Below are 144179 nucleotides of genomic sequence, written 5' to 3'. Positions count from 1 at the left end.
AAAATTCTCTCATTAGTAGTTCCTAAAGTGAGTGGGACCACTGTCCACCCTAACCTACAATTATACCCAAATTACCCCACATTCATAAGTCTTAATTTGCTAACATACTACTGGTGACTTTTCACTAATTTTATGAAAATTATGTCTAAAACACGTGTAATGTATATATTTCTTAGTTATATTACTATATTACAGTTGGTTTCTCAAGAGCACCTCCAACTACAATTGCGTACCTTCATTGCATTACTGAGAGAAACATCTATTTCAAAATGGCACTACCACTATGGCCGGCAAACTTAAATCACATTATAGACATCCGTGAAATGTAGAATATATATTTAATTCGATTATGTAGGAAGATTAGAGGAAGAATTATGAAAATACTCATTTACACCCACATACCCCGATCAACCCTATAGGCCTAGGTGAATTTTGAATGCAGACAGTGCGCAAACCTTGACAGAAGACAGCAGACTGTTCATTTCTGCCTGTGAGAAACAAGATGCACTAACTTAACCTCTACCACAGCCTTACTTTACACCATAATACATGGGCACTGTATGTAACAAATGTCCTGGGAGTGCTGTATATTCCTCATGGCAAAATGGGAAGATGCACATGAATAGAATAAAAGTAACCATGAAGGGAATTGTGTCAATTCAACTTTTATAAACAAACACCACTTCTATAGCACACCACTGGTACTGGTATTTACCTATGTAACAATACAAAATTAAAAAGTTACAAACACCTTAAAGGATCAACATCTCTAGACTATAGCAAAATGCTTCCACATAGCAATGTGAATCAGCAACATATATGAAAGAGAAAGCTAAATATGCTCAACCAAGCTTCCAACATTGGTTGTTTCCAGTGTGCAACTTACGTGTGAGGTACAGTTCGAAATACATGTCCTCCAGGAATGCAAAAGGCTCATCCTTTAGGGCATGCAAAAGAAGAAATAAAACAAAACTTAATGCAATGCAAAGTTAACTTAATTCATACACAATTTAATTTCTGCTGTGAACTTACCTTTGCTGATGCAATCAGTGCTTGTGCAATATTCACTAAACTAAGAGTTTTCCTGTGTCTCTTTAGCAAATACAAAACTTGTCTCCAAGTGACTTTGCGAAAAATAGGCAGCACACATTCTTCCACTTCATGAAACCTAAATCTTCTGCACAGTGTGGCAATATTTGCCTCAAGTGAAGCGCCTGCAAATCAAGCACTCAAGTTAACAATGACTCTGCTGGCACACTTTTAATAATCTCTAATAATTATCCATTTGACTAACAGTACTAGCCTTCACCTTTACAGACAACTACATTTTTAGGGAGGTATGTGACATAGCATAAACGAGTCATGGTAATTGGTTGGTCGATTCTGGGGAGGGGACCAAACAGTTAGGTCATTGGTCTCCAGATTCAGGAAGGGTGGGGGAGAAAGTCGGCCATGCCCTTTCAAAGGGACCATCCTGGCATTTGCCTGCAGCAATTTAGGGGAACCATGGAAAACCTAAGTCAGAATGGATGGGTGCAGGTTTGAACCGTTGTCCTCCTGAATGTGACTTCAGAGTCAGGTTGAATCAGGTCTTTCACACAGATTAACGGTAATAGTCGAACATTACAGTTTTCTCAGGGAACTGAGGAGGAAGGGGATTGGCATTAATTTCTACCAACATAACAGGAAATGTTAACGTTACAGGTACCAAATACACACAAAAAAAAATCAACATTATTCAGAGATATGATTTTTTCTACACTGTATACTCAAATTCAAACTCAACGTATGGGACACATACACCATGGTACATTTCCACACAAGATGGGTGAACTGTTCGTTAGGATTCAACTATTACCAGTACTGCAAATCACATCTGATAAGACTTATACGTCATTCAGTGTATTCAAATGAATTTCTATCAACTATTAAACAATTGCGTCAACAAAATTTCTAGATACCTACCTTGGCTAAAAGGGCCCATACTGTTCGTTGTTTGCAATCTTGGAAATTCAGTTACTGAAAAGTGCTAAGAATCGAGTCGCCGATTACAATTTTGTAAATAGTAACTAAAGAGTGGGACTAGGAAGAACTTGTAAAAAGTCTCCGTTTAAATTCACAGTACACAGTGCATGAGACGTTTAAAAACTAATTCTTGGATAACATTGCATACATCATCTGTAAGTAAAGCACTACACACATTACCAGCCAATATCCCACTTGACCAGTCCCTCAAACCATATACGTAAAATAACCAGTACATTCAAAACGGAACATAAACACTGCAATAAAATACTTTAAATTTAGCGAATACTCAAATTTACAATACTGTATCCTGACATGTTTAATATACTTACGTTTCTCTTTATGTGAAATTCGTCGTTCCATGATACAATTCTAGCCACTTGTTGAATAATACAATTCTCCAATATGTAAACATTCGTTCCCTGCTCTCAAATTCATGTCTACGCGCCAGACATGTGAACAACTAGCGTATTCGACCCGAACGATCTATCGATAGTGTGAATCTTCGATGATGATCGGCTTATTTATGTTTTATGTATTTATTCATTCAGAGGTCATCCTACGATGATGTGGGATTTGCAATTATAATATAATATAAATCAATAGCTCATATATATATATATATATATATATATATATATATGTGTGTGTGTGTGTGTGTGTGTGTGTGTGTGTGTGTGTGTGTGCGCGCGCACACATAGAATTAAGTATGTTTTTGCGAGTATAGGTCTGGTGGTCGGTCATTGTCTTGGAAGAATTCGCCAGAAACGACTGAGCAAAATCAAGATTGCCAGAGAAGACACTAAACTTCATTCTCCCAAAGATAAGGACAGTATCTTTAACAAATGTACTACTTAATACGGTTGGACCATACTGTGCAATGTACTATTGAGTATACACCATTTATATAATATAACACTAAAGAACAAACAGGCTAATATGCCCACAGAATCTCCTTCAGTCAGTTCGAGAAACTGCCTCCAGACCCGTAAATACACTACTACCACAACCAACTTTTGCTACTGTGCCCCATGCAAGTCACCATGTCTTCCCTGCATCTCGTCTCTAGAACTTACAAGGGAACATTCCCATGTGTCAATGAACGATCTTGAAGAAACTTGGCGGTGTGTAGAGGGAGAAGATAATCCTCTACGTTCTTTTCTTCAAAACTGTGTAATCAACTTAAAAAAATGGAAAATTTGCAAATCATCACACGTCCTTTAACGAATCTTACTAAATGGAAACTTTTGTTACAGCATAAATTAAAGAAGCTTTCACACCACATACATTCATGTGTAATAAAACATTTTTCCAAAAACACCATTTTAGAAAAATTAAATTGTACAAAACGTGCTGTCAGAATATGAGCCAATGTACCTCATTAAAATATTTAATCGTACATGATTACTCTAATTATTCGTTGTACAGATTTTTGTTTCATTATGTAAATTGTTATTTTACGTTTTCAATTCACATTTTTTGTTTTTTAGTCTACTGTTTCACATACTTGTATTCTGTTAATTGAAATAACCCATTACTAAGATACAAAGTCGTTACAATAATGACAATCCGTAAAGAAATGCTTACAACATAACGCTTTTGTGTACCATGCACACAAAATGAACGACATTTCTTCACACGATACACACAATAAAAAGCTCCACACGATACACACAATAAAAAGGACAAGAAAAAAGAAAATGCAGCAGGCGTCGCAAATTGTGGTGGGCGATCTTCTATATCCTGGTTTGTTCCAGGAAAACCTTGGTGAAGAGAATTGACTGTGTACTAATGACCGCAGCTTGATTATATTGTTCCTCAAATGGAGACTGATATCATAATCATGCAGCAGAATTAGATCTGAAAAATCTTCTCACAGAGTTCTTCTAACATCGAAAGTCATATAGTCCAATTGCTGTACCTGTCCCATCAAGCTTTTTGGGCTCACGAGATGAACAATTTCCTTGTCCTCAGATATGACACTCAAAAACGATTATTCACACTGTCGACGCCAGGATTCTAACAATAATACAGGTTTTGCTCCCGCACTGGGAAAGAAAACTTCTGTCAAATATCTTTTGACACAGTCAGACGTTAGTTTACCAAATTTTAGTGCAGTCACAAGGACACTAGGGCCTTCAAAAACAGATTGTCTGATTCTCAGTCCAGAGTCTCCTAAGTTTCTTTCAAAAATACGAAAAGGGTTATAAGCACCTTGTCAGCTACAGACACAGCTGGTTGAATCGTGTAACTGTAACTGATGACAATGACTGCACCATGGATTCAACTTTCTTTGTATACTTTTGGACAAAGTACATCCAGAGTGCAACTCGAGGCTGAATCCGCTCTGATCAGAGCTGTGCACCCCTTTAGCCCCCAAAACGTTGATGTGATCGTTAACTTGCACTACAGGTCGTAACATGACCTCGTCTAGATCATTTTCATCGTTTATGTAGTGTCTAGTTATAAATTTTGTTATTTTCCCAAATAAAATTTCATGCACCTTTTGAAAATTCAGTAGTCATTTCGGGCTTGCCATGAAATTATGTAACTTTCCTTCCCTGATCGTTCGGAAGGCTCTCTTTTGAAAGTCAGTATCATGGATATGCGGTGGATGATCCACAGCCTCTAGTACCTTTTGTAAAATCCAGCAGTGTATTGCCTTCATCTTATCACGTTTACAGCCATCATGAAGAACGTACTTTTCCCAGCGATACAGCTGTTTTACTGACGTAACTTGACGATACTTATGCTGCATGCATGAAGGTGACCCCGTTCCCTTAAGTGGCGAATCCAGGATTTTGTTTTGGGAGGGGCTTGACCCACTGAGCGTAGGCTTTTTCAAGGTAAACATTAATATACTGAAAAGCGCACATAATTTTATTTTGCTCATTTAACGTATAGCGAGTACCCTCGGATAATACTTTGCAAATTCTTCAGTGACTTCGACAGGTTATAGGCTGCCAGATATATGTCAGTGAATAAACATGACAGCCAAACCATTCAACCTGTGATCCGCCATTGTCGTACGAAGGTACAACTTTACCAGTCTAAGAGAAGAGAAGCTACGCTCCACACTACAAGTTGATAGCGAGAATTTGTAAAAGAATGCCGGTCGGTGTGGCCGTGCAGTTCTAGGCGCTTCAGGCTGGAACCGCGTGATCGCCATGGTCGCAGGTTCCAATCCTGCCTTGGGCATGGATGTGTGTGATGTCCTTAGGTTAGTTAGGTTTAAGTAGTTCTAAGTTCTAGGGGACTGATGAGCATAGATGTTAAGTCCCATAGTGCTCAGAGCCATTTGAACCATTTTTTTGTAAAAGAATCTTTATTAGGGAAAAATTCATTTGTCTCTTGATGTGTCCCTGCTGCTGTTTGGGAGGGGGGGGGGAATGTTCCCTGTCTCTCCAGAGCTCCTTCCGAAGAGTTATTTCTCCCGATAACGAGAGAGAATGAGGCAAGTCGCTGCTGTAAACACGTGCAGCTGCCACTACAGAGTTCAGATTTTCTGCTTTTACGATGACACTTGGTATAAGGGCGAACAGGTTGAGAACTTAAGAGTGTTCTGCTCTCGAAAAGCGCCTCCTCAACTGTCCCACTTCAAAATCGATGAAAGGTAGGAATACATTCAATCTGAAACAAAACGCGACCTGACATTATTCTCGAACTCGAAAGAATAGAAAAGAAAGAAATGCTGCATCAAGCAAAAAGTGGGTGTATGTATTAAAGGTTTATTTTACCCGTAATATTCCTTGGTATCGGGTACTTCTATATCTGAGCGTTGAGCAGAGCGTTTGGCGATTCTGTGTGCCTGCACTGGGATGTCCAGAGGTGCTACAATATGGTACGCCTTTCCGAAAATTTCTTCGTATTTCGTTTCTCTGTATCGTTCCAGTGTTATTATTACACTGTCTACCATATCATAGCAAAGGATGAGATCTAATGTAACAGCCTGCAGCTGCCGTGAAAGCAGAAAAGTAATTTCAAATACAACGGCGGTTATCGTCAAAGTTAAGACAAAGTCGTATTGTTGAATAGAAGCCAGAAGACTTGCAATTTACAATGACGGCGAAGTTCTGTGCATTTCTTCAAGAAACTGTACGATATAGTCAAAGAGCACTTTGAACTGAAGGAGTGCATCATGCCTTTCAAGCCAGCACGTAGCACTAAGACTTTGTAACTTAACTCTTTTCGCCTCTGGGTATTTTCAAGGATAGCTCGCTTGATAAGTTCCACCCTTGTTGGTGGCTCGCGCACAAAACTGCTAACACGACTTACAACTCCCAGCTTATTGCGAATACTAGGCAAGCTGCAGGCCCTCACGATAGCTAGGTTTAGTTTACGTGCTACACAATACATGTAAGTCGCTAGTGGTTGGATTTATACGGGATTGTACGCCACTGAACTTCCCAGACATGTTGGCACCTCCATCATAACCTTGACCTCTCAAATTCGTAACTTGTAAGCCGACTTGATTTAATTCTTGAACGGTTTGATCGCTTAATGTAGCACCAGTCATGTTAGTTGCAAACAGAAAGCAGATGAAGCTTTTGTGTATTGTGCTTTTTTGTAGATTCAGATACTTGATACATTCACTGCCTTGTTCTGTACCACTGGCATCCGTTGTTTCGTCGCCAAGGACAGCATAATATTTTGCTTCTTTGACTTTGTCAGGTACCTTTTTCATAATGACAGAATGACAACAATCAGTTAGCTGATTCTGAGTTGTTTTGCTCAGATATGTAGCATTTTTTGGCGCTGTTTCTAAATGTTTTTGGAGAGATGAATCATCTGAGTCAATGCGAAATTTTAAAAGTGCCCCAAATTTTCCTTCGCTCGTTTCATCACTCAGTGTACCATCATCTTGGTGATCTCTTAACAATATGTTTTCTTGACCACATAATATGATCGTCTTTACTATAGGAATCAGCCGCTCTCTGTTTGATTTAATCATTTTCCGTTTTTCAATTTCGATTAAACTATTTACAGCTTTTTCAGGGTTTTCATATGAACGTTTGAAATGTGTGCTATTTGACACTGCCATTTTGTGATAATTTGTAGCAGAATGGTTTCTAAAGATTTCTGGCGCTTTTTTCTATTTGAAAGTGGACGAGTGACTGAAGATCTTAGAGCTACAGAATGCTTGGCCCCACTATCTGGACCAGAAGACAGTACGCAAGGCAAACAATATGCATCGTTCTGTTGTTGGCTGTAGACTAGCCAAGAGTATACCTTTAGCCAATCAGAACGGACCTTTCTTTTTTGTCCACCTTCTGTCTGCTCCAGATATTCATAATTACGGGATTGTTCTGAAGATTCCGTCAGATGTTTATACTTTTCCTCATCACTGAGTACTTTTCCTACCACATAATAAATAACAAAAGGATTTTCAACGCAAGTAGTCGATGTACTAGCCACACCCACTGACACTGGTTCCGCTTCTGTAACAACAGCAAACAAAAACTACAACTTGTAAGTGAATGAGAGAATCATACATAAGCAAATCAGCAGCTTAGCAACAATTAAAATAACTCTTCAGAACTATATTACAGGGTTATTTAAAGAGACCAATAATCATTTAAGGGTTTAAAATAAAACTCATTAATATGAAGCTTTCTTTTATTATGGTACAAACTTGAAATCAGCTAACCCCTGTAAAAGTTACATACAAACTAATCTAGTCTACCAAAATGTATGAAACGGCTGATATTTCGAGATTTTGAAGTTGGTTCCACAGTAAAAGTTGTTCTTATTGACGAGTACTTTAACCCATTAAAATTATATGCCGATTTTAGGTAAATGACGTGGTATAAGTGTATGAAATTCTCGACAACACCGGCACGCTCGAAGAAAGCTAGTTTAGAAAGAATTCAAAACCAAACAAACCCGATGACTGATATTACATTACATCATTTACACTAACTATTACTTCAAGCTGTGCCTTGTAGGGCAGGCAGAGAGGATCGAGTGCTCAGAGCATTTTTGTTGCCAACAGTGAAATGAGATTTCCCACTAAGAGAATTTATTCAAAACCACTATAAGCCACTACCTTTTTTATCGTGCCTTTAACAAAACCATCAGATTGTTATTTTTTAAGCACTGAGCATGTCGAGTAACATAAAGTATGAGACAATTCAATTCATCACATTGTTTAAGGCTAGAACAATATTATGAAATGTGACACAGAGAACTTACTTAAGAGAAAATGAAGAGTTTGGGGTTATCAACGTCTTCCTCAGCAGAAGGTTCAATGCAGGGGCAGAGGTAGTCGCGGATAAAGTATGTTCAGACGCTTTACACGTCATTAACAGTTTCTATCAGGTCACATGAAATTGAATGAAACCATAAACAGCTGTTAACTAATGGTCTGTTAACACTATCGGTTTCGCTGTATTAAAGCAACATGTTCAGGTGTAAGTGGTGTCACATAAATTAGCACATGGAGACGCCCCATGGAGAGGGGAAGTGCTCAACGAATAGAAATCGGCGAACCATTGGGGCGAATATTGCAGGGGATGCGGCAACTGTCGTCAGAAGTCGTAAGGGTGAAGCACTAGTGGATTCTCTGACTACGAACATTGGGAGCATCTCCATGTGCAAATTTATGTGACACTGCTTGCACCCGAATATGCTGCTTTAGCGCAACGAAACCGGTCAGATCAATATACCATCAGATAACAGCTGTCTGCGGTTTCATTCAGTTTCAAGTCACTATGAATTTCAACGGCTGTGGCTGCCCATGTTACAAAGTTGCAAGTTCCTTCCTGCGTCAGCACCTCTGTTGGCAGTTTATTACTGTGACAACAGTTTCTTCCTTCTGATTCCTGCCCGAATCGACAAATGCGAATTCATCATTTCGGATTTCATTTTATTTCTCGCTTTAGTTTTAATAGTGTTCATCTGGCTAAAAAGTCTTTCCACTTACGCATTCGACCATGGTAACATTAGTCGTGACAGCACAAAAGTTTTCAATTCGTGAAATTGGTTGACGTCATTTGCATCTCTGCGTTGAAGCACTGGACACCAGAAATTAACAGCGTCTGTTTAGGACCATTTGACAAGAGTTGAATTTTGTCATTCAAAATCAGTTTTTTTATTATGCCAGGATCATTATTACTCGATTTAAGGAGAGGAATCAATGACTATTTAACGACACAAAGAGCTTTGAACTCAGAAAGAAGTGAAATTCTCCTCAAGATTTCATTGTTGTCTGGAAGCCATTGCAACAATTAAATTATTAATTGGTCCACAACTTGGATGCATCTCAGACGTAAGACATGTTCTTGTTCTGGGTATAATTAAGATTTTCTAAATTCATTAATCTTATTTTCGAACTAATATCCTAGATATGTTGGGGGATCTAAATGGTTTTCAAAGCCTAAATTTAATTTTTTTTTGCATATGATATATACGGACAAAACATTTTTTATTAATGATTCTGTTAGCACAACGTGGTTATTTAACAGCTTACATGAACCCTCTGTGCTGGGTTCAAAATGTTATTAACCAGACGCAAATTTGAAAGAATCGTCTTGGAAAATATCTAAATATGCCTAACTGGATTCATCAGAAAACACTGAATAAAGCATTTCTGCAGTGTAACAATTGTCTTTGATTCGCGTTATTTCAATACGCGCTCTAAGCTCTAACCGCTGGTCTGTAGTTCTTGTTACCGCAGACTCTATGGACAACCATCGTGTATCACATGCGCGTGGAATTTTAAGGGATTCGGCTCCTTTGACTGTCTGATAAATATCACTATTCAACTGTTGGCTAGTTGAAGAATCCAAAAACCAATTATATGTTTCCCTAACTAAGAAGTCCAGTTTTCCTGGAGCATCTCACTGAATGGCTTACACATTTTATAACAATAAAATCTAGAATTACATTTTTCAAACTTTGATTGACACCATTGTGAACACCTACAATTATATTCATATTGTCTGTGCCTATACGCTGCAGCTTGTTTATATCTAATTTCAATTCTTGAGGAGTGTCTTTAATTGCTGTTATAGTAGACTGTGCATTATAATGTTCGAGATCGGCTAGTTTTAAATTAAAACGATGAAATGAACGCATTGGTTGCAGCACTGTAATATATCATTGTTATTTCTAAAAATTTGGTCATGTTAATGTCTGTTGATTTATTAATTGTAATGATATACATGTTGTCACTGATATCTTGCCGCAAATTTTCCACAAAATACCGCCTTATTGCATGTTTTATAGCTGTACTACATTTTGTTCTACATATTTTAAGTTTTCTGGCAATATTACTGTCTGTGAATTTACTCTTGCACAAATCAGTTAAGTAATGACATGACATGATCGGACAATGAGTGGAAACAAATGATGCAAGGGATCCCTCAGCTTGATTCACTTATTAATACTCTTTCACGGTTTTGAAAGATATTTTTGTTTGTTGACAATGGCGCTGCTGCTATCTTTTTTTCTTTTACATCACTGTGACTAATTATTGCGGCAGAACACGCTAACAAACAATATACTCTTGCGTCATCACCTTCAATTCTTTCTAGCCAGTTTGCAAATTTACTATAGCGTAGCGATTCTGCGCGAAATTTCTGGGTACACTGTCCCTTTACTTTATATATGTTTAGCACTAAAACAACAACAACAAGTGATTTAAGAACCACCACATAACCTCCAGCACAACAGATATGAGCTGTGCATGTAATTGCAGATTTATTAATACTAGAGTGCATAACAAAATGGGTGCATAACAATACGACCACTAAACAACACAGAAACAGAGACAAAATACTGTGTATTATAAATGTTTAGGTGATATAAATTTAAGAGCTACTAGACGTTAGCAAATGAAACAGTGGTGTTTGCTGTATGTAGAATGGATCAAGTGACTACCATAAACCACCCAAATCTTTTTAAAATCCACCATAATTCTTACCAGCCAGTAGATACAAAATCTTCACGGTAGACAGGTACTCAAAACCACCAAATTTTGTGGGAAAAATCACTAACTTCGTGATACTGATCTAGAGTCCAGTCCACAGCCACCCACACCACACCGACCGAAAGAACAACGAACTCAACCTAAAAAAGTCACAAACTCGACTAATCGTGTTTGTATGAATTTCATTAACTACATACAAAATAATCAGAAAGATGTACCTGCTGAACATTGAGCAGACAATGATAAGTCGCCGACATTGTTCCCAGATAATACTGGTTCATTTTCGCTCGATTCTACCTCTTCTTTCTTCCTTTTCAGAAAAAAAAGAACGAAGATCTCCTTGTCTACGTTTCGATGTCATTTTTTTGAAAATTTGACAAATACAAAAAAAAGCACGCCTTGATTACAATTAAAAACCACTTGAACAGCGCATTTTATTGTGTCTGATTTGACAAACCATATAACAATGCTTTATGTGTACAGCAGCGCGGCGCACGCACTCTCAAACTGCACACTCATATCGGGCAGGCGGGTGGCGGTGGCATGGTGTGTGTATTTAGCTGCGTTCCGAATGGGTGGCGCGCGATTTAAAAACTAGTCACATAAGCACCTTCTTAGAGAATGTAAAATCTCAAAACATACTACACCTACTTAAAATGAATTATGTAACAAATGATGAAAATTGTACTGTAGGTAGTATAGTACTAAGACAGTAGGATGATATCAAGTTTAATTTGAGGTTTGTCATGGGTGGACCCAGATGCTTTTGGAGAGGGATTGATCCTCTTAGCCCCCACCCCCCTCCCCAATCCGCTACTGGTTTTCTTCTTTCTGTTTATCCAAAATTCAACCATAGATTTATTATATTCAGATTTACCGCTTTCTGAAGAAAGAACATTACCTCGGATGAAGGATTCCTCATGTGTTTCACAATCAAATACACAATCATTTTCACTCATTGCTACATCAAGGAGCTCAGATCCATCAAACCATAGCCCATCATATCGTTCCATAATAGTCACATGTTCACCCATGCTGTCACAAATAAATGATACAATGATGTTTTACGGTTGCAGTTTCTGTGAACTAATAACTCTCAGGGAATTACATACTGCTAAAATGATCATTTAGCATTCAGCAAATATTAACAGTTGGCATCTCCCCTGTTTGTTAACACATCTACTTCATAAACAGCACAAAGTCTCACGTAAGTTTGGCAACAAGTTTGTTCAACACCACAGATTCGGCGAGTGCTGAAAAGTACAGGCAGTTCAAAGAAGAATCCGAAGAAACGTCCATGCTGATGGTCACATCCAGAAATCCGTGCCATGTGTAGCAATCCAAACAGTGTTGAGTCTGAAGAGTGTAGCAAGGTCCAGAAATCGTGCAGTGATTTGCAGTTCTGTAGTAATGGTAGCAAGCAGTGGACAAGACTGCTGCAGAGTTGTCAGTGCCGGCTTACAAAACAGGAAGCACCAATGAGAAGACACCAGCACGTACAGCTCCTCTTGCAATGTGGTCTGTAATGTCGCCAACTAGCGGTACAGCCTTGTACCCCATGGGCTGCTAGTTGGCGAACCTCACGGACTGCACCCCAGATCTACGATATTTTCACATCAGGGTAAATACCTGATAGTGCCGCACCCCCCCCCTCCCTCTAGCGCTTGAGAGAGGACGATAAAAATATTAAAAAACCAATTTTTCAAAAAATATTTTCATTTTGTAGCGCACATCTTTCTGAAGAGTTTGATATGTATAAACATACCGGTATATGTTCGAGGAAATGTAAGACATCTCATTTGATCTTAAGCCTGCCAAAGTGCAGTGCCTTGCCTCTTCACGCAGCAATCTTCTATCATACGTCACTGTATTTCGCTCTGTGGAATTCAAACGTGTATATTTTGTTACGGAAGCCATTAAACCTATATTCAGGACAGTGGAAATTAAAACGTCCTGTGGTGTGTCTCCTCCTTCCAGTTGGCCGATCTGACATCCTATACCCCTTAAAAAAACTCACAATTAATACTGGGTGGGATTAATTGTTACTGGGAGAATAAAGAACTCTTCAGGAAATTTGCAATCTTTATTGCCTATTTACTAATAACTTTCTCTTCTGTGTGACATAAAATGAAATATAGGAAACATAAAACCAGCAAGACAGTACACATTTCTTTAATCCTTATGTCTTAGCATTTTTTTCTCTCTAATCTTACATGGCGTGCTTTCCTTTCGGTGTGAAAGAATCTACTACCTCATCAAAGTTCGTCAAATCTTTTGCTACACGAAAAATCTAAATGTCTTTGTCTAATACTGAAAAAGCTGTTAATACGAATAGTACCCAAGACTGGTGTAGTTTCTCTATACGATTACATCTATTTTGTCATTATCTGCTAGATAAAAAAAGTAGGTCTTTCTAATACTGTAGCAATTGTAGCACACACCAAATAAACACGACCAGTTGGCACAAAGGTTTATTTTTATATACCTTATTTATATAAATAACACCACAGGACATAATTCACAAAGCACCAGTATCAAATGCCTATTAGGATTACTTTAAGCAAAAAGTTTTGTTAGGAAAAAGTTTCACATTTCATTCATATGCTCCAGTTTCTGAAGTATGAGATCGAAAAGTCCAGAAGCATGTGTATCATGTCTGAGATCAGTAACTCTGATAGTAAAATTAAAGCAATTTGGAATATTATTGAAAGGGAAACGGGGCAACCAAGAGCACAGGAAGACATTAGTGCCATAAAACTGAATGACAAGTGTACTAACAATCAGAAATTGAAAATATTTTCAATAATCATTTTTTAAATGTTGTGGAGACAATAGGATCTAAATCTTCACTAGAAGAGGCAAGGCTACTAATAGAAGAGGCCATACCTGTGCAGTTTGAAACAACTGTAATTACACCAACCTCTCCCTCTGAAATCAGTAAAATAATAAACTCACTGAAAAGTAAAAGCTCTTACGGAATTGATGACATTTCCAGCAAGGTACTTAAAGCTTGTTCCCCACAGATAAGTAGGATTCTCAGCCACATATGTAATAGCTCTTTGGAGCAGGGTGTTTTCCCCGAAATACTGAAATATGCCATTGTAAAACCATTGCATAAAAAGGGGGACACGTCGGATGTGAACAACTACTCTCTTCTGACAGCTCTATCAAAAATTTTTGAGAAAGTAATGTATTCAAGAGTAGCCTCCCATATTTGTAAAAATAAAGTACTAACAAAATGTCAGTTCGGTTTTCAGAAAGGCTTTTCAACAGAAAATGCTATATACGCTTTAACTGATCAAATATTAAATGCTCTGAATAACCGGACATCACCCATTGGTATTTTTTGTGATCTCTCAAAGGCCTTTGATTGTGTAAATCATGGAATTCTTTTAGATAAGCTAAATCATTATGGTTTGAGGGGGGCAGTGCACAAATGGTTTAATTCATACTTAACTGGAAGAATGCAGAAAGTTGAAATAAGTGGTTCATGTAATGTTAAAGCAACAGCTGATTCCTCAAACTGGGGGGCTATCAAGTACGGGGTCCCACAGGGTTCGGTCTTAGGTCCTTTACTGTTCTTGATATACATTAATGACTTACCATTCCACATTGAGAATATGCAAAATTAGTTCTTTTTGCTGATGATACAAGTATAGTAATAACATCCAAAAACCAAGAACTAAGTGATGTAATTGTAAATGATGTTTTTCACAAAATTATTCAGTGGTTCTCAGCAAACGGACTCTCTTTAAATTTTGATAAAACACAGTATATACAGTTCCGTACAGTAAATGGCACAACTCCAGTAATAAATATAGACTTTGAACAGAAGTCTGTACCTATGGTAGAATTTTCAAAATTTTTAGGTGTGTCCATTGATGAGAGGTTAAACTGGAAGCAACATATTGATGGTCTGCTGAAACGTCTGAGTTCAGCTACGTATGCTATTAGGGTTATTGCAAATTTTGGTGATAAGAATCTCAGTAAATTAGCTTACTATGCCTACTTTCATTCGCTGCTTTCGTATGGCATCATATTCTGGGGTAATTCATCGTTGAGTAGAAAAGTATTCATTGCTCAAAAACGTGTAATCAGAATAATTGCTGGAGCCCACCCACGGCCATCCTGCAGACATCTATTTAAGGATCTAGGGATCATCACAGTATATATATTCACTTATGAAATTTGTTGTTAATAATCCAGCCCAGTTCAAAAGTAATAGCAGTGTGCATATCTATAACACCAGGAGAAAGGATGATCTTCACTATGCAGGGTTAAATCTGACTTTGGCACAGAAAGGGGTAAATTATGCTGCCACAAAAGTCTTTGGTCACCTACCAAACAGCATCAAAAGCCTGGCAGATAGCCAACTAACATTTAAAAATAAGTTAAAAGAATTTCTAGATGACAACTCCTTCTACTCATTGGCTGAATTTTTAGATATAAATTAAAGGGGGCAAAAAAACTTAAACATTAGTGTCATGAAATATTTGGTGTAATGTAATATTTTGTACAGACATCTTTTATTAACCGACATGTTCAACATCATTACGAAGTGTTGCATTCATGATCTATGGAAAAAGTATTAATCTAATCTAATCTAATCTAATCTAAAAGTAATAGTAGGAAATTTCTGTATACATTTGGAATCGTTACATTCTTCCACATAATTTGTGTGATGTCCGTGATTCTTCTCCTTTCTCGTTCTAACAAACAATCTGGGCATCGCTAATTCTGTAGCTATTGCTACCATTGTCAAAACTTATTCTCTGGCTAACTTCACTATCCCTGCCAGAATCACCGGATTACATACCCCACGTTTATTCTCCAATTACGCGTCATTACACATTCGTACAACGCGTTTTTCGCGCTATTCCGAGAACAGAACGCAAGTGGCTGCTAACAGTGGGCTGTGCAAGTGGTCTTTAGTAGTGCAGCGTTCTGGCAAAAATTTCCTGTCAAAATTTCATTTTCTTTGATTCACCAAGAAAATAGTAAGTAATCTTTCTTACCTGTTATTCCTGTTAGTCGTTTATTTCGACTCTTGTATTCTCAATCGATGGCTTTCGCTTATAATTATAGCAACGCCGATCATTCACAGACCCAATCAATGATATAAACAAACAGCAATTGGCCTTCACCCATTTGGGTGTATTTATCTCAGCTTGTATAGCCCCATCTCCATTTGTCTGCTGAAGAGGTTTTTATCTCTAGATGCAACAGGGATTTGCCTGCCAGAGACATCATGTACACTGTGCACGCATTCAAATATCAACTTATGATCAGTTCAGAAATCAACTTAGAATGTGTTAAAAAAATGTTCAAAAACCAACTGGGATACGCTTCAAAATCACACGAATAATGGACAGACCAACATGCACTGGATACACTGGATGCTAGGCGCTTTGTGAAAAAAGGTACTTTTCTTCCAGAATATGAATTTGGTGGCCCCTGAAATTGCCGCCTGGCGCAGATACCTCAGTTTGCCCCCACTAGATCTGGGGTTGGTAGACTGCAGGCCACAAGCTGCAGCATCTCTGGGCTGTGGTTAGCGAGAAGTGGTGCCAGATAGGGACGACCCTTGGAGGTGGTAACAGGGCATGTTACCGTATGTTGAAATCCTTTTATAATCTTCAAATAATACCCTTCAGAAACAGCTATTAATGTACAAAACAAGTCCTGCAATCACCACCATCGTGTCATGACGAACTTGCCTTAATGACTGTTCTCGGCGAATAGCGAGCTGAGCAGTAAATGCTTGAAATCATCACCCCAAAGACTGGCATTTGCTGACAGTACATATGCTGTTTGACTGTGAGCTTTTCTGGCTCAAATGTCTCTGAGCACTATGGGACTCAACATCTTAGGTCATAAGTCCCCTAGAACTTAGAACTACTTAAACCTAACTAACCTAAGGACATCACACACACCCATGCCCGAGGCAGGATTCGAACCTGCGACCGTAGCAGTCCCGCGGTTCCGGACTGCAGCGCCAGAACCGCTAGACCACCGCGGCCGGCGAGCTTTTCTCTTTGAGAGCTTACGGACATGCACAATTCAGTCATGAGTCTCAGCAGTTGGTAGACTGCTTACCCCCCTTTTCCTAACTATAAAAGAAACTAATGGAGAGTTTGGGCCATGAATTCGAGAATCACTTTATGAAGCTCCAAATGTTCTTGCACCAAAATCTGGTAAGTTAACGTCTGAAAAAGTCGAATGATATTTGACAGACGTTGTCTTTCCCAGTGTGGTAGAAAACTCATTCATTTTGTGTGCATGGTGTAAAAAAACTCTATATTGTAAGCATTTCTTTACTGGTTATTATTATTATTGTAATAATTCTGTACCTTAATAATGTGTTACTTATTATTTTCAATTAGCAGAATATACATATGTGATACAGCAAACTAAAAAACGAAAAACATAAACTAGAAACGTTAAATAAGAGTAAAATAGCAGTTTATGTAATACAAGAAAAATATGGACAACTTATTTTCCAAAAATGATATTACAGAAACTAGCTTTAGTCCACATGGATGTATGTAGTGAGAAAGCTTCTTTAATTTGTGTCATAACAAAAGTTCCCATTTTGCAAAATTAACTAATAGTGTTGGGGAAATTTTCAAATATACAAACTTTTTCAAAGGTTCATTATAGTTTTCAAGAACGTTAGTTATATTTCAACTTTTAAATGAAATACATTGTTTTTATATTTCGTGATTTCGAAGCTATTCCTTTTAAGCCTAATACGACAAATTACCTTTTGGGGTGTGTTTTACCCCTTGAAAATTAAACAGAGCACAAACAAGAAAGATATATTGCATTATTTTGCTCCCTCTACACACCCACAAAGTTGCATCAAGATCATTATTCACTGATGCTTGGGTATGTGCCCTTGTTAGTCAACATCCCCCATGGTGAGTGAAATGAGCTCAGGTGAATGAGAGGACGTTACTACCATCCACTATACTAAAAGTCGTCAGGCGCATGTTCTCTGATGTTTCAGCAAGATTTGCAATTTCGTCTTTGGGCCGTGTGGTAGGGGTCAGCCCAAACAAGTATCGACAGGAAGTTTGGTTTGTTTCCCATTGCAAATAAAATGATTTTTAAAGTGAAGTTTTAGATGCCCATTCGACAGAGAGGTCGCAAATTAGTCCAGTGTGATATTCGTTTAATCGATATGTATTAACAGGGATACTAAAACTCGAAGAATAACTTGTACTCCAGCAGTCACAACACTGGCCTGGACCACACTGTCTGCTGCCGCCAAGCGTGCAGTGCTGCTAAAGCCATCGGAACACAGGACGCAGCAGATAACTTTGACATGCATACCCCCAACGTCATGTCACAGGTCGCCGCTGGACTGCACTTCATTCATGTTTTATTGCCCCTGTTAATACATGTCGGTAAAACTAATATCAGACTGGACTGATTTGGGAATGCTCTGTCGAATGGGAAAGTGAAATCCCGATTTAAAATAATTTTGTTTGTAATGGGAAACAAACCGACACTTTCTGCTGATTATGGGCGTCGCAGAAAGACATGGCGAGCAGGAATTGTTTGGGCTGACTCCAGCTGCACAATTAAAAATCGAAATTGGAAATATCTGCTGAAACACCAGAGAAAATGTGCCTGACGACTTTTAGGAGACACATCCAGTACATTTTTACACACGATTTTCTTGTAAAGAATTTCATTATGGTCATGTATAGGCGGACTCACACTTGACGGAACGAAAAGTTGCATCAGGGCATTCCACAGTGTATTTCAAATGGAGTCATTTACACAGGCCGTCAATGGAATGGAATGGAACGTCACCATCATAGTTGCTATGGAAAAAACTTTTGATGTTGATGTTGGTGGCGGGACGAGTGATTAAAAACAGAAGTGCATTCGGCATTCGGCTGAAAGTGGACAGTGATCACTTGATGTCTGTCACTCATGTGGCGCAATCTATGTCTTAACTGACAAATTTACGAAATCGTTTTTAAGGATCCGATCGCAGCTGAATATTTGTGATAAGCAGAACTATAAATATGATTGTTGTTCGTTTCATTCGCAGCAATTAACATTGTGCCCTTAGGTTCCTACCTAACCAAACCATCGAAAATCGCGACATATTCTAAAACAAACAGCCAATATTTGTGGCAGGAAACAATATATGTAGCATTGCGGGAATCGCAACATATCTGGTCATTGCTGGTTGTTTCACTGGTAGCTATTTCTTCTTTCGTTTTTTAATAAGACTGAAGTAACAAAACAGAAGGAGCTCATTAGGGAGAGAGCACGCTCTTACATATAAATAACTTTGAATATTGAAGAACATATTTCCGTTACATGAATAAGAAACTCCCAGAATATGTTATAAACTCGAGTAATGTGGAAATAACCCAAATATGATGAATCCAATATGCTGTCTGAGGAGTAGCGAGCGAGGGACGTCACGTGACCACTTTCTGATTTCAGCCGAACACCAGACGCACTTCTGAATTTTAGTAACTCGTGGCGGTGGAAACTGTGTCGTTAACCTGTTTTCGGATACTCACTCTTTTTATAATAATGGATTTCGTGTTTTTGCGTCGTTTTAGACGATTTTTTATTATTTTGCTTTGTTTTTGAGAAACATTGTAAATGTTCCATAACGGCTTGAATATTTTTTCCACTGAGTGTATTTCCATATGAGAGGCCAGATATCTGAAAACGAAAAACGATTTAGGTTTTACAGTGACTGAACACAACAGATGCCTACAATGTGTATATAAATAAGAACGTACATTGATGAAGCATTTTTCATTAAATACTTTTCTATTAGGACAAAGGTCAACTCTATTGAAGGAGCAACATACAGTTTTTTGTAATGTTATTAGCTGTGTAAAAAAAATGGATAAGATAAAAAGACTGCATGTATTCCCTTATAAATAGTGTTTGATAAAAAATGTCGCTGTTTCTAAATGTCGTTTCACTTCTCATCCATTTACCATAAACACTGATTAAGAATGTCTGTTAAGTAGTTTGCTTTAGCCATTAAAGGTCAATTCACATTGGCTGTCACGTCGTGTCATATCAAGTCAAAACATTCCACAATGCAGTTTAAACAGTGGCATACACAAGGGCTGTCAACGAACCATCGCGTCACGTCACGGCATGGTTTCTTGAGACGAAAGTTTTAATGTTGTTGTCGTATGCTAACGTCGGATGTTATTTTCGCTGCGCTCACTAACGTAAGATTAGTTGATTTCGTGCTTTGGGGTCTTCTTAATCTTTACTGTATTATTCTACATCTACATCTACATCTATACTCCGCGAGCCACCTTACGGTGTGTGGCGGAGGGTACTTATTGTACCACTATCTGATCCCCCCTTCCCTGTTCCATTCACGAATTGTGCGTGGGAAGAACGACTGCTTGTAAGTCTCCGTATTTGCTCTAATTTCTCGGATCTTTTCGTTGTGATCATTACGCGAGATATATGTGGGCGGTAGTAATATGTTGCCCATCTCTTCCCGGAATGTGCTCTCTCGTAATTTCGATAATAAACCTCTCCGTATTGCGTAACGCCTTTCTTGAAGTGTCTGCCACTGGAGCTTGTTCAGCATCTCCGTAACGCTCTCGCGCTGACTAAATGTCCCCATGACGAATCGCGCTGCTTTTCGCTGGATCATGTCTATCTCTTCTATTAATCCAACCTGGTAAGGGTCCCATACTGATGAGCAATACTCAAGAATCGGACGAACAAGCGTTTTGTAAGCTACTTCTTTCGTCGATGAGTCACATTTTCTTAGAATTCTTCCTATGAATCTCAACCTGGCGCCTGCTTTTCCCACTATTTGTTTTATGTGATCATTCCACTTCAGATCGCTCCGGATAGTAACTCCTAAGTATTTTACGGTCGTTACCGCTTCCAATGATTTACCACCTATGGCATAATCGTACTGGAATGGATTTCTGCCCCTATGTATGCGCATTATATTACATTTATCTACATTTAGGGAAAGCTGCCAGCTGTCGCACCATTCATTAATCCTCTGCAGGTCTTCCTGGAGTACGTACGAGTCTTCTGATGTTGCTACTTTCTTGTAGACAACCGTGTCATCGTAGCAAAACGCAAATGTTCCAAAATAACTTGGATATTTTTCCCATTGACCGTTCTTTCACAAGTGAGGTCAGATATCTGCAAGCGAAAACTTGTTTACATTTTACAGTAACAGAATAAAGTTGATGCCCCATTGTATTGTAAAATCCAGTGGTGAATATCGTGACTTGAGATTGCGTGTTCTCTGCAAGGAGATGGGAGGGCGTGGGGACGCTTGGTATGGCGGTGTGTTGCTTATTTGGCGGCAGTGGAATGCGCCATTGCTGCGTGGAGTGGGCATCGTCCTCCTGTGGATACTGGCTGTATCAGAGTGCAGCTAATATGCTAGGCACGATCCGGCGATGTGTGATGTCAACGACTGCGAGCGGGTCTCGGGTCTGCGTTTCACCCCATAGACCATCTCCACTACGCCAGCTGAATGATGAGCGAGCAGGCAAGAATTTGGGACTCGAGGCTCGATCACAGTGTCCCCAGAGGCAGTGGCACCAGGTGGCATCACTCGACTGCCCAGCTGCTTCTAACTAGGATTGGCTGGCCTTGGTCGTTAAGTATGCTTTTCCCTCGCTGATGCCTATTGTTTTCCTCTGTTTTGTAGGACGATGGAACACTCCACCATAGGCCAATGCCCTTGGCTGATGTAATCAGGGCACATTTACTGCACCCAGTGTCATCACTATGGTGTGGAATGCGCCATCGATCGTCACATAATCCACATCTTTTCCTCGTTTCACCATCCTGTTGTCTGACTTGGCTGGTCAGCGGTCCACTTACGACACACCCTCATTCTTCTGAGCTGCTGACAAAAGTCAGAGTATTTCTTCAAACCTTTTTAATGCTTTTAACCATTTTAATCATTTGCTATCTTCATTCCTCCCCTTCACAGAAAAATTCGTCTCCCGAATTCTACTATTGCCTGATGCTCTTTATCCACTGCCTTTATCAAAAATTGCTAGGCTATTCACTTTTATAGTCATTGTGTCATGTTACTATGTTCTTCACTACTTCTCTTCACGAATCTTCAGTGTATTTACACTTTGCACAAACTGATACGTTGAAGGTCGACAGGGATGGGATCTGGGCAACTTTTCTCTTGAATAGATAGTACACAATTCCTATTACATGACAAATATTCAGGCAGCCATGGTCGAAGACCCAGTGACTATCAGTTGCTGTTGATGTTCACGCCAGTAACTCCTTCCATGGTGATTCGTCCACACTGTCAGGCAATCATCTAGTCCAGAGATGCGTGTAAGGTTGAGACCATGATATTATTTAGAAAAGTGAGGTGTTCTGTCGGTAGGATTTCGAAAGGTTGGTCGGGTGTGTAGATTAATGTATGAACCACGCTGAGAGTGATGGTTCCAGTTCTGGTGGCTGGCAGTCGAAATGTGGGTCCGGATATATCACACTGGTTGCCTCTGATTACCAGTCCTTGTCCTTGTAATTCTATCCTTTGAATACTACCTTGCCAGCCATGCTCATATCAAGCCGAATTTATAACCGTTTGCTTTGCTATGGAATACAACCAATGTTCGCCTACTCGTTGGAGAAACTCCACCCCAACTGTGATTACTCTTTGGGACATCCTATGACTGAATTCTGGGAGTGGAATAATGAGAACTCGCATGGTCTGGGGAAGGTACATACAGATGGTAATCAGTCCAGTACAGGAGTGAAGCAATTCCTGCATGGACAAGAGAGCATGGATCTGTCTGCCAGAAGCCACTAACAATATTTCCAGCACTTTCAGCGGCAAGAACTTTCTTAGGGCCTCCCATACTACTGGGTATGTATGTAAGGAGTAGCATTCGAATTTACAATCCTTACACATTAGATGTATTTGGATCTCCAGATAAGCGCCCATTTGTTTGCTTCTGATGGTAGCCATATGATACCATAGTAGAATAGCTCTATGGGTGCGGACGCTTCAGCTTGGATACTCCTCAGTCCCTTTTGGGGCTGCTCTTGGTGTAGCAGTATTGGTGTTACGTGCCCATGTGTGGTGTGTAGCAGGGCTTCCCATAGTTCTGAGATCTCAGTATGGGCATCAGTGATAATATCTACCAGGTTGTGTAGTCATTGTGCTACCATCAGCTGCGTATCTATGTTATCCAGATGGTTCCTGATTATACTGACATCTCGGTTACTTGTCTCGGTTGATGGAATGTGAGATATTAGTGTTGTGGCCAGAGTGCACACCTGCGAGGTGTTGTTCACTATGTCGCTTTTCAGACTGGCGAGCTGGGGCGTATGCAAGTCCACTTCCTCCTGGTTGTTTTTTACCTCCCTCTGTACTTGTTGCAACCACTTATTGATATTTTCCAGATCCTCAGCATTGGCTGTTCGAGAGACTGTCTTCAAAAATAGACTGCTTACGTTCATCCATCCCCTTTCCTGTTTCACTCGCAGGATTAACTCTGTGGACTGATACAGCTAAGCCTGCAACCATGCAATTGTTGATCATAGTGCCTGGGATTCACCCTGTGATTTGTTGAACCCTGTCTGATTAGCTATATGAAATTCAGTTTGCTGAATAGGTCCTCTGATCTTTATGTCTCGTTTTCCAGTGTCCAAATGTTACAATTTACCCTCAGGCTCCTCTGATGGTCTGACAAAATTACGTCCATTTGTCTTGAGGACATGACACTACCTGATAGGGGACATATCATTATGACCTCTGCCATCCTGCAGTAACACAACCAGCCTAGCACAACGAAACTTCCTGTTTTCTTTTTCCTTCCTTTTCAGGTCTTACTGCAGGGTGCTATGACTGCTTTCTCTTGCTCTGGAGTAGGACTGAGAGCTCTGCAGCAAAGGAAATCTTGCTGTTAGTTTTTAGCCTTGTTCGATATCTAAGTGCATAATGATGAGTTGCGCTAGTTACAGAGTTATCTTGTTTCCCCTGCCTCACGATTTCCTTTTTGGTTTCTTTCTTCGACTGTTCCTCCCCCCTTTTGAAGATCCTGCCAACATAGGAGGCAGCTCTCCAATATTACCCTTAAATGGCTGAACTCGACTCACATGAATTACCGTGGGGCTAGTTGGGAGCCGTAACTTGACATTATCAGGTGACATCATTAAATAACCAGGAAGGGGCCCTGATATCACGATGCAAAATTTACGTTTTTCCCTTCAGCACGTAAGAATTGGCCACCATCGCCCACTGATCCACATGATAATTATACAATACTGCTTTACTATCAGGACTCCTACATTGCCACCCCACAGCTTTAGTATTCATGTTCACCACTCGCCTCCAAATAGTTTTCAATCTTCTGGCAAAGTCCTTCACTGACGAAATGTTACCATCTGATGGGGGTTTACAAAATTCAAAAGGTGACGGCATTTTACGACGGAAAATCACCTCATATGGGGAAAACCCTGTGCTTTGATGGATTTTTGAGTTATAAACAGCGGTGATGTAAGCCAGGAGCGTATCCCAATTGTTGTGCTGGGAATTAATATAGTAACTTCATATTTCTGCAGTCGTTCTGTGGACCCATTCAGTTTGACCATTGGCCTGTGGATGCACAGCGCTTGTTCACAGTCTCTTAATATGCAACAAACTGCACAATTGGTGCATCAGAAAATTGGTTCAAATGGCTCTGAGCACTATGGGACTTAACGTCTGAGGTCATCAGTCCCCTAGAACTTAGAACTACTTAAACCTAACTAATCTAAGGACATCACACACATCCATGCCCGAGGCAGGATTCAAACCTGCGACTGTAGCGGTCGCGCAGTTCCAGACTATAGCACCTAGAACTGCTCTGGCGCAACACCTCAGATACAAATTTCTATCCTTTGTATGTTATTATGGTCTACAGTGTCCCAAACCTGAGTACCCACCGAGTCACTATCACCTGAACCATTGTTGTGGCCTGTTGGTCCAGTAAGGTTGTTATAGAAATGCAACATGAGAAAGATCTATTATTGTCAAAACATAATCGTTCCCTGCCAGTGTTTGTGCTAGAGGTCCCAAAATACCCAACCGGATCATTTGAAATGGTTTATCCTTTGCAGCTCGATTTTTTCGTGACTGAGTTTCGTCCTTCGCACACATGGTCAACATCCTATCTGTGCATCATCCACCAATAATTTTACGCTACCCTCCGCTCAGTCGCCATGCGACCAGATTGTCCTGACAAAATTTAGATGTGGGCCTGCATGAACACCTGATTTCCTAATCTCTCCAGTACTACCAAGTGTTGCCCAATTCTTGTTCTTCCACACAACATTCCATCCTTTGTGGAGAACTGTGACTGCTTGGAATACCTCTGACAATCCAAGTCAGCGTTTTGCACTGCCATCCATTCATTCTCATCTATGCTAACGCATTCCACAGTGCATACCTTGTGGCTGAGGCCATCAGCGTCTGTGTGTGGCCTTCCTGGCTAATGTATTAATTCAAAGTCGTACTTACTCAGACACAAAGTCCACATAGTTGACCTTCTTGTTAAGTCTTTGCGCTCTAATAGCTATTTCCCTCACAGTTAAACATTTTTAAATATTATAAAAGCCTACAATCTTTGTCTTACTGTTAGCTCTCCAACACATGTAACTAAAACTAGTGACACTCTCCTTGATCAGGTATGTGTAAACATGGACAAGTGTACATCAGAAAACTTTGATACCAGCTATAGTGACCACCTTTCGCAATTACTGACCATATCTGTAAATCACATTTCGACCAGTATAGAAAATGTTATCCATAAAAGGATTTATAGTGGGAAAAATACTGAATGCTTTCAGTACCTAATCAGTGACAATCTTGGAGAGAAGTATATGATACCTCTAATACTAACGAAAATATGGAACATTTTTTGAACATTTTCAAGCATAATTTTGACATAGCTTTTCCACAAAGTAAAGTTATTTCCAAAAGCACAGATAGATTCAGAAACTGGATTACACCAGGCATCAGAGTATCTTGTAAAAGGAAGTGGGAACTTTTTCTGCAGTCAAAAACTAACAGCAGTCAAGAATTTATTAATTGTTTCAAAAAATACAAGCTAGTTTTGAAACGCATCATAAAGGAGGCAAAAATTAAGGAAAATGACAAATATATTATGAAGTCATCCAATAAAACTAAGTCCATGTGGAAAGCTGTGCAGGATCTTACTGGGAAGAAGACAACTCACAAAAATATTGTGATATCACATGATCGCAAGAATGTCACTGACCCATGGAAGTTGCAAATAGTTTCAGTTCTTACTATGTAACTGTTGCTGGGAAATAAGTGAAGGAAAAATTTGGAAATCCACCTAATACAACATGGAAACAACTTTCATCTATTGAAAGAAATAATATATCCATGTTCCTCAGTCCAGTAAGCCCAACAGAGCTCCTAAATACCATTAATTCACTAAAGAGTAAGTATTCAACTGGTATCGATGATATTCCAGATTATATTATAAAAATAACAGCAAGTCAAATACTTTCACCTTTATTGGACATATGCAATTCATCCTTATCATGTGGTGTCTTCCCTCAGCAACTGAAAATGGCAAAAGTAATACCCCTATATAAAAAAGGTGATCATCAATGTATGGGTAACTATAGGCCTGTGTCTCTATTGTCAGGGTTTTCAATAATTATTGAAAAAGTGTTCCCTTCAAAACTAATTACATTCTTCGACAAGAATAATATTATTTCTGGATGTCAACATGGCTTCAGACCACAGAGATCAATTGAAACTGCCACTTTCAATCTGATAAACCATGTCTTAAATGCAGTGGACAACCACAGAAATATCTCAGGTTTATTCTTGGACCTAACAAAAGCTTTTGATGTGATTGATCATTCTATACTCCTGAGGAAGCTCGAATGGTTTGATGTAAGACGTGTGCCAAATCAGTGGATCAAATCATATTTGGAATATCGCTCTCAGGTAACTGAAATTAAGTACACAGAAGGAAATGAACTCCAGGTACACATTTCAGAACCATGTGGACTAACTCATGGTGTTCCACAGTGCTCCGTTTTAGGTCCCTTTCTTTTTTTGGTCTACATTAATGATTTCCCATCACACGTTAGGGATTCTGAACCAGTACTGTTTGCAGATGACACCAGTCTATTGATTGAAGGGAATAATGAAAAAAAATCTTACTGCATCTGCAAAAGATATTACAAAAGGAGTGTCTGAATGGTTTACCAGAAACAGGCTAATAGTTAATTCCCAAAAAACGGTACTCATGAATTTCCACATTGATCAAAATAAAAATCCGGCACAACTTGTAATATGTATAGATAACCAAAACATTAGTTCTGTCAATGAAACTAAATTTCTTGGGATTCATATCCAGGAAAATCTTAAATGGAACACTCATATCACAGCCCTAAATTCAAAACTAGCAAAAATGAGCTATGTGGTAAGAATTATCTGCAATAGTACTAGTGCAGAAACAGTTAGGGCTGTATACTTTGCTCATGTACATTCAATACTGAAGTACGGTATGATTTTCTGGGGAAACGTACATCAGGCCATAACAGTTTTCAGGAAACAAAAGGCAACTATAAGAATAATGAAACAAGTGAGCAGCAGAAAATCATGTAAACCTTTCTTTAAAGATCTGAAGATCCTACCCCTTCCCTGCATTTATATACTGGAAGTAGTCACACATGTAAAAAAAAGCATACTGAGAAAAGAAAACCTTTTTCCTCAAAACAAAAGTGTCCGTGATTACAGTACCAGGTCAGACAGTGACATACATGTCAATCATTGTAACACCACATTATGCCAAAAAGGTGTATATCATGCAGGAACAAAACTTTACAACAGATTACCAAGACATATAAAATCTCTTACTGAACTACAAAGCTTTAAAAAGTCTGTGTCATCCTACCTTCTGAAAAACTGCTACTATTCAGTCTCACAGTATCTTATGCAAGAAAAAATGTAATTTGTATCTTTAATTGTAGAAATAAGTTATAAATATACAGTATTTCAAAAATTTGTAATTATTAACTGTATAGATCCAATTTGTCATAAAAATTTATAAAATTTATGTTTGACATTTAAAAATCCAATAGCTAAAAATGTTTTCTGTCCAATATCCTGTGTACAATATATGTACTTAAAAAGAGATTTATATGGACAAATGAATAAATGAATAAAATGAATAAATTCATTGTAGGTTATCACCTTAAAACATCGACTGTACAGATAAAACTGGAAATAAGTGATTCCGAAAATTAATGTGTGCGTTTCCTTCTCTGTTGTTGAGTAATATGGTTCTGCCTCATTCAGCTGTCTTGAAGCATATGCTATGTGGTGCTCCTGATGGCCTACTTCTTGACTCAGTGTGATATCTAATGCAAAACTGCTTGAGTCAGACGAAAGTATTAACTGTTTTTGGAAGTATGGGAAAGCTGGAACTGGACTTGATGTTATCAAATCTTTTAGTTTTTCAAATGCTGTTTCACATTCCAGCGTCCAATGGAAGTTCACTCCCTTGCTCAACAACTGCGTAAGGGCCCTTGCAACCTCTGTGAACTTAGGCACAAAGAGTAGAGATTAGATTAGATTAGTACTTGTTCCATAGATCATGAATACGACACTTCGTAATGATGTGGAACGTGTCAGGTTAATAAAAGGTGTCTATACAAGATATTACATTACACAAAATATTACATGACACTTAATATTTTTAATTTTTTTGGGTGGGGGGTGGGAAAATTATCCACTTACTATATCCAAAAATTCATCTAATTAGTAGAAGGAGTTGCCATTCCTTGTTTTAATTTCCTTTCAAATGCTATATGGCTATCTGTCAGACTTTTGATGCTATTAGCTAAGTGACCAAAGACTTTTGTGGCAGCATAATTTACCGATAATACAAATTTGTAAGGCCCAAAAATGTAGGTTAACGCAGATGAGTAGGATAAACAAACCTGTAATGTTCAGATACACTATTGGTAGTGTCCTGCTTGACACATTCATGTTGTTTAATATCTGGGAGTAACATTGCAAAGTAATATGTAATGGAACGAGCATGCGAGGATTGTGGTAGGAAAGGCAATGGTCGACTTTGTATTATTGAAAGAATTATAGGAAAGTGTGGTTCATTTGGATAGGAAGCTGCATTTAGTACGCTAGCAGGACCTATTCTTGAGTACTGCTTGAGTGCTTGGGATTCATATCAGGTTGGATTAAAGCAAGGCATCGAAGAAGTTCAGGGACAGGCTGCTAGATTTGTTACTGATAGATTTGAATGACACGGAAGTGTTATGGTGATTCTTTGGAAACTCATATGGGAATTCGTGGAGGAAAGGCAATGTTCTTTTCGACTAACACTATTGAGAAAATTGAGAGTACTGACATTTGAAGCTGAGTGCAAAACGATTCTGTTGCCTGCAACATACATTGTGCATGAGGACCACAAAGATAAGACACGAGAAATTAGTACTCATGCAGAAGCATATAGGCAGTCGTTTTTCCCTCATTCCATTTGCGAGTGGAACAAGAAAGGAAACTACTATTAGTGGTATGGGATGCCCTCCACCACGCGACATAATGTGGATTGCGGAGTATTGATATAGATGTAGATGCAACTCCTTCACCATAATGGGCGTCGGAAAATTTCTTACAGCCTCAACCGGCCGTGGGTCTGCGCGAACACCATCTTGGCGTATAATGAGACCCAAATACCGGACTTCTTATAACATAAAATGGCACTTCTCCAAGCTCAGTGTTAATCAGGCCATGCGTATACGATCGAAAACCTCACGTAGCCATACAATATGCTGTGGGATATCCCTGGAATATACCATCCAGACATACCACGCATTGCTTCGGTTTCAACTCTCGGGAAACACCATCCAAAAAACGTTGGAAGGTTTCAGGGGTGTTCTCAAGTCCAAAGGGCATACAGTGATATTGGAAGTGCCCAGCTGGTTTAGAAAACGCGGTTTTCAGATGGTCTTCAGGTGTCAGTAACTGGTGGTAACCACTTCGCAAATATAAAGTCGTAAAATACCTGCGCTGGCCCAGATTGTCTAACGTCCCCATAAAGTTTGACATTGGGTTTGCGCCTAACTCCATCTTCTGGCTCAGGAAGCGGTAGTCGCAAACCACCATCCCACAACGACTATCCGTGCAGACCGTGGACAACTACTTGTTCCTATTTTTACATCCCAAAGTTGGTGAGCAAAAAATGGTTCAAATGGCTCTGAGCACTATGAGACTTAACATCGGAGGTCATCAGTCCCCTAGAACTTATAACTACTTAAACCTAACTAACCTAAGGACATCACACACATCCATGCCCAAGGCAGGATTCGAACCTGCGACCGTAGTGGCCACGCGGTTCCAGACTGAAGCACCTAGAACCGCACGGCCACACCGGCCGGCAGTTGGTGATCGATAAAATCCTCCATAACCACCTGTAAATGTTATGGGACTCAATACGACCACAACTAAAGCATTTCACATCCATACTGGTCACTGTCTTCCTTTCCCATATTTTGGTAACAGAATCTATTGCTACTAATGACAATATGATTTCTATCGCTTGGTTTGAGAACTCTACATACTCTCCCTGTCTGACCCTACTTTCATTAATGTTTTATATGTTTTACATGCTTAAATACAAAATATAATATAGCTGATTAAAATTGAGGAATTATATAGACAATACCATTCTTTGATTAATTGAATAGCAGACTTAACTGATTCTTGTGAGGTCTTGCATAATGTGTTTCTTTTGCCACAAAATGTAGTTCACTAGTAGTGTCTGCGATTTTGGGTATTTTGTTTTTACTGTTCCTCTTAGACGATGTCTAGGTTATTCCTACATCCCATGAATGCTCTTTTTCCTTACCTAAGTGCATCTTGATGCCATCTCACAAGTTGTATAAGGGAAGAGACCAATACGACTTAAGGATAGTGTGATACTTATTGTATTTTCCGCTTTGTTAAGGGTGGTAACTTCAGTCTTTCTCCACGACGTCAGAAACGTCTCTTGCAGCAAGTAATCGTTGTTTAGACTTTCAAAAATATGTTTATATTATTTTCTAACACTTGCAGTACACTGCCAATATACTTTCAGGTTCCAGAGATTTTAGGTTTTTCAATTGTCTTATGGCTATATCTTCCTCAGTGAAGGGCATATTAAAAACTGTAATAAACTGAATACTTTCAATCTGAAATTCACGCCAGGCGATGTTATTCTCTCATTGGTCCAATCCTTTATTTATTTTTTTCTCTGCTGTGACTGTTAATGTTAGGTATGTTAAATGAAGCCCAGAAATACTCGTCTTCTTCCAGTGCAGCCCAGGTAAGCTAAAAGGTTGACCATCCCTGATCTACACCGATAGGAGCACATTAAAATGGTGGGAAACACCTTCCCACTTTTCTCTCTAGACCAATTACTTGAGCCGCATCATTTGTGCTCTGTTCACCTAAGTGTATGGATTAGGTTTGTTTGTACTCAGGATATGGACTTTTGTTGTATATAATAAGAGGGGTATAACAAATTTATTTCCATTTTATTAACAATATTTTTCTAATTTTTACAATATTTATTTTATTTCCTCAGTGTATGTTTTATTAACAATATAGTTTTTCAAAGATTTTTGACAATAATTTTTTTAAATATCGGGTTTATTAACATTTTTCAAATTTCTTTTCGAAATATTATTTCTTTGTACTTTAATAGGGAACTTATATACATTACACAGTTTTTACATTAATACCAGTAGATACATAAAGATACTGTATTAAATTAATACTAGTACAGAAGGATCTAAATACTATACTTCTCACAACAAAAAATTTTAATCATTATTTACTAATTGCTTTTAAATTTTTTTATGCAATTCAAGTTTTTGTAACCCTAACTCCTTTTTCTGTACAGCTGTCATTATTTTATACAAAATATTTGAGGCTTTTACTTGGGAAATGAGCAACAGGTGAAGAAAAAACCCATACAAACACACAGATACACATTCTAAAACTGACGCATGTAAATGGCACACACACACACACACACACACACACACACACACACAAACACATACACACACAGACTGTGTGCACTCTATTAACTTGTATGACAAGCAGTCCACATTACAATTCTTCATGCACTTGCAACTTGCACACACAAATACTATTTACAAATAAATACCAATCCACTCTCAATCACTCAAGTTAATAGTGTGAGAATGAGGGAGTTGCTATCTCACCCTTGCAGATGAACAATTTGTCATTGTGCCACAACAGACCGACTGTCTGTTGCAATACAATTTGTACCACATGGTCTCTTGATAGTAGGGTTACCTGGCACACCATATGCAGAGCATGAGATGGAGCATTGCCAATACCATCAGCCAGGCGCTCCTTTTAATCATCGATCGCTACAGCCACTGAGGCTGCATGATGCCCATCTTAGATTGACACTTGTATATGTATGGTATGTATACATTTTCGATATAAGCCCCACAAACTCCACAATCTGTAACCCATTTGCCTTGTTTTCCATCAGGCCAATAATCTTCTTGTTTTGAGGTGTATCAGCTGCATACCCAAACCTGTCGAATGCATTTAGGTGTCACCTTAGTAATTCATATGGATCACAGTATGTGAAACTGTCTGTATCCACACAAAGCAACTTACAGTCATAGAAATGAGGTTATACAAACTCACAGTGAAGTTGGTATATGTGGTATTTGGAAAGGTCTAGTATAAACATATCGACATTAACAGGTTTTGTGAACTCGACTGAAATCTTAGCCATCTCCAGAGCAACTAATTGTTGACTGAATATAGTGCCCTGCTTAAAATTTGGCCTGTCAATATAATCCCCTACTCCATAACGCCCATCTGTGCGGTAAAATAAGATAATTTCGCGGCGGTTCTTTATATTTTCTATGGTTTTGTCGAATACTGAACTATAATCACACTTAGAGCTCTCATTTCGGTGTCGACATCTGTACTCTCTTTCAACCAGCATGACTGGCTGAAAGAGATGGCATGGGTGACTCTAATAAGCTGGCCGGAGTGGCCGTGCGGTTCTAGGCGCTACAGTCTGGAACCGAGCGACCGCTACGGTCGCAGGTTCGACTCCTGCCTCGGGCATGGATTTGTGTGATGTCCTTAGGTTAGTTAGGTTTAATTAGTTCTAATTTCTAGGCGACTGATGACCTCAGAAGTTAAGTCGCATAGTGCTCAGAGCCATTTTTGACTCTAATAAGTTCCACCCCGATACTGAGGTACTGCCCCAACATCGACATCACATTGGGGGATGGAAACATTGCTCTGAGATAGTCTCTTTGGACATAGTGGCAAGTTGCTGTGCACATCACACACAGTTTTGGATATGTCAGCTCAGCCTCCATTACATAGCCTACACCAGAATCCACAACTATATCTCAAGACTTACCCAGTCTGATGATTTCCTCATCAAACAGCCATCAAAATCCTTTAACCAGAAGAGGTTGTTACATGGCATGCCAATATAAGTTTCTGACATCCAAATATAGGACGTAACTCAAACCGTCAGATGCCTTATACACCTCCTCCTTTGCAGGTTATTTGCCTTGTCATATCTACTTATACACTGGTAAAGGTCATCCATGAATCTTGTATTCGAAAAAGACCGGTATGTCAACATCAGTCAGTATTTTAATGCTGATATACTTCTGTTTAAGATGGCGTCTGACGAACGCCCTCGTGTAGTATAATAGAAGCCAGGATCACGATCCAGCTTGTATCTGTTCATGTATGCTCTCTGGAATTTCTCAGGAATATCTGCAAGAAGGCATACATCTATGTTCATGGGTAGTTTAGCATACTATCCTAAATCATGGAGCTGAACTCCAGCCAAACATTAACCGAATGCCCATGCTACACATACATTATGGCAGTGTCTATAAGCTTACAGGTGAATTCAGTTATGTCGGACAATGTGGTCTCAATGAGTCTCTCCATCAAATTCAGGTATTCATATGGGAAGATCTCCTTCTTTGTCAGAAGCTGGACCTTTTCATCATCAGGATGTGCAGCTCTAGTGATATGTGTATGTTCCTGATGCACTGTTTCAACAAGTTTCTGAAGCGGTGTGTACAAAACATGTAATTAATCCAGCAGGTAGAACGTTATTCTTGGTGTTATCCTTTGGAGAAAGAAATGTATTTTTCAACGCTATTAAGCACGAGACTGACCTGATCATTTCTTAATCGAAAATCACCAAAGTGTTCCTTGATGAACTTGTGGCGAAACAAGCGCTGTATCATTTGAGAGATACAGACAGAGACGAGGGAGTGTGCCGGGACTTACCCCAGTTCACTGCTAGTAGCGCCACGTCGCCATAACGCGACTGTGTGTAGCACACAAGTATTGCACCGTACTTAAGAATGAAATTAAAAGTTAAAGTTGCTTTTTGAAACTTTGTCGACATAGGCTTAAGTGTAATAATGTTTAAACTGTCAAGTCTCAGATTGATTAGGTTAATATTTTTACTTAAATACATCGTTTTAAGAAAACAATAACTGGCGCTAAATAATAAAGCTCAAATAATAAAGCTAGGAAGCTAGAAATTGGTCCTAATGTGCAGATGTATGTCAAAATTAATTGGTGCAAGTCTCAATGTGATTAGAGCAAAATTTTGGTCAGAATCCACGGTTTTAAGAAAAATTGAAGGCGCTAAATATTAGACTTAGAAATGTGAAAATTTGTATGAAACTTCAGTTCAACATAAAAATAATAACTATGTGACCCCATTAAGCAACCTCTAATAGTTTCCGAGTAATTTACTGAAAACTAAATTTGGAACAAAAACATCCTTATTTGTAGTAGCTTAAGTGTCTGTTATATTAATGCTAGAAAGTTTTGGTTACAGTACGTGTTGAAACCTATTAAATAATACAACTATAACAAGATTTAAGGCCTGGCTTAAATAACAACAAATACAAGGTCTCTTAAAGTTGTAGTTCAGAGGTCACGTTCTACTGTCAGTTCTGTTCTAAAAATTCTAGAAGGCAAGGTTTTAATGCGGGCGAGCTAAAACTGTTTCTATGATTTTAACCAACTTAACTACATGCATGTAAAAATTAAGAAGATTGTAAATTGATTCATACCATCGTTATTAAACATTATGTGTCCGAGAAAGCGGCCGTTTAGAGACTACTACTGTGTGCATAGGGCGGATGGCAGCAGGTGTTCCCTTGGCCATCCGCTGCGCCACATATATAAATACAGCCCGAGGGGCAAGGCGAGGCTTCACTTCGCACATAGCCTATGTAGATCCGCATCAGTCATACACCAGAATGCGCGCTGCCTCGGAAGACGTCAGAGACAGGCTGTTACAAACGCTTATTTTCATTGATAATAGAAAATGAACTCACGAGGGCTGTATACCGTCCTGGATCGCTTAGATTTCGCAAAAGTAACTGTTAGTGTGCAGCCCCTAACGTTAACAAATCCGCGTGGCAAGTGGTGACAATTATTTTCCACTTTTCTAGCGAGCATCAATTATCTTTAGTCAGGGCGAAAGACAATTTAGTAGAAACTTACCATAAAGGTCGCCTCTGAACTACTCATAGCGCTGCTTAGGATAGAAAGATTTCCTGTCAGTATGAACATAATGAATATTCCAATGTTGTGCATGTGAAAATTTACCAAATAAATGTATCAATTAGAACTCAAAATCTTCATTTATAATCATAGTCCTGATCCCGCTGAGCAAATAGAGAATAGAAACATTTCTTTCAGTGGGCTGTACACAAATGTTGACTTGCAGACTGGGAACTATGGTCAGTATGTTTTCCATCGCTTTCTGGCTGACCACAGAAATAGTTGCCTGGCTCTCGTAGAAGACGGGTAACAAAATTTTTCAACAATTCCAATTTCCTCCTATGACTTATGATTATTATCAGTATTCTCACCAACCCGCCGCCCCACATTTGGTGCATTGGCCAGGAAATTGAACAGTGAAAGTGATCCGGAGAAACAAAGAACTCGTTAGACAGTAACAGGATACCGAAGTGAAATAGGCAGAAACCAGTGCGAGAACAGTGCTAAGATTTACTCGAGAGTGTGGTAAATAAACTGTGAATGTTAGCCATAGTAACCTTGATCGTGACGGAAGGAGGGAAGAAGACGACACCGGTGCTACTGCAGTAGGCGATACCCGCCGCCATCCTCACCGTCACAGCTGCTGCTGCTGATGGCTGCAGTACGTCGCGACGCATGGCGCCACGTTTGCTGGTATACCACGTCGGCATCATTTGTCGAGGTCAAGCAATTAAGTTAAGTCAAGAATATTTAAAGTATTTGTTAGTTGCTGCTAAAAGGTTTCTAAAAATGAAGAACTACGTGAAAGTTAAAACAGAAATAGTCTCTGACAATGAATCCTCAGAATCAGAAACTGAATTTAAGGAGGATGGTTCCGTTGAACCAATAAATCGAAAATAGGAGTGTGATTTGTCAAAAGTAAAACCTGATTTGAATTTCAGTGATACTGTAAAGTTAGAACTATTTTCTGATGACGAAGTGATTGAAATAGAGGTCAAAAAGGGGAAGATAGAATTAATAACATTATCAGGTCATGAAACTGAGCTCAATTGTCTGAAATTCAGCCAGCTCAGGAAATGCGAAACACTCCTTTCAGTGGAAATACCAAGTGGCAATGTATAGGCTCCAAATTCGGTGCAATTACTGTTTGTTAAACTTGAATCACATCATAAAGAATTAAACAATAAGATTAAATCCAGTAGTAAAGAGTTAAAGGTTAATAATGAAGAACTAAACAGTAGGACTGAGTCTGTTAATGATGCATTAAGGGAGAAATGACCTGAAAATAGTTTAAAGCATAAAATTGAGGCTAATCATCATGATCTACAAATCAAAGTAGGGCAACAGTTAAATAAACTGAATAGTACTTTCAAAAGCGGAATTGACAAAGTTCGCAAAGATTTCAGGGACGCAGATGAACTTCTGGAAGGATGGCTGTTTGAAAGAATAGGCAACGAATCCAAACTTTGCTCTAACCTATTTGAAGAAGTAACTAGTAGAGTAAATACTTGTCAAAAAGATATTAAGAAAGTAAATTGTAATTGTGAGAAATTATGTGAGGATGTGAACAAAAGATGTTCTGACAGAGTGGAAGCAGTAGAAATACAAATAGAATAACTAAGTGCTAGTATTACAAATATAGAAAATAGAGTAACCTCTGGTAGTGATAGTAATACTATTGTACAGCATGTGACTTCAGTTGACGTCTCTTTCATTGGATGTCGTCTGTTTTTACGTTTTCATCCAGACAAACAAGTTCACCCATTAGAGTTCTGGAATGATTTTGAGGATGTTTTGCCTGATGCATGGTCTAGAGCGAGAGAAAATGTCTTTTATAAGAAGTCATTTGTCAGGAGATGCTTTGCGGTGGTCAGCTGACGTAATGATAAGATGCAAAAATCTTTCTGAGTCTACATTTCTTAACGAGTACTGGTCACACATCAAACAGAACGATGTCTTGAGAGAGTTAGGAGTAGTTTACTCCAGGATGGGAGTCAGTAAAAGAGTTCTCTAGAAAGCGGGTTTCACGACTGTCACATCTGACAGAAAAGATGAAACCAGAAATGATTATTATGGGTCTAGAAGGTAAGCTGCCTTGGTACTGGCCGAAAAGAATCATTTCCGCACCTAGAAGTAATGTGGATGGGTTCATTGAATATTTAGAGCGAGTAGAAAGACAAATCTTTAACATAATGCAGCGCGTCAGCAACCGTATATGTATAGAAAATAAACAATTTTTTCAGCCTTCAGTTGAAAGGTAATTTTTACTAGTTTACCTAGGTTTCGATTCCAGTAATGGAATCTTCTTCAGAACCTATAAATTAAACCACATACGGACATATATTACTCACTGAAATGCATCATAAGTCTAATGATTGAATAATAAAGAAATCGTGATACTTACAAAAAATAAATTGTTTTGAGAGCCAAACACTGGCCATGTCACAGATTAAAAATTAAAACAATAAAGATGCATAATCATAAGATTATGTCTGTCAAAATTAAAACCATTAAGGCGAACGTAGACGAAGCTACGCCGGCCAGAAATAAGGACCACATGTGAGCGGCACGGAAACTAGGCGTCGCGAGCAGTTCCGCGGCGAGGCTCGGCCGCGGCCAAGCGCATGCGCGAGCGCGAGCGCAAGCGCAGGCGCGAGAGATAAACTGTCTCAAAATTATTTAGAGCAAATATACATATAAACAAAATGTGACTGAAAGCCGTCTTACAAATGGACATACCTATCTATTGGTGTGGCAACATTAAACAATTTACCTGAGAACAAGCTACAAAGCCAAGGTATAAAAATTATTTTTTTTTTACATTTAAATATTATAGTAAGAGGGCGAAGCCCCGCTACAATAACTAAAAAATTAGTGTCGAAACCATGCGTGCTAAGCATAAAATGTCTTTAACATAAAAACGCCTTAGCAACTATGTGTCATTACCAAGCATATTACGAAATACAAAGACACACATGTACAATCGCGCTATAATAAAGGGACAAAGCAGATAGGGAAACAGCATCGGCCATTCGAAGCGGACTGTGGGTCAACTCCACTGGAGTAAAGGTTGAAATCCTTCGAAATAACTTCTATTTTTTAGTTGCAACTGATCATTAAGTAAGTTGTCTCTATCAATAATAAGATGTTTAAAAATTTGCAATTCTTCGAGGGTGTCTAGCCTGCATCCCTTGCCGGCCGCGGTGGTCTCGCGGTTCTAGAAGCTCAGTCCGGAACCGCGCGACTGCTACGCTCGCTGGTTCGAATCCTGCCTCGGGCATGGATGTGTGTGATGTCCTTAGGTTAGTTAGGTTTAAGTAGTTCTAAGTTCTAGGGGACTTATGACCACAGATGTTAAGTCCCATAGTGCTCAGAACCATTTAAACCAACCTGCATCCCTTGACTTAATTATGCAAAAGCTCCAGAGAATGTACTGAATTCTTTTTGAGGTTGTTTAGTACATTCTCTGGATAAAGGTACTGATAAATCATCGCTGTCAGGTGTGTATAAGTTCACGTGTGCTGAATGTCCTTCTTATTACATTGGCCAGACAGGAAGGGCCCTGTCTGTTAGGTTTAAAGAGCATCTGCCGACAAAAAGCGGTGATGGAACACGAGGATCTACATTTGCTGAAAATCTGGTCCAAAAGGCGCATGCTCCCAAGCCTCTAAAAGACGCAGAGCTTTTGCATAATGAAGTCAAGGGATGCAGGCTAGACACCCTCGAAGAATTGCAAATTTTTAAACATCTTATTATTGATAGAGACAACTTACTTAATGATCAGTTGCAACTAAAAAATAGAAATTATTTCGAAGGATTTCAACCTTTACTCCAGTGGAGTTGACCCACAGTCCGCTTCGAATGGCCGATGCTGTTTCCCTATCTGCTTTGTCCCTTTATTATAGCGCGATTGTACATGTGTGTCTTTGTATTTCGTAATATGCTTGGTAATGACACATAGTTGCTAAGGCGTTTTTATGTTAAAGACATTTTATGCTTAGCACGCATGGTTTCGACACTAATTTTTTAGTTATTGTAGCGGGGCTTCGCCCTCTTACTATAATATTTAAATGTAAAAAAAAATAATTTTTATACCTTGGCTTTGTAGCTTGTTCTCAGGTAAATTGTTTAATGTTGCCACACCAATAGATAGGTATGTCCATTTGTAAGACGGCTTTCAGTCACATTTTGTTTATATGTATATTTGCTCTAAATAATTTTGAGACAGTTTGTCTCTCGCGCCTGCGCTTGCGCTCGCGCTCGCGCATGCGCTTGGCCGCGGCCGAGCCTCGCCGCGGAACTGCTCGCGACGCCTAGTTTCCGTGCCGCTCACATGTGGTCCTTAGTTCTGGCCGGCGTAGCTTCGTCTACGTTCGCCTTAATGGTTTTAATTTTGACAGACATAATCTTATGATTATGCATCTTTATTGTTTTAATTTTTAATCTGTGACATGGCCAGTGTTTGGCTCTCAAAACAATTTATTTTTTGTAAGTATCACGATTTCTTTATTATTCAATCATTAGACTGATGATGCATTTTAGTGAGTAATATATGTCCGTATGTGGTTTAATTCATAGGTTCTGAAGAAGATTCCATTACTGGACTCGAAAGCTAGGTAAACGAGTAAAAATTACCTTGCAACTGACGGCTGAAAAAATTGTTTATTTTCGAGTAGAAAGAGTAGCTGCTGCTGAGGAGCAGATGCAAAATAATAACAGATCTTCTAACAATCATGTAAACAACAGAAATAACGATAGTGCGAACGTGAATATAAGAAGTGTGGAGGTTCGGAATACAAGGTCTAATTATCATAATCAAGGCCGTGGTTGAGGAAGAGGGGGTAGACAGTCATCACGCTTTCGCAACAGTTATTATGACGAAAGCAGAAATTTAAATACTGTACAGTTGAGACAAGACGGAGAGCAAAATGCTACCCTATCTGATGCTGTATCAAATGAACATAACAGGCCACGTGTGGGAAACTAAATCCCGTCTATGAGGAAGCTAGCGCTCACAAGGCGGTAACGGTAACACAGCCAGTAACAAAAACACAGACCACAGTCAGCCAACACACGCAAACAGAAAACAGGAATGATGAAATAGGAACATATAGTACGAGTGATGTGTTAAACCACTCTCATAATATAGTTGACAGCATTTTGGATACTTTGGAAAAATGGGCCAAAGAACAGCAAGAAAACGCTGTAGACAATAGGGAGGACGAAATTAACGGGTTTGAGTCTGATTTGGATGAGGATGAGGTAAAAGCTTACCTCTCCGACAATGATGGTAATCTGAAGGCTAAAGTTGCGGTACAGGAAGTAGTCAGTTCTGCAAAGTTTTAAAGCGGAGGAATTGATGAATAAAGGGGATAGCAATAATAATGAGGTCAAGGAACCTGATAGCTGCATTGACTTGCCACAAACTGTAAAAGCTGACGACAGTATTATAGGTAGCAATGTTGTGCGGGAATGCAGTTGCTCAGAGGTAGAGAATAGTTTAGCTGATGTGCAGCAAACGGATGTAGAGGGAGTCGCCAAGTGCTTTGATTTAAAACTGGTGGACAGGTTGGAAAAGGCAGTTAAAAATGTAGAGATTGATGAACCCCAGAATCTAAGTGTGAATGTACTTGCAACTGAACGAAACAAATTTAGCTGGAAACAAATTGAGAAGGATTTATTTGAAGATGTTTACGTGAAACCTGTTCACAGTAAAATAACTCACCGTATTATAAAAACTAACATCTCAGGAGTAACATTACGTTGTCTTCTTGACAGTGGCACTGAAGCAAGTGCTTTGTCCCAAGCATTCTTTGATTCTATTCCTAATAAAAGCGAATTAACTGTAATGAAAGTAAGTGGTTTGAAAATAATAGGTGCTACTGGAAAAGCTTCTAGACCAGTACAGCACGAAGCTTTGATACCCACTGGTGTTGGTGACATTATAATAGATCATCCTTGTTTAATCGTGCTCGGTTTAAGTGTTGAGATATTAACAGGTACAGAAATCTTAACAAAGTATCAGGGGAGGTTGATTTTGACCAGACCAACTTAGCTTTAACCTTACCAGACTCTCAGGTAGTAAAAGAGCCTTTCGTAGGCGTTAATAATGAAACCTGGGAACAGCCTATTAAGGTGATGAAGAATAAGGAATACATACAGGAAGATACTGAATTCAGTAATAACGTGCAAGATGCTAATGCAGAAGGGAGCTATATCCTAGAAGAAACAGAGGCAAAGGTACAGTCAACAAATCAAATTTCTGATAAACAGAGAGCAGAATTAAGGAAAGTATTAACAACGCATCGCAATGTATTCTCGAATACACCTGGTGAAGTTAAAGGGTATGAATGCCGTTTGAATGTAAAGCCTGGGCAGATATTTATAAAGAAACCCTAACAGATATATGTTTCAAGAAAACAAACTATTAAGAAAGAAATTCAACGTTTGTTGGCATGGCGTGTCATTGAGTAAGCAGTTAGTGAATATAACAATCCTCTTGTTGTTGTGGCTAAGCGTGATGGAAGTGTTGGATTAGTACTGGATGCGCGCTGGTTAAATGAAATTGTAATAAGAGAGACTGATTGTCCTCAGAATATGGACGAGCTAATTGAAAAATTCCGAGGAGTTGGGTACCTTACTTTTCTGTGACATAAATTGTGGGTACTGGAATTTGCCCCTGGCGAAGGAATCACGTAAATATACAGCCTTTTTGTATGAAGGAGTGTGCTACCAGTAAAAAGCAGTCCCATTTTGTTTAAATATTTCTGTGTGTGTCTTTGTAAGAGTAATGGCTCATGTGTTGGGGCAGGAATTGTTAGGTCAGATAACTATTTATGTAGATGATATACTGTTGGCAACTCCCACATGGGAAGAACTTACCAGTCTACCGAACAGGGTGCTAGGTCCTATAGAAAAAGGAGGATGTACCCATGTTTTTGTGGTGATTGACGCTTTTAGCAAATGTGTCAAACTATATACAATAAAGAGGTGACAATTATTTTCCACTTTTGCGGCGAGTGTTTATTTTGATTAGCAGTAGTCAGGGCGAAAGACAATTTAGTAGGAACTTACCATAGAGGTCGCCTCTGAACTGCTCATAGTGCTGTTTAGGATAGAAAGTTTTCCTGTCAGTATAAACATAATGAATATTACAATGTTGTGCGCGTGAAACTTTACCAAATATACGTATCAATTAGAACTCAAAATCTTCATTTATAATCATAGTCCTGATCCCGCTGAGCAAATAGAGAATAGAAACATTTCTTTCAGTGGGCTGGACAAGAATGTGGATGGTTCAAAAGGCTCTGCGCACTATGGGACTTAACATCGGAGGTCATCAGTCCCCTGGACTTAGAACTACTTAAACCTAACTAACCTAAGGACAGCACACACATCCATGCCCGAAGCAGGATTCGAACCTGCGACCGTAGCAGTCGCACGGTTCCGGACTGAAGCGCCTAGAACCGCTCGGCAACATCGGCCGGCAATAATGTGGACTTGCAGACTGTGAACTATGGTCAATATGTTCTCCATTGCTTTCTGGCTGATCACAGAAATAGTTGCCAGGCTCTCGTAAAAGACAGTGAACAATATTTACGACAATTCCAATTTCCTCCTATGACTTATGATTCTTATCGTTATTCTCACCAACCCGTCGCCCCACAAACTCATCATCATTTCTGCTAATTTGTCTCTGCGTTTAGTTCTTGTTTTTCTATCTAATAGCAGCCCACAAATATAACAGTCAATTAACTGCCTTCTTGTATAAGGCGTCAATCTTCTGCGATTTTGGAAACTGGATGGCTGCTAGTCAGACACACACGTGGTACTTGTAATATCAGTGAGTGTGCTGTCCATGTGTAGAATGGGAAGGTGTACAATCTATCTGAGTTTTACTGAGGGCAGATTGTGATGGCCTGGAGGCTCAGCACAACTTGTCAGATATTTGAGGAGGCTGTGGGGAAAGTCTTCAACACGTGGCGAAACCAAGGTGAAACCATGTCCAGACGGAATGGGGTGGGGTGGTCACCCCTCATCACAGACATCAGACATTATATGCTGCGCAGACTGATAAAACAGGAGACGTTGGAAATGTGGCAGAACTAACATCAGACTTTAATGCGTGTGTCTGGACACGTAGTGCGCCTAACACTCCTAACGACTGATCTCTGCAACTGATGATCCATGCATGTTAACACCGCAACATCGCAGGATACATGTGAGGATACATCGACGTGCAGTACAAGGGCCGGCCGCGGTGGTCTCGCGGTTCTAGGCGCGCAGTCCGGAACCGTGCGACTGCTACGGTCGCAGGTTCGAATCCTGCCTCGGGCATGGATGTGTGTGATGTCCTTAGGTTAGTTAGGTTTAAGTAGTTCTAAGTTCTAGGGGACTGATGACCACAGCAGTTGAGTCCCATAGTGCTCAGAGCCATTTGAACCATTTTGCAGTACAAGGCTGAGAGACTTACTAGATCCTCTTTCCTGCATCTCAGGAAAATGGCTCAGTATGACACTCAAGATAAAAGTTCTGAAACAAATTTCCAGTTGCCTCACGCTGTGACATCACACAATTTTCCCACCAAATGTTGGCGATTGATTTTTGCTCTGCATCACTACCTTCTTTTTGGTGGTACATGAACTCGCTGAATACGACCGCACTGCACTTAATAGCGGGATACGGTGGGACATTAACGATTTTGGGAAGCTCCTTTTCCAAAATAGGTTGACAAACATTATAGAAACTGGTAGGTTTCTGGTATTCCACAATAGAATTATGTATACGGGTGTGTTAAATCAAGTCCCTAAAAGCAAAGTGCTAAAAAACAGGCATGTGTGTAACCTGGTGCTGATTAACAGGTTATGCCGGTGCACTGTTGCCCGGTCCATGACGAGGTGATGGCTGATTCCGAGGTCCAGGGCATGATGGATGCATCGTCAATGCACTGGTCTGGGATGATGCCAGCTGTGGTAGCGACTGGCCCACACACATTGGTGGTGGGCACAGTAAACACATTATCAGTGGGTCCAGACTCAGTGTCGTTGTTTCAGCATTCCTGCAAAGGAAGAAAAAGAATCGACATTGAAAAGTATTTTCCCTAACTACAAAATCTCATTAAGAATGCATTCAAGTGTGAAAAAATTATTATTATACAAGAAAAAAACATGAACTACTGCTACTTACACATTTGCCCCTGACAACTGGCGTCATTCCCCACGAACTCACCCTGGGGAAAGGCCTCATGGCTTGGGGTGGGATGAGGAATGGATCATTTAGTTGGATCTCAGCAGCTACAGCGCCTACCCATTCCCTCATAGCCAATATCGTCATTAATAGCACCTAGAAAGAAAAAAGGACATATTATAATTAATGCACACAAGCGTAAATTATTATTATTATTATAGGTTCTTTGTAGGTCTTCAGTTAATTTGTTGGAGAAAGTGTTCACATTGCCACTAGGTAAGGAGTAAACAAATAGAATGATGTTCTGAAGGCATGTATAGGTAGCGTACAAGCTCTGGTTGAGAAACATAATAAATGTGCCTAAAGCAAGCACGAGTGGTGCCCTTACTAAAGAAAGGTAATTCGAAAATAATTGAAAGCTACACGCTAGATCCACTGCTGCCTTCATTCTCAAAAATAATTGGAGAAATCATGAAAGAAAGACTGTTAGGTTACATGGGTAAATGCAATCGTTTTAACGAAGCACAGTTTGGTTTCCTAAGTGGGAGAAGTACAATATCGGCCTTTGCAGGCTTCACAAAAGTAGTGCTTGAAGTTCTTGACAGGGATGATTGTGTTACTGGATTCTTTTTGGGATTGTCCAAGGCTTCTAACACTGTTGACCACAAAAATGCTACTGAGCAGGCTACAAACTCTAGGTATAAGAGTAACAGCGAATGAGAAAACAGGGTACAAAAGGTTGACATAGTTCACATGTCTGCTGATGATAAATTTTAAGTAAAACAGTTGCTGGAGAAGAAACATATAAACATAGGTGTTCCGCAGGGTAGTATATTGGATACAGTTCTGTTCTTCACATCTGTAAAAGACTTTCCAAACAGTGTAAGCATGGAGAAAAAGTTCCCTTTGCCGATAATAGCAACATCTTAGTCACTATAAAACATCCGACCTCCTATTAGGGAAAGCAAATGAAAGCCTCAAGAATGTTTAAAATTGTGCAGTGTATAATAAATTATCGTCGAACATAAAGAAAGCGAACAGCGAGTACTGCAGCACAAAGAGGGGAAGCAACGCTGTCACAAGGAAGAATAGAGCTTAATGTCCCATCGACAACTGGTCATTACAAATGAAGTACAAGTAAGGATTAAGGAAGGATGGGGAAGGAAATCGGCAGTGTCCTTTCAAAGGAACCATCCCAGCATTTGCTATAAGTGATAGAGAGAAATCATGGAAAACCTAAGTCTGGATTGCCAGACGCGGATTTGTATCATTGTCCTCCCGAATGCGAGTCCAGTGCACTAACATTGCGCTACCTCGCTCGGTAAACTCTGTCACGTAATGCATGGATAATAACTGTAAGGATTGTGTAGGAAATACAAAGTTTCTGGGGATGAACATAGCTTGTCAGCTAACACGGAAAGAATATACCAAGATACTGGCAAAAAGAATGGCAGCAGCATGTTATGCTCTTAGGGTGTTAGCATTAGTTTGTAACAGTTACTGTCTTGTGGTGACATACTATGCCTGCATACAATCAGTTGTTAACCATGGAATTCTTTTCTGGGGATCGAAGGCACAACACATAGCCACAGTTTGTAAACTGCAGAAAAGGGGCATAAGAATAATAATTGGAAGTAGTAGTTGGGCTCATTACAAAGAGCAATTTTAAAAAACTGGGCATCATTACTGCATGAAGTGAGTACATCTACCAATGTATGGTGCATATCAGCAAAAATATGCCTATACAATGCACTAATAGTTCCATACATAATTATGGAGCAAGAGTCAGTTGGGAGTTACAGTCACACAGGAAAAGCAAACAAGAAATTGAAAACAGTACTTTATATCAGGAGATAAAACTGTATAATAAACCACCAAAGGAAATGAAAAACAATGAAAAAATATATCTGTTAAAAAAGCCAGCTAAAACGTTCTGCATGAGTAATGTATATTACTCAATTAAAGGCTAGTTAGAGTACTTTGAGTAATGAATAGTAATGAAAGAGGTTAATTTCTGCACCTTGTTGCAGTTCAATACATGATTCTGGTTTATTACTTTCACAAGGAAAATCATGTGCCAAGATGTAAAATGTGTGATAGAAATATCCATTGTGTTAGTTTTTCACGTGGATAGTGGCACATAGTTGAATGTGGAGCAAATGGAGTCTGGAGTTGATGCAAGGGGCACAGCGGCATCTTCACAGTACAGAAGTCATCAGTGGGTGTCTGGTAATTGCAGCAGTGAATGGTGGAAATATGTTTTACATTGCAAGTAACTGTAAAGAATCCAGGAGTCATCAGCGGGTGTCCTCTGTGTGTTTGGCAATGAAGAAAGGAATTGTGTTTTATGTTGCAAGTTACCTCAGACACATTGTGTGTAAAACAAGGAACACATTCAACAGAGACTTACTGAATGAGACAGTGCACCTTTTAAGACACTGACCGCATATTCGGGAGGATGGGGTTGCTCTGTCTGGGCATCCTGATTTGGGTTTGCTGTAGTTTTGCTATATCACTAAGGTAAATGCTGGTATCGTTCTTGAATCAGGGCCATGGTCAACTACCTGCCTTATCCCATAGGCTACCTGCTTTATCCTCATACAGCACATTACATATGCAGTATGTTGTATATTGTGACCTACTGATTTGCATTGTATTACCTTGACTAACCCAGTATCATTGTGAGATAACTCTTGGATAAATAAAAATAAGTAAATAAATAAAATCAGTTATTATATATGTATGAATTTATTAATAATGGGAACCCATCTGTCAGAATTCATACTAGAGAAATGCGTCACAGCCTGGGATGGGTAAATCTCAAAGATCTGTGTCATAGGTTGCATATTCCCTACAACACATCTCTGTAATATTATTCAAGTCTCCTAGAAAAACAATAACATTTCATAAGCATTGTATGTATGCATAATTATGTAACACCCCTGTGTAAATTGCTATAATTACTTATGAATTCAGTGGTCTATAGTATGAGTTAAGCCCTGGAAGCCCACATAAGCGACCTGATAAACCCCATGTATGTCTATAAAAACAACATGAGACATGGTGTCATATACGTATCTTGCACTCACTCACACACACACACACACACACACACACACACACACACACACACACAGAGAGAGAGAGAGAGAGAGAGAGAGAGAGAGAGAGAGAGAGAGGGAGAGATCATATAATTCTGTTTTTACTCACCTTGATATGCCCCTGCCGCAGGTGGGTTGGGCATTGCATCAGCTTCAGACACAGGTTTCAGAGCGGATATGCTATTGAAATGCACAGTCATAGGGTTGGACTGGACTTTATCCATTTCCATTGCGACAACCTTGCTGAAAAATTCTGCAAGAAATAGCTACAACTTAGATAACTATATTATTATTACTATTTGCACAGAGTGAGAAGGAGAAAAAATACTTAACAATCGCAAAATCCGCCTTTTTAAAATTTCTGGTTTATCAGTTTCGAACCGTCCACCTACCTCTGAAACACATTGTAGCTCCACTGGATAGTCTAATGTACAGTCTAGCATGAGGATTGCCGTACACTCCTATCTGCAAAGAAAAAAATCATTATCATATTGCAGCCATATACAACAAATACATAAACATAGATCTGAATTTGTAAGCAGACTATCGGGCAATATAGCCAGGATGCTTTCGTTTTATGAACAGTCAAAGTACTGTCTTGTGTGGTTTTAAATATAGTTCGTACCTGGTAACGACAGCTTCCATCGACCTAGTATGCCTTCTCGCCTCCTGTATTTGCACCTCCACACTATGTGCAGTCTTCACCGTTCAGACTATGGATGACGCCCCTCCAGCTAAAGGGACATTTGCTAATAGTCCAGCAAGCACCGGAATTAGGAATGGGATAATTCCACCAGATGTCTCAGGTACTGGTAGAACCCTAGGAGTTTCAATTTATTTTCTTCTTATTCATTTCTGCTTCAAGGCAATTTTAGCCTGAAATTGGATGCAGTTTTTTAAACATTCCATAGGTTTTATTTCTGCTTCTTCAGTGAACAACAAGCTGTGTTCATATCTTGTGGGAAATTTATACCAGCATCCAGTTTAATTTTGGCATACATTATTTTACCAAATGCGAGTGTGATATTGATGATTTAACTTCAAAGCGCATGCAAGTAGTGGAGAAAAGTTCGTACCACGCACTCTCCATTGTTGCCAAATTTATTCAAGAAGGCGGATCCATGATGGCGGCGATAGATATGGCAACATCACAATGATGTCATTGCAGGAAGTTAAAATTTTGGTGGGAAGATAGTTCAATTGGGCTACCTCCACTAACCTAACCCCCTCCCCTCCTCCCTCTCCCCCCCAGAATATGGCAGGAAGTTCAAATTCCATCAGGAATGGCTACCACCAGTAACCTAAGAACATGGCAGGAAAATAGGTTACTTGGGCTACCTCCACTAACCTAAGTCATCTGACCACCACCTCTTCCTAGGAATCGGTGGGGAAAGGAATCAGCCTATGTGGCAGAGGATGGACGTATGTCTTTATTTAAACAGTCTTTATTTAAACAATTTAAGGCAGTACTGCCATCCAGTGTGTTCATCACGAGGTCCGGAGTCCAACTGACCTAGTACACAGTACTACCACCAGAGGGCACTTTCACCCCTCCCGTGATGTAATCCAAGGTGGCGGTATGGAGGGGTAAAGTGACAGTAAAAGGACTCACCCTATGCTGGATATGATGGACGTATGTCTTTATTTTGCAGGCAGTCTTCATTTAAACAATTTGAGGCAGTGCATCCATCTGGTGTGTTCACCATGAGGCCTGGAGTCCCACTGACCTACTACACAGTACTGCCACCAGAGGGCGCTGTCGTCCCTCCTGTGATGTAATCCATGATGGCGGTCTGGAGGGGGGGGAATGGCGGGAAAAGACCTCAGCCTGTTCAGGGATGCTGGAGGGAGGAAGGAGTATACTTTATTTATTTCTGGAACAATTTATTTAGGGACGAATTTGACATAGTTTATTTATTACACTGATACAAACACTCGCCCTGATGTGCTTAGGGTCACAGTAAATAGTCTGCAGACCTGCAAACTACTCGTAAATAATGCAGTACACTGATGTGCAGACACACAAAGAACTCGTAAATTACCGAAATAACGCAGTAAAAAGCATACAGACAAGCAAAATACTCGTAAATTACCGGAATAGTGCAGTACACACCATACAGACATGTAAGCAACTCATAAATTGTCAAAAAGTAATGCATGTGTAACGCTATGCAAACATGCTCACAACACTTAAACAGCAGAAAATAATGCACTGCGCAAACACTCTGTGAATGTAAAAAACACGGCGTCACAGAAATCCAACACTTGCACGCACTTCACACTGCCCCCTGTCCACTGGACTGCACAGGATGGTATCACACATGCTCCCAGCAGTCGGGATGCACTGGTGTTCCCCGCAAAGTGACGATGTGGCCGTCACCTGCCAGGCAATGCACAGGTGTCCATTCGAGTCCTGCAAGCACGAGGTGATGGCCTGTCGAAATACATGTTCACCTCAGCACCATTGCTGATGCGTTGACACATAGCTGTGGTGCAGGTCCAGTGCTGAGAGAGATGTTTGCATAACAGCTAAAAGGTTCACAGTGTTATACTGAAATTACAGGTCACGCTATAGAAATATGTTCGAGTGCTTCCCCCCTTCACGGTCCTAACATGTCATGCAAGATGCATCTAGATCCGTGCGAAACCTGTGGCTACTGATGTCACAGGTCGTGCTATAGAAATCTGTTCCACAATAGCACAGGGTGCATTGTTCCTGGTCTTGCTAATGGGACATGCGAGCTGCATCTACCCATGCACTCGTGCTTACCTACCCAGCGTGACTGACACATCACCGCAAAATGTTCATCTTGCTGTCAATGTATATCTTAGAAGCGTTAAATGTTCTCATTGCTAAAAGCCTTCATCATGTTTGTGAACGCTCCCAAAAACACAGTTAATCATAAAAGCATTCTTGTTGTTTGGAAAGAGAGGACTGTCTAAACACAGACAGGGGAAATCAGAACAATTATGCAAACAGAATTCGAAGCTCTGTCCTACAGAAGAGAAAAAACGGTGGGAATTTTCGGTATCCTACAGCTACTGGTCTGGAGATGTCCTAATGCCACAGTGGCAGATGAGTGACGGCATTCCCGCCAGAGATGGATAGTCAGCTTCAACTTGTCTTTGAACACTTACTTTCTCAGAACTTTCTGCAGATACTGTACCTCCATTTTGTTTGAATCAGTTTTTAGAGGCTCCTACATCCCAGTGCAAAGGATATCTTGTGAATGAATGGAACATTTTGATTGGCTCTTATCGAATTTACCCTCCGAATTACTGATGCCGCCAGTGTGGAAATACTGTTTGCCTTTTTTTTCTTTCTGCAGACAAGACTTCCAGTGGCAAAAAACTATTTTGTACATATCACCATATTGCACTGACAATTAAACCTTACAAAATGGCCTACAGATCGTGAAATATGGAAAGACTATTATTCAGTTACACTGCTCTCCCACTGAGGACAGGAGCCTGAATATTGGAGCACGAAACTGATCTCCAACCTAGCAATATATAACCGCATACCATGTTGACGTAATAAACATACAATTCGAATCCTGCGCCATACAAAATCACCCCTTTTACATCATTCATATAGCTATCGGCCGCCAGACAGTTGTACATTTACAGTGTAGACAGACAGGATAAGCACATGCACCATAGGTATACTCCTCACTGTACTAGATATTTCCCATAAGGTTGGGTGGTCATCCACTCCCGACTCATGACCAGAGCCCCTTCAGCGGACTGAAGTCACTCTCAGAACTGTTCTACAAATTCGAGGTCGGCTCCCCATGTCACAAAAGCGTTACTGCCTCTGGCTCCGACCTGATTGCTTGCTTGCTTTTCTACACCAATCTCCAGGCTCTGGGACTCGAAGAACATATGGTTTGCCAGAATATCATACCATTTTCGCAATACTTCTTGATATCAAGGACATAGCAGTAGCGCTCATGCAACATAATTCCGAAGATATAGAGTGGAAATTATTTCTCTAGAAACCCGAAACTTTATCGAGGTGGAGTGTGCTGTAAACCACTGAGTAACTAGAAACTTATTTCGTCTGTGAAGACCTTTACATGAAAACTCGAAAACAAAATATTGGAAACTGATATTTCCACTCATGAATACCGATGTTGGTGATTAAACAGATTCCAAATCATACCAATAATTTACAAAGTCAACTAAGACGTTTCTCATGTCTAGAGAACCAGAAAACGTGTCTTCCACTTGTCTTTCACCTACTAGATGCACACACTACAATCGATGTTCCCTCAACTAAATAAACGTGCGAAATATGCAGAAGCAGCCAACCGGACAAGTTACATCGGAGGGAATAATGGTCCAGCGCAAACACATGTCCATATTGAATCTTCTAAAAATTTCCATTTCACGAAAGCTGTCCAACACATACTAAGTATTAGTTCGCTATTCGGCAGTCTAGAGGATGACATCGTTAGGTCAGCTACATTCCTGCATCGCAACAGGCCTTTCCATTTGGATGACTCCTGCCATTAACGGGAAACGCGAATCGTTACCGCCACAGGCCACCAGCGCTGCATGCCAAGCAAGCATAGGCAGAATCATCATCCTAAGAAATTGCTCACATATATATTTGAACACTATACTTACAATTAAATGTTACGGTTGCGTCCTCTGTTGAACGACATTCGACAATGAGCGAAGTATCGGAAATACATCCTGTTGACGGGTGTGGCTCCGGAAATAGAAATATCTGTACAATTCTTATGACTTGACATACTCTTCACTTTGCTATCACAGTATTCCATGTCAAATCCATACCTTCCTTGCACCTGGACATAGTTATTTCCTTCGCACATGTCGGAACACAAACACATACTTTATAAACCTGATGCTCAAGGCGAACCTATGTCTCATCCCCCACTACTTCGTCAATAATTGATTGTTGGCGATACAATTCTACAGGTGTATACAAGTATCCATGTTAAAAGCTATACTGGCTTTATAAATCTATGTATGGCATTACCTCTGAATGAAGTGGTTCTTTCCAGACGAATACCGTGACACTGAATATAGACGGTGACGCCAGAGTGTAATGTACCAGACAAACAGTGCAGTTTACTCATCGCCAATGGTGCAACCTCGTAATAAAGTTACTGAATTTAGAAAGCGGTTCTGCTAAGGAACGTGGTATTAAACTGGTACTTGCAACTTCCTCGTGTTACTGCCGCTAGATATTTCTCCAGTATTCGTAACGCATTCTGTCTCGATGCCATGTCAGAGGATCGGTGATATATCGACTGGGTAATAGGCGAAGAACCACAAACAGTAGTAGATGGTGTGCTGATTGAGGTTGTAAGAAATGTACACTAGCTTTTCAGATCTCTAGTGCTATGCTTTCGGTAGAAATGCTGTCTGGGCTTTTGGAATCAAGTCTTTCCATTCAACCACATAACTGCGTTGGATCCTACGAAGAAGTCCTTTAATGATTTCAGCCACTAGTGAATCATGTTTCTGTCACTCTCATCTCTAGAAACGAGTCATCTTTCTCGAACCAATCAGCTACAGTAAAACTCGAATGTAGTTTTAGGTAGTCCCTATGCATCTTGCGACTGCACCTCAGACTCTGCACTACCATCCGTGCAGCTTTGCGCAAGTGATCATTCCAATGTAAGTCAGAACTGAGGTAGAAGTCGGAGAGCGCTATATTTAGCACATTCTGCAAACCATGTAGAAACAGGCTAAGCTGAGTTACTGTGAGAGGACTGTGTTTTGACCATTCGATGGAAACAGGAACTGGGAGAAGGACAAGGATTTTACTACTGCACTGTGGTGTGCCTCCAAACTGCATACAAGTACTACAGATCCACGTCCCTCAGGGCCCATTTACGTCCATCACCGCAACATGTTATCATCGTTATTCTGTACCATCCACCACAGAAAATTACGAACTAAAAAAACTCCACTAACTTCATCTGACAGAGAACTCAATAAGATTTTCACCGCATCTCTCTCCTCCAATATATCGAAAATAAATACCATCTGCGTGCCAGCATCGTGCACATGTGACGATCCTATTAAATATACAACTATTGATCCATTGCACGGACCAGTGTAAAGTTGCATCACCTGTACTGTAAGAGGATGACCGTATCCCACAGATTATACTGTAAGCCACAAGAGACGCTCCCTGTGACCCTGTGTCGCTGTTTGAAACATTGTTTTTTTTCTTCTGTAACACACTTTGTACACTGCCATAAATTTTGTTTTTCCGCCACGACTTCGAGGTCTGCGTCAGGTTCTAAACTGACATTAACACATTCCGATCCATTGCTTCTCATAGAAAACTAGTCGTTGCACAGTATGTCACGTTGTTACTGCTGCTACAATAACACACCACACACCGGATGATTTTAAATAAAAGACAGTTACAACATACGGAAACTGGGAGAGTTTGGCGGCGTTGTGGAGGGATTCCAAACTGCTGTCCGAAGGTGATGGATGAACTCTACATTGAAACTCATCTGTCACAGTGACAGAATAGCTGATGGCTCTGCATTCTGCTTCAACTGATTCGTCATACTGCAGTCATGTACGGGATCACTGTTTTGGTGCCAGCCATCCCGAGAAGGTGTTGGCCCTCCACCAAAAGTCTGCCTCCAACTCAAACAAGCGATGTCAGTCAGTCATTATGTGGTAACCAACAGCGTGGTCCAGACTGTATACCAATTAGGTTCCTTTCGGAGTATGCTGATGCATTAGCTCCATACTTAAAAATCATATACAACCATTCGCTCGACGAAAGATCCGTACCCAAAGACTGGAAAGTTGCACAGGTCACACCAATATTCGAGAGGGTAGTAGGAGTAATCTACTAAATTACAGGCCCATATCGTTAAAGTCGATATGCAGCAGGATTTTAGAACATATATTGTCTTCGAACATTATGAATTATCCCGAAGAAAACGGTCTATTGACACACAGTCAACATGGGTTTAGAAAACATCGTTCCTGCGAAACACAACTAACTCTTTATTCACATGAAGTGTTGAGTTCTATTGACAAGGGATTTCAGATCGATTCCGTATTTCTGGATTTCACCACACAAGCGGCTCGTAGTGAAATTGCGTGCTTATGGAATATCGTCTCAGTTATCAGACTGGATTTGTGATTTCCTGTCAGAGAGGTCACAGTTCGTAGTAATTGACGGAAAGTCATCGAGTAAAACAGAAGTGATTTCTGGCGTTCCCCAAGGTAGTGTTATAGGCTCTTTGCTGTTCCTTATCTATATAAACGATTTGGGAGACAATCTGAGCAGCCGTCTTCGATTGTTTGCAGATGACGCTGTCATTTATCGACTAATAAAGTCATCAGAAGATCAAAACAAACTGCAAAACGATTTATAAAAGATATCTGAATGGTGCGAAAAGTGGAAGTTGACCCTAAATAACGAAAAGTGTGAGGTCATCCACATGAGTGCTCAAACGAACACGTTAAGCTTCGGTTAGACGATACATCCGTCTAATCTAGAAGCCGTAAATTCAACTAAACACCTAGGTATTACAATTACGAACAATTTCAATTGGAAGGAACACATAGAAAATGTTGTGGGGAAGGCTAACCAAAGACTGCGTTTTTTTAGCAGGACACATAGAAAATGTAACAGACTTTCTAAGGAGACAGCCTACACTACGCTTGTCCGTCCTCTTTTAGAATACTGCTGCGCGGTGTGGGATGCTTACCAGATAGGACTGACGGAGTACATCGAAAAAGTTAAAAGAAAGGCAGCACGTTCTGTATTATCGCTAAATATGTGAGGGGGTGTCACAGAAATGATACAGGATTTGGGCTGGACATAACTGAACGAAAGGCGTTTTTCGTTGGGACGGAATCTTCTCACGAAATTCCAATCCCCAACTGTCTCCTCCGAATGCGAAAATATTTTGTTGACACCGACCTACATAGAGAGGAATGATCACTACGATAAAATAATGGAAATCAGAGCTCGTACGGAAAGATATAGGTGTTCATTCTTTCCGCGCGCTATACGAGATTGGAATAATGAAGAATTGTGATGGTGGTTCGATGAACCCTCTGCCAGGTACTTAAATGTGATTTGCAGAGTATCCATGTAGATGTAGATGTAGACAATTCGCGCCACCAACGTGCACATTTTGTGAATGACTTCCTTCAGGATAACGACATCGCTCGACTAGAGTGGCCAGCATGTTCTCCAGACATGAACGCTATCGAACATGCCTGAGACAGATTGAAAAGGACTGTTTATGGACGACGTTACCTACCAACCACTCTGAGGGATTTAAGCCGAATCGCCGTTGAGCAGTGGGACAATCTGGACCAACAGTGCCTTGATGAACTTTGGATAGTATGCCACGACGAATGCAGGCATGCATCAATGGAAGAGGACGTGCTACTGGGTATGAGAGCTACCGGTGTGTACAGCAATCTGGACCACCACCTCTGAAGGTCTCGCTATATGGTGGTATAAAATGCAATGTGTGGTTTTCATGAGCGGAAGGGCGGAAATGATGTTTATTTTGATCTCTATTCCAGTTTTCTGTACAGGTTCCGGAACTCGGAACCGAGGTGATGCAAAACGTTTTTTGATTTGTGCAGTGGCGGATTTAAAAATTTTGTGCCCCTAGGCACACCATATTATATGCGCCCCCCCAAAAAAACATGTTTTAAATAATAACTATTATCCGATCACTTCACAATTGCTGTTTTGGGTGGGGGCGCTGTGAGCTGTTTCCGTACCTTTGCTATTCATTGTTCTGATGGAGGCGGCAGCGGTCTAGTCGAGCTCAGTAAATGTAATATGGTTCCTGAACTGTGTTTGGTGTACGGCAGCGGATAAAACAAACTTAAAACTGATTGTGTTAACTCATTCTTCTGTTGAAAGACAACAGAAACAAACACAAGGAAAATAACTTTTCATTTATGGCCTAAAGATTCAGCAGATCGTGTAGGAGACAACGGATTTTTGTTATACATTCACTTTTAATATGTTCTTTTACGAGAAACGGTTGAAAATGAAAATAAAAATGTTGTGTTAAGATCTAAAAATTGAAGCGAACGTGTCATACATTAGAAATTAATGCGTACTTTTACAGAGATCCGTTCAGAATTAAAATTAAACTTTCGTTTTACGATCTAATAACTTGAATGTGTAGCAGATAAAAAAACACGTCCAGTATTAATACGTGTATCTATAGGGAAGCGTAAGAAATGAAAATTAAATAGACATTTCGGTGCACGAACTAATAACTAAATAGAGACGCACAAACACAGAACTGGATTTGCTGTTACATAATTTTACAGATTAGTGTGGAAAAATCCAATTTATTTTATAATCTAATAGTTAACGTGTAAATCATCAGGGTCTGTGTAGCTAGAGGCTGCATAATAAGTGTACACAATACCTTCAATCCACGTAAGGGCTGAACGGTTTTGTACTGCACTACTGCTCTTTCTAACGGTATTAGCAAAACTTATATTTACCGACAGAACTGAACTACGTTATTTATTGACACTTTTTCGTCTGAGCGTACTCTCAGATAACTTATATTTCCGCAATAACTATACATTTCAGCAGACGCCAAGAATATGCATTAGCTGTAATACACTGCAGAATCAGTATGACTTGACTGTACAGCGCCGAGCGGCCTGGGTCATTCGGGTATTGCTTATTGTTAGTATTGTCGGCTGCCTTTGGTCACGTCTGTACGTAAACGAGGTTTAGTTCTGCGTTCTGCCATCGGCAATTGTAAAATAAACAGGTAATACCTAGTTTGTAAATCCAATGAACGTGCTCTAAGTTATAATAATAATCTTAAATTTTTAAAACTAATATGAATTTTTCAAAAGTTCCACGAAATGTACACATTCACTAGGGAAGGAAGGCTCTAAGTCTGTGTCATATGACGCATGTTCAGCAATATCGTCAGCTGAACTGTTCTTAAGGTTACTGAAAACTGAAGGAGTCCAACAGCGTTCTATAGCTTTCCTTCCTCCTCACTAATTCGGCATACAAGTTGTCGAGTACTGAGAGAAATTTTTCGACTCTAAATTTTTGCCTTCCAGTCAGAAAAACTTCTTCAGAGTCCGCTTCTTCGTCATCATGAAGTTTGCGTTTTCGTGATCTTTTGTAGGTGCGTTCATAGTCTATATCGATCGCAATCTCCAGCGATTTATTTTCATAACAGTCGAACATGTCACGAATCGATGCAATAAATCCTACAAGTCATTCATATAATTCGTGCACTATTTTAGTATCAATATTTACACTTTGCAGTTTAAGAGTTACACTATTAAATCTCGGGTGTGTGTCCTTCCAAACTGTCATTATGAATACCGTTTCTAGTCTGCTGAGTTGCTTCAATAAAGCTAAAGCCTCATTTCGCACAAGTGGTTTTTCAAACGTATTATTGGCAATATGTGTGAGGGCATTGATAACGCCCTCCCAGTTTTCGTATAGACTTACACACGCTTCCTCTCTTGCTGCCCAACGTGTTTTTGATAAACTTTTTACCGTTTTCTTTCTGGTTTCATGAAAGAAAGAAGTTTATCCCAGGGCTGTGTAGAAGCAGAGAAAAAAATTATAAAGGTTTTGCACTACATTGAAAAATGAACATGCTTCCCGACAACGGTTTGCAGCACTTGTGCCGACTAAATTCAAAGAATGTGCTGCACAACGCACATAATGCGCTTTCGGATTTCGTTTTTTAATGCGTGCCTGCAAACCAATGTAGGTTCCTGACATATTGCTTGTGTTGTCATATGACTGGCCTCTACAGTCAGTAATATCAAATGGCATTTGTAGACAGGACTTTCAGTACGGCCTCAGCTAAGTTTTCGGACTTGTGTCCCGGGTTTGGTAAAAACAGAAGGAAACGTTCAACAGGTTCACCATTCTCGTTCACATATCTTAATATGAAAAAATTGATCAATATGTAAAGTGTCCACAGTAGCATCTATTATTATATAGAAATATTGGCCTGTTTTATTTCAGTTACGGCAATTCTTTTTATTCGTTCAGAAAGAAGCTGTATTATTTAATCACAGATTGTTGAAGAAAGATAACTTATATGTTCCTGCCCTGGATTTCCATATCGTTCAATGTATTCTGCGAGAAAAGGATCAAACTCTGCTATAAGTTCAAGAGACATCATAAATTGACCATTATGTAATGAATGGAATGTTTCAACGTGTCCACGTAGGGGAAGTCCACGACTTGTTAGCTTCTTCACTACTGCAAACACCCTTTTCAGCACACTGCGCCAGTACATTTTTTTCTGTCTCAACATATGAATAGAAATTGTTATCTATTGTTCCAAGTGACTTTTTTCTTGTTAACAGTGATAACTCAGAATTTTTGTGTTCAAGTGAATTCCCATGGTGAGATAAAATATTAAAAATATTTTTCCAATCTGCGATACCGTTATTAGCAATCACGGCCTTACCTCCAAATAATTTACGTGGTGCACCAGGCCCCCACAACCGCACGAGTGGTCGACTGTGAAGAGCGGACAAATTGAATAGCTGGGCGGCGGCCATTAGAGTGGTAAACTGACGTGCGGAGTTCGAATGTTTATACATCGCTTTTGGTTATAAAATGCCTTCCCCTGAGTTAGGTCACAAACATAATGCCTCATTTAGATGCGCTACTACAATATACTTTTTAATTTATGAACAAACAGCAACTGGTCACTGTTTATGAATTTATCTTACGTACTACATGGAATCTGCCGTAGCTAAAAGTTATGTACTGGACCCCTAGCATTTTTCGTAGTTCATTTACGACAGATGTAAGCAAAATGCATCAAAATACTCGAAGATTTGCCCACTATATTAATAGATATTTTCTGACTCTACCTTGCTGTAGATTTTATGACGAGAAGTGCGTTATATATGGCATAGTGCTTTTCATCTCACGACCAAATTATCAAGTTTCAACCTAACCTACCGATCAGCCAACTTTCTTCAAAATGATCACAACATATAAAATGGTATTCTGTCGGTCGCAAATCTTGCCTCCTGAGAGCGTGTAACCATTTTTGTAACAGCTGTGGTTTTGAGAAAGTAAACCTGCAAATAGATGCACAGACATTATGCTAATACCGTGTTACAAAAACATTTATTAAGCGAGTGCACTGACATACAAAACAACTTAAAATATCCACATACCTGTGAAATGTAATATTCGTTCCTTTCTCGAATTTATTTGTACAATTAATCGCTGCACGACTCTTCACCATTGTACTTCTTTTGATTGGAACGTACAGACAGTAGAATTACGAGTAACAAATACTGTATGTACGCCCCAACAAATGTACAAAGTTAAATCAGGCACTTCATAAACAATAATACTACACAACACATCAGACTAGAGTTGTGGCGATTCGTGAATGAGTCGTTCATTTGAACGACTCTAAATAAAGAATCGTAAGCATCGACTCGTCATACGGACGAATCGTCGTTCAAAAGAATCGTAAGAACGATTGCGTGTTTCCGAGTAGTGACGATTCCAAGTTCCAACGATTCATCGATTCTTAGTACGCTATGCTTCGAAGGCAACTTCCGAATCATGCTGAGTCGTGCCGAATGATTACGACCGCCAGAGGCAGTCAAGTGGAGGATGCGTGTGAACAAAGGAAGCTCGGAAGGAACAAACGAAGTTCGTGGGCCGTAATATTACTCGCGAAAACCAAGCTGACACTTGGCGGTGGCTGACGGGAACGAGCGTAAAGGCATTTCCCATTTACTATCGCTACCATCAGCCACCGCGCCGACGTCAGCTTAGTTTGCGCGAGTAATACACGAACTAGTGATGACAAACGATATACAGCGAGTACACAGCTCCCAATACACACGATTAAAATCAAGAAATCCAAGCATTATGAATAAATACGTACCTCTTATTTGTTGAAGATGCAATGCAAAACACACACACCTTCTTTACACACGAGCATGGATTATGTATATTTCGCGTATCTCGAAAACGGCCCTAACGATTTGGATGAAATTTTGTATTTAGGCTGATTTTTGCTTTTTGAGTTCACCTACATTGTTTCATTCCTTCGTAAAAAGTCAATTTTACAATTATATATATATATCCATTCGTAAAAACGCAATTTTATATTATAAAAACGCTATTTCACATATTTTTATAACGCCATCTCGTAAAACTTTGTTAGTACGTATTGAATGTAGTTAAGGTTTTGGTTTTTATGTTTATCTGTATATAGGTGTCTTTACTTACAGCACGCAAAATTTGCTGTATGGGAGGGCTGTCAACTGCGTTGTGAATTGCAAGGGTGATGTGGACTTGGAAAAACATCTTAGCACAAAAAAACATAGGATGATATGAGCCAAACCACGTCTGCCACACTGCTAGATTTTGTTACTATAAAAGAGACGTCTGTAGTTAGATACGTTCAAGCCACACAACCAAACTGGCATACCACGTAATTTTGCACCACCTTTCGCACAAATCGACTCCTCTTTCCTGGCATACTGTAATAAAACAATAGATGCAATCAAATCAAACGTGACCTTTCATCAATTAAGGCATTAAACGTATAAATCGACTTGTAACGTCATATGCAAATTTACTCATAAATAAACTATTTCTGGCATATCTTGTCATGACACAGTTCGATTCTAACCCCATTGACAATTTCAGACATGTCCTGCCATCTGTGAGTAAGATGTAGAACTTTTTGCATTCCGTAAGAATCTTACCATCGCAGACTAGAATGAATCGTGAAAGAATCGTGACCGAATCGTAGGAATCGATACGCAATTTGAGATTGAATCGTAGGAATCGAATCGGGAAAAAGAATCGTGTTCCCCAACCCCACATCAGACTAAAACCACTATAATGGCGTCCAGCCGAAGGTTCAAATTATCCCTCGACTGCAGCGCCATCAGTGAGCCTAGCTATTTTTTACAAGGTCTTTGTGGTGCACAAAAAATAGCACCGGTGCTACAGGAGTATACTAGAAAATCAGGCAAAGTTGATTCACCAATTAAAAGTTTACGGTAAAATACATTTTTGTTCAAATATCTGGTTTTATCGCCTATTGATCTTCTTGAATTACACTCCTGGAAATTGAAATAAGAACACCGTGAATTCATTGTCCCAGGAAGGGGAAACTTTATTGACACATTCCTGGGGTCAGATACATCACATCATCACACTGACAGAACCACAGGCACATAGACACAGGCAACAGAGCATGCACAATGTCGGCACTAGTACAGTGTATATCCACCTTTCGCAGCAATGCAGGCTGCTATTCTCCCATGGAGACGATCGTAGAGATGCTGGATGTAGTCCTGTGGAACGGCTTGCCATGCCATTTCCACCTGGCGCCTCAGTTGGACCAGCGTTCGTGCTGGACGTGCAGACCGCGTGAGACGACGCTTCATCCAGTCCCAAACATGCTCAATGGGGGACAGATCCGGAGATCTTGCTGGCCAGGGTAGTTGACTTACACCTTCTAGAGCACGTTGGGTGGCACGGGATACATGCGGACGTGCATTGTCCTGTTGGAACAGCAAGTTCCCTTGCCGGTCTAGGAATGGTAGAACGATGGGTTCGATGACGGTTTGGATGTACCGTGCACTATTCAGTGTCCCCTCGACGATCACCAGTGGTGTACGGCCAGTGTAGGAGATCGCTCCCCACACCATGATGCCGGGTGTTGGCCCTGTGTGCCTCGGTCGTATGCAGTCCTGATTGTGGCGCTCACCTGCACGGCGCCAAACACGCATACGACCATCATTGGCACCAAGGCAGAAGCGACTCTCATCGCTGAAGACAACACGTCTCCATTCGTCCCTCCATTCACGCCTGTCGCGACACCACTGGAGGCGGGCTGCACGATGTTGGGGCGTGAGCGGAAGACGGCCTAACGGTGTGCGGGACCGTAGCCCAGCTTCATGGAGACGGTTGCGAATGGTCCTCGCCGATACCCCAGGAGCAACAGTGTCCCTAATTTGCTGGGAAGTGGCGGTGCGGTCCCCTACGGCACTGCGTAGGATCCTACGGTCTTGGCGTGCATCCGTGCGTCGCTGCGGTCCGGTTCCAGGTCGACGGGCACGTGCACCTTCCGCCGACCACTGGCGACAACATCGATGTACTGTGGAGACCTCACGCCCCACGTGTTGAGCAATTCGGCGGTACGTCCACCCGGCCTCCCGCATGCCCACTATACGCCCTCGCTCAAAGTCCGTCAACTGCACATACGGTTCACGTCCACGCTGTCGCGGCATGCTACCAGTGTTAAAGACTGCGATGGAGCTCCGTATGCCACGGCAAACTGGCTGGCACTGACGGCGGCGGTGCACAAATGCTGCGCAGCTAGCGCCATTCGACGGCCAACACCGCGGTTCCTGGTGTGTCCGCTGTGCCGTGCGTGTGATCATTGCTTGTACAGCCCTCTCGCAGTGTCCGGAGCAAGTATGGTGAGTCTGACACACCGGTGTCAATGTGTTCTTTTTTCCATTTCCAGGAGTGTAGAAAAATCACTCTTACAGTTTTGATTAATGCCACGTTGTAAGAGAATGTCGATTGTTGATTCATTGACACACCATTCTGCAGGATCATCACTAACGAGGTTATTTCTTTCTGTAATGTCTGACTCGACACTTAGTTTTTCGTGAAACTCGAAATAAGGAACAATTTGCATTCCTTTATTTTTAACTTTTGTTTCGTCTGTATTTACTTATTCTACAACATCTGCAGTGCCAGTAATATCATCCGTACTACATGAAGTCGAATCATCAACATTTTTTGTGAAAAATTCATCTACTCTGTCAAGCGTTTTTAGAACATTGGCTTCTCGTTCTCGCCTTGCCTTCGATAATTACCAAAATGCGGCCCCACTTGATTTTGCACATTTGCTTTTTTCACTGTTATTCATGTTAAGCTCCTTACAAAATTGTCAACCAACAGTCAAAACAAATGAAAAAAATTCGTAAAAGGAAAGAAAGAAAGACTGTATCCAGTTCCAATCGTACTACATCGCACATGATCACAAAGCTTTTTACTTTACACACGCCACACGACCAAAAGGATTTTTCCTTTACACATGGAGCAATGAACTGACCAACTCGGATTACTCGACGTAAATGTGCTATGAAAGAACGACAATGCAGAAAAATTTAATTTCATTGTCGCCTGTTTCTCTGTTGTCAGTGAACAGTACAAGCACTCCTACCGGCTGGAATTCGCCTCGTAAAGAAAACGGGGCAGTCCCATTTTTGGCTTCTGTTTCCCGTGTCGCCGAAATTTTAGCTGGGACGCAAATATGTTCTGAATATTCTTGACGCTGTCTTTCTAATTTAAAAAGCAAATAATTTTCGCAATTTCTTGCTGTGAGTTGTGCTGAATCGACTCTTATCCCCCTTATTCTTGTAAAATTTTGGCGGTTTCTGTGGGCACAGAAGACAGGCTGCAAAGTCTGTTGACAGTTGATGTGGTGTGTTGTCATTTGTGCGAACACTGCTGTTATGTCTATACGAAAATACACCTTTTGTTCCAGCATAAAAAAATAACCTTTGCTCGAAGATAAAAAGCTTAGTTAAGAAGTTTAATATAAAATTTGCAATGCCACGTACTATTCGATGGCACAGAGTGGGAAATTTAATATCGTGCAGGCTGCAGCACAATAAATGAGACAAACGAAAGTTGGTTTCTTCTTCTTTTTTCGCCAAAAAATTAACAAAGTAAAGAAATAATTTAAATTTTTAAATTGTTGTGAAGTGGATTTCACACATTATTAGATATTCTGCTTATGTTCCTTTCGTATAAACGTGGGTTTAAAAATGTAAAACATTCCCTATATCAACATGTTTCGTTAAACGGGTGTCATTAAATTAAAGCTCAGATATTGAAGACGACAGAGCTTTCACATTAATTACAGTAATGGAGGATTGACTTGATACTTCCCCGTAATTTCTACAAGAAATTTAAGTACAGTCGGGTTTTATATACTGAGACCCACACATGTTATAGTATTTAAGAAACTGCTGATTAGTTTATCACAGCTTTTCAGGGGTCCCGGTATTATCATGGGGAAAATATGATGGAGTTAAGTAGAAGCCGTCAACATTCTCGGAATAATAACGTTTCAAACATTGTAATGTAGATTGCCGTCCTGACAGCTTACTTCAAAATATTTCGAACAATCATGAAGATAATACCAGATACCAGAAATTTCCATTCAGTCACCAAATAAACTATGTATATTTGCAAGCTTGTATTGTCGAATTTCGTTCTTAAGGTTTATTTAAACTAGCAAGTTGTTTAACAATATTAAAAAATTTTGTCGTTTGTAAGCGCAGTTATTTTAAAAAGTAAAAAGTTAAAATGAGTACATAGCAAAAAATTCCGCCTCCCGTAAGATGCCGCCCCAAGGCCTGTGCCTAGTGGGCCTATATGTAAATCCGCCACTGGATGTGTGTATATAAAATCGCACTGGCACGTAACCAATTCCTCTCCCATAGCATTGAACGGGCCGCCGGATAGATCACCACCGATTCTCTCACTCCATGAGATGAGTATGTATAGAATTTAACCCAGGACATTGGTGCAAATAATCAGCTACTTCAGGCAGGAAATCTCATCAGATGACAGTTAACTTCCCCAATGGGACCATTTTATGCATGAGTGAAAGTGGATGGATAAATGAGGAAATTTTTCTGAAATGGCTCAAACTTTCTCAAGAAGACAGAGTTCCACGAAAAGTACTTCTTATTTTGCATGGGAATCTGTCACATTCTTCACTATCAATCCTGGAATGAGATCGAAATGTTCTGTTTGCCGCGACACACTACCTATATGCTACAGCCCTTGGAAAGATGTGTTCTCAATAGCCTAAGAACACATTATTTTGAGATAGCAACAAAATGGCAGCAACACCGAAATGGGCAAAGTTCATTTCAGTGGGATATTCAGCGAAGCATGAATGTCAACTGCCTCAGTCCGCTTAGCTGTAAGATTTTCCTGTATGGGGATCAACCCATTTAGTGGCTCAAATGGCTCTGAGCACTATGGGACTTAACATCTTAGGTCATCAGTCCCCTAGAACTTAGAACTATTTAAACCTAACTAACCTAAGGACATCGCACAAATCCATGCCCGAGGCTGGATTCGAACCTGCGACCGTAGCAGTCCTGCGGTTCTGGACTGCAGCGCCCAGAACCGCACGGCCACAACCCATTTAGTCCAGACGCTGTTGAGGATTGGCGGTTTGCTCGTTTTGAAACTCTAAGAGAAAACACGGAGACAACCACGGAAAATTGTGCGACAATCGGTAAATGGTCAATAGTTATCCCAGAACACTCCATTCAGGATATCCTTCCTTCTCCACAGAAACAACCTGAAAGAAAAACCTGCAGAGCTGTACCAAACGCTCGTCACACAACATCTCCAGAGGACATTGCTGTAGTGAGGGCAAAGAAGGAGTGTAGCCCACTGATGCAGAAAGCAGTAAAAAATAAAGCTTCTGAACCTAATGGCGACGGAAGAACACGTGCAGGTACCAGTAAGACAGCTAATGTTAAACTTCTCAAGAAGATATGTAACAAAATTAAAGAAAAGTTTTAGACACAGATTGAGGTTTCAATGTTGACGATCTTGTGCCTCTAAATGAGTCTGAAGGTGAGACGATGGAATGGAAATGCAGATTTTGCCAGGGGAAATAGTGACGTGTTGCAGATGAAGACAAACGTAAATGGATACAACGCCAGAAGTGTACCATCTGGTATCATGAATACTGTGTCGTTGCGAGAGGTCGTAAGCAGTTTTTCTGTGGGCGCTGGAGGTGATTTACGAGAACAGAAACATTTCACAAAGGCTATCTTCCGTTAATGTGAAATTAGTATTGTAACTATTATTGTACTATTAGAGATAATGAGTATTAAATACAAATTAGCATATTTTCAGGTAATGAGATGAGGTCCCATACTCCGAGGAGCGTAGAGGATGAAGCGGGAGACCCGCACCGCTGTACCAGGCAAGGTCCTAGTGGAGGTGGTTTGCCATTGCCTTCCTCCGACCGTAATGGGGATGAATGGTGATGATGAATACGACACAACAACACCCAGTCATCTCGAGGCAGGAAAAATCCCTGACCCCGCCGGGAATCGAATCCGGGACCCCGTGCTCGGAAGCGAGAACGCTACCGCGAGACCACGAGCTGCGGACTTTTCAGGTAACCTTCCATGTAATTTAATTGTGTATTTGCCCATAATTTACGTTATTAAAATAACCTCGACACTAACCAAATAGCCTCACCGAAATGCACTTTTGTCCAGTCGGGAGGGCAAACCGAATAACAGCGTTACGTAAGTGTTTAACAGCCGTGTACAACCACCTTTCATCAATAGGATAGGTACACCCTTAGAAGTAATACTACATACCTAAAACGAAAATTTAGTTAATAATTTTCCGAAAAAATTCGGTGTAAGTTGAAATTATTCTTACAGGCCCGCTGTACCCTACATCAATTACGAGCAAAAACCTCTAGGAAGTGGAACGTGAAGTCCCAAAGAAAGTTTTGTTTGTTTATCTTTGCTGAACATATTTTAATACAGTTAATAAGGTGGAGTTCGCGCGATGAGATGAGGTGTGATGTATTGAAAATAGTCAGCAGTGAAATGCGTTATTCTTTTATCTAATTTCATAATATACATATTCATCACAGTGTCATCACGGTATCATATTTACGTTTCTTGTATTCCTCTACTGACTTACTGCATAATATCTTAAAGCCTCCTCTCGATTTATAGAGGTTACCTTATACGGGCTGCTTAAGCTAATTCAGGTCTAGCGTTTATGGTCATATTGTGTATATCTGACGTGATACTATATTCAAGATGATCCTCGCACTCCGTCCGGTAGCGAGTGGTAACCAATGACCTCCCAAGCAGAGTGTGATCACCTTGCTTGAAGTAACATTAGGACTTTTCGTTAGTTTTTACTTCCTTGGAAATAAGAGGCTAGAGCGTATTGTTCATGTAACTACCAGAAGTTACAGTTTGGTTGAAAAAGAGCGATAATTCATGTTGCACTAACTGCAGACCACACAGCATACAGAGGCCCTTGATGTGAGATTTTAAGAACTCCAGTGTCGATTGTTACGAGAGCTCATATACACTCATAAAAAATGCTGTCATACTTCATCATAAAAAAAGAGCATTTCTGGGTCAACATCTCGATAATGCACATAATGAAACAGCCAGTTGCAGTACTAGCGTCGAGCAAAAGCATCGAAATTGGTTAGTCGATGCACTACCCTTACTTCGTAAGTTTTCAATTGGACTTTGTGCACAGTTCCGTGGGCACAAACTACTGATACACCTGTTTGAAGTGTTGTAAGACGCAGGTCTCTCCCACACATAACTCGCTAAGTTTTTGCTTCGCTGTTAAAACCGATACGCCAGCTTCACGTAGCGATCGCCAGAGACAAAGTTTGAGCACTACGTCAAGCACCCATTATTACAGTTACTTCACACTAACAGTTTTGTTGAAGGCGATCTTTAAGTACAGTGTCGTAATCTTCTTTAGGGAAACTTTTTATTTGTCAAGTTCGCAAGAATATATACATCGATTACTAGTTTCGACCAGTTGAATAGTCATCTTCAGTTCTGAAAGTATACAGGCAGCTACATGCCAATATTCATGAAACAAATAATAGACGAAATTAATGATTTAATAATAGTTGTAAGAGTACATACCACGAAATAGAAACAAGTACCTACAGCGACTACTAAAGCAAGACGCTTTATCACAATCGTGTTTACAGTTTCACACTGTGAGATAAAGCAGAATAAAATTTGTGGAAATAATCTAGAGTCATTGATAAAAATTATGTACAAAAAGATTTTTTGAATAACACATACCTCAAAAATTGTGGTTACAATGTAAACACGTATACGCTGTGTACCATTTCATTGGGCAGTTTAACAGATACGTCATACTCATAAAATAAGACCATATAAGGAGCCATGTTATCTGCCATCCAGCTGACAGCAATAGGCAGAGACCTATATTGTGTATACAGACTTTTGAGACGCTAGGGCTGCCACCAGGTGGCAGTTCAGGAAACATACGATACTTTTACAGAAGTAAATAAAATAATAAAAAATATCAGTAGTTGTTTAAAAAATAGTACGTGTAAGTACATTGCAATACTTTATACGTAAAAATATGGAGGTTGCATACATAGTTAGAGCCAATGGATGGGGCAGGAGATAGAGATTGGCATTGCAGTAGTGCAATACATCGGAATATACGAAAATATTCAAAAAGAAAAAGCCAGACACTACATGAGACAAGTATGCTTAAAATTATTAAAGCTCTTGCTATCAGCTGGACAGTTTTGTCCCTTACTGTCAACAGACAAGATGACTCATTATATGGCCTCATTTTATCATTATAATTTATCTGCTATACTGCACTAGGAAATGGTGCATAGTATATATAATATGTATATATTGTGAACACGATTTTTGAGGCATGTGTTTTTAAAAAAAATCCTTATGTAAATAGCTTTTTACCGATTACTGTGGATTATTTCCACAAATTTTATTCGACTTCATCACACGGATTGGAATTGTAAACACAAGCATGATAAAGCATCTTACTTTAATATTGGATGTAGATATTGCATTGTGCTGTGTGGTGTTACGGCGTAAAGTCAAGCGCCGGCACGCCAGCCGAGAAAGATACAGAAAAGAAGGCTGTGAGAAGAAGTCAGCCAATCGCACACTGACACGACCTCCCTTCAATATGACAACGCGACAGCAGCGGCCCCTATGTGGAGAGGACATAAGCGCCGCAACCAACTGGCGCCGGCCCACTTCAGTAGCAGCTTCAAGATTAGCCACTTGGATAGCAGCATCAACAATAGCATCTTCGATGGCAGCTCAAGAAAGACTTTTGTCAGATAGAGATCAGCAGTCATTGCAAAGACTGATTATTTCGTATGTCGCCCTTTGCTTGCGTCACATCTGTGTAATTGCCAAAGTTAAGTATTGTATTTGATGAATTGTAATAAAACTTATTAATATGAGTTGTTTGACTGTTTGTCTAGCAAGCCGCGTAGGCAGGATTCCTAGACACAAGAAGATTGACAACGAGATGAACATATGCCATAGCGACAACCCAGAGCCTGGCTGCCAAAGTTTTGTTTGTCGTGGGCTTTTTTTTTCCGGCGCCTTAATACTACCCTGTCTTTTCTTTGCAACGGTGTTTTTACATGTTTCAACAATGTCTCTTACAGTGTTTTTGCTAATCATTGTTTTCAGGTGGGTGCTGCAGGATTTTTTTTGCTTTTTGCTTATTTTTCTTTCCCGTCGAAACAAGTACGGTGTTACACTTGTGGCAAGAAAGTTCACATACAATCCATATGTTGGAAATTTGGAAATTTGTGGTAAGATCCTATGGGACCAAACTGCTGAGGTCATTGGTTCCTAAGCTTACACACTACTTAATTTAACTTAAACTTACTCTAAGGGCAACACACACACCCATGCTTGAGGGAGGACTCGAACTTCTGCACAGACTGGGGAGCTGCACGGACTGTGACAAGGCGCCTAAAACCACGCGGCTACCCCGCGCAGCACAAACATAAGGATTCTGCTCAATCACATAGTTCTCGTCACATGGCCCATTTAATCAATGCAATGTATTCAAAGCCTACTGCAGGCGCTAGCAAAACTATGAAGCAAACAGTTCCTTCGGTGCTCCGCCAGTCCAACAAACTTTTTGTTCATTTGCATCTTAGTGAAAAACGTGTGAAATTTCAGTTGGGCATGGGTGCTTCTGTTACATTGCTGAATCATAACACATATGAACTGTTAGGCTCTCCACGCCTGTCTAAAACCGGCACACATTCCCATTCTCGGAAAATGTACTTTGCCTGCACTGTGTTGCTCACATACGGGAACTGTGACTTTCCCTGTGCTACAATCACTAGTCTTTATTCGTTTGGTTTTCAAATTCAGGACAATGTGTTGTCAGTGACCGCATTCAATGCCAAAGACAATGTAGCTAACTTGCTGAAAGAATTCCCTGAACTCTTTTCTGAAGGTTTAGGCAAGACTAACAATTTTGTTGCACGTATTACTATGTAAGACAATTCTCAGCCGAAATTTTGCCGGGCCAGACCTGTTCCCATTTCATTACGGGCCAAGGTATCTGCTGAACTTAAAAGAATTGCAAGATAGCATTGCTATTGCGCCCATAGAAGCTAGTCAAAGACCAAGTTCGCTGGTTTTGCTCCCCAAACCTTCAGGTCGCATTCGCCTCTGTGTTGACTTTAAGTCTACAGTCAACCCACAAACTGTGATCGATACGTATCTATTGGCATGCCCAGAGGATCTCATAGACGGATTAGGCGCTGGTCTCTACTTTTCAAAAATTGATTTGCGTGACATATCTTCAAGTACCACTAGATGAAGAATCTCAAACCGAGTGTGTTGTGAACACTCATTTAGGCTTGTTTAAATATTTGTGTTTGCCTTTTGGCAGTGCTTCGGCACTCGCCATTTTCCAACGTTATCTGGAACAGCTGACTGCTCAGTTACCAAACTGTTAGAACTATTTGGACGATATTGTCGTAGCTGGTCGTAAACCTGAAGAACACATTGAAAATTTGCGTGCTTTGTTTCGTGTGTTATCTGATGTAGGATTAAAGTGTCGACTAGACAAGTACGAACTTTTGAAACCTGAGTTGCAGTATCTTGGTCATGTCATAAACAGTCAAGGTGTACATCCTCTTCAGTCATATTTGTTAGCCATACGTGACCTGCCAGTTCCTCGAAATGTCACAGAATAGCAGCCAGTCTTAGGGAAAATGAACTATCACATTCGGTTCATACCGAATGCTGCATAAATCGCAGCTCCATTGCATCGCTTGCGTCGCAAGAATGTCCCCTTTGTTTGGACAGAGGAGTGCCAAGAAGCTTTTCAAAAACTTAAAGATACGTTGCTCAGTGATCGATGTTTGGTTCACTTTGATCCTGATAAACCAGTTGTCTTGCAAGTTGACGCTTCCTCTTACGGAATTGGTGATAAAGACTGGCCTATTGCTTTCGAATCAACAGTGTTGTCAAAAGTTCAGTGTAACTATTCACAAATAGAGAAAGAGGTATTGGCTATTGTATGGTGTCACCAAATTCCACCACTATCCACTATCTATATGGAAGGCAATTCTACTTAGTAACGCATCATAAGCCATTGCAGTCCTTGTTTCATCCGATGAGGCCGGTTCCTGTACGAACTGCCCAAAAATTGCAAAGATGGGTTTTGTTGTTGTCTCAATATCAGTACGAGATTGTGTATCGTCCGACAGCTCAACATGGTAATGCGGACGCACTTTTACGTCTTCCGATTTGTTCTGATACAGATTTTGATGCTTCTACTGCATCTTCTTGTCACATTGATGCTCAGGATTTTGAATTGCTTCACTCCTTTCCTCTGAACTAAAGGAAAATTGCATAGGCAACGGAAGCTGATTGAGATTTGAACACTTAGCTAAAATACATTCGCACATCTTGGCCTCGCTCATTGCGTAGCATAAAGAACTCTGTAGTGTGCCGATACTTTGCACGTCGGCATAGTCTCGCTGTACAACAAGGTGTGATTCTCGTTCAGAATAACAAAATGGCTCTGAGCACTATGGGACTTAACTGCTGAGGTCATCAGTCCCCTAGAACTTAGAACTACTTAAACCTAACTAACCTAAGGACATCACACACATCCATGCCCGAGGCAGGATTCGAACCTGCGACCGTAGCGGTCGCGCGGTTCCAGACTGTAGCGCCTAGAACCGCTCGGTCACTCTGGCCGGCTCAGAATAACAGTGGACAGTCATGTGTGTTGATCCCCAAAGTTAGGCAAAAAGAAGTGTTGCAGTTACTTTACCAAGGACACTGGGGGATTGTTCGTACGTAGAGGTTAGAGCGTCAACACTATACTTGGCAGGGTATGGACGCCCAAATAGAACAGATGACGTCACAGTGTCACGCATGTGCGGAAAATCAGTCTGCTCCACCACAAAAATTCTCTGCTTGGCCTAAGTCACAATCACCATGGCAACTTGTGCGCGTAGACCTTTTTGGAACACTCTTTCATTGATTATGGTAGACTCTTATAGCAAGTCTCCCTTTGCTATCCCAATGAACTCGACGACGTCACGTAGCACAGTTCAGGTGTTGTCCTCTGTGTTTTGCCTCGAAGGTTTGCGTGAAGTCATAGTGTCGGTCAACACCCCTCATTTCACGTCAAATGAATTTGAAAATTCTGTGAACACAATGGCATACAGCATCTAACTAGTGCACCGTTCCATCCATAGTCAAACGGTTTGTCAGAACCTTCAAACAGCAAATGGTCAAACTTCGCACCGCACACATCAGGGACCGAGCATCCACGAGATGGACCATCGCCGGCGGAATTTCTTTACGGCCGCCGCTATCGGACTCTGCTCAACCCTCTCCACCCTCCTCAGCATCCGGCGCCGGAAGAAGGCCGCAAGTATCGCTTCCGCCGCACGATACTGTGTTTTTCAGGGTTTTTAGCGACAGCAGACGGTTTCGGCGAGGTGAGATCCTTCGTCGACTTGGCGCATGCATGTATCTCACTTCACGCCCAGACGGATTGCAATGCCGACATAACAATAAAATTCGCCACTGTCATGTGTACGGTGATGCTTCTGTTTCTCTTCCACCAGATTCACGGATCCCAAGGACAGCGCGGCCACGGCAGCCACCAGAGGGTGTCATCACGACACCGCGGGACGACCACATGGAGAAGGAGCCTTCGCCTCCTCTCGTCCTACTGGTGGAGCTGGACCCGCCCATGCCGCAGCGGCCGACACCTTCTACTGCTTGGTATGGACCTCAGGAGGTGGACGCACACCTTTCGGGGCGTTTTGCGGCGGATGTTTCCACCAGAGTGCAGGTCGGATGGCGGGATACGTCCGGAAGTCTGACGTCCCCTGCTTCCACAGCTTGCGGTCCATCGGAGCGTCCACGCTCCTGCCTCCCCTCCCGTTGTCGTGCCCCATATACGACCACTGGCTGTCGCTTTAGGAGGGAGGAACGTTACGGCGTAAAGTCAAGCGCCGGCTCGCCAGTTGGAAGCGACAGGGAAAAGAAGGCTGTGAGAAGAAGTCAGCCAATAGCACGCTGACACGACCTTCCCCCAGGACGACGACGTAACAGCAACGACCCCTATGTGGAGAGGACATAAGCGCCGCTCCGACTGGTGACGGCCCAATTCAACAGCAGCTTTAAGATTAACCACTTGGATAGCGGCGTCAACGATAGCAACGTCGATTGCAGCTCAAGAAAGATTTTTGTCAGTTAGAGATCAGATGTCACTGCAAAGGCTGATTACTTCGTATGTCGCCCTTTGCTTACGACACATCTGTGTAATTGCCAAGTTAAGTATTGTGTTTGATGAACTGTAATAAAACTCATTAATACGAGTAGTTTGATTGCTTGCCTAGTGAACCGAGTAGGCAAGATTCCGAGACACAACATGTGATATGCAATCTTACAACTATTATGAAATCATTAATCCCGTCTATTCATTGTTTTAGGAATACTGGCCTGTAGCCATCTGTATACCGCCAGATTCGAAGATGGTCACTTAGCTGGTCTAAGCTAGTAATCGACACATTCATCCTTGCGATCTCGGCAAACAAAAAGTTTTCCTAGAGAACACTAGAATGCCCGTTATTACATTTTACGAATTGATTTGTCCAGTTTATTTTAGTATGTGAACCTCCGTGATACGTGGGTACATTGTCGTATTAGGTATGATTCAAGTTGTTCTTGCCTTACACCTCAGATCGGATGATGACTTAGTAACGTAATGCTGTCTGATGGGTTTGCCGACCTCTTTGCCTCAGAGCAGCATCGGCACTCAACGTCTTCAGTTCTTTGTGATATATAATTCAAATGGTTCAAATGGCTCTGAGCACTATGGGACTCAACTTCTGAGGTCATTAGTCCCCTAGAACTTAGAACTAGTTAAACCTGACTAACCTAAGGACATCACAAACATCCATGCCCGAGGCAGGATTCGAACCTGCGACCGTAGCGGTCTTGCGGTTCCAGACTGCAGTGCCTTTAACCGCACGGCCACTTCGGCCGGCGATATATAATTCTATATCTGTCTCCCCCTCTTCACAATATTTACCATTAGTCATCTAAGGCTCCTTCTGGTTCCATGGAAATGTCACTGATGCCTAAACGTATACCTCGGCACCCTGTTCTTTTTTCTACTTGTTCTTTTCCACAGATTTATTTCTTCGCTAATTCTACAGAGACCCTGCTCATTTCTTATTTTGCGAGTACACTTAATTTTTAGCACTGAGTAAAACAGATGCGATATCTGGCGTTACCCAAGGAAGTGTTACAGACTCACTGCTGTTTCTAAAAAATATAAATGGTTTAGAAGGCAATGTGAGCCGTTTTCAGAGTGTTTGCAGGTGATGCTGTCATTTACCGTCTAGTAAAGTCATCATAAAATCAAAACAATTGCGAAGTGATTTAGAGAAGATATCTGTATAGTGCGAAAAATGGAAATTGATTCTAAATAATGAAAAGTGTGAGGTCATCTGCATGAGTACTAAAAGGAATACGTTAAATTTCAGTTACAGGGAAGTCACACTAACCTAAAAGCCATCAGTTCAGTTAAATACCTATGCCTCATACGGAGGCATATAGGCTATTTGCGAGTGGAACAGGAAAGGAAATGACTAGTAGTGGTACAGGGTATCCACCTTCACGCACCATACGGTGACTTGCGCAGTATGTATGTAGATGTAGATTACAATTACGAACAACTTACATAGGAACGATCACATAGATAATGTTGTGGAGAAAGCGAACCAAAGACTGCGTTTACTGGCAGAACACTGTAATCTCCCCCACTCCTTCCTAATTCCATCTATTGCCCACATTAAACTTTTATGATGATTTGAGATGAGCGACGATTACAGTGAACTTTCTAGTTTGTTTAGCTTTTCATGTAGAGTTGGCTCCAGTTCTACTTGTCTAGAGGTCTGATTCTTGAATCTGAAAATGTCACATTTTAGGACCTCACGGTTGGATTGATCTAAATAAATTTTGAAATTGTTGTTGCAGAATTTATGTTTTTACGTTATTATATTTTCTCACATTTTAGTATATCATACAGTCCTTTGATTTTTCACATTACCAATGCCGAAATTACATTGTTCGCTCAAAATACAAAAATACGTCCGATCACACCAGAGGTATGCTTACAACTCCCACATTATGCGGAAATAACCGTATTCCAAAGGGTTTACAGTTTTCCTTAACAAATGATTTTCTACTAGTTTCTATTACAGTGTTACAGTATTATTATTTCATAAATGAATCCAGAAATAAACATAGTATTGCGAAATTAATAATAGAAACTTTAAGTGTGCCAATAATTCGTAATTTCAAATGTTTCTAAAAAAAAAAAAAAATTAACTGTAGACTCAGAACTAGTACTTATCGATTATAATATCGAGACTAAAACATTTTATAAAGTAATTCACTTTCATAAATTTTAGCTTGAAATGGAACGTACTGTGTATAAAATATATGAAAGTTTTCAGAAAAGCAACTGAGATAATATTGACCTGTCCAAAATTCGAAAAATAATACTGGAATCGACAACTACTGTTGGCGAAAAATAATGCTAGAGGAAATGTCCAATTACAAAACGTAGAAGATGCAACAGATCTACTAAAGAGACTACCTACACTACAGTCGTCCTTTCTCTTCTGGGGTACTGCTGCACGATATGGGATCCGAACTAGATACTATTGACAGAGGACATCGAGAAATTTCGAAGAAGGGCAGCTCGTTTTGTATTATCATGAAATAGGGGAGAGAGTGTCACGGCTATGATACGCGAGATGGAATGGCAATCATTGAAACAAAGACGGTTTTCGTTGGGGAGAGACATTTTCGCAAAATTTCCATCAACAACTATCTCCTCCGAATGTGAAAATATTTTGTTGGCGCTAACCCGCCTGGGAGAAATGATCATCGTAATGAAATAAGAGAAATCAGATCTCACACGGAAAGATATACGTGTTCGTTTTCTCCGTGTGCTGTTCGAGAGTGGAACGGTAGAGAAGTTGTGTGAAGGTGATTCGGTGAATCATCTGCCAGGCACTTTAGTGTGAATTATAAAGTAGGCGACTAATGTGCCGTTTGTCAATGGTAAACTGCTTCTTATGTTATCCTTGCGTCGTCCGTGATGTATTATTGCCCCAATGTGAAGAATATTAGAAAAGCAAAATTTACACCCGAGACTCACTATTTGTTAAGAGCTCAGAATATGAGAAAATGTTAGGTGCCTCCTACATTAGTTCATACCTGAAGCGACAGAAAGATCTGAGTGACTCAGTTGTAGCTGAGACCGGGCCAGACGGCTCGAAACGCGATGAAGTTGTGAATGTCACTAGGCAGATGACTACTCTTTCAGCGGATGAGCAAGCCAAGTTGTCAGCTTTAAACGCCGTCGCTGCTGGTGGGCCGATTTATTAAACAGCGACCGGCAGACACATTGACGTTCATTGTATCCGCACCGGGGCCCACCACTGGCCTCCCCGCCTAGTCAGCCTGTTAGAACTCTGCGGATCGGACATCTTTCGTATGAAGAATAGACTGTCAAACGATTTTCCAGTGCATCGCTGCCTTGTGCAAGCGGCGTCGTCTTTACACAGTACTTCTCGAGGCAGTGGAGAAATTGTTCTCGAGAGTGGATATCCACCAAGTAAGTAAAAACCAGTTTGTTGTTGTTGTTGTGGTCTTGATACAGGTTTAATGCAGCTCTTGACGCTGGTCCACCCTGTGCAAGTCTCTTCATCTCTGCATGCGTACTGTAGCCTACGTCCATTTGAACCTGCTTACTCTATTCGCCCTTACTTACGCTTAACCACCTATGGCAAGCTCAAGAAACACAAACAACGCAAATATTGGCGATCTCTTGAATCTCAGCAAAGCTGGAACTACCAGATGAATGAACGTAGCCGAACAACCGGGTTCAGGTGGGAAGCCAATTTGCACACTAAACACAAACAAAACCCACACAACCTTCACACTGTGCGATCGATTTATGAGCAATCGACCAGTCATATGATAACCATGGCATGTTACAGGTACACAGACGCTGCAGCTGGTCCAGGAGACGTCGCCAGTGCCCAGCCTGAGCATCCTATCATCGATTCGGACTATTACATTTCATGACAAACCTAAGCTATGACATCGGTACCGAACTTTGCACGATACTCATTAACTAATAATAGCATCCAGACTGTAGCAGAGGTTCTTTTCCTTTGGACGTTGCCTCGGTACATCCCCCCCCCCTCCCCCACTTCCCTCAAAACCGTTACTCTGCATTAGTTTTCGTCCATTTTCTATCACATCGAGGGGCCCGTGTTAGTAGGTAATCCTACTCAGAGACCTATATCTTGTGAACCCCTCGGTTAAACCTAACAAACGTAGAGGTGACAGTAGAACTTTTGTGATGATCGCCATGTCAGTGCGGGCGTGGAGTGGCTCCACCTTTTAATAAAAAAACTCTGTCCGAGTCCCTCATCTACACTATCCGCTATGCCTCAGGATGTATCCTGTCAACCGATCCTTTTTTTTTTTAGCCAGGCTCTGCCATAAATTTCTTTTCCCCATTAGATTCAGTACATCTTCATTAGTTATTCGATCTACCTAATCAATCTTGAGCATTCTTCTGTAGCACCATACCTCAGAAGCCCTAAAATCTCTCCTTGTCTCAAATGTTTATTGTCTATGTTCCAACTTGTTCGACAATACTCGACGGACCCTCATAAGGTGAGAGGTGGGAACACGTAATGCACCCAGGAACATTGTCTAACATGATCCTTTTGGTGGTCCAGGTGTTCTCGGGTGGAGAGGCATGATGTTACATGGGCGAACTGACCTCCAAATCTTTGAACACGGTCAACGTTATTATGGCACTATAATCCTTCCCCATGTGCATCTTTTTGGTGCTGTGCAACCAAGTCTGTCTTAATTTTTATGGATGACTACACGCGACCGCACCGAAAAGCGCAGGTGGGGAATAACATATCACTTTTCTCATCCAATTATAACAACTTGTTTGCCAATGAAAATAGATACCTTCACCAATGAGAGGATATTCGCCGAACGGACTGCCCGTTCCCTTGACTTAAATTCCACCCAGCAAGTGTGGGATGCATTGGGGAGACATAGCACTTCCTCTTGCACGAACCATCACCCAGCAGCTGTCAACCGCACTGGTGGAGGAACAGAATACCGTATCACAAGAACTCCTTACCAACCATGTGGTCAGCATTTCAGCACGTTGCGGAACAGGCATTGCTCTCCGTAATGATCACACACGCTATTAAGAACCATGGCCTCCTTTTTTAATGTCCAGGGGACCATCACGAATCGCGGTGATTTCTGTGTAATTATTGTCTGTGAATAAAAGTGTCGTTTTTGTTCGTCCCATTGCGTATTTCTACCAGATATCTTCTGGACTATGTTGCATTAGTTCTTTCTATGAATGGTCCAAGGTTCATCGAACTATGTTACCTGGAACTGATACATCACGCGAAAGTTACTTTAGTGCTTAAATTTTGCACACCAGTGTATTTATAAATTACACAAACAAACCTTCTTTGTAAAAGTCTATGTGAATTACAATGTCATCGGCAGACGTCAAAGTTTTTATATCTTCTCTCAGAATTTTAAATCCCTTTCCAGCTTTGTCGTTGGTTTCTGTTACTTCTTCCTCAAACTAAAGATTGACTATAGTATCAGGGATAGGCTTCAGAGTTGGCCCATTCCCTTCTCAACCACTGCTTTCCTTTCATGCTCTTCGATTCTTATAATTGCAGTCGGGTTGCTATACAACTAGTAGATAACCTTTCACTACCTTTATTATATCCTTGCTACCTTCACAATTTCAAAGAGTGAATTCCAGTCAACATTATCAAAACTTTCTCTAAGTATACAGAAGCTATAAACGTAAATTTGTCTGTCTTCTATGATAAGTCACATGGTCAATGTTGCCGCACACGTTCGTTTATTTCCCAGGAACCCAAACCATTTTTTCCCGAGGTTGGCCTTTACCAGTCTTTGCACTTTTCTATAAATAATTTGTGTTTGAGATGAAATGGAAATGAGCGTTTGGCGTCATTGACCGGGAGGCCCCTTGCGGGGCAGGTCCGGCCGCCTTGGTGCAGGTCTTATTACATTCGACGCCACACTGGGCGACCTGCGCGCGGGATGGGGATGAAATGATGACGAAGACAACACAACACCCGGTCCTTGAGCGGAGAAAATCTTCGACCCAGCCCGGAATCGTACACGGGCGTAGGACGGCAATCCGTCACGGTAACCACTCAGCTATCGGGGCGGACAATAATTTGTGTTATTATGTTGCAACGAAGAATTAGTAAACTAATAATTCTGTAATACACACACCTATTTCATATTCTTAGAATTAGTTTTGTCACGCGTTATTCTCCCAAGGATCTCTATAAATCTTAAAGAATGTTGTCTTCTATTGGTGTGCTGTTTCGGTTTACGTCCTTGTGTTCTCTGTCAAATTCTTCTCGCAGTATAATGTGTCTTATCTCTTCCTCATATTCTTCCACTTCTCTTTCCACAATATTGTCTTGGAATTTGTATCCTTTATGTAGCTCCTCTTTGTACTTATGCCTTCCGCCGTTCCCATCTATTCCTAGTACTGGCTTGCCATCTAAGCTCTCGATTTTCCAACAGGTGCTTCTCGTTTCTTCAACGGTTCTTTAATTTTCCTATAGAACGCGTCTAACTTTTCCATAGTCGTACATTATTCTGATTTAGTGAAGGCAGCACAGAAACAACTTCTGTTGTGCCTTCGTTATATCGTGTCTCAAAGCTATCCATTCGTCTTCCATTGTATTCTTTTGTTCTGTTGTAGTCAATAGTTGCCTAATGCGTGCTTTGAAACGTCCAACCACCGCTGATTCTTTATATTTAATTTTATACCTCTCTGCAGCTTCTTCAGTTTTAATTTTGCAGTTTATAACCAAAAAATTATGGTTAGAGTCCACACCAGCCCCTGAAAATTATATAATCTATCTGATACCTCCCGATTCCCTCTGATCTCTTTCACGTATATAATCGTATTTCATGATTCTTGAACAAAGTGTTAGCAATAATTTAACTGTGCTCTGTGCAATATTCTACGAAGTGGCTTCCCCTTTCATTAGTTTCCTCCAGTATATATTCTCCTACTACTACTCCTTCCCTTTCTCTTCCTGCTAGCGAGTTGTATTCCCTCATTGCAGTTTAATTTTCGTGCCAAAACCTTTACCTTTCCATTCACTTTTTCTCTCTTCGTCACCTAAAGAGCTAATAGTCACATAAACATGTAGAACTGTGCTGGGTGTTACCTCTGTGTCTACTACGGCTATGATAATTATATTTACCGAAACTAGGCACTACTTCCCAGCCCATTTTGTCGATGGTTTCACGGGTTAGTTGAGCAATATGAGGACGTGCGGTGTCTTGCTGGAGAATCACGCCTCTCCTCTGAGTTCCACGTCTCTCTTTCATGGATGGCTTCACCTTGTTTAAAAGCAAATCCGAGTAGTATTGGCTGTTCATTGTACGCTGCTCTTCGAGATAATCACAGAAAACTGGACCTTCAGCATCCCAAAACACCATCAACATGAGTTTTCCTACTGATGATTGGGTTTTGAATTTTTTCTTAACAGGTGAGTTGGTGTGCTTCCACTCCATGCTTTGTGTTTTTGATTCTGGCTCATAATAGTGAACCCAAGTTTCATCAAAAGTTAAAATTTTGTTGAGGAAGCGCTCACCTTCTCTTTCATAACGTTCCTTTAGCTCTGTGCACATTCTCAACCTTGTTCCCTTGTGTAGCCGCGTCAACTCCTTTTAGACCCATCTTGCACATCTTTTGCGGAACTTTAGCTTCTTACAGATAATGTTATAAACTGTACCAGTACTAACTTAAACCTTACCAACTATCATTTCCACAGTCACACGGCGGTCGGCACGAATAATGTCATCGATTCTATTTTCAAGTGAGGGAGTTGAAACTGCAACTGGTCGGTCGGAACGGTGTTCGTAAGTCACTGAGTCGCGAGCATTTTCGAACTTCTCTACCCACTTGTAAAAGTTTTCACGATTCATACAACCTTCACTATAAACTTCAGTCATTCTACAGTATATATTCACTGGTTTCTCGCCTTCAGCAAGTAAAAAACGAATAACAGAACGTTGTGGACGTTTCTAGCGGATTCGCCATCATGGAATTTATTTTTGAGGTTATAAACAAAACAGTGTTGATACATCAGCTGATCAGGGCTCATCCTAGTGATGTCAACTTAAAGCCTAAAAGTAGGTACCAAACTTGTCCTACAAACAGTTTTTTTCCCAGACCAATTTGTCTCTTTAATTATTGAATGACCCTCATAAGTACCAAAATTTGGATTCTACAAGACTGGAAAGATGGTTTAATGTACCAAATACATTAAATAAGATTTCCATGTACGTGCACTAACTAAAGGTGAATTTCTCTTCTACGACCTGGACGCTTATAAACGTTTAACTTTATCAGACTGCAGCCATATCTGGAAGAAGTCCTTGAAGATACACAAGCTGGTTAAAAAAATGGATCCAAAGTGGTATTTTCTTTTTGTGGATCGTACTTAAAAAGAATTTAAATATATTTTTGACATTTAAAAAATTTTCATTGACTTCAAGAAAGCATTTTGTAGCACTGACAGAAATTACTTACGGACGATAATGACAGTTTTTTGCATCCGATAAAAATTAAGAATTCAGAATGTACGTAGAAAATAGAGTCTCAGAAATGTTTTTGTTACTCCTAAAGTCAAACACGAAGGTGCTTTGTTGCGTTCTCTACCCAACCTAGTTATAAAGCAGATTATAAGAAAACTGAAGACATATCTTACAAAAATTTTGAACATGGGTTTAACATACTGACATATGCAGGTGATATAGCAGTTCTGGGAGAAAATGAGAAAGGTATTAGTTAAGTCACCATAATATTATGCAATAATGTACATGGAACAGGACTATAAATTAAGACCAGTAAGATATAATACTTCATCGCCTTGTGGAAATCTAATGAATGTTAAAAATTGGGCCCGAAAGAATCTAAAAAGTGAATCAGCTTCCTTGAAGCAACTGTAGTTACAAACAACAATTTCAAAGAAGAAACAAATGGTGTCATACATTCAGTAAATATATGTTATTATACTTTGCTGGACCTAAGAAAATGTAAACTTGTTGCAACAACTTGAAAGATACACATATACAAAACAAGAAGAGGCGAAAATAAATATCTTCGCAAGGAAAATTTCAAGGGAGGTATTCGACAGAATCTAAGATAATACCACAGCAGAATGCAGACGATCGAGAGATACAGACATCTGTGATTTATACAGAGGGCCAAACAGCAAATCAAACGTTAAACTGGATGCTCACTTTGACCCTCTATAGCAAAATTTTCCAAGTATGTAAAGTATGTCCTCAATAACAGACTCCTCTCAGAAGACCTAGATTACATTTCTCTTAGAATAACAGAGAAGATATGAAGATCCTACGCTAAATTTTAAGACTGAACTTCAGTAAGGGGACAACAGCGCTGCTGGTGCATTTTGTTAGTGTGGGTTGCCTACAACAGGGGCAGGTATGCAATCAGGGCCAAACCTATCGTTCTCCTTTGATTGACAAGTAATTAACCTATTGTTCTCCTTTGATTGATTGGTCCTTAAACTATTGTTCTGCTTCCTTTTAATTGACAGGTTCTTAACCTATTGTTCCCCTGCCCAGCCCTCTATCCCCACCCCCTCAGGAAACCTACCCTTCACTGCTACAGGTACCCTTTCAGGTCTGAGTTATTGGAATAACTCCTCTCACTCTTATCAATTTGATTGACTACTTAATTACTCAATTACTTAACCTCTCACCCTCTGGTGAACCCCCTCGTCCTCCACCTTTCCTCCCAGAAATTGGCGGGAAAAAGACTCAGTTGATCGGTCATTTGGAGAGAATTCGATTGTAGTGTATGGAATATTGTTTAAACAATTTAGACAATGTATAGAATATTGTTTAGTTATTTATGGCAGTGTATGGAATATAGTTCATTTATTCGGTTAAAGAATTTGTCTGGAAATCGATTGCTGTGTATGGAATATTGTTTAAACAATTTAGACAATGTGTACAATATTGTTTATTTAAACAATTTAGGGGATTCAAGGTAGTATATGGAATATAGTTTGTTTATTTATTTATTTAAAGAAATTTCAGGATATAGATCACTATCCCCACCACCCCATCCCTGCCCCCCTCGCCCCCCCCTTTCTCCCCCTCCACTCCACTACCTGGAAATTGGCAACTCTGCGGTGGAGAGGAAGGATCTCACGAAGGGAAATTCAATGGTATATTGTTCTTTCATTAAAAAAAAAATGAGTTTTGCCGGCCTTGGATTTCAGTAGCTCATCATACTCTGCTGTTTGGAAAGATGCAGGTCTTGTGAGAAGTAATTACATCGATCTCATTTCTTTTTTTATTCCGATTGCGCAGGGAATACCATCTTGAAACACACATCACACGTAATTACACACAGTTAAAAATCTTTCGGTCGCGAAGCACGCACCGCCCGCCGTCCCCTGTCCACTGGACCGCACAGAACGCTACCGCACACGCTCCCAGGAGTCGGGATGCATCGGCGGCCCCCGCGAAGTGTACACGCGGCCGTTAGCTGCCGAACCACGTGCAGGTGCCAGTTTGGGTCCAGCAAAGATGTGGCTGTGGCATCCCTTTGATGACACCTGAGAAATACCTGTCGAAATACGTGTTCACCTAGGCGCGATGACGCAGAGCTGCGGGTCCAGCACTGAGAGAGATGTAATGGGACAGCCGGCCGGGTGGCAGAGCGGTTCTAGGCGCTACAGTCTGGAACCGCGCGACCACTACGCTGGCAGGTTCGAATCCTGCCTCGGGCATGGATGTGTGTGATGTCCTTAGGTTAGTTAGGTTTAAGTAGTTCTAAGTTCTAGGGGACTGATGACCTCAGAAGTTAAGTCCCATAGTGCTCAGAGCCATTTGAACCATTTTTGATGTAACGGGACAGCCCGTCCATTACTTATCAGTCCCTTCCCGGAATTCGTAAAGTGCTGTGAAATAGTTAACTATAGCTTTTGTGGGAGCTTTCGTGATGTCTCAGCTTGCCTGTATGCAAATTCGTGCCCTAACAGGACCTGTTTACGAATATAGCCCAGAATAACACCGAATGCATTCTTCCTGGTGGTCCTAACGAGACACCACGTCTTCCCTTCCTGGAAATCGTGACGTCCTGCTTTCAACATTCGTCTCAGAAACGGTAAATGTTTTCACCACTAAAAGCCCTCATCATGTCTGTGCACGCTCGCGAAAACTCCGTCAATCATAAAAGCATTCTTGTTGTTTGGAAAGAGAGTACTGTCTAATCACAGACGGGGAAATCGCAACAATTACGCAAACAGAATTCGAAGCACTGTCCTACAGAATAGAAAAATGACTGGAATTTTCGGTATCCTACAGATACTGGTCTGGGGCGGCTGAGTGATGGCATCCCCACCAGAGATGAATGGTCGGCTTCAACTTGTCTTTGAACATTCGCTTTCTCAGAACTTTCCTTAGATACTTAGCCTCCATCTTGTTCGAATCAGTTTGGTGTAACTACAATTAAGCATTAGTATTGATGCCGCAGTCTGATATCCAGCAATGTACTGGATACGTCTCCTCTTTACGACTGTGGGTCTGAAACGAATCTCAGTATCTATAGCGCACATAATTTTCCACGAAAAAAAAAATCTTCCATTCCCCTTACGACTAGCGACGTGTTGAATCTATGCCTTTCTCACGATAAAACACACAGTCATTTTCTCTGGACATGGCTGAACATAAGCCAAGTAACTTTGCACTGCAACATATACGCATTTCAGACCAGCAGTGCAGTTATCATTTATATGTGTTGTTCAAATGGCTCTGAGCACTATGGGACTTAACTTCTAAGGGCATCAGTCCCCTAGAACTTAGAACTACTTAAACCTAACTAACCTAAGGACATCACACACATCCATGCCCGAGGCAGGATTCGAACCTGCGACCGTAGCGGCCGCGCGGTTCCAGACTGTAGCGCCTTTAACCGCTTGGCCACCACGGCCGGCATTTATATGTGTACAGCACCTTAAAAAATTATGGCATGCCCACATTCACACCAGCTACGAGTCTTGAGCCTCTTCAGTTCTAGGAAGTTATTTGACGATACGTTTTCGAGTCAGCGCTTCCGGAAGGTGCTGCATCCTGACAAGAGTCTCTCAAACAAGTGTTACAAAGCACAGGCGTCCGGCACTATGTGATAATGAATACCGCACCCGCGGACGTAATGCTTGGAAAGACATCACCGACGCGGGTTGGTGCACTGTAATCAACATCTCTATCGATAGAACAACAAGGAAAATGCGATGCTACGCTTAGTTGTGCCGATGAGGAGACGTATTGTTAAAGCCGTATTGCCCATCCTGTTTCTATACTATAGCAGGTCCAGTTGGACACTTGCATTCCTATATTGTGCAGCTGTTTACGAAATGAATCTATCATCACTAAGGTTCGGATATACTCCTCAGTGCGTTGAAATCACAATTCACCATGTCCAATCTATCCTTCCATTACGACTAGACATCCGTAATTTTTTTTTTTTTTTTTACGTGTATAGTACCTTGATTACTCCCCACAAACGTATGTCGGAACATAAGCCACGGTACCTTTACGTTCAAGCAGCAGCATAACATTTCTGACTATCAATTGTAGGTGTATAAAAAAAATGGAATATCCACACTTGCACCAGCTGCGTCTCACTTTCGAACTGCAAAAAAGTCTCGCACCATTACGTATTTGTCGATGAATAAAGGATGTAATTACAATTTCAAAAAACCCTAGAGTCTATTCGGTTTATCGATTTCTCTACTTCCACGAAACCATTCGGTATTTTCGATACTCGTAAATCACGACAACACACAATGGTGTCGATCATTGATAGTGGCCGGGCCAAATATCTCACGAAATAAGCGTCAAACGAACAAACTACAAAGAACGAAACTTGTCTAGCTTGAAGGGGGAAACCAGATGGCGCTATGGTTGGCCCGCTACATGTGAAACGTCCCCTTAGAAAAATTTATACATGACTGTCCTTAAACTGACACACAATATTTTTTTAGCGCAACGCAATCTGACTTTAAATAATCTCTACAAGAGAATGGCCCTGACTAACATTAACCTGTACTGTTCACAAATCACTTACCTCACAAAAATCTTGGTTACTCCCACTACTGCAATACAGCCAGCGCCACTACTGCCAGCTAAATAAAAGATTCAAACTATGGAAGGCACTAACTACTGATAGGGATAGTTAGCAAATGAAAGATATTAATAGAGAACAAACGTTGTATTTACCTTGATATCATCATATATATAGCAGTTCATGACAAATTTCAAAACTCCGCCATCTCTCTCCCCACATCCACCACTGCTGGCGGCTCACCTCCAACTGCGCAACGCTGCGCGCTGTTCACAGCCAGCTGCCTAACACTACAATGGCGAGTATTACAACAATGCAAAGCAGCCACAGACTGCACACAGCACAGCCAGTGATTTTCATACAGAGGTGGCGTTACCAATAAAAAAACCTAAACAGCCTACTTACATAGCCCCCATGCTCCCCACAAAAAATTTTACAAATTGGTTTGGGCAGTGGCCAATACAGATTTGAAAAAAATTTTCATAATTACAATAACAAAGAAATCAAATGCACACACTTATTGATACAATGTTGGTCAAAAGCTAAAATTTTCTCACAGTCCATAAAGACAGTCCTGATCATTCATCATATTGCAGTGTTTTTCACAAAGTCTGAGCAGTAAAAGAAAATGCACATGGAAGTAGTGGATTTCCATGCAGTCTTGAAGAAGTAGCGTTGTCCTTCCAACGGAAAGACAGTGCTGACTCTTGACATGCAGACAGGTCATGGGCCACAACAGAGCAAACCCACAGCGGAGTCAGTCGACGTTTTGAAGAGTATTGGTGGGTAGGTCATCACAGAGCAGAACCACAGTAGTCCTGGTAGAGATTACGGTATTGGTGTGCCACCAGAGGTGCGGACCCACTGCAGTCCTTGTAGAAATAATGGTATTGATGGATCATCAAAGATGCAGACCCACTGTAGTCCTTGTAGAGATGGCCAGCAGCCATCCGTTGTGACTGTGCAGGTGCACAATCACCATTGAAGAGTCTTGCGGACAATATAGCAAGTCCATAACCACCACTTGTGCACTCACAAAGTTTTTGGAATTGTCCTTAGAACCAGCAATGCTGTTATCCAGTCCCTTGCTGAATTTTTAACACACGTGCAAGCACTAACAGTCCCAACTTCTCACATACTGTGCATATATTATGACCAACAGAAACGTGTGCAGTGAAATGATACTTAATTTGAAGAACTGGTAACAATTACAATTTGATAACATGAGAATACAATTACAAAGATACAGAAAACATCATTAAAGAACATAACAATACAGATAACATTTGTAGTACAGGTTTTACAACAGAATAGAAATAAACATATACATCAATGTTACAAAAATAATGACATAAGTACATACATAAAGATCAGAATAACTTTTGAAGCATCAACTTCACACATGAGCAATAAAACAGAATAAATAATGTCTAAACATCTTTACAAAGTAAATAACATATTATTAATGCAAATTATATTTGAGGATAACAGTATTCCTCATCATAGTGAATGTAGCTTAGTATTAGAAGAGAAAAAAAATTCTATGAAACAGTACACAGAGAAAGGAAGAAAACAAATACACATGGGTACACAAACGTATAGTGGGATAACACAATGGAAAGGACAGGGTTCGTTTTCAGTGTAACATTTGGTACTGCAGTATTTTGCGAACAAAACCTTTTTTGTTCTTGGAGATCTCCCTTCGTTCATCATTATTCCTAAAAAGTCCTATCTATACCTGCTTTCTGTACTGTTTTTTTTTTGTATAACTTCTCAATGCATTTCTTCCAATTCATCGCAACGCAGTCTCTTATATAGTCTACCCCCTCTTAAGCTAACTTAAATCTACTGAGCTCAGATGCTAAACTAAGGAACGAGGCAATGCAGCAGCACAAAACAATTAACACAAACAGCAATGATCAAAAATACAAATGGCGAAGCAAGCAGCATAAATTACAACTAATATAAGGCAATGAGCAGCAAACAAGAAAAATAAATCAGTAGTAAAACTGGCTTAGAAGAGTAACACAAATTAAAATTCAGTAGCACTATTCCTGGCAAGCAGCATAACTTACCTAAACATGACAAAGTTCAAGTAGAAAAAGTATTACACTAAATATGGCCATGTCTAATACCTATGTCACATCTTAACACTAGAGTGTGCATCACAATTTATTCTACAAAAGAAATTACCAAGTACTTGAAAAGAAAATTATGTATGCAGTTCCTGTTACTAGTCCCTTCTTATTGTTCTTTCCATTCCAAGAGCTCCTTTTTCGAAGAATGTGGATCATAAAGTAATTATTTAATAGATCTGTTGACAGAAAGTGTTCACATTAGCAAATGCATTTAATTTCATTATATGAAACCAATGCTGCAAGACAGCTGGAAACCAGATATCAAATGAAATAAGCAAGTACGCAAACCAAAGCATAAAAATATCATTCAATAGTCATGTGACAATTCATAAGTTAGTAGAAATTCTCTCAACTCTCGTAGAAAGACGCTTGTCAGAATCAGGTGTGCAGATGTAAAAATATTTCTCGTCATTTCATTAGGCATTTCTGTAAATATCATAAATTAAGAGCTCCACAGTGTAAACATATGTTTTCAAGTTCGACCGTGTCGTTTTTGCGATGCTCTCTACAAAGGAACGTCAATAGCGAGGATAATGGCCTCCCTTTTTTTTTCTACCTGTGCCGCTGAAAAGGGCTCGCAATAATGGCTTTTTCTCCAGGCGTCTGACACACCTGGCCACTCAGCTGGGTGCCCACGACGCATTACGTGCAGGTGGTCACTGAACTTTCTTACCGAAATATTTATGACACCAGTTTCCGCTACAGTGACAGTCTCATATAAATATATTTCACAGGTCAAGAATTTGGGTTACAAATCTGTAGAAACAAAATCCTATAAATATAACAGCGTCCAAAAAATTTTCGCCAGCATTGTGATACATTCACGCATATACACACATTTCATAACTCTTAAAGTACGATTCTTGGTTTCCAACATCCTTTTCCACAAACCATAGTCCCTAACTTCTATTCATTATTCATATACATATAAACACGTAATCACATTCCTTATATAGCATCAGCTTATTGATCATAAACATACCTCAACAGCATAATACACATCGTCGTCATAAAAATAACATCATAACACCTCAGTCAAATCTCAAAAACGTTGTAGCTTTCTGCAATAATTTCAAACCCTAAAAAAAATTATCTGCTCATGTCAATAGTGTCATCTACCTCAATTGTACTTTAAAATCATGCTCCCTTACCAAATACATCATTCAAAGCTCTCATAGTATCACAATGGTTCCGAAAAAATATGAACAGTTCACAAAGTACAGACAAAATACAATTTCATAAGTGTGAAGTTATCCAACTGTGTAATTGTGTAAACATCTGTCACTGATGTAGTAAAAAAAATCTTTGTCTCTCAGTTAAATGATTAGATAGCTGTGTAATTTGTGTGTTACAGAAATATGGTACCGATGTGTAAAGTTGTATAAGCAAATACCATATTAGCTAGGGCTCCTTGTGCTTGCCAAACACATGGTACACAAAGTAAGTGTGTACCCCCCTGAGGATTAATGTAATTATACCCTCAGGTGTTACAGATTACAGCAATGGAATGAAATGTATCACGGAAAACTTTCTTTGCAATTCAAAAATCTTTAAAAATAAATGTTTTAAGTACAAAATTAATCACTCAAATACGTGTACTGTAGCGCTAAACTGTGCGTCATGTTGTAAGATAACCTCTGTGAAAGTCTCGTAGTTATCGTCCTCCGAAAGCTAAGTTCTGCAGAAGTCAATGTACTTACCTCATGATAAACAAAAGTGAAATGCTTTGCGTATAGATATCTTAGTTATTACGCTTATTGTTGTGATGAAGAAAGTACTGTACTGTAACGTATTGTTGTGCTACGGAAAACCCTGTCTCATTGTAGCTATACTACAAAAGTTACAACTAAAACATGTTTTACTTTCCAGAAGAATTCAGAAAAACTGAGCAGATATAAAACAGAAACACTGCAAAAGCAACATTGTAAATTGTCACTCATTAGTAGCGTCGTGATAAAATCGTGTAGGTGTCACATAAACTAACCACTGTGTCATCTGGTATCTCACGGAAAGTACTTTAAATCCAGAATGTATTTTCAAGTAAACCAAAATGCTGCATTAAAATCTCAAGTTAAAAAAGCACATTATCTCTCAATAAACGGTTTTACATGTGAAATGTGGTGCAAACCTTTGCTCTTCCTAGTACTCAGAGTTTGAACTTGAATGCAATTGTCATGCGGTATACGTCGGTAAAGAATACTGGAATTTTTTTTTTTTAAGGTTAGCGTCTACGTTATTTTTCTCGGAGCCAGCCGGCGCAGGTGTCTGCCTGTGGTGTGGGTCATTGTCTGTTTCTTTGTTGGCGCGCGTCGTTATTGGGATTAGGAGACCTAACTTCTACAAATTCACCGTGACGATAGGGCCCTGCCCTGTTTAAATCCCGCCAGTTCTGATGCAATTCAGGTCTGTCGTTACGATCACATCGTCTGTCGTCATGTTGGTAGTTCCTGTAGTTTCTTTCTTGTCGGTTAAGTGGTGGAGAATTTCTCCCTGAATCGTAACTGCGCGCTGAACTTGGCTCTGAGCACTATGGGACCCAACTGCTGTGGTCATAAGTCCCCTAGAACTTAGAACTACTTAAACCTAACTAACCTAAGGACAGCACACAACACCCAGCCATCACGAGGCAGAGAAAATCCCTGACCCCGCCGGGAATCGAACCCGGGAACCCGGGCGTGGGAAGCGAGAACGCTACCGCACGACCACGAGATGCGGGCCGCGCTGAACTGTTGCGTCTGAAGTTATTCTGTCTCCCTTGATAATAATTGTTTTGGTACCCATATTGTCTGTTTCTATGGTAATCTCTGTCATATTCATTGCTACGGAAATGCGATCTTTCTCTGTAACTATTATTACTCTGCCAGTGGTTGTCATATGGGTGGTGTCTGTTTTGGTCACGATTTGCGTTGTAAGAATAGCCTTGTCGTGTCCAGTTATTATTTCTTTCATCGCGGAATTGTGACAGATGTGACCTGTAATTGTTGTGCTCCTGTTTCCGCGTTCCCCGATTGTCAGTGTCAATTTCCAGTTCTTGTAACAGTCCCTGAAAAGCTTCAATGTCGTCTTTGCAACGTCCTGCTAAAATAATATGTCGTAAATGTTCAGGTAATTTAATTAAGCAAATGCGGATGAGTTCTGAGGGGCTGTATGGGTTTGACAGGTACTGATTTTTGTGCAACATGTCTTCAAAATATTTCACAAGACTGGAGAATTCAGATTGTTCGAAATGTTTCATCATTATGATGCCATGTTTTACTCGGTCTTGTGTGGCTTGAGACCAATATGCTGAGAGAAAGGCATGGTAAAAGTCTCCTTCACTGTGGCAATCGTGAATGACCGATCGCATTCTTACAGCTGGTTCATTCTCTAAGTAGCCACACATAAATTCTAATCTGTGTTCTGACGACCAGTTGGGAGGAAAACAATGAGAGAATTGATGGAGCCATGCTTGTGGATGAATGTCGTTGCCAGAATTCTTAAATGTTTTGAATTTACGTGTAGTAATGAACAGCTTATAGTCAAAATCATCATGTCGGCGAGTCGCATATCGGTCACTGTTAGGTCGTGTCGGCCGTTCCATCTCAAAATTCGGTGCACATTGCCAATTTCTTTCATAACTTCCGAAATGCCCTGTGTTATTATTTTGCGGCTTTTCGGTATTTCTAAGTCCCTCTTCCCGTGTTGGAGCGCGAGTGTCCTCTGAAATACGTAATTCTTGTATTACCCGTGTCAGCTGATCTTGTACTTCCCGGATTTCTCTTTGGTGTTGCGTATTAATTTGATTCATATTTTGTTTCAGTTTCCTAATTTGTTCGCTCTCTTCTGTGTCATTAAAGACTACCGGTTTTGTGTCGTTCAGATTATCATCTACCTTCGTAGATAAGTTAGTGAACTGATCCGAAAGTTCGGCTACTTTCTCCGATAGTGTACTTATTTCCTCAGTGTGTTCTTCTGAACCAAGTTTCAGAGTATTTACTGTGTCCTTTAAATTTTCCTGAGTTTTTGCAAGTTGCGTAACCGAATCGGTAGATGGAACTGAGTCAAATTTAGCTTGCAAGGTCTCATGATTTTCATGAACAGTAGTTTGCAGTTCTTTTATGGCTGCTTCGTGATTCTGTAGTGCATTTTCATGACGCGAAAAAATAGGTTGGAAATGCTCACAAATTTGGGTTTTTACGTCGTTACAGACTTTTTGACATTTCGATTCAATGTGATGTAACTCAGTAGTTAAATCCTCACGTGTTTGTTCAAGAGTTTGCTCCAATGAGTCTAACTTTTGAAGCTGTTGCTGTGTTTGTCTCTGATTTAGTTCCATTGTGTCTAACTTTTGCTGTGTTTGTCTCTGATTTTGTTCCATTGTGTCTAACTTTTGAAGATTTTGTTCCATTGTGTCTAATTTTTGAAGCTTTTGTTGTGTTTATCCCATTTGTTGTATTAATTGTAATAACAATGCACTGGTGTCTGGAACATGTTCCTCAGTGCTTTTCGGCAGTGAATTTGCACCGGAAACATTCACATTTTGACAAGCAGAAAATGTGTCTTGACTTATTTGTGAAAATGGTGAGGATCCAAAACCTGAATCTACAGTATTTGCGAGATCGTGTCGTGTCATTTCGGATTCCTGAGCCGAGCTATTGCCGACCGATCGATCGATAATGCTTCCCTGCTCACTAATTGTTTCACTGCCTACGCCATTGTTTGCCGCCCGCTCCATTTCCCTATGCACAATTACCAAATTACTACTTTGAACATCAGTTAATTCATTACTCGGTGGCGCTAACACACTGCTTTCGTTTTCACTGTCATTTCTCAGTTTACTTTGGAGCCTAGTATTACGTTTTTCACATGCCATTATTGTCACAGTATTTCACACGACAACACAGAAAAGCACAATTTGAAGAGCAAAAATAAGAGAACACATTAACATAACACTGAAAATAATATCTAGTTAATTGCAGCTGCGAAATACTTGGTGCAAATCTACATGCATGCCACAACTGTTTTACTGTACAACAATGAAAAACTACAACTACAAAGGAAATTCTCTCTATGATTACGCGCTAGCAATAAACAATAGCTACACTAATTACACAAACTACAAGAAAAAAAAATCAGAAGATTCCAGTGAGGTATCCTAGGCTAAGGGTCGACATATGAAACGTCCCCTTTTGAACAATTATACATGACTGTCCTTAAACTGACACACAATATTTTTTTAGCGCAACGCAATCTGACTTTAAATAATCTCTACAAGAGAATGGCCCTGACTAACATTAACCTGTACTTTTCACAAATCACTTACCTCACAAAAATCTTGGTTACTCCCACTACTGCAATACAGCCAGCGCCACTACTGCCAGCTAAATAAAAGATTCAAACTACTGAAGGCACTAACTACTGATAGGCATAGTTAGCAAATGAAAGATTTTGATAGAGAACAACCAATGTATTTACCTCAATAGTCATAATATATATAGCAGTTCATGACAAATTTCAAAACTCCGCCATCTCTCTCTCCACATCCACCACTGCTGGCGGCTCACCTCCAACTGCGCAACGCTACGTGCTGTTCACAGCCAGCTGCCTAACACTACAATGGCGAGTATTACAACAATGCAAAGCAGCCACAGACTGCACACAGCACAGCCAGTGATTTTCATACAGAGGTGGCGTTACCAATAAAAAAACCTAAACAGCCTACTTACACATGGCGCTGCTATAAGTCAAACGGATATCAACTGCGTTTTTTTTAAATAGGGACTCCCATTTTTATTACATATTCGTGTAGTACGTAAAGAAATATGAATGTTTTAGTTGGACCACTTTTTTCGCTTTGTGATAGATGGCGTTGTAATAGTCACAAACGTATAAGTACGTGGTATCACGTAACATTCCGCCAGTGCGGACGGTATTTGCTTCGTGATACATTACCCGTGTTAAAATGGACCGTTTACCAGTTGCAGAAAAGGTCGATATCGTGTTGATGTATGGTTATTGTGATCAAAACGCCCAACGGGCGTGTGCTATGTATGCTGCTCGGTATCCTGGACGACATCATCCAAGTGTCTGGACCGTTCGCCGGATAGTTACGTTATTTAAGGAAACTGGAAGTGTTCAGCCACATGTGAAACGTCAACCATGACCTGCAACAAATGATGATGCCCAAGTAGGTGCTTTAGCTGCTGTCGCGGCTAATCCGCACATCAATAGCAGACAAATTGCGCGAGAATCGGGAACCTCAAAAACGTCGGTGTTGAGAATGCTACATCAACATTGATTGCACCCGTACCATATTTCTATGCAACAGGAATTGCATGGCGACGACTTAGAACGTCGTGTACAGAGAAATTACGGGACGATGACAGATTTTTTGCACGCGTTCTATTTAGCGACGAAGAGTCATTCACCAACAGCGGTAACGTAAGCCGGCATAATATGCACTATTGGGCAACGGAAAATCCACGATGGCTGCTACAAGTGGAACATCAGCGACCGTGGCGGGTTAATGTGTGGTGCGGCATTATGGGAGGAAGGATAATTGGTCCCCATTTTATCGATGGCAATCTAAAAGGGTACAATGTATGCTGATTTCCTACGTAATGTTCTACCGATGTTACTACAAGATGTTTCACTGCATGACAGAATGGCGATGTACTTCCAACATGATGGATGTCCGGCACATAGCTCGCGTGCGGTTGAAGCGGTATCGAATAGCATATTTCATGACAGGTGGATTGGTCGTCGAAGCATCATACCATGGCCCGCACGTTCACCGGATCTGACGTCCCCGGATTTCTTTCTGTGGGGAAGTTGAAGGATATTTGCTATCGTGATCCACCGACAACGCCTGACAACATGCGTCAGCGCATTATCAATGCATGTGCGAACATTACGGAAGGCGAACTACTTGTTGTTGAGAGGAATGTCGTTACACGTATTGCCAAATGCATTGAGGTTGACGGACATCATTTTGAGCATTTATTGCATTAATGTGGTACTTACAGGTAATCACGCTGTAACAGCATGCGTTCTCAGAAATGGTAAGTTCACAAAGGTACATGTATCACATTGGAACTGTAGTGGACTGACAAGGCAGCCAGTCCACAGTGACGGGTAGCCGAAAGGGCACACGTACACTCACGCCGACTGGCGCGAAGTCTGGAACAGGATTCGTAATGAATGTGATAAAGAAAAGAACGTAGCTACTAGAACACTTAACTTTTATATCGTCCTTTGGTATACAGCATTCTTGATGATACAAGTGAGACTATCTTGAGATACATGCAATGGTACAAATGGCGCCTTGCTAGGTCGTAGCCATCAACTTAGCTGAAGGCTATGCTAACTGTCTCTCGGCAAATGAGAGAAAGGCTTCGTCAGTGTAGTCGCTAGCAACGTCGTCGTACAACTGGGGCGAGTGCTAGTACGTCTCTCGAGACCTGCCTTGTGGTGGCGCTCGGTCTGCGATCCTGGCAGTGGCGACACGCGGGTCCGACATGTACTAATGGACCGCGGCCGATTTAAAGCTACCACCTAGCAAGTGTGGTGTCTAGCGGTGACACCACAGGAACAACCGAAATAAAATGTTCAAACGTACCTACGTTCTGTATTTTAATTTAAAAAACCTACCTGTTAACAACCGTTCGTCTAAAATTGTGAGCCATATGTTTGTGACTATTACAGCGCCATCTATCACAAAGCGAAAAAAGTGGTCCAACTAAAACATTCATATTTCTTTACGTACTACACGAATATGTAATAAAAAATGGGGGTTCTTATTTTAAAAAACGCAGTTGATATCCGTTTGACCTATGACAGCGCCATCTAGCGGGCGAACCATAGCGCCATCTGGTTTCCCGCTTCAAGCTAGACGAGTTTCGGTCTTTGTAGTTTTTTCGTCTGATGCTTATTTCGTGAGATATTTGGCCTGGTCACTATCAATGGACCACCCTGTATACATATATATCTCCACTACCCAGATCACACAATTTTCCTCTGACTAAGAAAGCATTGTGAGCCATTGAGTAACTAGAAAATTATCCTGTCAGCATAGACCTTTACTTGGAAACTCGAAAACAAAATAGAGGAAACTGATATTTCTACTCGGGAATACCAATGTCGGTGATATAACAGATTCCAGATCATCCTTAGTATTTACAAAGTCAACTAAGGTGTTTCTCATGTCTGGAGATCCAGTAAACGTATCCTCAACCCGTATTTCACCTGCTAGATGCTCTTAACACACACCACAATCGACCTTCTCTCAACCTAATAAAGACAGAAAATGTGAAGAAGCAATCAATCGGACAATTTACAAAATGGTTCAAATGGCTCTGAGCACTTTGGGACTTAACATCTATGGTCATCAGTCCCCTAGAACTTAGAACTACTTAAACCTAACTAACCTAAGGACAGCACACAACACCCAGTCATCACGAGGCAGAGAAAATCCTTGACCCCGCCGGGAATCGAACCCGGGAAGACAATTTACATGGGAGGGAATAATGATCCAGTGCAAACACATGTCCATTTTGAATCTTCTCAAATTTCTACGCGATCACGAAAGCTGTCCAACACATACTAAGTGTTAGTCCGCTATTCGGCCATCTAGAGGACGACCTGGTTAAGTCAACTACATTCCAGTATCCCAACTGGCCTCTCCATTCTGACGGCTCCTGCCACAGGCCACCGTCGCCGCCGCGCCAAGCACGCATAGACATAATCGTCCTACGAAATCGGCCACATATATATTTGATCGCTATACTTACACTTAAATGCTACGATTGCGTTCTCAGTTGAACGACATTCGACAATGAGCAAAGTATCGGAAATACACCCTGCTCATGGCTGTGGCTCCGGAAATAGAAATATCTGTACCATTTTTATGACTGGACATACTCTTCCCTTTGCTATCACAGTATTCCACGAAAAATCCATACTTTCCTTATGACTGGACATAGTCATTTCCATTGCACATGTCGGAACACAAACACACACTTTACAAGCCTGATGCTTAAGGTGAACCTATCACGCATCCCCTGCTACTAAGTATAATACTTCGCCAATAACTGATTGCTGGCGATACGAAATAATACTGACCGAAAATCAATGATGGGTGGACGTGTCACCTAAGTTTTTTTTGCGAGTGGTACCACTGTGTCTTAGAAAGAGAGGCGTAATCGTCTTACTAACTGACAGATGCTAAAAAACACGATTGCGACAACCAGCTTATGTTACTGTCGCAGGCGGCCTTGGTTCTACAGGTGCATACAAGTATCCATTTTAAAAGCTATACTGGCTTTATAAATCGAGGTATGGCTTTACCTCCGAATGAAGTGCTTTTTCCACACAAATACCGTGACACTGAATATACACGGTGATATGTAATGCGTAAATATATGCGCCGAATGAATACCTACACGTTTAGGGAATTTCCTCTCGTTTTCAGTTAACAGAATTTAACATTTCTAGGCAAGTACGTTCTCAGGTCCAACAGTCTCCCCTGCTCTCTCCGATTATTCTCTGAATTCTTTAGTGGTAGTAAATTGTAGAAGTAAATGTTGCTTATTTCGTTGCAGTATACTTGGGTACTTGAATATATTTGCGAATTACGTTTTCCTTGGCCCATTCACCACATTATTGCACTGTCTCGAACGTGAGGCTAGCCCTGTTTGCAGTAAAGCTAATGTTTTCATTGTATCTAGCCTTTATGTGCATTTTGGAAGCCTGTATTTAATTATTTGTTACGAGAGGGAACTGAGTCGTGAACAATGTGATCCTAGCTAAAACATGAACACTCTGTATTATCTGTGGCAACTTCATGCCCATTTAAAATAAATTTTGACTTTTTTCAACTGATAAACTTCTTTTTCTTAATTTTTTATCAGGTAATTCCTATCCCCACCCATTAGCCTTGCCAACACCAAATCATTAAAACTGAATGTACGTATGCTCTGAAAAGAGAATGAGATGAGTTTAAACAATGTTTATGGGAATGGGTCCTAAGACTAAATCTGATACATCACCTTCCACTACGATCTTGTCTTAATTTATCTAAGTTATCCGTTGCGCAAAACATCATTCTTAACCTTGTTTATTGGCCGTATTTAACATAATAAATTCGTGTGATGAAGCAAGCATGATGTCTGATGAACGTGACGTGAACAGAGTGATACTGTTAACAGGAAAGAAGATTTGAGCGCTCATGGCTCGAATGAAAAATACAACACTTTTATTAATAAAGCACTAACCTTATATGAATACTTCAAAATGGCGTCTGTAACGGAAGTGATTTCCAAGCAGAGAGATATCATTGAGTATCTTTTGGCGGAAAACCAGAGCATCACAGATATTCATCGGCGCATGCAGAATGTCTGTGGAGACTTGGCTGCACAACTGGACGTCTCTGTTGGTAGCTCTGACACACTCGTCCACCAGTTGGAGTACTCAAACGTGTTTGCCCGCTGGATTCCTCGTCGCCTAACGGAAGACCATAAAGAGGAACGAAGGACCATCTGTACGGAATTGCCTGCCCGTTACGAGGTTGATAGTGACAATTTGTTGTCAAACATCGTCACAGGAGATGAAACATCAGTTCATCACCTCGAATCGTAAACAAAACGGCAATAAATGGAGTGGCGCCACCGAAGAAAAAGCTCACTCAAAGCTGCACCCTCAGCCGGTAAAGTCATGGCGATGGTCTTCTGGGTCTCTGAAGGGGTTATTCTGTTGGATGTCCTCCCTCATGGTGCAACGATGAGCTCGTAAGTGAGCTGTACTACCCTCGGAAAACTGAGGAAACAATTTGAGTTTTTTTTGTCGCCACAAAAATGTAAACCAGCTTCTCCCTCTGCACGACAAAGCGAGGCCTCGCACAAGTCTGCGCACCCGAGAGGAGTTCACAAAACTTCATTGGACTGTTCTTCCTCATCCACCCTATAACCTGGATCTCGCACCATCCGACTTCCGTCTGTTTGGGACAATGAAGGATGGAAATCGCGGGAAGCGGTACGCGGGTGATGGGGGGGGGGGGGGTTTCTACATCTACATCTACATTTACATTTATACTCCGCTAGGCACCAAGCGGTGTGTGGCGGAGGGCACAATTCGCGCCAAAATCATATTTCCCCCCATGTTCCATTCGCGGATCGCGCGAGGGAGAAACGAATGTCTGAAAGCCTCAGTACGAGCTCTAATTTCCCTGGTGATCACTGCGCGATTGGAAAGTTGGTGGTAATAATATATGCTCTACATACTCAGTGAAGATCGAATTTCGGAATTTAGTGAGCAGCCCCTTTCGTTTAGCGCGCCGTCTATCTGCAAATGTGTCCCACTTCAAACTTTCTATGAGATTTGTAACGCTTTCGCGATGGCTAAATGTAACAGTCACGAATCTTTCGGCTCTTCTTTGGACCTTCTCAATCTCTTGAATCAGACCCAACTGGTAAGGGTCCCATACAGACGAACAATACTCTTAAGACTGGACTAACTAACGTATCGTAATCTATTTCCTTTGTTGAAGGACTGTATCGCTTCAGGATTCTACCAGTAAACAGCAATCTAGAGTTCGCCTTATCCGTTACTTGTGTAATCTGATCATTCCATTTAAGATAATTTCGAATAATCACAACCAGATACTTGACGGATGTTACCGTTTCCAAAGACTGGGCATTTATTTTGTACTCGTACATTAATGGGGATTTTCGCCTTGTTATACGCAGTAGGTTACACTTACTAATATTGAGAGATAACTGCCAGTCATTACACCACGCATTTATTTTCTGCAAATCCTCATTGATTTGTTCACAACTTTCGTGTGATACTACTTTCCTGTAGACTACAGCATCATCGGCAAACAGTGTAATGCTGCTGTCAATACCATCAACCAGATCGTTTATGTAAATCGTAAAAAGCAGGGGTTATTGACGCAGTAAGACGTTGGCTCCGACTTCGACTAGTAGAGTGGTACCATTGGGACAGATAGGCCCTCGCAGAAGGGAGCATAATGTTGTCACATTGAACGGAGATTATGTTGAAAAATGGGGCTTTGTTGCGAAAAGAGTAGGGAATAATACGGTGTATTGGAACCCTAAATAAAATCGATTTGCTTTGAGAAAAGAATGTGTTGCACTACTTACCGAACGCACACCATGAAAACGAAAAATCTGGCATACTATGCTTACTTTCATTCCATTATGTCATATGGGTTATTTTTCGGGAAAGCCAAGCTAAAGTTTTCTGGGTCCAAAAACGTGTATTAAGAATTATTTGTTGTAAAGTCAAGAATATCCTGCAGAGACCTGTTTAGGGAACTAGGGATATTAACTACTGCTTCGCAATATTTTTATTCCTTAATGAAATTTGTCATTAAAATATATCTCTTCATCAAGCCAATAGCTCAGTTCATAGAGTCAACACTAGAAATAAGAATAATCTTCTCAAAGATTTAAAGTCATTTACTTTGGTCGAGAAGGCCTCCATTATTCGGGAACACACATTTTCAATAACTTGTCAGCAGTCACATAAAGCTTAACTACCAATAAAGTACAGTTGAAGAGGAACCTAAAGGATTTACTGGTGGTCATATCCTTCTACTCCATTGATGAATTTCTTGTATATGTTACTAGTAGTATCAAATTGTGAGATCCTGCCCACTCACCTAATATAGGGTACCTAGGAAGTTGTTTTCTCGGATAGCTAAACAACGTTTAAGCAAATCTTATTAATGGAGTTTATTACAGTAAATTAAATTGACAATACTTAACCTGTGTATGTACAAGATGGGTCGCAAGCAATTGGCGACATGCAAATAATCAATGTCCTTCGATATATACAATTTCCATGCAAGCAAATCACACAAGTTCATAAGTCACTGCTATAGAGTTTATATCACTGCTCGTCTTCTAGTCCGGCTCTTCTAGTGCGGCCGAGGCTTGCTGGAGCGGCGCTTACGTTCTCTTCGTATAGGTGCCGCTCCTGTTGTGGTGTCGTCCTAGTCTGCGTTCTATTGGCTGACGTCCTCTCGCAGCCTTCTCTGCTGTCTCGTTCAGGCCTACGTGCCGGCTCTTGATGTTACGCCAGAACACAAATAATGTGAATATTAGTAAAATATGGCTTCTATACGAAGTCAGAGCAGTAGTGTGATCATTGTAAATAAATGCTGTAGAACGATTTTTCTATTTAGTCTATTTGTTTAATTTTTTTTATTTCTACTCACTCCACATCCATGACGATCATTCCACTTGGGATCTGTGGAAGGTACATTAAAATTTTTGTTTTTCATTGTAATATTTATTGTCTATTCTTGTTTTTTTTTCTGGAGTATTATACATCCTGGAGGATATCGTCACTATGGGTCGATTGGAACGAAAAATACATCTAGTCTAATCTTCTAATCATGATCGCGATTACAGCTCGTAAGCGTAGGTGGTACAAGGCGTCCATCCCCATTTTAATCCGGCGTCCCTACATAGTTCGATATGTACAGTAACTGTAAAGCACTCCACTTTCAATATTTTGTCCAGTGTGCTATCTTCTGACACGAAACATTCCACTCTCGTGCCTCTACAGCAGGCTGATTAAATGGGATGAGTTGGATAGCACCCACCCGGATACCACTTTGGACGTGTATCCACTTCCCTTACTAAAATTTGCTACAATTTGATGCCATGTCAACCGATTCTTCGTTCGAAAATACAGTGTACTATACATATAAAGGATTTAAGATTAAATAACGTCTGATAGTGCAAATATTTTCTGTTGAACATTACACAACACTGTAACATTACTCATTGATATTATCTACATTCATGAGCCAAAAAACGAAGATCACCTGCTTAAGATAGTGTTGATCCACTTTCGGAACGAAATACTGCAGCGATCCTGGATGGCAGGAATTCGGCACGTTCTTAGTAGGTTTTCAGATGTAAGTGACAGTAGATGTCTACGCACAGGTCATGCAATTTCTGTAAACCACGGGCTGGTAACTGCGTACGAGGCGCTGGCGCCCGAAAGGATCCGAATTGTGTTCCAGCGGGTTCAGATCAGGTAAATTTGGCGGCCAAGAAATCAGCGTGATTTCACTAGCATGCTCCTCAACATGCAGGACGATTCTGGTCTTATGAAACAAGACAGCTATCCTGTTGTAAGATGCCTTCGCATTCGGGGAATACATCAAGCATGAAGAACCGCAGATCTCCCACAACAGTGTTCACGTCGCCCACAGCTGCCACGGTGCCTTCGATTAATACCACAGGTCCCACGGAAGCCCAGGTGAATGTCTCCCAAAGCATAATACTGACCCCACCGGCCTACGTCCGTGGCGTGGTGCGTATTTCGAGCAGCCTTTCGGCTTGATGAAATCATACCCGGACACGAAGATCGACCTGGTCTAACAAGAAATCTGATTCACCCCACGAAGCGACACGTATCCACGGACCACCTGTCAAGTCGCTATAAGGCCGTACCCAGTGCAATCTTGATTGACAATTTTGTTGGTTTAACGTGTGAGCACGTAGAGGTCGTTTACTGCAGAGCCCCATGTTCACTGATGTTCGTAGAACGGTGCGCTTTGAAACATTTGAGGCTGCACCGGCAGTGTACTCTGTCGTCAGATCTGTCGCAGATCGTAGTTTACAGAGCAGGTAAGCCTCCGACCTCCACGTTCTGTGATGACGCGTGGACGTCAAACACCTTGTCACCTATTCGTGGTTTCACCGTCCTTCAACTACTTTCCGTAGATCATCACGACAGTATCAAGCGAACAGCCTACAATATCCGCCGTTTCCGAGATGCTCGTTCCATAACTATGGCTCCGAGCCATAACTATTTTCCCTTTGTCGAAGTCGCTTATGTCAGCGGGTTTCCCCATTTGAGACCTACATCGTCGCTAGAATGATTCCCTACTCGTCTCTGTTCTGCTTATATACTTTTCTAACTGCGTCATATGCCCGCCAGGTTACCAGGTGGCATTCAATCAAGCGATGGGCAGTTGTCATTTGAACGTCCAGAAATCCAGAATTTCACTTTCAACATATTAAATCATTACTGTGTTAAAGCGTTCTGTCTATGCACAATGGAGTAATACGTTGAAACACCTGTAACAGAAGGGACTTCAAAACACCTACCCAAACCAACTGAAATGGGGTACAACGATTGCACCCTGCTGAATGCAAGGCGACTAAAATAACTCACGCATTCTTCAGATTCTTCAAATTATTGCATTTTGACGGTGGCGAGTCTTATTTGATAAAAGTTAAACTAGAACAGGAATAGAGACTTTGATGTGAGACTATTTCACGAAAAAAATTCATTCACTGTGTGGTAATTTCCCATGGGACCAAACTGCTGAAGTCATGGACAACACACACACCCATGCCCGAGGGAGGACTCGAACCTCCGAGCCGCGCGGAGTGGCTGCGGGGTTTGAGGCGCCATGTCACGGACTGCACGGCCCCTCCCGCCGCAGGTTTGTATTGAGAAAAAGTATACCAGTTGATGATCACATACAAAGTTTGTTCGAAGACATCTGTGAAGAACAAAAACACTAATCCTTAGTGATCGGAATCGCCGGACATTTAGGTGAAACATCAGGAGTAATTGTAGAGATTATATGACAGAAGTGATATCATAAGTTAATCAAATCTAGAACATCATCACATGCTGACCTGAACTGTACAAATTGGAAATTCATGAGCAGACGACTCTCTTCAAAACTCTGGTTATCACTAATAACATCTCAGCAGAACGTATACCTACGTCAAGAGATTGCAACATAGACCAACAATGACGTGAAGACCTCTACATCTACATCTACGTGATTACTCTGCTATTCACAATAAAGGGCCTGGCAGTCGGTTCAATGAACCAACTTCAAGCTGTCTCTCTACCGTTCCACTCTCGAACGGCGTGAGCCCTGATTTCTCTTATTTCTCCCTACGTAACTGGGTGCCAACAGAATGTTTCGCAATCAGAGGAGAAAACTAGTGATTGAAATTTCATGAGAAGATACCGTCGCAACAAAAAGCGCCTTTGTTTTAATGGTTGCCACTCCAATTCGCGTATCATGTCTGTGGTACTATCTCCCCTATTTGGCGATAATACAAAGCGAGCTGCCCTTCTTTGAACTTTTTCGATGTCATCCGTCAGTCCCACCTGATGCGAATCCCACACAGAACAGCAGTACTCCAGAATAGAGCGCACAAACGTGGTGTAAGCAGTCTCTTTAATAGACCTGTTGCACCTCTAAGTATTCTGCCAATGAATCACAGTCTTTGGTCTGCTCTGCCCACAACGTTATCTATGTGATGGTTCCAATTTAGGTTATTTGTAATTGTACTCCCTAAGTATTTGTTGAATTTACAGCCTTCAAATTTGTGTGATTTATCGTGTAATCGAAATTTAGCGGATTTCTTTTAGTACTCATGTGAATAACTTCACAATTTTCTTTATTCAGGGTCAATTGCCACTTTTCGCCCCATACATACAGCACAGATTAAAACGCGAGTTTCGCAAAATACGGCAATGTGGTCCGTGTGCCCTGTGGACAATAAATAGCTCATGTTGTATATATACAACAAAGGTTGTGTCCTAGACAATCGCTCTGCACGCCCGGCGTGGGTTCGTCATGGTTCGTCTTCTGCGATACGCAACGGGGACGACACTTCAGTGATTAACGGTGGAGTCACTCCTCTTGCGGCCACGATGGCCCCAGCCGCAAAGAGACAGTTCAGAAACAGACGATCGTTTACGTTTCCAAGCAGCATGCTGTCACCAGTCGAGGATTGACAGTCCAATGATGAAGTAGGAAGTTACGGCCCTGCCAGATGTACCGATGTCAAAGGTGTTTACCAAAGCTGTGAGAAGAGTTATGATACTTTCGGAAAATTGTTGGAATGGTACGGGGAGAAACGAGTATTTGCTCATGTCTCATAAGCTCAGGCCAAGACTAGATCTCTCATTGGCTGCTAATATGTGGCGTGGATCTTTCTGAGATTCATAAGATGAGATGAGGAGAGTCGTGTGGAAAATTTTCTCTCCTCCAGTATGTCAACAAATAAGCACGGGCATTGACTGACTGATGCGGGTTTTTGGTGGAATTAATTGTTTGAGACGCCAGAGTTAGAAAAACCAAAAGCATGAAGAACATTCGGTTTTGGAGAGCAGCGGAGAGAACTTTCAGAGTCAGATATCGGTGGAGAACGGCACCTTTCTGGTTCTGATATCGAAGGAGAGCAGTTGGTGTTCTTTCGAGATGAAGGTGGTAGCCAGAAAGGTGAGCTATATTGCTACAGTGTTCGGATTTAAGAGATCTAATTAGAGTGGTTTCACAGCCGTAGTCATAGTTACAGTGCATCTTGTGGACCCAATATATGTTTATTACTTGCAATGAGACAGTTTAATACTTCATGTATTCCTTGTTATTTTCGATGAAGATATTCGTCATATTTCGTTTTTCCCATGTGTTTAGATCTTTGTAAAATAAATGTGCAGTAATCGAATTCCTCTGGATATCATTTCGGTGGTTAGTTAATCCTATGTCATTTGAATATAGATTAAACAAGGCCATCAGCCATTTCGATACTTCTTTTTTGTGAGGGACATTGTTTTCTTCACTCCTTCCAATCTGATCGTGTAAGAATAGAAAAAACGTTGAATGATTTCAAAGAGATAGTATCGACCGTAATTGAGAGATGTACAGGGTGGGTCACTAACTATTGCCACCTAGAATAACTCTGAAAGTATGATAGCAACTCAAAAGTTTGTGGGACATACGTTACATGGGACAATGGGGGCCTTGATATGACGTTTTGCTAGTCGGGGTCGCTTCAGAGATATGAAGGTCAACTTTGTTTTTTTAAATGGGATGCTATAGTTTGGTACTTATTTTCTGATAGCAGCTATCGACACGAATTCAATGACGTGTAACAATAAGGTCTTTGAAGGTCATCGAAGGTCACAAAGGTGGCATGAACGTCCATTTACAGAGGCTGTTCGAAGTGATGACCATTGGTATCAATGCAGTGCTGCAATCTTCTTATCATGGATAGAGTGGTATTCCTTATCACATCGCCACTTATCGAAGCACATGCTCTGAGAGTTCTCTCTCGCATATCTTCAGGTGTAGTTGGAACGTCTTTATAAACAATGTCTTTTACGAATCCCCACAAGAAAAAATCCAGAGGCGTCAAGTCTGGCGAACGAGACGGCCACGACACATCTCCTCCACGTCCAGTCCAACGAGCTGGTAGTTGACTCTGCAACTCGTTTCTAGCAATCAGCGAAAAATGTGCTCCACACCCATCGCGTTGATACCACATCCTGTTCTCTCTTCCTAACGGTATTTCTTCCAATAACAGACCTAATGTTTCTTGCAGGAATGTGGTGTACTTTCTGCCATTAAGATTTCCTTCGATGAAATAGGGGCCTATAATTGTGTCCTCCAGAATCCCACACCATACATTCACCAAAAATGTTCAAATGTGTGTGAAATCTTATGGGACTTAACTGCTAAGGTCATCAGTTCCTAAGCTTACACACTACTTAACCGAAATTACCCTAAGGACAAACACACACACCCATGCCCGAGGGAGGACTCGAACCTCCGCCGGGACCAGCCGCACAGTCCATGACTGCAGCGCCGTAGACCGCTCGGCTAACCCCGCGCGGCATACATTCACCGACCACGGTGTTTGGTGTGCAACTTGCCGCAGGCAACAAGGATTTTCAGTTGCCCAATAATTCATGTTATGCAAATTAACATTTCCATCGTTCGTGAATGTAGCCTCATCAGTAAATAAAATCAAATTAATAAATCTGCCATCCCTCTGAATCTGAAGTTGAGCCCATCGGCAGAATTCAATGCGACGCATACAATCCGTACCAGTTAATTCTTTGTGGAGACTGATATGGTAAGCATGATATCTATGGCGATGCAGAACACAAACAACACTACTCTGGCTCATGCCAGATTTTCTTGCGATTTGACGCAAACTGACACAAGGGTCTCGAACCACAGTGACAAGAGTACCAATTTCCGTTTCCTCGTTAGCAACTTTCCTTTGCCGGACATGTTTCCGATGCGTTAAAGATCCAGTTGTTCTCAATTTATCATACACATATTTAAATGTACGACGTGTGGGGTGAGTACGTAGAGGATGTCTTTCAGCGTATAAGTCTCTACCTGTCACTGGATTTCGTAAAGGAGAAACATATCGACTTGTTCTTCTAAGGAATACATCATTCATATTCGCTTGATTCGACTATACTAGTCTTGCCGTTCCTATTACTGTTGAATTGTGAAACCGTCGAATGGTGTTTACATGTCAATGGCATATTAGATGGAACGCCGTATTCGGCGAATATTTACTATTTGCAAGATATATAAGATAGAATTGTCAGAGGACGTGCTTCGATAAGTGCCGAAGTAATAAGAAATACCACTCAATCCATGATAAGAAGACTGCAGCACTGCATTGATACCAAAGGTCATCACTTCGAACACCTTCTGTAAATGGACGTTCATGCCACCTTTTTGACCTTCGTTGACGTTTCAAAGACCTTACGGTTACACATCATTGGATTCGTCTCGATAGCCGCTGTCAGAAAATAAGTACCAAACTATAGCATCCCATTAAAAAAAAAACAAAGTTGACCTTCATATCTCTGACACGAACCCACCTAACGACACAAAACCAACGTCATATTATGGCCTCCATTGTCCCATGCAACATTTGTCCCACAAACTTTTCAGCTACTATCATTCATTCAGAGTTATTCTAGGCGGTAATAGTTAGTGACTCACCCTTATACCACATAAATTAATAAGTGATAGTACTGATTCTCCATGGTACACAAAAAGGGTCAGATCGCTGTTGCAGAAGCAACGAAAAAAGCATCCCAAATTGAAAAGAACACAAAATCCCCAAGATTGGCAAAGCTTTGCAGTAGTTCGAAATATAGCGCGTGCTTCAATGCGAGATGCTTTTAATAATTTCCGCAACGAAACTCTGTCTCGGAATCGGGCAGAAAACCCAAAGAGATTCTGATCATACATGAAGCACACCAGTGGCAAGACGAAATCAATACCTTCACTAGCCGGCCGGAGTGGACGTGCGGTTCTAGGCGCTACAGTCTGGAGCCGAGCGACCACTACGGTCGCAGGTTCGAATCCTGCTTCGGGCATGGATGTGTGTGATGTCCTTAGGTTAGTTAGGTTTAATTGGTTCTAAGTTCTAGGCGACTGATGACCTGAGAAGTTAAGTCGCATAGTGCTCAGAGCCATTTGAACCAATACCTTCACTGCGGGATAACAACGGTGAAGTCACTGATGACAGTGCCACGAAAGTAGAGTTATTAAACACGGCTTTTCGAAAGTCCTTCACCAAAGAAGACGAATTAGATATTCCTGAATTCCAATCAAGAAAAACTGCCAAGATGAGAAACATAGAAGAAGATATCCTCGGTGTATCAAAGCAGCTTAAATCACTTAATAGAGGGAAGGCCCCCGGTCGAGATCGTATACCACTCATGTTCCTTTTAGAGTATGCTGATACAATAGCTCCATATTTAGCAACTATATACAACCGCTCCGTAATAGTAAGATCTGTACGTGAAGACTGGAAAATTGCTCAAGTCCCACCAATACCCAAATACCCAAAGAGGGAAATATGAGTAATCCGCTGAATTACAGGCCCATATCACTAACGTCGATTTGCAGTAGGGTCTTGGACCATGTATTATCTTCGAACATTATGAGTTACCTCGAAGAAAACGATTTATTTACACAAAGTTATAACGGATTCAGAAAATATCGTTCTTGTGAAACACAGTTAGCTCTTTATACTCATGAAGTAATGAGTACTATCGAGAGGGGATGTCAAATTGATTCCATATTTTTAGATTTCCAGAAGGCTTTCGACACCGTTCCTCACAAGCGTTTTCTAACCAAACTACGTGCCTATGGAATATCGCCTCAGTTGTGTGACTGGATTCGAGATTTCCTGTCAGAAAGGACACAGTTCGTTGTAATAGATGGAAAGTCATCGAGTAAAACAGAAGTAATATCCGGCGTTCCCCAAGCAAGTGTTATAGGCCCTCTATTATTTCTGATCTATATTAACGACACAGGAGACAATATGAGTAGCCTTCGTAGATTGTTTGCAGACGATGCTGTCATTTACCTGTAACGTCATCATATGACAAAAACGAATTGCAAAATGATTTAGATAAGATATTTGTATGGGGCGAAAAGTGGCAATTGACCCTGAATAAAGAAAATTGTGAAGTTATTCACATGAGTACTAAAAGAAATCCGCTAAATTTCGATTACACGATAAATCACACAAATTTGAAGGCTGTAAATTCAACAAATACTTAGGGAGTACAATTACAAATAACCTAAATTGGAACCATCACATAGATAACGTTGTGGGCAGAGCAGACCAAAGACTGTGATTCATTGGCAGAATACTTAGAGGTGCAACAGGTCTACTAAAGAGACTGCTTACACCACGTTTGTGCGCTCTATTCTGGAGTACTGCTGTTCTGTGTGGGATTCGCATCAGGTGGGACTGACGGATGACATCGAAAAAGTTCAAAGAAGGGCAGCTCGCTTTGTATTATCGCCAAATAGGGGAGATAGTACCACAGACATGATACGCGAATTGGAGTGGCAACCATTAAAACAAAGGCGCTTTTTGTTGCGACGGTATCTTCTCATGAAATTTCAATCACTAGTTTTCTCCTCTGATTGCGAAACATTCTGTTGGCACCCAGTTACGTAGGGAGAAATAAGAGAAATCAGGGCTCACGCCGTTCGAGAGTGGAACGGTAGAGAGACAGCTTGAAGTTGGTTCATTGAACCGACTGCCAGGCCCTTTATTGTGAATAGCAGAGTAATCACGTAGATGTAGATGTAGAGGTCTTCACGTCATTGTTGGTCTATGTTGCAATCTCTTGACGTAGGTATACGTTCTGCTGAGATGTTATTAGTGATAACCAGAGTTTTGAAGAGAGTCGTCTGCTCATGAATTTCCAATTTGTACAGTTCAGGTCAGCATGTGATGATGTTCTAGATTTGATTAACTTATGATATCACTTCTGTCATATAATCTCTACAATTACTCCTGATGTTTCACCTAAATGTCCGGCGATTCCGATCACTAAGGATTAGTGTTTTTGTTCTTCACAGATGTCTTCGAACAAACTTTGTATGTGATCATCAACTGGTATACTTTTTCTCAATACAAACCTGCGGCGGGAGGGGCCGTGCAGTCCGTGACATGGCGCCTCAAACCCCGCAGCCACTCCGCGCGGCTCGGAGGTTCGAGTCCTCCCTCGGGCATGGGTGTGTGTGTTGTCCATGACTTCAGCAGTTTGGTCCCATGGGAAATTACCACACAGTGAATGAATTTTTTTCGTGAAATAGTCTCACATCAAAGTCTCTATTCCTGTTCTAGTTTAACTTTTATCAAATAAGACTCGCCACCGTCAAAATGCAATAATTTGAAGAATCTGAAGAATGCGTGAGTTATTTTAGTCGCCTTGCATTCAGCAGGGTGCAATCGTTGTACCCCATTTCAGTTGGTTTGGGTAGGTGTTTTGAAGTCCCTTCTGTTACAGGTGTTTCAACGTATTACTCCATTGTGCATAGACAGAACGCTTTAACACAGTAATGATTTAATATGTTGAAAGTGAAATTCTGGATTTCTGGACGTTCAAATGACAACTGCCCATCGCTTGATTGAATGCCACCTGGTAACCTGGCGGGCATATGACGCAGTTAGAAAAGTATATAAGCAGAACAGAGACGAGTAGGGAATCATTCTAGCGACGATGTAGGTCTCAAATGGGGAAACCCGCTGACATAAGCGACTTCGACAAAGGGAAAATAGTTATGGCTCGGAGCCATAGTTATGGAACGAGCATCTCGGAAACGGCGGATATTGTAGGCTGTTCGCTTGATACTGTCGTGATGATCTACGGAAAGTAGTTGAAGGACGGTGAAACCACGAATAGGTGACAAGGTGTTTGACGTCCACGCGTCATCACAGAACGTGGAGGTCGGAGGCTTACCTGCTCTGTAAACTACGATCTGCGACAGATCTGACGACAGAGTACACTGCCGGTGCAGCCTCAAATGTTTCAAAGCGCACCGAACTATGAACATCAATGAACATGGGGCTCTGCAGTAAACGACCTCTACGTGTTCACACGTTAAATCAACAAAATTGTCAATTAAAATTGCATTGGGTACGGCCTTATAGCGACTTGACAGGTGGTCCGTGGATACGTGTCGCTTCGTGGGGTGAATCAGATTTCTTGTTAGACCAGGTCGATCTTCGTGTCCGGGTATGACTTCATCAAGCCGAAAGGCTGCTCGAAATACGCACCACGCCACGGACGTAGGCCGGTGGGGTCAGTATTATGCTTTGGGAGACATTCACCTGGGCTTCCGTGGGACCTGTGGTATTAATCGAAGGCACCGTGGCAGCTGTGGGCGACGTGAACACTATTGTGGGAGATCTGCGGTTCTTCATGCTTGACGTATTCACCCGAATGCGAAGGCATCTTACAACAGGATAGCTGTCTTGTTTCATGCGAAAGTAAAAATGTTGCTTCAGTAAGGTCTGAGTTGCGTTTTCCTTGAGCTGTTGAGAGGAGTATCAAATTCTGCAGCTGCTTCTGGTTTACATAGGCTCGCACTGAAATTACTAGCGGAAACCGGTCTAAACCGATTTTTAATCGCAGCAGACGGTTCTTTCGGTCAAAATGCAAGTTGTGAGACACACGCTATCATCTTCCCATGTCCCTTTTATTAATCTATCCCTTTGTTGTCCGTTGTCGGACTGGATTTTCACATTAGCTGGATTAGGAATATAGTCTGGAGTGCGGACCCAGATTATCATTTATCAAACATGCAGGCCTAAAGAATATAATGGCACACTTCTTTCTGAGAGATTGGTTATATTCGAAAACATTTAGCAAGTGGCAAAATCCAGTGAACAGTTTACAAAAGCAAAAAGATATGAGAGGGATCTGACAGATCTTTCTCAACTTTCTGAGGTGGAAATGACGTTATGGCTGTAGCGCTTCACATGTAGTGTTTAATTTATTTTTATTAACATCAAAGAAAGGTTCTGCATCGTAAATTATATGCAATAGAAACGAACAATGAATATTCACTAATGTTTTCCTTTTTAGACGGAAGAAAAGGGGACACATTCAAAATCATCACAGACAAAAATATAATCGCTAGTTGTGTACGAAAACTGGAAAATAAATTGTTGTAGCAAAGGTGGAAGGAACTGAGGAAGACAAAATTTACAGCACGTAAGCTATAAGTTTCTCAACGGTCAGTTTTGGATGCTGCCAGAAATGCTAGCAATATTTCTTTTTCTGACAAAAAATAGTAAAACCATGGCCATATAGCTCTTATCGCATCGTTACCATTGTGATTCTTCCTTGATTTACGAAAGTATAGTACCATCACAAAGCCCCTCCCAAGTTACATCGTCTGTTCGTCCTACTTCCTTCTTTTTTTTAAAATGCGTGTTATCTACCAAATGAATACCCCAAAGGGCGCAGCACAGACAGAGGACAAGAGTAGACCTATGAACTATAGATATTATAGCAGTAAATTGTCGTAGCTGTGTTTGGAAAGAACCAGAGCTGAAGGCCGTAATAGAAAGCACTGCAGCACAAATCGGTATTAGTACTGAAAACCGGCTAAACTGGAGATAAGTTCAGCTGAAATTTTTACAAAGAACGTAAAGGTGTTCAGAAAGGATAGATTAAATACAGCACAGCCACCGTGTCGAGTGTCAGCTTGCCTTGCACGAATAATACGAACTTCCCCCATACCCTTTGGTATCCAAGCAGCCTTTCATCCTCTTGTTTCCCCACGTTCCAAACAACCTCAGCCACCCATGCCACCTACCGATCATGACTGCTGTAATCAAATCAAGGGTGCAGGCCCAGAGATCACAGCCAAAGATGAAAAGTTGGAACCTAAAACCAGACCTGACAGCCAGATCCCGAAAGCTCGCCACATATGCAACAACTCTGGCCCCATATCTGATGTCTGAGCATTTTTAGAATCTTCATTACTCATTATTCATGGTGACGTGATACATAACGACCGTATACGTCGAATACTCTGCTAAGCAACTTCCATGTAACCACCACATCAAGACTGCCTGTTTTAGTAACACCACCTGTGTGTTTTTCTACTTTGATTTAATTATAGCGTTATTTTTAGAAACCTGCACAGCTGAGGGGCCCAACTGTCTAATGAAATCATAATAAAGAAATGACACATAACAGTGGCGAAAGGGACTCGTATTTGGTATGCATCAAGTTCATATACCTATTTGGCCATTCTGATTTAAATGCTTCGTGGGTTTTCTTAACTTATTTCAGACGCAACGCTGCAATAGTTCCTTTGAATGAATCATAGCTGATTTCCTTCCACATCTTTGTGTCTTATAATGTTGTCATGTATCAAACTGTAACTTTTTTCTTTTTCTTTAGTTTTAGCACTCATTTGAATTGGTACTATACCATTAGCAGAACCGCTAACAAAGATGTTTTATTGTGATTTTATTTACAGCTGTTATTTTCTTTGCGACTGTAGTATGGTACGTATTTCAGAATAAAATTCAGTCTTCAGTTCCACAGCTATTTTTATTTTGCTTTACCGGTTTCGAAAGAATTACCTGTCATCTTCAGAAGCCTACAAAGCGGCGGCTAATATAAATCATAACAGCTTGGCCATACATTTATGTTAAGTATAAGAACTGTATTATAAAAAGTAACTTAATATGATTTAGCATATGTCGGTATCTTCTTCATAGAAGCGCTGTGTCATGACATGTCCAAAAATGTGCATATTGTATGGGATAATTATAACTACGGTTGATAACTTACCGTAAATATATTTCAGTTATGTACATAGTCAAGTTGTTGTGCCAGCAGCTAGGAACATACTCGTATATAAAATTATATTATAAGTCTAACTAAGGTATATAAACCATGTTATATATAATACATCTGAAAGACATTTCACATAGACCCTACCTAAAATCCAAAAATTTGTTGAATGACCAGCTTGCATTGAAAAACAGACACTATTTCGACTGTAAAATGGTGAAAATTAACCCTTTCCTTTTAAATAATAATGTCACCAACAGCTTATGTAGAACAATGTGAAATGTCTTTCAATTGTATTACATACAATTTCCCTTACATACACTACTTATACTTTTTATATGCTTTTATATAATCTGATAGCACAACAAATCGGTTACGTACATAAATTTCATATATTTTTACTGTAAATTATCAATCAGTGCTTATAATTCGCACATGCAATGTGTACATTTTAGACATGTCAAGCATTATGCTTCTGTGAAAAAGATGTTGACGACCGCTAAACGAATATTAAGTAAGTTTTTGTAATACACTTCTTATACTTAACGTACGACCAAGTTAACATAATTTACATCATCCCAAATTTTACAGGCTTCTGAAGATGACGGATTAAACTGTCGAAAACGGCAAAGAAAAATAAAAATAATAAAAATAACTGTCCGACTATTGACTGAATTTTATTCTGCAATACATGATTTATTGTTCTGTTCCTGAAACTGCAGAAAGGTTGTAACGCTAATTAGATGATGCCCTTCACAAACACGATCATGCAGAAAACTCATGCGTCACTCTGTGACTCAGACTTTTTCTCGTTGTTATCAGCGCATTGTAAATATGCACGCGAAACAGGGAGTCTTAACTGTGTGGAGAAATGCTCTAAGCGTCGAAACCAGTTTTTCTCGCGTCTTCTGTGCCATTTCTTGAAGCCATGGCACAAGGTTGGTATACTTTACTGTGTATTCAAAACATTCGGGATCTCTAGGAGGGACGTGTCAACCTAATTTTGGTCATATCGCTGGTTGCAGTTTCTTCCGCTAAAGATGCAACGACGAAGTCTGTGCAAAACTCGTCAATGAATGTTCGGGACATCGTGACATTATTTCACACGATGTCTTGTGAAAAATTATTATGGACGTGGCTTGCTGTTGCCATCATACGACTTGTTATGTGTGTATCGGAACACTTTACGAACTACGAAGAATTAACGAACTTACTCGAAGGAATGAATATGACAAACATGTGGTACGTTTTATACCCACACATAATAGGGTGTACTTACGTGAAAGTGACCACTACAGCAGCGAGTATACGTACATATTTTATGTAGGCAAACTTTTTACCAGCTTTACCGAATTAATAATCTGGTCCTTACGCTCTTCTGGCCATAACACGTGCCCTATTCTGACAAAGTTAACGACATGGAAAACCTTTATGGACGAGACACATAGGAGGCGAATACTTCGCTCTTTCATTACCCCGCTCTAAAAGCTGAAATAAACTCAACTTATACAGCTGGTGTGAGAAACAAACACAGATAGAACCGCATAGAATGGAGGCTGAGAAACGCTAACCATAAATGAAAAGAGCCAAAACGTTATGTGCAAATACATAAGGCGGCGGACAACAAACTAATCACAGAATGTCGTATCAGTTAGCTAAAATACATATATACAAGGCACACAGACTTGTCACGAAACACACTTTAAAAAAACCTGTCAGACAGAAATAACAGATCTAACATGACAAAGACTACAACGCTAGAAATACAGAACCTACGATGACTACCACTTAAATAAGTGAAAGGACCTCATTATTCCGTATCATGAGAAAAAAGAGCAAAAAAAAGGGTCATTAAAGCAGATAGTAGACGAAGGAGAGCCACGAGTAGACTCGTAAAATACAACTCACAAGGGGAAAAGGGGAGGTCACGACATTGGGATCACAGCTTTACATCAAACTTTGTACACCTTTAGTAGGCAATGAACACAACAAAATGTGCAAGTGGTAACGTGCACCATTCTGGCAACTCTGAGAAAATAGCAAGAGAAGTTTTTCACATCTATTGTGTAACTGATATATCTGTACGAAAACACTAGCTCTACCGCATGGTTGTGGTGAAGTGGATGCGTTCGCGCTGAGCAATAATGTCGTGAACGAGGCGGCGGTTCGAATCCTTCCGAACGCTTCTTTTTTTAATCACATTATTTAATTTATGTGACATTTGAGAGATAATATAATGAAAAAAAACCACGCTCATTTTCATGAAGTTGCAGTGAATTTATTATGTTATTTTGCTATTTAATATTGTAAATTACATTTTGAAGGACGAGGGACAGGCTTGGAAAACCCAAGTCAAACATCGATAAACAATTATGCGAATGACGTTATTGAGTTATAATGTGCCAGGCCACAAGAGTAATGTATAATTACTCGTCGGATGTGCTCTTGAGATCTCAGGTTGTAGAATTGTATTTTTCTTACAGACATGGAAATCATAAATTGAAACGCTATTTACTACAGCGAATGAATCCAATTTTCCCACATTTACAGGGAACGTTCAGAGTTGCAAAGGCAAAATACTATTTTGAAAAATTTCTCCTTCTTCCGATATATGATGAAAAGTTACGTTGGAGCAGGAACCGAAGCGTTGTTCCACACACGCGCGGCTTACGCAATTCTAACGCTAACCACTTGACCACAATGAACTCCGACGTATGACATCTACACACAGATACATAATCCACATAATAGGCAAATGACTCTTCTCTTGCGATTTTTTCGGAATTGCCAGAGGAGTGCATCTTAATACTTGTATGTTATGGTTTTTTAATGGCCTACTAAAAGTGTACAAAATTTGAAGTAAATCAGTGATTCCAACGTTGTGGCCTCCCCTTGTCAGTATCGTGTCAAAAATACTTTGCAAATTTATTTTAACTTTATAGAGGCGGAAACAGATAAAGAGAATAATGAGACACTGGCGGAAAAGATAAATGATCACGATGTTTTTGAAACAATAAAAAAATTCTCTAAAAATAGTGCGATACTGTCAGAAAATCTGACAGAAGTACTTATTTAAATAAAGTTTCTGGTCTCAGAATTTCGAATGAAAATACAAAATTCATGACGAATATAATAATGCACCATTATACACAGAAACATGAGTAGCTAAAATAGAACGAGTTAGTAAACTAAAATACCTTGGTGAAACCATAAAGCAAAATGAAATAAATAAATTTGCAACAGGTGTAAGAGTTTATAAAAAGGAAAGAGCATATGGTTTGTCAAAAAATATCCACAACAATATATACATATCTAGAAATACGAAACTAAAACATTTTACCATAATCGAAAGACGAGAATGTTTAGGCCTGTATGTATGTATGTGAATGCTTAATGACGAACTGTAAGCTGGACAGAACAGAGAGAGGTGAAAGATGAATTATTAGAAAAATAATGAGTTCAGTACAAACTGAAGATTATTGAAAAATGAGAAGTAATGTGATCTACCAAAATATACAGAAAGTATCAAAAGTATTGGCAAAGTAAAGGCTAATCTTCTTGCGACACGTCTATTGAAAGAATGAAAAACAGGCTAACGAACAAATATGCCTGTATTTTTGTAAAAAGAAATGAACAAGGAAACATTTTGAAGAGTTGTATACTAACTTTAGGAATCTCTGGAAAGAAGAAAGGAAAAGACAGCACGGCGTGGAGATAAAAAAAAATAGGAAACAACAAAGGAAAAAGAGGAAGTAAAATTGTTGAGTTATCCTAGAAAATGTAACTCGTCATGGAGAAAGGATCTTCCTTCATAATTTTATCACTTCTTTTCGGACATTATCGGCGAAGAGCTCACCGCCAAGTGTAATGAGTCGCTGTCCGACGTAAGGTAGTCGTCAAAATATATGCAAGGGGTGGTTGCTGTGTTTACCAAGAACATATCCCGGGGTACCACGCAGGTTTACAGAATTACCGCATTGTTCAGTAGGGATTTCAAGATACCTGCGCGTAGAATAACGTCAAAGTAAAATCATTACTAATAAAAGAAGCTGTTCCGTATCAGGTTATTAGAGTAACAGCAACATTTTAGCAGAGCACAGATATATTATTTATCTACTGTGGACGTGCCACATCAGTATTGCTTAAGCTTCAGTTGGTTTTTCACAAAGGTTATGGTAGAACAGAAACAGTTTAATAGAGGTCATGAACGAGATGAGCTTTAACTAAAAACTCTCATAAACCAGCTAAAACTATATGAGTGGGTAAAAATAAAAGTGAATGGGCAATTAAAGCAGAAAAGTAACATTACCTACCTAATATGCAATATGTATGAAAACGTTCCCTAGAATGCATACAAAATGTTCAGCGAGAGATGGCTGTATGTCAAACTTTCACACGCGATACCAGTTTTGCTATCAACGACAACTAAGAATTTAAAAGACATTTTTCGAAGTAAGAGATGCAACAATTGCACCCAAAAGTCTCACATTTAGAAAACAAGCTAAACAAAGAACAGACTCAAAAATGGTCATGGAAGACTGGGAACACAAGAGAGTTGCGGTTGCACTTAACACCATATGGAAAGAGATGGCTGTGGTTAACTAAACAAACGACATCGTAATGCTTCTTTATAAGAGGACAGCGAGTCGACCAGAGACACAGAGAAACTGCAGGATCTGCGTTGTCACGCCACTAAAGATAGATACTCCAACCGCCATAGTGTATACCTTACGGACATCACACTGTTGTGTTGAAGGTCGACTATATTTACTCAATGCAGTCTCCAGTGTCACACCCTTTGAATATTTACAACTCGATGTTTACGGTTTTCGACATATATCAGCAAATAAATTATAGTCAAGAATGGAATGCTTTTATCATGGATATTTTTTTGGCAAGTGAGTGTTTCCTTTAGCGTGGAAAAAGAGTGCATTATGTAACAGCAACGAAAATTGCTAACAAAATATACTCGATTCGCAGAACAAAAAATCTGAAAAGTCCACTGTGAATTTTGCAGAAGACCAGAGAGTGCGGTTGACGGATTGCTGCTCCTATTGTGCAACGCTGAACTGCTAGTCCTGATGTTAAGTATTTCACCTCCTGACGGAGGGTCACGAAAGAGTAGTTTTGACCACCCCAAATGACATTTTTCCAGTGGAGAAATAAAAAATACATCAAGCAGATGTTGTTTAATTACCAGGTGGATATTCACCAAAATGTCTGTCTTTCTTGTAACATTGTTCGTCACGAAGATATGTACAGCAGTACATGTTCTTCAAATAATAATATAATTTTTTATTCGGCTTTCCACTTACTCTCTTCAGGAGCTGTTAAAAACGAATCACAGCGTTCCATTCACGTAAATATGGCATTATTAAAAACGAAACACAAAACTGACTTCGACATGTACCCGGAGTAGCGTCACAAGTCCACTTGCTGGAGTTGACAGTAAACAAATGGAAATACAAGGAAAACGTACACTTGTCATTTAGCCAACCGTTTACAGATCGTATGTTTGAATAAAATGTACAGCAACGAAAAGAAGATAAAAACTTTACTCATATGTGGAAAATTCAAGTTGGCAGTTAGTAATTACAAGAATGTTTTCTTATTTACACTACAGGTAGATGTAGTACAGTACTGATATGTGGCATTCGCTGTTTATTCATCAACAGATTATTTACAAAATGTTATCAGACATATAATCTTTAACGAAAAAGGAAACAACATTTAAAAGAAATATAATTCATCGATACTGTAATATAATTTCATGTAGGTATAGATTAACATGTTCTGATGTTAATTATGTTGTGTATAGCGTTTATTACACATATTAGTGAACAAGTTTCCACTTACTCTAAAAAATATTTTTATGGTATTCATTTGTTTCCCTACACGCAAACACACGTTACCCTATGCGGTGCAACTGCACTCAAACCCATAAACACATACTTTGGCTAGCATCAGGACCTTGATGATATTTCCGGAACTCTACTACATTCTTCATGTTGCACCTTGGCGCGTTTGGAAAAGTTGAGTCAGCACGTCGCCACAATTAATGAAATGTTGAACTCCAAATAACGGAAAGAAGTCAGAATTATCCATTTCAGATCCTGAGCGTAGGACTATACAATAAGACTCTTTAAACTATGGCACATTACTACAGAATGACAGTTGCTTGTTATGAAATAATATTGATTTTTTACAATTCCCTACTCTGCCTCATCTAAAGAATCCTTGTCTTTGTAGTATGATATATTTAAGAGACAAGCTTTAACTTACTTCGTAAATATTTTGAGTTTAATCGTCTCTTTAACCTTCTCAAGCAATTTATTGTATAATTTACTTCTCTTTCAGAAAGTGTTGTCTTGTGCTTTTGTTTGTTTACTCTTGGCAAAAGTAAGTTCAGTCTTACTCCTGTTCCATGATCATGAGCCTCTTTGTGAAATAACTGTTGTTGTTCTTCAGATTGGCAGTTGTGGCCTACTCACATGGTGGAATTAGAATCCCGAAATGTTGAAACAGATCTTTACAGGGAGATCGGTTACTAACTTTAATTATTAATCTAATGGCCCTATTTTGTAGTTAGAAATCTGTGTCCATGTTTTATGTATGGTGCCCCCAAAAAACATTCCTTTGCTAAAGATGGAGTGCATACTAGAACAGTGTATAAATATAAGTCATTGTCTGTTACACACTGATGATGATCTTTTTCTACTGTTATTTGTGTATTCGTTCCACTTCGAGACGCAGTCATTATTAATTCTTCAAAAAGTTGTGTGTAGATTTAATGCATGATGACCCATTATAAACATTCTTTAAGGTTTCATTTGCTTTTCTGCCTGCTAGGAGTTCAGATGTTTCATCTCTTCTTGCAACACTGCTGTCATCTACAAAAATAATTCTTTCCCCCGTGTCTCACATTGTTTGGAAATTTGTACATGCACACCGAAACCTATATTGGTCTTAAGATGCTCCCCTGAGGGACTCGTGTGTTAATATATTTTGGATCTGACAAACGTTCCACTAGAAATTTTGTTTTATCTGAAGTCTGTGCTACATCTACCTATTGTACCCTGCTTTTTAGATCTGATAAGAAATGGAAATTGGCAGTTTCCCTCATTGCTAACTATTCTAGCTATTTTAGTAGAATTTTCTGGTCAACATTAGCAAAGGCTTTTGATAGATCTAAAACATACCTGTGACATCAGGTATCGTTTTTATAAACTCTACTACGATCGATTCTACAACTACTTGTTCGTCCTCTTCTTCTGGTTCCTATCCGTTTCATTGTGAAAGTGACAGATTTTATTCGTGAAAGTGAAAGCGTTTCGGTATTGCTCATATAACTTGAGTGGCAGACACTGTAAAAGAGACATAGTCATTATGGACAATTCGACTGTTAAAATTTCGGAAGCGTCCGTTCCAGGACAGTGAAGCAACGTATTAAATACTTTCATATGCGGTAAGTATTGTTAAGTGCTCATGACGGGGAAATAAGAGAAATTCCGTTTCCAACATAGGCTTACTCATGGCGTTGTTTCCGCTCACCATTTACGAATATACCAGCAAAGGAGAAAAATAACAGAGGTACCTAAAATACTAAACGCTACATATGTTAATGTGACTTGCAGAGTATCTATGTAGATGTCGATGTGGAAAGTAAAACTGATATCTGCTATCCTATAAAGTATCCCACCGATAATTTATTGTGTAACGACGGTTATATCCGTGAGTGTCCGCGCTGAAATAAGACTGGAAAATCGAAGGCAGAGAGCTTCCAGTTAAGTGTCAAACGTTGTTAAATATCAGTTACGATTGCTAAACTGGATGATCAACGGACCTTTACTTAATTATGAGATTATCGAGAAGAACATACATATGCAGTAGTAATTTTCTTACGATACAGTATATGCTTATGGAATATCGGAACAGGTATGCGACTGAAGACTTCGTTGTGAAAAGAATCGAATGTACTGTTCTTAATGCACGAGCATAGTCAGAATCGCAGGGAAGTGCGATGGTGCCATTGCTGTTCACGATTCCTTTCTTCTTTGTCCTGTCCTTTATCCTGTATCTAGACAGGGTCAACATGTTAATTTGCAAATTTGGGAACGTTATTTGTAGAGGGTGGCACGATGCTCTTACTGTCACCACACCGCCGCCTCTTCCTTTTGCATAGCACGGAATTAGTGCACCCCAACAGTCTACATTAGTGTTGTCCCAAACGAAAGTGTGAAAAAGCGTTTCGAAGTGTCTGTGAAACGTGGAACTGAGGCAGGGCGTGGGTGCCAGAGCGATGTGGGAAACCGGCTGGAAACCTCTTCAGGGCTGGCCGGTACTCCGACAGTCGTGAACCCGCCGGGCGGATTCGATCCAGTGCCATCCCTCCTCCTCGAATTCTGAAAGTGGCATGCTAACGCATGCAGCCATTCCGGAGGGTAACTGCTGTTCGCAGTATAAACCATATCAGTGACCTGATGAGTAAAGTACACTACTGGCCATTAAAATTGCCACACCACGAGGATGACGTGCTACAGACGCGAAATTTAACCGACAGGAGGAAGATGCTGTGATATGCAAATGATTAGCTTTTCAGAGCATTCACACAAGGTTGGCGCCGGTGACGACATCAACAACGTGCTGACGTGAGGAAAGTTTCCAACCGATTTCTCATACACAAACAGCAGTTGACCCGCGTTGCCTGGTGAAACGTTGTTGTGATGCCTCTAGTAAGGAGGAGATATGGTTTCCGACTTTGATAAAGGTCGGATTGTAGCCTATCGCGATTGCGGTTTATCGTATCGCGACATTGCTGCTCGCGTTGGTCGAGATCCAATGACTGTTAGCAGAATATGGAATCGGTGGGTTCAGGAGGATAATACGGAACGCCGTGCTGGATCCCAACGGCCTCGTATCACTAGCAGTCGAGATGACAGGCATCTTATCCGCATGGCTGAAACAGATCGTGCAGCCACGTCTCGATCCCTGAGTCAACAGATGCGGACGTTTGCAAGACAACAACCATCTGCACGAACAGTTCGACGCCGTTTGGAGCAGCATGGACTATCAGCTCGGAGACTATGGCTGCGGTTACCCTTGACGCTTCATCACAGACAGGAGCGCCTGCGATGGTGCACTCAACGACGAACCGGGGTGCACGAATGGCAAAATGTCATTTTTTCTGATGAATCCAGGTTCTGTTTACAGCATCATGATGGTCGCGTGCGTGTTTGGCAACATCGCAGTGAACGCACATTGGAAGCGTGTATTCGTCATCGCCATACCGGAGTATCACCCGGCGTGATGGTATGGGTTGCCATTGTTACACGTCTCGGTCACCTCTTGTTCGCATTTACGGCACTTTGAACAGTGGACGTTACACCTCAGATCTGTTACGACCCGTGGCAATACCCTTCATTCGATCCCTGCGAAACCCTACATTTCAGCAGGATAATTGCACGACCGCATGTTGCAGGTCCTGTACGAGCCTTTCTGGATACAGAAAATGTTCTACTGCTGCCCTGGCCAGCACATTCTTCAGATCTCTCAGCAACTGAAAACGTCTGGTCAATGGTGGCCGAGCAACTGGTTCGTCACAATACGCCAGTCACTACTCTTGATGAACTGTGGTATCGTGTTGAAGCTGCATGGGCAGCTGTACATGTACACGCCATCCAAGCCCTGTTTGACTCAATGCCCAAGCGTAGCAAGGCCGTTATTACTGGTTTCTCATGATCTATGCAGCCAAATTGCGTGAAAATGTAATCACATGTCGGTTCTAGTATAATATATTTGTCCAGTGAATACCCGTGTATCATGAGCATTTATTCTTGGTGTGGCAATTTTAATGGCCAGTAGTGTATATAGCTCTGTGAGACTGCTTGCAGTTGTATACAGGAAGGTAACTTTGTTAGAAGCTGTCTATGAAATGCAGAGAGACATATGGACGATGAGTGCCTGGAGGCAAGATTATTAGCCGGTCTTTAACATCAATAAATGTAAAGTAATGAGCGTAAATAGACACAAGGCTCCGGTATCATTTGACTATGAGATCGGCTATCAGTCACTGGAATCAGTAACAGCTTTTAAGTATCTAGGAGCATCTGCCCATAGTGGTTTAATGTGGATTGACCGTACAGGGTGGCTTTTATAAATGGGGACAAACCGCAGAAAAATATTCCTGGGAGGATAAGGAGCAAAGAAGATCATATAGTCATATAATTGGAAATGCATTCCAAGGGTGATACACCGACTTGAAGGTGGACACAGAATATCTTTAGTAGTGTAGGCTTCAGTGGTTGAAAGCTCACATGAGAACACACCAGGCAAGAGGGAATTTTCTATCTGTACTGCTGTTTCAGCTCCACACACAAGAAGTCAGTGAACTGGGGCACTGTTATGTGATAGCCACATTACCCTCCATACCACCAAAGGCATGTCTTCCAGCAGGGGGGGCAAGGTCACTCAAATGAAGTGCAGATATGCCTCATCCTTGTGGAAGGATGACTGGTGGACAACGCCAATAATCCCCGCCACATACTAGGGCTGAACTGGGGCTGGTGATTCGCTGCCGCGATACTGTGGGGATTCTCTGCAGCTAGCAGGTGGGTGTTGTGAAGGTTACGATAACGCCCCCATAAAGGTAGCCCCATATATGAACGGTATGTTGACAGAAAACCCATAACTGTGGTGGCCTGTGCGAAGAACCAGCGAAATAACTGTCGCCGTGGAAACAAGGCCATAGATAATATGGCCAGCACGCGCTGTAAACAATACGGATAGTAGCGTTTTCGTATAGAATGTTCCACAGGGTCGTCTGGCTTACCCTATGCTGGTGGGTCGCCTGCCTCGTGCGTGTACCGTGGTCACTGTGAAAGACCTTTTGTTTCGATCTTCGAGTGGGAGTACTTCACATTAAACGCATTTCCACTGTATGTCCATATGACCTTTTTGCTCCTTATCCTCTCACGTATCGTTTCCCACAGTTTGTTTCCGGATTTGTTGGATGAATCCCAAGAGAGTATAATTCAAGCACTAAAGACTTCCCTTTCAAAATGCTTGCTAAACCCATTCTTGAGTATTGATTGTCGATCTGAGACCGTTATCGAGTTGTATTAGTGGAAGAGAAAGAAAATGCAAGAACATTCAAAGAATGGGTGCTCGATTCGTAGTGGGCTTGTTTAGCGAGCGTGAGATTCTCGCAGAAACGTTCAATGAACAGCAAGAGAAGACGTTACAAGAAAGACGAAGTTAATCGCAAAGAGCTTTAGTTACACACAAAGGGAGTGCCACAGGGTTAAATTTTGGGTCAACTCTTATTCCTTATATATGTGAATGATCTTCCACTTAACATTCCCCAAGCAAAACTGGTACTTTTTGCAGACTATACTAGTGCTATAATAAATCCCATTAGAGAGAAAGTAACAGAAGAGTTGGTAAATGATATTTCCCAAAGATTTATTAAGTGGTTTTCTGAAAATGGACTCTCCCTAATTTTTTTTTAAAAAAGAGAAACACACCACATTCAGTTCTGTGCAACAACAGAGTCATACTAATAAAATGAGTAACACATGAGCAGTAGCCGTGTAGAATGCTTCAAATTTTTGGGTGTACATATTCATGGAAACTTGAACTGGAAGATCCATATCACAGAACTTCTCAAATGATAAAGCTCAGCTACTTTTTTTCTTCGTATAATTGCTAATCTTGAAAACAAACGTATCAGTCTCTTAACATATTTTGCGTATTTCTACTCAGTATTGTCTTATGGAATAATTTTCGGGGGTAACACAACACTTAGAAAATACTGATTGCACAAAAGCAGTAATAAGAATAATATGTGGTGTTCACCCGCGGACGTCATGTAGGTACCTCTTTAGGGAGCTAGACATTTTAACTACGTCGTCACAATACATATTTTCGCTAATGAAATTAGTCATAAATGATCCATCACAATTTGAGAAGAACAGTGATGTCCATACCTACAACACTATAGGAAAAAATAACCTTTATTATCCATTGTCAAAGCTATCTGTGGCTCAGAAAGGAGTTCAATGTGCAGCAACAAAATGTTTTGATCATTTGCCCAATAACATAAAATGTCTGACAGGTAGGGAAGTAATTTTAAATCTAATTTAAATCATTTCTCGTGGATACGACATTCTACTCCACTGACGAATTCCTACCTAAAACTGGTAGCCAATAAAAAAATAAAAAACTAAGTGTAGCATGAGCAGGACTAAAATAATAATGTGTTCGATGGAAAAATTTGGAAACTTGTGGTAAGGTCTTATGGGACCAAACTGCTGAGGTCATCGGTCCCTTAACTTACGCACTACTTCATGTAACTTAAACTAACTTATGCTAAGTACAACACACACACACCCATGCCCGAGGGAGGACTCGAACCTCCGACGGGGGTAGCCGCGCGGACCGTGACAAGGCGCCTTAAACCGCGCGGCAATGTGATCGTTAATGTTAACACTAATCATTTATACATACGCTGTAAACTGACTCGTTCCGCATCATTGCGAGAAAAAAATCGTTCAGATGATCTGAAGAACTAAGTAACTTCCAAAATTCAAAGAGCCACCTTAGAACCATATAACTTTCTCCACAATGTGATTAACTCCCGTAATGACCATGACAGCAAAAGTAGTGGAATTCTGACTCATACAGAAGGGTACCGACATCTTTTAACCACCAACAGAACAGGAAGGGGAGAAATAGTGCTGGTATTTTTTATGTTACTTCCACCACTGGCCGTACGTTGGTGGCGGGCTACACATGCACTAGTAGATGTGAACTGTTGGGAGCACTAACCTCTTACATTCCTAAAATGAACATTAAAGCTCGAAAAACTCGATGCGTCTCTTTTGAACGCTTCTTTACAGCTGTGTAATAAACAATTAAGCTGAACGGGATAAGTTACACCGTGTTCACAGCTACGACACTGTGGCTGCAAACAATGCTGCAGACATTTGCAGGCTACGAACAATCACGTAGGTAAGCTCTCATCCTTTACTCAACTCCACCTATCAGAAGAGATTGTGTACTCCCGTGCTACTGGCAGGATTTCTCATTTTCCTTGTCTGAGTCTTTGCCCGTTACTGATAAGATACCGCCTGTTCTATCTCACGAAACTGCAGTACCGTCACGTAACAACAGTATTTGGCGTCCTCGGTTCACTTTTCACGGTTAGCGCTTTGCTCCAGTACCTCAACGCCACTTCTGTTGTGTATTCACAATAATTCCTCCTCCATTTATTTCTAACAGATTGTAGTGGTTTATTTCTTATACACAACTTCTTCGATTATTACTTCGAGAGGTCACTCATTTATTTTATTTATTTATTTATTAGGTCTACAACTTTGCTTCCCCTGTCTTTTCTCGAAGTTCGAGACTACTGTGAAAAACTTACAAAAAATTATGATTCAAAGTACTGGTCACTTGAGGTAATGTTCTATTTGTACTAGCATTTCAGCCCACATTACCCTACGTACCACCAAACGTACTCCAAGCTGGCCAGGCAGTATCATCAGCATGAAGTGCAGATATGCCTCATCTGTGAGGCGTTGTGGACTACTTACTCCCATCTTTTGGCCAGCATACGACTACCGCGTCGGTAGAAAAAATGGCTCTGAGCACTATGGGACTCAACTGCTGTGGTCGTAAGTCCCCTAGAACTTAGAACTACTTAAACCTAACTAACCTAAGAACAGCACACAACACCCAGCCATCACGAGGCAGAGAAAATCCCTGACCCCGCCGGGAATCGAACCCGGGAACTCGGGTGTGGGAAGCGAGAACGCTACCGCACGACCACGAGATGCGGGCCGCGTCGGTAGAACTGGGCATCTTTTAGGAGATACATGAATCGATCCAATTTTGCATTCGTTCATATGACCGGATGTTCTGGTCAGCCAGGCCGTGTGCTATTGAGTGAAAAAGGTAGTAGTCACAGGGAGCAATGTCTGGACAGTACTGTGGGTGGGGTAGGACTTCCAATTACAACGTTTCCAAGTATGTATTAACAGGTTTTGCGACATGGGGTCGAACATCGTCTTGTTCCAAAATCACTTTTTCATGTCTGTCACTATGTTGTGGACGTTTGCCTTTCAGTGCCCTGTTCAAACGCATCAATTACTTTCGATAATGATCTCCTGTGACTGTTTCGGTCAGTTACAATAACTCCGAAAACCTTCTCTATCCCACCGCCATGCCAGTCTTCGGCGTCAAATTCACCGTTCTTGCAGCGTTGAAACCCTTCTCTGCACGTTCTTTCACTAACAGATGCCTCACAGTGGGTCTCATCTAATTTTTGTGAGCCTCAACCGCAGATTTCTTCATGTTAAAGCAGAAAATTAAGACTTCCCTCAGATGACGAGAACTGGACTTGTAAGTTGACATATTAAATCGAGAATAACCACAAACCGACTAAAATTCTCATGGCGTTACGTTTACAAATGCCTAAGTTTATTGTATGGGTTTCGGTTCAGAAAACATATATGTTATAAGATAAATAATTGAGTGGCATATAGAGCTTTAAAGTATATTCAGTGAGGCATGAAAGTAACTGGTATGGGCATGCGTATTCAAATACACAGATACACTAAAGAGCCAAAGAAACTAGTACACCTGCCTAATATCGTGTAGAGCCCCCGCGAGCACGCAGAAGTGGCGCAACACGACGTGGCATGGACTCGACTAATATCTGAAGTAGTGTTGGAGGGAACTAACACCATGAACCCTGCAGGGCTGTCCATAAATCCGTAAGACTACGAGGGGGTGGAGATCCTTTCTGAACATTACGTTGCAAGTCATCCCAGATATACTCAATAATGTTCATGTCTGGGGAGTTTGGTGGACAGCGCAAGTATTTAAACTCAAAAGAGTGTTCCTGGAGCCACTCTGCAGCAATTCTAGACGTGTGGGGTGTCGCATTGTCCTGTTGGAATTGCCCACGTCAGTCGGAATGCACAACGGACATAAATGGATGCAGCTGATCAGACAGGATGCTTACATACGTTTCACCTATCAGAGTCGTATCTAGATGTATCATGGGTCCCATATCACTCGAACTGCACACGTCCCACACCATTATAAAGCCTCCATCAGCTTGAACACTCCCCCGTTGACATGCAGGGTCCATGGATTCATTAGGTTGGCTCCAAACCTGTAGACGTCCATCCATTCGATACAATTTGAAACGAGACTCGTCCGATCAGGCAACAAGTTTCCAGCCATCAGCAGTCCAGTGTCGATGTTGGCGAGCCCATGCGAAGAGTAAACCTTTGTGTAGTGCAGTCATCAATGGTACACGAGTGGGCTTTCGATTCAGAAAGCCAGTGTAGATGATGTTTCGATGAATGGTTCGCATGCTGACATTTCGATGACCCAGAATTGAAATCTGCATGAATTTTCGGAAAGGCTGCACTTCTACCACGCAGAACGATTCTCTTCAGTCGTCCTTGGTCCCGTTCTTGCAGGATCTTTTTCGGGCCGCAGCGATGTCACAGATTTGATGTTTTACAGGATTCCTGATATTCACGGTACACTAGTGAAATGGTCGTACAAGAAAATCCCCACTTCATGGCTACCTAAAAGATGCTGTGTTCCATCGCTTGTGCGCCGACTATAACAGCACGTTCAAACTCATTTAAATCTTGATAAACTGCCATCGTAGCAGCAGTAACCGATCTAACAATTGCGCCAGACACTTGTTGTCTTATATAGGCGTTACCGAGCGCAGTGCCGTATTCTGCCTTGTTTACATACACTGAAGCGCCAAAGAAACTAGTATAGCCATATGTATTCAAATACAGAGATATGTAAACTGGCAGAATATACCTATATAAGACAACAAGTGTCTGGCGTAGTTGTTAGATCGGTTACTGCTGCTTCAACTGGCAGGTTATCAAGATTTAAGTGAGTTTGTGGGACACAGCATCTCCGAGGTACCGATGAAGTGGGGATTTTCTCGTACGACCATGTCACGAGTTCTGAATATCAGGAATCCGGTAAAACATCAAATGTCTGACATCTCTACGGCCAGAAAAAGATCCTGGAAGACAGGAACGAACGACGACTGAAGAGAATCGTTCAACGTGACGTAAGTGCAATCCTTCTGCAAATTGCTGCAGATTTCGGTACTGGGCCATCAACAAGTGTCTGCGTGCGAACCATTCAACGAAACATCATCGACATGGATTTTCGAAGCCGAAGGCCCACTCGTCTCCCTTGATGACTGCATGACACAAAGCTTTAGACGTCGCCAAGGCCCGTCAACATCGACATTGGACTGTTGATGACTGGAAACTTATTGTCTGGTCGGACGAGTCTCGTTTCAAATTGTATCGAGTGATTGGACATGTACGGGTATGGAGACAACCTTATGAATCCATGGATCCTGCATGTCTGCAGGAGACTATTTAAGCTGGTAGAGGCTCTATAATGGTGTGGGGTGTGTGCAGTTGGAGTGCCATGGGACCATTGATACGTCTAGATACGACTCTGGCAGGTAACATGTACGTATGCGACACGCCAAACGTCCATAATTGCTACAGAGTGGCTCCAGGAACACACTCCTGAGCTTAATCACTTCTGCTGGCCCCCAATTCCCCAGACATGAACATTTTGAGCATATCTGGGATGCCTTGCAACGCGCTTTTGATAAGAGATCTCCACCCCCCTCGTACTCTTACGGATTTATGAACAGCTCTGCAGGATTTATGGTGTCAGTTCCCTCCAGCACTACTTGAGACATTAGTCGAGTCCATGCCTTGCTGTTGTGGCACTTTTGCGTGCTCGCGGGGGCCCTACACTATACTCGTATTAGGCTGGTGTACCACTTTCTTTGGCCCTTCAGTGGATATTTGTTAATTTTGACTATGTAAGCCTTTGAGAAATTCTGCATGAGAAGGCTGTATGACATATTAGACAGCGGAGATATACCATATGATTAAATAAAAGTAACTTTAAGTTTAGCCGAGGATCCAGTTTGCCTCTGAAACTTTTCAAGATATATGTTAATGATATTGTCACGTAGAAGAAGGTGTAATTAGATGAATGACGAACACTGACTTCACTTAACGAAGTTTTATTCAGCACTTACACATACAAGAGCACGGAGCGAACTGCCGCCGGCCAGAACACATACAGTATATATACAGTTACAGAACATTCCAGTACAATGATTCTTGACATTTGTGGATACTTCTAGAGTGTACTCGAACCTAAAATATAAATTAAAATTGTACAGTCCTGGTGAGTTCTGAGCTCACGACCCTCCGTGCAACAGTTTAGTATCATAACCACTAAACCATGGAGATACTCAGCTTCTGCTGCAACAATATACTTAGAAATAGCTATGGGCAATACGGTTTTACACAACTCAAAAAATAATTTAATAAAAACACTTTTTGCTGACGATCAGCTACTTGTTACTGATAGCTATAAAACCCTCCAAAAACATTTATAAATTAGGCGTAACTCCTAAGAACAAATTTTATTACTTCTAAAGGTCAGGAACCGATTTAAATCGAAATTGTAGTAAATAATCAGAGAATAGATTTTGTGGATGAGGTCAACTCTTTAGAACTGTCACTTATTTCACAAACTAAAGAGACATACCGAAGAAAACATATAAACTAGCAAACGCGACAATGCTTCGAATTACTGAATATGTATGGTAATTTAATATGCGTCCTAATCTTCTACTCCCTCTCTTTATCCGTCTCCTCCTCTTCTGCCCTCTCATTGTCTATCTCCTCCTTACCCCCACGATCTCTCTCTGTCTCCTTCTCACCCCTCTCTGTGTGCATCTCCTCATTCCCCCGACCCCTCTTCCTTTTTCTTCCTACCCCCTCTGTCCATCTGCTTTCCCATCTTTCCCTCTAACCTTGAGTTTTGTTTACTGCTACTGCAAACGAATCCTCGACTGGGAAATGAAGTCACTTAAAATGAATGGGTAAATCGTCTGGGATCATTAATGTGAGTGGAACAGGAGAGAGCTCTCCAGTTGCTGGATGTGTTCAGTGGCAGTATTTCTCATAGTTTTAACCTGCGAAGGGATAGGAATGCAAAGTATCAGATGATTCAGATTCCATAGCAGTATTCTAATCATAAGCCGACAAGCCATAAATGCAACATTATTCTTCCCTCTTTAAAGTGACTGCGACAAAAAGCAAAATAGCACACAGATGTGTATATAATTTTTGTTTAAAGTTATGTATAAGGAGAAAAAACATAACTATGTGGAAGTAACAATTTGTTTAATGGATTAAATGCCCTGTTATCCAAATGAAAACTGATTCCAAGAAAGAAAACGAAACCACACATTCTCATAGCGCAGCATTTTCTTTCTCACGGTCGCTTTTAACTGAAAATCTGTACGTTATTGTTAAAAAAAATACAGCTTAAGTCTGAATGCTAGTAGAGTATCGTGTAACAATTTCAAGTAAAATGGTCAAGAACTTTTCGAGATTTTTGCGAGCAACGCTTTCCCTTTATATATCGTGTATATATATATATATATATATATATATATATATATATATATATATATATATATATACACGATAGTTAAACAATATGTAGCCTATGTCTGTCTGAAAGTTTATTGGAGTATAACGTAAAAACAGGAAAAAAATCGCTCATGAACTTTTCGAGTTATTTAATAACAACTTTTCCTCTTTATGTAGTACAGGTATATTTATGTACCATATGTGTTAAAACATATAGCCTATGTCTGGCCGAATGTTTTCTTGGATATAAAGTAAAATTTGAAGTAAATCACTAAAGATCTTTTTCAGGTTTTTTCTAACAACATTTCCCCTTTATGTAATGTATGTATATTGGAGCACAATGTAAAAATTGGAACTAAATCTGCCAGGAATTTTTCAAGATTTTTGTCAACAACGTTTCCTATATATGTATTATATATATTTTACTATTCCTTATGTATTGAAAAATATGTAGCCTATGTCCATCACAGCATTAATTGACTATTGTGTACAAATTTGGTGAAAATTGGTTAAGAACTATCCGAGAATTTTGTTAACAACGGTAAACAGCTACTTATTTTTATACAGTAGTGTAGATACAGGTTTTTATACACCACATATAATTAAAAAAGCGTAGTCCATATCCGTCCGAAGGTCTATTAGAGTGACATGTAAAATTATGAAGTAAATCGGTCAGGAACGTTTCGAGTTTTTGCCAACCACCTTCCCCCTTTATGTAGTATATATTTATATACCACATATACTAAAAATGTGTAGCCTACGTCTGTCTCAAAGTTTATTAGAGTATTGTGTACAGACTGAAGTGAATTGGTCAAGAACGTTTCGAAATTTTTGGTAACAATGTTAAATCAAAACTTGTCTTTACATAGTAGTATAGATAAACTATATCAAAGAAATCGTGTACAAAAAACCCAATAAAAAGGTGAAGATATAAATCTTAATGAAGTTCTTCAAACCGATGACAGAACCGTTCACAAGAACATCGCACAAAAAGTTAGTCATACCTGAGAGATAGGAAGTTAATATCGAATATCACCACCTCTAGCCTTGATGGTGCTTTCTGTTAACCAGGTAGAGAGTCCAGACGTTTCTTCGCAAGTGCAGGTACGGTTGACGCCACTCATTAATAAGTAGATCCTGTAGAGTTAGCAAGTTTAGGGCATGTTTATTGCTATGTTTTATCTGCTGTTACGGAGCGAGGTGGCGCAGCGGTTAGCACACTGTACTCGCATTTGAGAGGACGACAGTTCAAATCCGTCTCTGGCCATCCTGATTTAGGTTTTCCGTGATTTCCCTAAATCACTTCAAGCAAATGCCAGGTTGGTTCCTTTGAAAGGCGCTTCAGTCTGGAACCGCGCGACCGCTACGGTCGCAGGTTCGAATCCTGCCTCGGGCATGGATGTGTGTGATGTCCTTAGGTTAGTTAGGTTTAAGTAGTTCTAAGTTCTAGGGAACTGATGACCTCAGATGTTAAGTCCCATAGTGCTCAGAGCCATTTGAACCTTGCTCACTGAGAATGTGGAAATAATTATCGTAGTGCCAAAAAATTCCCAAAGCGCCAAAGAAGCACCTTTAATCTGACCTACACTCTTCACACACTGCGGGTTAAACGCCTCACGACGTGGTCGGTGAGCTGGAGGCCTTGTATTATTTAAAAAGAGCCAAAATATCACCACAATAGACGCCACCAGTTAGCTGCTGTCCAGTTTCTGAGTTATTTGGCCCTCTGGAAACGTGTAGCCTTCTGTGCCACCGCAAGCATTCGCCTTTTGCGAGGTAAACGACTCCAAATGTCCATTGCATCCTAATGTTTACTGCTAAAATGGATGAGCTAGACTTGCATTCGCTGGCAAGCAATTTCTGTTTAGTTTCAAACAGATTGTCATTGACGAGAAGTGGCATTTGTATCTGTTGCCCATGGGTTAGGATCTTTTTGTGACCACTGTTCTCACGCTGTATTGCATGGCTGAAAACCGTACGCCATACCTTGTATAGAAGCAAGTCAAAATGTACCTTCGCAACATTTTTCTACAAGGGCATGCTGAAAAATTATGTCCCGGATTTTTTTATATGAAAACACTTGAAGCTTTTTAAATAAAATGAACGTTATTAACATTCTACATCTTTATTCTTCATGTCTACGTATTTATTTCTCATCATAGTCACCCTGGTAATGAACACATTTCAACCAACGTATGTGGTTTTTCTTTGGCTGCTGCCTCCTCGTTTCCCATATATATGGAATGAAAACGACTTAAATGTATATAGAAAAATGAACATAAAGATACGATCAAAAATGAAATATATTGTATGTAGAATCAACAAAACAATCACAAAGAAAATGATTAAAACATAAATATTGTATAAAAGACTTACAAGCCTATATAGAAACTGACACAAACAAAATGGGAAACGTAGCACTTAAGTTGTTCTTGTGCCTACTAGTTATAATGTAAATAACTATACCTGATTGTCATGTACTTAACCGGAGATTTATGGCACAACTGCGAAAAACATAGATTTTTATTGCATAATTTATTAGATTGACTCTTTAAGAATAACGCTGCAAAGTTTCATAATCGAATTCTGACTACAAATATGTTTTAAAAAAGTTTGTTTGGGTGGCTGCTCCTACCACGCCCCCTCTTTCTGCGCTGTGATCTACATCTTCTCTACACTAGAATCTTTCTGTGTGTTAATTTTTCGTTCACACAATCGAAACGAACTGCATATGAATCTAGAAGGCTGTGAAATGATTATATTTGCTTGTTCCATTACTTTCAATGTGTTTTTTTTTTTTTTAATTTTACGTGCTACAAACTTATTCAAGTTTTTAGTTTTTCACATGTCAACTTGTGTACAAGTATATTATGGAAAGCTATCAGCGATAACTTACGTAGTGTGGAAACAACACAGCAAGCCGTGTGGGCAATATTCTTTCCCAAACTTCCCTTTGTGACATATCACGGTGCAAATACTCGTATCTTCAGGCATAAGCCAGTGGAAAGCCATACACCTAGAAACATGGCTTGCCACTTGCTGTTTTAGATGTTGTAAAACCAAATTTCAGGTACGTAGTCAATCCTTAACTGCTGAAAAAATGTGAACATGGAAAAAAAAAAACCACACAGAACACAAATGAGAGCTACAATCACATTATAGTGATGCATTGTCCAAAAGCAGTATTTGTGTCCTCAATTGTTATGAAGCTAGCTGCATGTGATGCCTGTCTAGTGTTCAATAGTGGAAATGTGGATAGGATTAAGTGCCTGCAGAGACTAGGCTTCCATCCAGGTGCATTCTACTGAAGATACTAGGAAGCATCGATGAAGCGCGACTGGACATAGCTCAGACAACAAAGGAAAAATGCAAAAGTTGGCTAGGCAAAGGAGGCAGGGGAAGAGCTTATTCCAGGAAGACGAGGAAGAGACTAAAGATTATGGATGTAGACAGCACAAGAGGTATAACAATATTGTCAAAAATTGAAATAAAAACTGTAAATGCGAATTGTTGCAAACCGACTTTTTTGAGCTATAATGTACTTTTTCTCAGGAACTATAAAGGTTACCATCCTGAACTTTGGCACTGTTCTTAAGAATTACTTACTGAATAATCCTGTGCAGCACTTTTCCATTATCTTTTCTCTGAGAAAAGTCCTCCTTTAAAATTTGAGAAAAATAGAGCAGTCCTGGGCAACACAAAACTGGAAAATTAATTTCAAAGCAACTATGACCTTCAACAAAAGTCTGTCCCGTACGTTTTATTAGCCTCTTATGCAGATGTAAACTGTGAAATTTCAGTTTTATTGCTTGATTAGTTTCCTAGAAAAGGTACATAATAGAAACAATGGTAATTAAAAATTCAAATCCTTATAAAATGTATGTCGACGATCACTTTCAAAGAAAATTTTCACAGAATATCAAGCATTATGTTGTACATAATAGTCTAAAGTTTTACTATTTGAGCTGCAATATTTTTGGAGCTATGTATGTTTAAGTACAATAATGCGTTTTGCCCTACGTCTAATAAGAGGAGGGGGAACGTGGATCTTATTGCTTCATGTGGGATGGGGAGGGGATTTCCACCATTTTATGTACTCCCATTGGCTGAGAGATTCACCAGTTTTATATCACACAAGACCACAAGAGTAGTATGAAGTTACGTCATGACCTATGTCACTTGCCTAAGGCGTGTAAGTAGGACAGGAGTTCCCTTGGGTGACCTTGATCAACTGCTGGTGATTCCCCAGGGGGGATGGGAGTGGGGCCGACGTTGAATATAACTAGTGCAAGTGTGTAAACTGACACCAGAAGTGCTTATCAGTGCCCTTGAGATAAGATCATTATTTCAGCTCGTACTGGTACTGCTTATCTACTTCAGCTGTGTCGTGTCTATGGGCATGACGTTAGAAATGATCGTTTACTATCACCCAAGATTCTGCAGTCCCTGGCAAAGTTATTTCAACGTTTAGATAAGCATCTCCTAATCAATACTATGAAAAACTTCCATAATATCCTAATGGGAATCCGTTTCCCTGCTCTTAATTTGCTCTTTCCGTAGAAACAAAGCAGTTATTACTACGCTGTCTCAATATCTCTTCTATATTTGGCTTCAAAATCAGCTGTACACTTTTCAATTTAAGAAACAGAGCTTTCATTTAAGATATTTTCTGATCTTAATTTAAAGTTAGATGTAATATTTTCATATATGTGAGAACTGTTTTCCATTATACTTATTATACTATTAAATATTTTATATCACTCTAGCTCTAACGCTCTCCCTCCAGTCCTCATTCGGCAAAAATCGGATGCCTTCAGTCGAGTAGTATATTTGCTTCAACATCAGCTCGCCAACGTTTGAGATCCTACAATACCGTAGCGAAGTTGCAGAAAGAGGTCATCGTTGATCACGAGTGAGTTATGTAGGTGGCAGCTGCGTGAACCAAGAACACTGTTGCTATTTGAACCATGTTAGCGATAGACGTCTCTTCATCAGCTGCCTGGACGAATGGACGAAATGTCATTACAGACATGACACTATGACAATAGCATGCATTTATACCAGCCGGTATAGGGAAAGGATTCTTTTTTTAGGTAGACGATTGGAACTCAGTGGGTATGAGAAATTACTTACTTCCCCCGGTAACAGTTAAACAGCATTTTTTTAAACTGGTGAGATGTTGTGTCCCCTCTGTGTCTGCGTCTTTGGCGGGGACCTGTCTCGCAGTGCCCTTGGTATTGCCATATGCATCAATAATGCATCTGACTGAACGTCCTTCTCTTTCTTCGTCCTTCAGGCTGATTAATCAGCTTTGGAATTGCAAAATCCAGTGCCAAACACTTCGCCATGGTAACTTTGCTCCCGTATTGTGCTGAAAAAAAAAAAAAAAAAAGGAACAGAACGCTGTGTTTTATTGGTGCAAACTGAAATTGACGCGCCCGTGTTTACTTCGCACAAAGGCTGAATCTACCACAGGGGAAGAGAACGGTGCCATCTAGCGACTGGCGATCACAATAATTGCACTGTCAATCTAAAGACGATTAGAACGAAAGCTCAGATGTTTATTGGCTTACCCTCGTAAACACGTTAGACCGTCCGCCTTGATACACAAACATATCGAGCGGGTCATCCACGGTGTGGTCATGGGCACGTCCAAACTCGGTAGCTCCTTTTGGCGTTCTGTCATGTCCTCCTGTCGTTCCACTTTACTGCCCGGATTCCACACAACTGACTGGAACATACTCGGCACTTGACTATCACAATCATTTGCGGTGGAGAATCACGTGACCGCCTGGAACAAGTACTACTCCATCTACATCTCTACAAAGTGACCAGTGTGGCTCTTTAACATTTTAAGATCTGGGAAGTAGTACGACGTTCTAGCACACCAGATTGTTTTTTTTTTTTTTGTATTTTTCAAAAAATCATAACTCAGGAGCGGTTACAGATAAACCATTGCAGATTTTATGTTTTACCAATGTGTTTTAATCTTTAAAATGAAGTAACACACTATAGTTACTAACTTTACTTAAATTTACCCTGTTATCACAAATTTGTAGCTGAAACACGGAAAATAAATACGTTTTATAGTAGGGTTTATTGTAGATAGAATATTGCACTTGTTTATGTTTTATAAAAACAAACTGAAAGGTATTTATCTAAAAAGACCACATACACAACTAAGTTACATTACTATTTTTTATAAATCATTTCTATACGTAATTGGCTTTCGTGTGAAATAGTTCAAAGCGTTCTAGCATGCACAGCGCAACATCACACATAGGACAATAGTATGTTGTTTCTTTCTTTTTCCACTTACCAGTTTCTTTTTTACCTTTGTCACCACACAATTTACAGGACCCGCATGGCCTCGCTTTGCTGTCAGTTGGAGGAATTTTTCTTCTAAAATGTCGCCCTTTGTCTGTCACCTACAGTCGAAGGGTTTTCTCGTACTTGTTCCTCCCCTGCCATCATGGCCAGTGTTTCTCAAATAACAGTCATGAATTTATGTACAGAACCTGATTACCTATGTGACATTTTATACATAATATAACTGTTTACTATTCCCTGAATGAAAAGATGGAAGAAAAGCGTCTTCCACCATTTCATACTTTTCTTTTTGAAGGGATAGAAAGCATCAAGTTGATCACACTGATCGACACCTGTCTTGTTTATATAAAAAAAAGTCGTGTGACTAGGGCCTCCTGTCGGGTAGACCGTTCGCCAGGTGCAAGTCTTTCGATTTGACGCCACTTCGGCGACTTGCGCATCTATCTTGTTTATATTATACTCAAGGACTGCATCAGGCTTGATTTTGTTTACATTTTCCCCTTTAGCCCGCCCTGACAATTACTTCAGACACCGTTACCCCATGATTTGAAGACAACACTACCACATTCCAGGTGCCCTTTCACTTAGAAGTCATTGTATGTGGTCTGTATCTGATTGTCATTCCACCTTTCTTCAGCACAGCTGTTTTCAAACTCTTAGGCATTTCTTTCCTGTTTAGCATAACAGTGCCAACACCTAAAGTGTATTTGCTTTATAAAAAGTCAATAACTTTACGGCTAGCATAAAACCAGCCCATATAAACAGTGAGGCCTTTAGATAAGTTGGGTGAAAGTAGACATTCAAACAATGGTATAATTGTGAAGTCATCACCTTTGTCTGTGTAAACCTCCATATTTAGAACATAACCAGAGTGTGAGTCACACACAAAGAACAGTTTGATGCCATGCTTCTCTGGTTTGTTCTTCATGTAGAATCTAAAATGTATCCTACCTCTAAAGGCACACATTCCTTCAAAAATGGTTCAAATGGCCCTGAGCACTATGGGACTCAACATCTTAGGTCATAAGTCCCCTAGAACTTAGAACTACTTAAACCTAACTAACCTAAGGACATCACACACAGCCATGCCCGAGGCAGGATTCGAACCTGCGAGCGTAGCAGTCCCGCGGTTCCGGACTGCAGCGCCAGAACCGCACGGCCACCGCGGCCGGCGCACACATTCCTTCATTTATGGTCAAATTATCATTTGGCACTACCGAGACTCTGAAGTTGTGCACCAGATAATGAAAATATGATCTGATTTTATGCAAAGGATCATGATTTGGCTGACCACATGGAATGTATGTTTCGTTATTATTCATATGCAGCATTACCAAAATGGACTTGAAACGCTCTCGAGAAGTCAGTCTAGCTGCAGATGTGGAGTGCAGAATGGGAGCTGTGGACCAGTAATCTGCTATGGATGACTTCTTCACCAGGCACATGTGAATTACTATAGAAAAAAAAGTTATAAACCTCTGCCAAGGTAACAGGTTTCCAATGCGACCACGAACTGTGTTCCTTGATCTGATTGGTACATCTCAGTTTTGCAATGGTATTTGCAGCATACCTGTTTGTTTCTTGTTTCACAAGCTTCACAACATTTCTTTTGAAACTGTTTTAAAAAAGGCAAATTCAGTTGATGTGGCATCAAGTGGTACTTTAATTCTCGTAACTTCTCCATAAACAATGTTCCTTACAGGAGATGCAGACACAGGAATGTCTTCCATCCCAAGTCAGCATCACTGTCTGCCTTGGGTCTTCTTAGTTAACGTACTTGACGTACAGGTTGAAGTTTCGGGTGATGAACTAAAATGACAATGTGAATCTATATTTGTAAAATTAGGTACCATGATTTTGCTCTAAATCAACAATATTCTTATTGATAATGAGAAAGATGAGGTTGAGAATAATTACCATTTTCAACTTCATAATCAAGAGCAGCCTGCTCTACATGCTGGGTGTCTGCACATCACCACCCTGATCTTCAGATTCTGTAAATAAGTAAGTCGTATGTAGGAGCTGCTAACATGTTTTGTATTGTTTACAGTCTGATATGTCATGCACGACAAGTGCACGAATTATTTGTTTGAATTAGGTATTGGCAATTACTAATTATTCTTACAAGTTTCAAATAATTCAAAACGAAATTCACGCTTTACTTCAATACATAAAGAAGTTATTACATAACACTGGCCAAAACTGTTTACTTTTTTACAGTCTATATGTTATCTATAATCATAGAAAGGGGATTAGAGTAATTACCATTCCGAAATTCGCGATCTATTGGACGCGTTTCCTGTTGAGACGTCATGTCAATATCGTTCTGAACCTCTTCTTCTGTAAATAAATAAGTCATATGTACAACTGGATAAACTGTATTATCGTTAGAATTCTAAAATATATTATATGAAACATACATAACAAACGTGTACAAGCAACCTGCTATTTCTTACATGTTTCAACATATCACAAAGTCGAATTCCAGTAAATATGTTATAATTACCTGCAATATCTCTGTCATTTTCAAAATCGTCAAAAAATTCTTCTTCAGACCCCGAATCATTGAATAGAACACCCAAAATTTCTTGATTTGTAAGTGATCGTATGTATTGCGACATCTTGCCTGCACTGCTTACGCGTGGATGTGTCAGAATCTAAAGACACGAAAACTTCTCTTATTTGTTCTGCTATCTAGCGTATTTTTCGCATAACTAAACCATCAAGCTGTATAATGAAACACACTAACTGAGAGTACAGCCAGTAGTTTGTTTTCTGTGCATTTTATTACTTCACTGCGAGCGTAGCTATTTGCTCGTCGGCAACGCTTAGTGCAGGGACCGCACGGTGTTGATGGATTGACTAACAAATAATCTGGTGAGCTTACGAGTGACAGCGGCGCATAGAAATTATCATAGGAAAAAGATACGGAGACAAGGTTTTCTAAAAGAGTACTGGTTACTGGTTATCAGAGGGAATCCGGGGTACAGCAATCAGCAGAGATGAATTTGGCGTTGAAAGTATTAATGGACGGATTAACATCAATAGAAATAAATGTTGACGTAAGAATCAAAGAAAACAGAATTCCGAAACTAGTAAAGTATGCAAAAGATCATTAGGTAAAACAAGGAAGAGGTGAAGATACCAAAAAAGTAATAAACCAATCGTAATGGAGGTATAGTCCGCAGCTCGTGGTCTTGTGATAGCGTTCTCGCTTCCCGCGCACTGGGTCCCGGGTTCGATTGCCGGCGGGGTCAGGAATTTTTTCATTCATCCCCATTACGGTCGCAGGAAGGCAATGGAAAATCACCTACGTTAGGACCTTGCCTAGTACAGCGGTGCGGGTCTCCCGCATCGTCCACTACGCTTCTCGGAGTATGGTATGGGACCTCGTCATCATCATCAATGGAGGCATATAACAAAAGGACCTAAAGGGCAAACGCTGAATACCTGAAAGATGAGAAATACTTTTATTTGTATATGTCTAGCTTCTTTAAAATGTACAGTCATACTTCAATTAAGACAGCTCGCTACGTTAGACATTAACTCTGCTTGCACTCGGCGTAAAACGATCCTTCCTCGCAGTCATAACTGCCCCACTGCGCTTGAATGCTCTTAGCCCCCAGACTGGTTGACAGCACACTCATTCACAACAACACATTAATTGTGCTAGCTGACAATAACAACCTACTGAGTGGAACTTGAAACATGAGTTTCGATGTTGGACTTTTACGGAGCAAATTTAAGAGTGCATGAATCGATTTAAAACTTTCCTTGCAGTCTCAAAAGCATTTACATCTTTACTTGGTCTTTCATTACTTCTAGACTACTGCGGAGTTCAATAGGATTTACGTATACGCTGACACGAGAAACATAATTACCACCTATGTAATGGGCTGTTGGTCCGTTTTCGACACTACAGTAACAGCGTTTCAGCCAATATTATGTTCTAGGAGTTTTAAGTAGGGTTC

At 40.5% G+C, this 144179-nt stretch overlaps 1 protein-coding gene across 2 annotated transcripts in view; it reads right to left on the bottom strand.

The window, feature by feature from the left end:
- LOC126248350 (uncharacterized) overlaps positions 1 to 2483 on the bottom strand; it is a 247259-nt gene extending 244776 nt beyond the window's left edge. Inside the window, exons 1-3 of one of the 2 annotated variants that reach the window (XM_049949260.1) lie at positions 2358 to 2483; positions 1033 to 1214; positions 887 to 938 (exon numbers count right to left, since the gene is read on the bottom strand). In XM_049949260.1, coding sequence (XP_049805217.1) covers positions 887 to 938; positions 1033 to 1214; positions 2358 to 2388 — 265 coding nt within the window. In that variant the 5' untranslated portion in view covers positions 2389 to 2483. Of the gene's footprint in view, positions 1 to 886; positions 939 to 1032; positions 1215 to 1965; positions 2094 to 2357 lie in introns of those variants that run through there. The other variant, XM_049949261.1, reaches the window with a different exon arrangement.
- Positions 2484 to 144179: the final 141696 nt, after the last annotated feature.

This window comes from Schistocerca nitens, chromosome 3 (genome assembly GCF_023898315.1).
Source record: "Schistocerca nitens isolate TAMUIC-IGC-003100 chromosome 3, iqSchNite1.1, whole genome shotgun sequence".
In the NCBI taxonomy this organism is placed as follows: Eukaryota; Metazoa; Arthropoda; class Insecta; order Orthoptera; family Acrididae; genus Schistocerca; species Schistocerca nitens.
This window is presented reverse-complemented; position numbering and strand designations above follow the sequence as displayed.